This window comes from Nicotiana attenuata, chromosome 9 (assembly GCF_001879085.1).
Source record: "Nicotiana attenuata strain UT chromosome 9, NIATTr2, whole genome shotgun sequence".
In the NCBI taxonomy this organism is placed as follows: Eukaryota; Viridiplantae; Streptophyta; class Magnoliopsida; order Solanales; family Solanaceae; genus Nicotiana; species Nicotiana attenuata.
The window spans coordinates 11,705,608-11,807,801 of record NC_031997.1 but is presented as its reverse complement, the minus strand read 5'-3'; the positions used below and the strand labels follow the sequence as shown (position 1 = coordinate 11,807,801).

Sequence of the window (102,194 nt, the reverse complement as noted above, 5' to 3'; positions counted from 1 at the left end):
TGGATGTATTGTTAGGGTAGTTTTGGTGATTCTCTGGCAGGTGGATAGGTCCAATAACCGAGGAAACTCTGCCTAAATTTCTGAAAAAATATGGGAGTTAGACAAATTTTGCAACTTAAGATTTGTGAAAGAAGAGACGAGTTATGTTGGGTGTTCTGGGCGGATTCTACTTCTCATTCGAGGACAAATGATCCTAAATGGGGGAGAATATAAGGCCCCGTAAAATATTACCTAGAACTCAAGGTTTCGTGGTGCCGAGGTAAGTTAATTTGTTTGAAAATTGAAGAAAATGAACCACAGTACGGACTATTTGGGTTGTACAATGCATTGGGGAGTTAGAGGTAAATTGTTGCAGAAAATGGCATTTTTGTGGTCCATTATGCTACCGCAGAATCGCTCCGCGGACCGCAAATCCGTCGCGGACTGGAACAGAAAATCGGCAAATTTTGAAAAACCATTCTGCTGGCCGCATAATCATTCTGCCGGCTGCATAAAAATTCTACTGCCCACATATCCATTCCGTTGGCCACATAATCGATTCTGCTGCCCACATATCTATTCTGCTGGCCACATATTGATTCTGCTACCACATAATTGCACCACATAATTGACCCCGGGGGTCATTTTTGAAAATTTTCTTATCCGACCCTATTTATATATAAGGCCTTGGGGGGTCATTTTACAAGATAAAATATGATATTTTAGAGAGAGGAGAGAGGTATTCTAGAGAGAGAAGAGAGGGAACCAACATCTTTATGCTTCAATTCTTGCTCAAGCTTTGGAGATTCATGGAAGAAATCCACAAGATCTTCATCTAATAGGTAAGGTTCTACTCCCTAGCCCTAAATTTCGTGATTTGGACTGAAAATAGGTAATGAGAAGTATGATTCTTAGGTATGGGAGTTTCTCTTTGTGCATGAATGTACACATAAGGGTGGTAGGGAGGTTATTAAACTAAAAGGAGTAAACTCTTGGTATTGAATTGGTTATAGGGTGAAGGAAATCTTGTAGAAGACCCTTGTAGTCAAATTTTCACACTTAGTGTTTGATGAAATGCTTAAATGGGGTGAACTCACGAATATGTTCCTAATTATGGTTCACTTTTAGTATGTTTCTAAATAGATTAAAGTTGCTAGGATTTCCGAAACATTGTAGTAATGTAAGGAAAGCTCAAGTTCCTAATTCCCATGTTCCGAGTTGTTCCTAATAAACTCGATTATCTTGAGTAAACAAAGTGTCGAAAGTTATGTATTCAAAACGTGTTCTGAATGATCCTATCACATTATGTTATCCATAGGGAATTTGTTCAAGGACGATGTGTGTATTAAAAAGTTATGGCTTTGAGTCGTGTTTTAAATGGAAGTTATGATGCCAAATAATGTGAGAAAAACTCGATGTGCTTAAGACTCTTAATTGCTCATATGTGTACCTAAGGTCTTGATTTGGAATGCATTGTTGTTGATAATCTATAAAGAGCTTGAACGTGAAAGAAATGAGTTGGAGATATAAAGTGTGGCTTTGATTCAAATGATATGAGACAGGGTATGAAATGAGCCTTGATTCAACTGTTCCAAATTAACTTCGAAAATATATTTGCCTAAAAGCTTATGCCCTCAAGTCGTGCCCCAATGTGGCTGGCTGTTTTTACTAATGCTATGCTTTGTAAGTAATTCCAATGTGTTTTAAGCTTTTACATATTCATGAGTTGAAATTGTGTATTGCCCTTTTGGAGAAATGTATTTCAAGAATAAAATGGTGTGTCATTGGTTTATGATTTTAACTTGTGCTTTGATTGCTAATCATCTTGCTCCATTCTTTCGAAAGGAAACTATTGTGTTTAAAGCCTTCATTACTAATGAACTTAAAGTTGTGATTTCCAGAATATTCTATATGTTGATGCTTATGATGATGCCCCGTGAAAGCAAAGATATGAAAGTGTGGAATACGAAATACGATCATCGTGCCATGATTGAAGAATCATATTTATGGCCAAGAGAGCCAATGAAATAATAATGTTGTAAGTGGTTGAAAGTACCAATGAATCTATATACGGTGAGAAAGGTTATGAGGTAAATGCAACTGTATTTCTATTTCCCTTATATGCAAATCAAAAATATTTTTGGGAGTATCGCTAGTCACCGAGGAAGGTTAGGTGGAAATAGCCTAACCTCGAAACTATACATGCCGGTGTAAGAATAATTGAGGGGTAAATTCCTGTATTGATGTGATGAAATTATTCCCCTTAATTGGGATGAGATTGATGTGATGAGATTATTCTCCTTATTTGGGATGAGATGATTGCTAACGGAATGTGATGTCGACCCACAAGGCATTATGGTGAGACGGCTTAGCCGATCGGGCTGAGATCGGATGCCATGCCACGCACATGGTGGTGTTGTGATTGTGATTACACCTCCACCCGCACACATTGGTGTGAGGCGGTAGACCCGCTTTTTGTAGAGATTGTTGTGATTGTGATTGGATGTCTCAGGTGAGATTGGACTCCGTGCTAAAAGTACGATGGTATTGTGAGCTCTTGTGAGATGGCTTAGCTGATCGAGCCGTGATCGGACTCCGTTCTAAATACATGGTGGCATATTATCACTGAGATAGTGATTGTGATTGTAGTCGATGTCGTCGGATGAGACAGCTTAGCCGATTGGGCGTGATCGAACTCCGTGCTAAATTCATGGTGGTGTATTGGTACTAGATCTCCCAACCAAAAATAATATTTTCGTATTTTGATTATCATCTTCATAGTATTATCTTCGTATTTTGAAAACTGTTATGTTTTAACTTGGTATTTGGATATCATTGATTGTTGCTTGTTGTTTCCATGGTTTTCCTTTCTTATATTGGCATTCTAGTTTGAAAGAGGACATTTGGATTTACATACTAGTACTATTCCATATGTACTAGCTTCCCTTTTGCCGAGGGCGCTGCATCTTCAATGGATGCAGGAGGTTCATCAGAGGGCAGCTTTGGATCTCGTTAGCAGTTACTCCCTATTCAGTAGGTTTTGGTGAGCCCTACTCTATTTCGGGCCTGATGTCACTTAATGTTGTACTTTTGTGTTTTGAGGTATAGCCGGGACCTTGTTCCCGGCACTTCCATACTACTCTTCTATTGTACTTAGAGGCTCCGTAGGCATAGTGTGGGTGGTACAATGGTGTTGGGAAAGTCAAAACTAGAAATGTTGTATTTGTAACACATGTTCCACTTCAATATAAATGGGTAATATATTTGTGAAATTATCAATAATGCTGCTAATGGTAATGAAATTAGTATTGTTTATGAAATCTTTTCAACGTTAATTAATGGAGTACATCCACTCTATTCATGGGAAAGGTCGGGTAGAAAGTATCTAGCAGACTTGCTTGACCGGTTTATCTCGGTTGAGCACCGGTCGCCCCCGAGGTCGGGGCGTTACGTGCGAAACCTGAAAACATAGTTGTATCGTTGAGATCGGGGACTGCGCAGCCAACCCTATAGAAACAAGTTGTACAAGTTTGCCACAATAAATGGCAATTTCTTTTTAAAACAACGAATGCTTATGTACTTTTGAAAATGGAAGGAATAAAGAAAAGTCCTTTTATTTCTATCTTGTTTCTTGTCTGAACGATGAATTGATTTATAAAAATGCTAGTGCTATAATGAACAGGAGACGTCCTCTTCAAGAACATCGTAAACATAAGAGGGCCCTCTCTTATGAAAACCCGCACGTTATAGGGTTGATTTTGGAAGAACTTATGCCCGAAATCCAAATGCTTTCGGGGGAAATACACCCGAGCCTTGCATAATTAGACGCAAACAGTATAACTTGCGCAAACACTTAAACAAAAAAAGATGCGAACTTACACAAATACTTAAACAAAAGTACGCAAAAATAAAAATTAGAGTTGAACAAAAAAGTGTCTCTATTACAATAAATGTGCCAAACAACACAAGTACAAAGGTTTGAAAAAGAAAACAAGATCTAAGTTGTTGTATCTCTGGAACCCGGAGGATGAGAAGCATTTGCGCCCCCCAGGAGAAGTAGGTAGACTTGCAGCTGGTTCGATACATTGGCCTTCATCATTTTGGCCTTCAGTGTCATAACCTTCCAGCTCTTCTTTAGCTCCTGAGAACTTAGAACCGAAACTAGAAGAATCGGTAGCATCAGGCCAAGCCGGAAGACCCCTTTTTGCAGTTAACTCCAGCTCATGGGCCTTAGCGATTTTGGCATCAAAGTTAATGACACCCGCTTTGGTCTCTTTCAAGGGTTTTCTCGTCTTGCTATACATAGAATATGTTTTTTCAACAACGAGGGAAGCTGCTCGGCACTGGAGTTCCTCTTTAAGTTGGTCAACCTCAGTAGAAAGGTTATCCCGCGCACACATGACGAATCGGAGGCAGACATCAACGTCACAGACAGTAGAGAAACTAAAAATTCTATTATGCTCAATGGTCCTCTAATACTCCTCATCCTTTGGGGATCTTTTGAGGGAGCAGCATAATTTTACCCCAGGTTCCCATGAACTGGGGACTGGGGAAGAGGAACATCCTTCTCTCGGGCAATAGCGGCTGGCGGAGATGATGTAGCAATTGCTGGTGGTGAAGGCAGAGTTGGTGAAGAAGGAAATAAAGTTGATGGCATTGAATGATGAGAAGTGGTTGCGGCAAGCGCAGTGCTGGTTGTTGGTTGCTCATAAACCGATGATGGCAGGGACCTAGTACTCAGCCTCACGTTACTGGGCACGGTGATTGGGATTTCGAAACGGAAGTTGGCATTTTCCACCATATCATACTCCCCCTAGAGTGCCGAGCCATCGTCATCTGTTGGTGTAACTAACTCAACAAATTGGGCATTCTGTTCAGTTGAGGAAGGTCGTCGTCTTCTACATAGAGAAGCTCCCTTCTTGCTGGCTCCTCCATCATCGTTGATCACCACGGTGTCTATGGCTGGCTCGGGTGGGGGGCTCATCACCACGACTTTCGGAGACGATTCGGGTGTGGCACTCTTTTCCTTTTTTATTTTTTTCCCTAGCCGCGGAGAAACGTCTTCTTTTTGGTTGCTTCTGCTATGGCCGAGGACTCCGAAAACAAGCACTTGCACCAGAAGCAGGCCCAAAGACACATGTTCAGGTAAACGCCTCCTAAAGCATCCTCGCCGCATCAGTTGAATCAGCCAAAACGTCCTCCTCAGGGACGACAACTAGCCTTGGGGTAGACTTGAATTCAACAAAGGAAAAAGGGTTAATCAGCTTCCTTACACAAAAGGAAAAAGAACGAGATGAGTTTAACCTACGATGATTTTTGGCCTTCCACCCTTATTAAAGGGCCAGTTCCTTCCACGTACGGGTCGCGAGTGTAGTAATGACCAAAATATTTTGGACGCTCTGGTCCAAGATTTTAACCCGCAGTGGAACCCACCGAGTTGTTGAAACAATTAAAAGAAAAATAATCGGTAACAGCATGGGGTAATCTCTAACTAGAAGAAGAGACAAACGATGAACTTACGAGTACGGTTCCACAACTCCGGAAAGGATGAAGTCGTGGCCGGAATGATGTCTTTGGTGGCGACTGCAACGAACCGTTCCATCCATCCACGATCGTTGTCATCATCCATGCTGGCTAGCAGAGCATGGTGGCCATGTTTGTTGAAGTTTATCATTCCCCTACGAAAAATTTTGGGGGAATAAAGATTCATTAGTCGAGCTAGGGTTAGCTCCTCTCCCGTCTCTTAGCACAAACGCCGAAGACAAGCGGTTGTCCTCCATACAGAAGGGCTTACTTGTGCCAGGCACACCTGGTAGCGGAAGCAGAATTCCACAATAATGGAATCAAGCTCCCTGCTCAAAGAGAATGGCCCCAAAGTGAAGGGATACGTATAAAAATACGTGAAAACCTTCTTGGGGAAGGTTATCCGCCTCGCCAGATCAGGAGTGATAATGTCTAAATCTTGGCAGTGGCAGTCTTCCTTCATAGCAGGAATGCTGGAAGGACGGATGGAAGAAGAAAACATGCCAACGGCCCACGTACGAGGGTTAGCGGAAGGAAACTTTTCTTCGAAAGTCTTTAATTGTGACAAGACTTCTTGGGATGATGGTGCACACCGTAGGAGGAGTAGCCTCATCGGCTTTAGCTTCGTTCTTTGAGGAACTAGGGTTTTTAGAAGAAGAAGCTATTTTATCAAAAAGGAAGGAAAGTTTTCTCTCAAGAAGAAGGTTAAAAACAAAGTATGAGTTGAGTAAAGAGGGTTTGAGAAAATTTGGAAAATTATGAAGTGTAAATGAAGAAGTTTGATGCGTATAAATAAAGGAATAGACAGCTAAAATCGTGACCATAATTACCTCGATAACCGGCAAAAGTGATGCTGAATCGTGGGATGACGCGTGTTCGGGGCATTAAATGCGGAGAGAGGGTATCTCTACCAACTTCCCGGTGACACAAAGTTATGCCACCAGAAAGTAGGGGGACTATATGTATGGGATAAAATATGTTCATATTTAATGATCGCATAAGAAAGTGACACGTGGAGAATGGAGAAGACAACTGAACCCAAAGGAAATGACCTCGTCTGTCATCAGAGAGGATGATATTCATAAAGGCAAAATAAGTGCCTGCCATCCAGTAGCATTCGATGAAGAATATTCTACAACATTAAGTGCATGATCCGTTAAAGAGAATATGGCATTCACTGCCCACTGTTACACATACTTCAATGTCTCTCATAATTGTCATTTAAGAGGGGCTTGATCCTAAGACCTTATTCCTTAGGTGCAACTATAAATAGTGAGCTCTATTATCATTGTATGGGAAGAATTTTCTTACAAGTATACTACACTCTATCAAAAGCTCAATAACATTTTACTTTTTTGCTTATTTATATTGTTCTTACTGCCTCCGGTAGCTCTGCGCCCAGGATTAAGATATCTGCTGTTTTATTTCAATTTCAAGGCTAAGTCTTACTCCCTCTGTTTCAATTTATGTGAACCTATTTCTTTTTTGGTCCGTTCCAAAAAGAATGAACCCTTCTAAATTTGGTAACAATTTAGCTTAAACTTACAATTCTACCCTTAATGAGAAGCTTTTATAACCACAATAAATACTCTGGGCCCCTTTTTGACTTGTTTAGGACCACAAATTCCAAAAGTCTTCATTTTTTCTTAAACTCCGTGTCCAGTCAAACAGGTTCACATAAATTGGAACGGAGGGAGTACATTTTATCTAATTCAACTATTATTATAGGATTAAATTAATTCACTTATCTATCCACATATATATTCAACTGTATCATTTTACACGTAAACAATTACAAATCTTTTAGAGATAAGTTCGCTCGAAGTAATTTTGGGTCTACCTCAAATTATTTTAACATATTCAATCAGTATTAAGAGATCGTATCTAAGGACCAGTTCCATAAAGTTAAAGGACATAAAAGGTGGGCCTAATCATCTCAACATTCCTTGTGACAATTTATATTTGGACTTGATCGTTTCTTGATATTAAATCTGAAAATTAAATGCAAATCCACCCACATCTCGCGGAAGACCCTATTGGTACCAGTAGATTAAGAGCATAATTTGTCACTATTTGCTCTGTAATATATAAAAGTCTAGATTTTGTTTCAGATGATAATGTAACTGTTGAATTACGAGAGAAAGAATAATAGTAAATACATAGGCAAAATTACTAGCTTATTTAAGATCATAGGCAATAACGAAAACAAGATCGGAAAATTCTTGGACCGTCTGACTGAGTTGTTTGAGCTGGGCTGGTGGTTCCTCAAAACCTTGGTCGCAAGCACGAGAATCATTCAAAGCAGCAGAAGCCAACAAACTTATCTTTCTATAATCACTTGTTCTAAATAAATCATTGCAACTTTCTAGTTTATCACCTGCATCTTTGTAATTGTTCAAGCAATTGGTGAGTTGGGCTTTCAGATTCGGATCTTTAATGGGTTGCTCAAGAAGGGACTTAACTAAATTATAGGTGGAGGTGGTATTGTCTTGTGCTATAGAAAGAGAAATGGAGACAAGGCTGTGAATGTCTCCCTTGTAAACATAAGGGTCATTCTTAAGAACATGGAAACATAGTTGAGGATTTATGGTCTTGGGACAAACATCGTCAAGAATGTCTGCTGCCTTAGCTTTTCTAATAATTTCAAAAAGTAATACTAAAACAACCAAGAAGGAGAGGGAGAGCCATGAAGGAAAAAAGGAGTGTGCCATTTTTAGACTTGTGTTTCTGTTTACACTGACCACCATGTTTTATAGTTGTAAATTGTACCAAGTACATATATGAGATTAATGCAATTCATTGCTTTTATCTTGTTATAGTAAAAAACAAAAAAGAAAGAATATTGAAAGCATGGGAAGTAGTTTAGGTATAGATTTAAATACTTGCAATATAAGCACCAATATTAATTTTTTATCTTAATTTGGTCTCTATTTGTTACTTCTTTAACATTTTACCAAAACGGGATTAGTATTTAACTAAAGTAGGAGCTTATTTGTTTCTTTCCTACGAAATCTATGTATTTATACAAAGAAGGAACATATAGGAGTGTGCTGGCACATCTCTCGGCTACCTATGTTATTTATCCCTTTTGTTAATTTTTTGGCATTTTACTTCATTTTTCATGGTTAAAAATTAATACATTCAGGAGTTTACAAATATAATTTACTATTTACCTACTGTTATGTTGCAACCTTTCAAATTCCTTAATTATGAATATAAACAATACTGGCCAAACACATATGCCTTCTACCATTGCAACCATTCAGATTATTTATGCTCTCTCAGCTTCCCCTCTATATATGCATTCACAAATCACAATCTATTCATGCTCAAAACATACATTAGTCATGAGTAGAGGGCATTAGATCACGTTCACAAGTTCTGAGGGAGAAGCTTTCATGAAATGACTTCTAAGGTTGCTCTCCACTGCTTATATAATTCATTTTCAATCTATAAGTTCTTTTTTACTTTTTACCATTAAGATTTTATGTTCATACAAATATCTCCTAAATACAAACTTGACCTAATTAGTTGTGACCTCTTCTTTGTTGATAGAAGATGTGATATAGGTAGAGAGAAAGAAACTTTTACAAAAGATGGTGTTTGTTGTTGCTTCACCGAAGCTTAATGCTGGTAAGTTATTGTTGGGTTTTATGTATTTAATTATATTAAATACTTAAAAGAGGGTGAATGGGAAATGGAGGGAAATGAAATTTTAAGTTTCCCCCTTGGCAAAGGGACATTGTCCCATATTGGAAGAGGAAAAGGTTTTTGATGGGTATATAAGCAATTGCTCTTCTTCTAGCTCATAAAGAGTTGAGAAGAAGGCAAGCCTCGCGTCGCCACCGTCGTCGCTCGGCTCGGCTCGGCTTCGGCTTCGGCTTCGATCAAATGATCGATTGATTAATTTTTGGACCAAATTTATTTGTTAATAGTAAAATATTAACAGAAATGTTATTAAATATTTGTTTTAATAACAGAATATTAATATTTATTTTTCCTCTTTATTGTTGAGTAAATAGCCATTTATGTTATGGCATTTATGCTGTAGCCGTTTTGCATAAACAGCCATTCTGAAGAGTTGCACCTCTTCAGATTCCAGCCCAACTTTGGCTATAAATACAAGGCTATTCTACTCAGAATTTCCATACGATTTTCTGAGTTTCTCCTCCTTCTTCTGCGTACTTTGAACATCAAACAAAGCAACAGTAAGTGTGATTTGCTACCGAACTTTGTGTTCGCTGAAAAACTGGGGTTTGAAGTACCACTACACCAGTGTGTAATTCGTTCTATCCTGGGAGGAAATAATCCATAACCTTAGGTACTAGGAGGGGATTAAATTCCTTAAGGAAACACTGTGAATTCAGTGGGCTCGAATTGATTTCTATCTCTTTACGTTTTCTGTTTATATATTATTCTGCTTTGTTTTTCCAGAATTAGTTTACAAATATAGTTGACTAACAAGCTTAAGGAATTTAATATATCTTCTCTATTTCTACTTACTAGTTTTGGAGAGTAAAACCTTTGTGGTTTTGTACTCTATTGGAGATTAAAATCTACGTGATTTTAACGTTTGTGTCATTCTTTTACAGAAATGACTAATGATAATGTGAACCAAGTTGTTCCAACGGTGACTGCCAATGCCTCAACGAGCCGAACAACACTGGCAGCATTGGCACCGGCGGAGAAACCTGGAAAATTTTCCGAGATTGATTTCAAGCGCTGGCAGCAAAAGATGTTCTTCTATTTGACTACTCTAAGTCTCCAGAAGTTCATCAAGGAAGATGTTCATGTGCTGCCCGATGAAACTCCAGAAACTGAACGCTTTCTCGTGATTGAGGCGTGGAAGCATTCAGATTTTTGTGCAAGAATTATATTCTAAGCGGGCTGGAGGATGCTTTGTATAAGTCTACAGTGGCGTGGAAACGTCAAAAGAACTGTGGACTGCGCTTGAAAAGAAATACAAAACTGAAGATGCCAGGTTGAAGAAGTTCGTTGCTGCAAAGTTTTTGGGCTACAAAATGGTAGATAGCAAGTCTGTTATTACCCAAGTCCAGGAATTGCAAGTGATTATTCACGATCTCCTTGCTGAAGGTATAAATCAAATTAATACTGATGTTGAAAGTAGTAATCTTAGTATTTTTACTAACAGAAATTTCATTGAAGGTCTTGTCATCAATGAAGCATTCCAAGTAGCAGCGATGATTGAGAAGTTGCCTTCTTGGTGGAAGGACTTCAAAAACTACTTGAAACATAAACGCAAGGAGATGTCCCTTGAAGATCTCATTGTTCGGTTGAGAATCGAAGAGGACAACAAAGCTGCTGAAAAGAGAGGCCGTGGAAACTCAACAATAATGGGAGCAAATATTGTTGAAGAGAACAAAAAGAGAAGAAGGCTTCTGGATCGAAACACAACCCAAGCAAGAAGATGTTCAGTGGAAATTGCTACAACTGTGGAAAAGCCGGACACAAATCTATGGAGTGTCGTGCTCCGAAGAAAGACAAGAAGAAGGGTCAAGCCGAGATCGAACTCCAATCTAAAAGCATGGTGGTGTATCGGTGCTAAAGATCTCCCCACCTAAAAATATTGATATTTACTTGAAAACCTTTCTTGCTCTTAACTTGATGTTTAAATATTGTTTGAGGCTCTCATTTATTCCATGTTCGTTCTCCTTGTATTGTTACTCGTTTCATGAGAGGATGTTTAGTCCTACATACTAGTACTATTCCACCTGTACTAACATCACTTTCGCCGGTGGCGCTGCATCTTTAATGCATGCAGGTGGTTCCACAACAGGTGGCATCGATTAGTGATAGCGGTACACCCTCTTCTCAACTGACTTGGTGAGCCCCACTTCATATCGGGGTCTTGTATCTTTTGTTCCTTATGTATAGTATTTTGAGGTATAGCCGGGGCCTTGTTGCTGGCGCCATCATATTACTCTTTTGTATCCATTAGAGGATCTGTAGACATAGTATGGGTTGTATTTTGGTTTGGGTAAGTCAAACTTGAAATGTTGTAATTGTAACACATGTTTCCACTTCTAAAACTAAGAATGGGTAAGGCATTTTGGGAATTTGTAATGAAGTTACTAATGGTAATGAAATTGGTGTCGTCATGTGATCTTCTCTTTGTCTAACTAATGAAATACAGCTTCACTTCATTCATGGGTAAGGTCGGGTAGAAAGCATCGAGTAGGCTTGCTTGACTGGAATATCTCGGTTGAGCGCCGGTCACGCTCCCCAAGCTAGGGGTGTGACAATAGGACTGGGGACTGAAGGCATCTTCCTGAAAAGATATCAATGTTGCTAAAAATGGTCATTTTAGAGAGTTCTTATGTGACCGGGCTAAGAATAATTATGATAAAGGTCGTGATACAACGGAACCAGTGAAACCAGTAAGGTCTCCTCGTCTCACAACAAACATGATTTTCAGAGGTATTGAAGTGAAAGAGGTAACATTTTTGGTTGCAATGAAGACGAAGATATATGTCACTAATGGAAAGAGGATCCTGGAAGTAACAGAGGATGATGAAATTACTTTCAGGGAGAAAGATGCATATGTTTTAACTTTACAACACAACGATGCTCTAGTAATATCTTTAAATGTTTTAGATTTTAAAATTAAATATGTGCTGGTTGATCCAGGTAGTTCGGCCAATGTTATTTAACTAAGAGTCCTAGAGCAAGAAAAGCTCACCGGTAACATAGTTACGACAACAAAAATTGTGGTTGGATTTAACTTAACAAGAGTGACGACCCGTGGAGAGATCGCATTGCCTACGTACGCTGAAGGGTTGATAAATCTACATTATTTGAAGTTGTGGATGATGATATGGTCCGAGCCTCGTTCGATTGACACCCCCCCCCCCCCCGAATGTACCAACAAGTTTGAAATCATAAAACGGACTCGCTCGAACTCTCTAAATGCCCGAAACAATATTAAAACTAAGAATCACACCCCAAAACCAATTGAATAAAACTTATGAACTTCAAGTTCTTCAATCTAATTCCAATGCGCCGAAACGTACTTAAACTACTCGGAAAGACACCAAATTTTGCGTTCAAGTCTTAAATAACATTACGGAACTATTCTCGATCTCGGAATTCCATTTGGACCTCGATATCACCAAAACACGTTCCAAACCAAATTTAAAGAACTTCTAAAATCTTCAAAGAACCAACTTTCACTATTAAGCGCCAAAGCGCTCAGGGGTCATCCAAAAATCGATCCGAACATGCGCCCAAGTCCGAAATCATCATACGAACCTATCGAAATTGTCAAATCCCGATTCTGAGGTCGTTTACGCCAAATGTTGACCGAAGTCAAACTTAGCCTTTTAAGCCAACTTAAGGAACCAAGTGTTCCGATTTCAACCCGAACTCTTCCAAATCCCGAACTAACCGTCCCCGCAAGTCATAAATCAGTAAAAGCATGTACAGGAAGACTTATTTAGGGGAACGGGGTTCTAGAAAGCAAAATGATCGGTCGGGTCGTTACATTCTCCACCTCTTAAACAAAAGTTCGTCCTCGAACATGTTTAGTTTCATACCTGAAGTGTTGAATAAGTGTGGATATCTGCTCCGCATATCCTCCTCAGACTCCCAGGTCGCCTCCTCGACTTGTTGGCCCCTCCACTGAACCTTTATCGCAGAAATCCTCTTAGATCTCAACTGGCGATCCTGTCTAGCAACAATGGCAACTGGCTCCTCTTCATAACCCAGGCTCTCATCTAACTGAATAGTGCTGAAGTCTAACACATGTGATAAGTCGGCGTGATATCTCCGAAGCATAGACACGTGAAAAACCGGATGAAATCCTGATAGGCTGGGAGGTAAAGCAAGCTCATAAGCAACCTTACCTACTCGCCTCAACACCTCAAATGGGCCTATAAATCTGGGGCTCAGTTTGCCCTTCTTCCCGAATCTCATAATACCCTTCATCGACGAAACTTTCAAGAGAACCTTCTCGCCTACCATAAATGATACATCACGCTCATTCTGATCCGTGTAACTCTTCTGTCTGGACTGTGCTGTGCGAAGTCGCTCCTAAATCAACTTTACCTTTACCAAGGTATCCTTTACCAAATTAGTACCATATAACTTAGCCTCACCGGGCTCAAACCACCCGATGTGAGAACGACATCGCCGACCATATAAAGCCTCAAATAGAGCCATCTCAATGCTGGACTGATAACTGTTGTTGTAAGCAAACTCGGCCAAAGGTAAGAATCGATCCCACTGCCCTCCAAAGTCAATCACATATTCTCTAAGCATGTCCTCCAGGATCTAAACAATCCGCTCCGACTGCCCGTCGGTCTGTGGATGAAATGTCGTGCTAAGCTCTACAGGAGTCCCCAACCCACTCTGTACGGTACTCCAGAAATGTAAAGTAAACTGAGGGACACTATCTGATATGATGGAAACGGGCACACCATGAAACTGAACTATCTCCTGAATATAAATCTGGGCCAACCTCTCTCAAGTATACGTAGTCACAAACGGAATGAAATGTGCCGACTTGGTCAACCTGTCGACAATGACCCAAACTGTATCAAACTTCTGCAATGTCCGCGGCAACCCAACTACGAAGTCCATAGAAATGCGCTCCTATTTCCACTCTGGTATAGTCATATGCTAGAGTAGGGCACCTGGCATCTGGTGCTCATACTTAACCTGCTGGCAATTTAGGCACCTAGATACATACTCAAATATGTCTTTCTTCATCGCCGCCACCAATAACGTTGCCTCAGGTCACGATACATCTTCGTAGCACCTGGATGAATGGAATACCGAGAACTGTGTGCCTCCTCTAGAATCCTCCCTCTCAAGCCATCGACATTTGGGACATATAGACGACCCTGGAGTCGTAGAACACCATCCTCGCCGATCGAAACCTCCTTAGCAACACCCTGTAGTACCGTCGCTCTAAGGACCATCAAATGCGGATCATCAAACTGTCGAGCCTTAATCTGCTCCAATAGTGAAGACTGAGCAAAAACGCATGCAAGAACTCGGCTAGGCTCTGAAATATCAACCCTCACAAGTCTGTTAGCCAAGGATTGAATGTCCAAAGCTAATGGCCTCTCCTCTGCTATAATGAATGTCAAGCTACCCATACTCTCTTCCTTTCTCCTCAAGGCATCCGCGACTACATTCGCCTTGTCCGGATGATAAAGAATGGTGATATCATAATCCTTCAGTGACTCAAGCCATCTACGCTGCCTCAAATTGAGATCCCTTGGCTTGAACAAATGTTGTAAGCTGCGATGATCAGTGTAAACCTCACATGACACGCCATAGAGATAATGCCTCCAAATCATAAGAGCATGAACAATTACGGCTAACTCTGGATCGTGCACAGGGTAATTCTTCTCATGAATCTTTAGCTGACGTGAAGCATATGCAATAACTCGCCCCTCCTGCATCACCACACAACCCAAACCAACTCATGAAGCATCGCAATAAATCGTATACATTCCCGAACCGGAAGGCAACACTAGAATCGGTGTTGTTGTCAAAGTTGTCTTGAGCTTCTAAAAGCTCGCCTTACAATCATCGGACCAACACAACGGAGCACCCTTCTGGGTCAATCTAGTCAAAGGTGCTGTAATTGATGAAAAGCCCTCCACAAACCGGCGATAATGACCTGCTAACCCCAGGAAACTCCTGATCTCGGTCGCTGAAATGGGACATGGCCAACTCTGAACTGCCTCAATCTTCTTGGCATCTACCTTAATATATTCGCCTGATACAACATGCCCCAAGAATGCCACAGAATCTAACCAAAACTCACACTTGGAGAATTTAGCATATAACTTGTGTTCCCGCAAGGTCTGAAGCAATACTCTCAAATGCTGCTCGTGCTCCTCCATGCTCTGTGAGTATATTAAGATGTCATCAATGAAAACGATGACAAACGAATCAATATAAGGCCTAAACACCCTGTTCATCAAATCCATAAACGCCGCCGGGGCGTTAGTCAAGCCGAAAGACATCATCAGAAACTCATAATGGCCATATCTAGTACGGAAAGCAGTCTTCGGAACATCCCAGTCCCGAATCTTCAATTGATGGTACCCTGGCCTCAAGTCGGTCTTAGAGAACACCCTAGCACCCTGCAACTGGTCAAACAAATCATCAATACACGGGAACGGGTACTTGTTCTTGATAGTGACCTTGTTCAACTGGCGGTAATCAATGCACTTCTGCATAGTCCTATCTTTCTTCTTCACAAATAACACTAGTGCACCCCAAGGTGATACACTTGGTCTGACAAACCCCTTTGCTAGCAACTCCTCAAGTTGTTCCTTCAACTCCTTCGGAGCCATACGGTACCATGGGATAGATATAGGCTGGGTACCTGGAGCCAAGTCAATACAGAAATAAATATCACGATCCGGTGGCATGCTTGGAAGGCCAGAACGAAACACATCGGCGAACTCTCGGACTACTGGAACTGAATCAATCGCCGGAGTCTCTGCGGTAGTATCCCGAACATAAGCTAGATAAGCCAAACAACCCTTCTTGACCATATGTCGAGCCTTCAGAAAAGAGATGACATGACTAGATGTACTAACAGATGAACCCTTACACTCCAATCTCAGCAACTCTGGCATCGGTAAAGTAACAGTCTTGGCATGGCAATCAAGGATGGTGCGATATGGGGATAACAAGTCCATGCCCAGGATGACTTCAAAGTCGGTCATATCAAGCAACAGAAGGTCTGCTCTAGTCTCGTAACCACAGAATGTGACCACATAGGACCGATAGATCCGATCCACAACCACAGAATCGCCCACGGGAGTGGACACATAAATATGAGTACCCAAGGACTCACAAGAATATCCAGAAAATGAGCAAACAGAGATGATACATAGGAATAGGTAGATCCTGGATCAAATAATACCGAAGCATCCCTACCGCAGACAGAAATAGCACCTGTGATCACGGCATCTGAGGCCACTACATCTGGTCTTACCGGAAAGGCATAGAACCTGGCTGGAGCGCCGGCTAGCTGGCCTCCGCCTGACTTAACAGTAGTTGGCTGAACTCCCCCTGCCTAGCCTCCACCTCTAGGACGGCCCCTACCAGCCTGCCCTCCACTTCTGGGTGGCCAGACAGTCGGTGTTGTAATCATGGGCTGCTGGCCCTGCTGCACTGCCTTGCCCCGAAGCCTGGGGCAGAATCTCCGCACCTGACTGAGATCTCAACACTCGAAACAACCCCTCGGTGCAATGATATGCTGCCCTGAAGTCTGACCCTGATGGCCTAAAGACCCACTGGAAGAAGCCTGAATAGCTGGTGGGCGGTATGAACTCTCTGGCATGGCACTGAATAGGAGCTGGAAGAACCCTGGTGGCTTGAGTACCCACTGGAAGAACCCTGATGGCTGGTGGACGGTAAGAACTCTCTGGCATGGCACTGAAATAAGGTCGCGCTGGAGCACCCCGAGGAGGTGGTGGTGATGGATATGTGGGCCTGCTAGGCTGACCCCTCCCAAACTGACCTCGGCCCCCAGCCGGGGCACCTCTAAACTCTCCAGAATAACGGACTCTTTTGTCCCTCTACATCAGCTCTCTACCCCTCAAATGGTATCCCTCAATCCTCCGAGTTATCTCCACTACTAGCTGATAAGAAGTCCCCATCTCAACCTCCCGAGCCATAGTAGCCTGAATACCCAAGTTCAACCCCACAACAAACCTTCGTACTCTCTCCGCATCAGTAGGAAGTATCATAAGTGCATGGGGAGATAACTCAGAGAATCTCGCCTCATAATCGGTCACAGACATCTGACCCTGCTGGAGCTGCTTAAACTGAAACCGCAACTCCTCCCCCTGAGAGGGTGGAATATACATGTCCAAGAATAGGCATGTAAATTGGTCCCAAGCCATAGGAGGAGAACCCATTGGCCTGCCGAGAAGATAAGACTGCCACCATCTACGAGCCCTGCCCTCCAACTGGAAAGTAGTGAAATCCACCCCAAAGGACTTCAATGTCTTCATTTGTGCAGTCTGTCCCTGCACCTATCAATGAAATCCTGGGGGTCCTCATGTCGCTCACCTCTAAAGATAGGAGGGTGTAGCCTAGTCCATCTGTCCAAAAGCTTCTGCAGCTCGCCGGCCTCAGGTGGTCTAGGCTCAGGTACAGTTGTTGCAACTGGCTGGGCCCCGCCCACAGGTAGTGTACCCGGAGTCTGATATACTACAGCTGCATGCCCAGGAGCCTAAGCGGTAGAGGTCTATGCCCCCCCCCCCCCCTCCTCCCGCATGAGATGTGGCTGGGTCTGCTGGAAATAAACCATCCAGGGTCATAGAATCCATAAACCGCAGCATACGGCCCATGACCTCCTGGAAGCCCAGTGCTGACAAGAAATCAGACAGGGCTGGCTCAGCTGCGGGCACCTCGCCCTGCTCCTCCATAATGGGATCCTCTACTGGATCCACTGGTGGTGCAAGTGGGGAAACTCTGAGACATCCTCGTCCCCTACCTTGGGCTGGTGCCCTCCCCCGACCTCTGCCTCGGCCGCTAGCAACAGGGGGAGCAGCTCCTCCCGGGTCCGGAATCTGCTGCGCGCGTTCTCACTATCCGTGAGAGCATAAGAGAGAGAATTTAGTATACCATCAACTGCACGATAGAAGATGAATAAGAGTAGTTTCCTAACACCCTATAGCCTCTCGAAGATAAGTACAGACGTCTCTGCACCAATCCGCAAGACTCTATTAGGTCTGCCCATAACTTGTGAGGCCTACGTGAACCTAGTGCTCTGATACCATGTTTCCACGACCCAATTCCATGTCAGGCCGTGATAGCGTCCAGCACCGTTGCTAGACAAGCCAACAGTGAAACCTAGTAATTTCCCATTTTTAACGAGTTTCCCATGTAGAAATTTTTCCATAATTTAAAATATTTATTGAGAAACCGATTTAAGTTAATAAATAAAAGCAGCTAGAAATATTTATAACCATAGGAACAGAACCCAAAAATCACAAGTCTACTAATGTGTGCTAAGATCTAGTGTCACAAGTTTGTGGGAAACTAGTAGAATGTACAAAAGATGTCTACCCTACTGCCTGAAATAGAATAGACAGAAACAAAACAAAAGAGAGACTCCGGCATACTGCTGAACGGCTCGGAAGGGGCAGCTCACCGTGAAATCTCGAACCAGGATCAAGTATGCCCGCCGGACGGGTAACCAGATGTACCTGCCTCAGATCCTGTAAAATTGAGTACAGAAGTGTAGTATGAGTACATAAACAACATGTACCCAGTAAGTATCCACTCCAACCTCGAAGAAGTAGTGACGAGGGGTCGACTTTGACAGTTACTATGGGCTAACAATAAAAAAAATGTTATACTAAGCATGGACTTCATGAATAATATTGAAAGGTCAATAACAAGAAGCAATAAATTCTTCTTTCACAAATATTAAATTCCAAGTTCAGTTTTATCATTTCACAACTTGCATTTCAAGATATTTAAGCAATATCAATTATGGAGAGTTCAAAGAATTATCATGCGCAAATTATGCCGAGGTCGTACGGTCTGATCCAACATAATATTTAAATTGTGCACTGTCAAGGGTCGAACGGCAAGAACCATAGATGCATCTATCTGCTACCAAGACGTTCGGCCCCCTCCACAAATAGAAAATATTTTAAATAAAACACATATTCTCATATATAGTCAAGTGCCTCATTCGTAACTTCAAGTAAGTAAATTTTACTTTTTACAATTCTTTTATCAACTTCCGACATGACTTAAGCAATTAAATCAACAAGTAGGGGTGCAAACATTTCAAATAAAGCATGGTGCGGGTCCTAGACTACCTGGACAATAGCATAATAGTAGCTACGTGCGGACTCTCGTCACCTCGTACGTACGTAGCCCCCCACAAATAGGTACACACATTTATTTAATTCACCTATGGGGTTAATTCCATCTTACAAGGTTAGAAAAGAGACTTACCTCGTCTCAAGGCCTACTTTCCTGTCCAAGATTTATGCCCAAAACCTCAATCGGTGCCGAACACTCCAAAATTATTCAAATAGAGTAAAAACTAATCAATATACGTTCAAAAGTTCATATTCTAACTATTTAAGTGATTAACCAACCCTAAATGTGAGGTTCCTAAAATTCGCTCACGGGCCTACGGGCCTGGATTCCGGAAATTTTTGAAGAAAGTTGTTACCCATAACCTTGTGAATTCAAATATATGATTTTTACCAAATTCCATAATAAATTTCGTGGTTAAATCTCATATTTATCAAAAACCTAGGTTTTCCATCTAACCCATAAATTCAACTATTTTACATGTTAAAATCTACCCATAATCTATATATTGAACTCACATTAGGTAGGAATTACATACCCTCAATAGCTAGGTTGAAATCTCACTTTTTGAAGCTCTAAAATTGCCCAAATGTGTGAAGAATGGGAGAAAAATGCCTAAGTCCCGTATTAAATGAACTTCACTGCCTCCAGCGATTCCGCACCTGCGGTCATAGGACAGCACCTGCACCCTCGCTTATGCGGACAAAAGTCCGCTTCTGCGGAAATCCCCTGGGCCAGCTGGCGTCGCTTCTACGGGCGGGTTCCGCTTTGCGGTCCCGCTTCTGCGGAGGATGAGCTGCACCTGCGGAACCTGGGCTACCCTTCCTTGGCCGCTTCTGCGAGGCTTGGCTCGCACCTACCGCTCGCCAAGCGCAGGTGTGATTATGACAGCTGTTGGAGCTTCAGCTCTTGCTCCAAGTTTCCAACTTGGTCTGAGCCTCGTCCGATTGACACTCGGGGCCCCGCCTGAACGTACCAACAAGTTTGAAATCATAAAACAGACTCGCTTGAACTCTCGGAACGCCTGAAACAACATTAAAACTAAGAATCACACCCCAAAACCAATTGAATCAAACTTATGAACTTCAAGTTCGTCAATTTACTTCCAATGCGCCGAAACGTACTTAAACTACTCGGAATGACACCAAAATTTTACGTACAAGTCTTATATGACATTATAGAACTATTCCCGGTCTCAGAATTCCGTTTGGACCTCGATATCACCAAAACCCATTCCAAACCAAATTTAAAGAACTTCTAAAATCTTCAAAGAACCAACTTTCACTATTAAGCGCCAAAACGCTCCTGGGTCATCCAAAACCCGATCCGAACATACGCCCAAGTTCGAAATCATCATACGAACCTATTTGAACGGTCAAATCCCGATTCTGAGGTTGTTAACTCAAAATGTTGAACGAAGTCAAACTTAGCCTTTTAAGCCAACTTAAGGAACCAAGTGTTCCGATTTCAACCCGAACTATTCCAAATTTTGAACTAACTGTCCCCGCAAGTCATAGATCAGTAAAAGCATGTACAGGAAGTTTTATTTAGGGGAACGGAGTTCTAGAAAGCAAAACGATTAGTCGGGTCGTTACAACACACAGCACACCATCTAGAACCGTAGAAGACATCAAGCGTGAATCGTGGTCATAACCGCCGTGAATTCTTAGTAACCCATTTACACATAGTCAAATCATCCAAACGGGTCTCCCTCTAACCCAACCGGTTCATGCAAATTGCCAAACCCAAAAGTAACTCAATATGAAATGCTCGCTCTGAGGGGACCTTCCATGATTCCAAAGTTGTTTGTTGTATCTCCCTAATACTGCCATGTACAGTATATATTGATATAGAAGTACCACAAATATAGACACCATCAACTACCAATATCAAGCCTTAGCCATACACAAATACGAAAATCCTTAAATAGAACATATGAATCTTGAACTCAACAGAACCTTCTCGATAGCCATCCACTCTGCTCCCATGTTTGATGCACGGCCAATACACACCGAACAACATGTGCTCCATTAGCACATGAATATCCAAAAGAAGCAATCAAGTGGCTCCTTTTTCCTTGCACACTACATCGACAACAGATATCAAACTTGAATCATTCAAAGATTTTCACATACCCACAAAGTATGGTACATCATGCATCCATCCAATCCCTTGCTCGAAACCAATCCCTTGTTAAAAATAATTGATTTTTAATTGAGTACTTAATTTATTCATCACTAGATTAAATTACCATCAATATATCTTGGTAAATGATAGATTTCTCAAAGACCAATTGATTTGATAGTGTTATGTTGAAAATATAGTCGCCGAAATATGCATTTGGTGGTGTATATCTCATATTTAAGAAAAAAACCGATAAATAACCGGAAAAAATCAAAGACCAACAAAAACTGAATCGATAAAAGACCGACTTAATTGGCTTGGTTTGGTTCCAATATTTGAAAAACCGATTGTTTGGTTACTTTTTAAGGAAAAACCGATACAAACCGAACCATCAACACCCCTAACCTCATCTAATAACCCACAATACTCTTCCTTCATATTGCCATGGTCTTGCTCTGTTGTTCAGTTGAAATCCTCATGTAGTTCATGTAGTACTAGACAAAACATACTCCAAATTATCTGTCAATGCTTACTCATCCTCGCGGCGGTCGTGCCAGCTTCCTCAAGCGATCCGAACTCTAATCGTAATGCATGAACTCCACAGGGTAGAAGGAAATATCTTCATAGAAACCTTATAATAACCATACAACCTCAGACCTTCTTGCAGGAGAAAACTCACCTGCTTAGCCTCCATTCGACATCCTTCGGTGATCTAACCATGGTCACAACCATTATGCAATCAATTAATATTTCCGAGTCTACACTTGTCAACAAGTACAAGCATCCACTTCATTCCACAAATGAACAACTGAAAGACCCATCAACGCACTCACAACCTATGATTGTACTGTACATCAAGATGATAATCGAAAATCCATAGCCCTTCACATCCCAAGCGAATCCTTCTAGTCACATCCAAACCATCTACACGCAGTTCTTATTCACATAATACTCATCATATAGCTGTATTACCACACACTAAGCCATCGATCCCACTCTTAGGGAAACTACTGGACATAAGAGTCCAAAGGCACATACTCACACAACTGAATCTGCCGAGCCCCAGCTGCGGTCTAAACTTGGCCTCAAGTCCTCCAGACTGACCTACCTTCACAACACAAAAACGCATCTCGCATCTCATGCACGACATCACAAGCCTTCGGTGCACAGCTAATATAAAGTGCTCAACATCACATAAGAGTGAATGGAAGGAAATCAAAGATACGTGATTTAAGGTAAATCCAGGCCGCACAATAAAGAAAGAAAGAAGGTGAAGTTTCCTAGATATCGTGTAGCCTCTCGATGATAAGTATGGACGTCATCATATCGATATGCAAGACTCTACTAGACATTGCTCATGACTCGTAGAACTATGAACCTAGAGCTCTGATATCAACTTGTCACGATCCAAAATCCCACCAAATCGTGATGGCACCTAACCCAACCCCCTAGTTAAGCCAAACAACAAATAACATAATCCGAATGAAAGATCATCAATAATTAATAAATAAGATGGCTGAATTTCATACAATATCCCAAGGATTTGTAGTACAAGTCATGAGCTACTAAGATTTAGATTTACAAAACTGGTATGAAAAATAAATATAATATCTATTTAAAGTTTACATACACAAAATTAAAATCCTAAACTACCATGAAAAAGTGGTAGCTCGAATTTGGATTGCTGGTACAAATCCAATACTAGCCTATGTCATCCACAACAGCTCAGCTCCAAGATCTGCACGCAAGATGCAGAAGCATAGTATGAGTACAATCGACCTCATATACTCCGTAAGTATCTTGATTGTTCTCGGTGAAGTAGTGACGAGGTTTTCAAGTCACGTGATACTCACCTTACTTAACATGTATGACTCAATAGCATAAACATGTACATAACAACTGTGCCAAACTCTATACATGAAGTATAGATAAGGACATTGGTGCACCTAGAGAAGATATGCTCAAGTGTCTTAAACCAACTAACAGTTCAACATATGAAGAAGATACACACTTGAGGTCAAATAACTCGTCAACAGTTTCATCTTAAGTAGATATGCACGGTATCGTAACAACTCAGCATATAGGGAAGATATACGGCTAGCATCATGAAATCATCAACAGTTTCATATGGAGAAAATGGGCATGAAGTATCAAAAATTCAGCAACAGTTGCATGTAGAAAAGATATACATAAATAAGCAAGTCAAGTTACACAGACTAATATATAGAAAAGATAATGTACCGTGAATTATTTCATCAAGTAATGCAAAATGTAGAGAAGATATACATAAAAGGCATGTATACATTTCGGAGCTAGCATATAGAGAAGATACGTAATAAAATCATGTATGCATCCAAGGAGTTTTCAAATAGAGAAGATATATAAAGTTCAACCACCGATCAGTTTTCCATAATCCGCGTGTCTGCCATCAAGGAGAAACATGAGAGGACGACTCTAGGGGTATGGATCCTTATCCACACGTTGCACGAACAACTAGCCTTTTATAATCATAACAACCGCACGAACAACTCAAGTGCCATAAGCAATAACATCCGCACGGACAACTTACGTGCTGTCAATCCAGTCCATCACACAGAAAGTATACACAAAATATATGTATACAACAACGAATATCAAATCACATACTCATGTTCTGACAAAATATCTTGTTATGATGTATGCATGTACGAAGTGTACAACTATAACTCAGATGGGTGGATATGCCATACAATAGCAATTATCATGTTTAAACAAGAAATCAACACCCACACCTGATCCGTAGCATGTTTCAAGAGGTTCACGTAATCGTGCAAACATAATAAGCATGATAGCAGGAACCACATCATCCAAAACAAGGCATGGTATAGCCTAAAGAATACTCCAGTCATGAATCATACATGGCACCTGTATATAAGTTTGTCACCTCATATTTACTCCGCTTCTCATACATTCCAATTAGACAAGTAAGGTCATATCCTAAGGGTTATTCCCTCAATTCAATTAGGCAAGATACTTACCTCATCTGGACTAGCCTTCAAACTCAAACTGCATAAAAACCTCGCTTTAACCCTCCAATCACGCAAATCCAAGTCAATCATCAACCAAGGAAGTCAAACAATGCTATAGGAAGTGATCCCAATCCATATAGCATTGATTTTTGAAGAACTTCCAAAGAGTCAACAGAAGTCAACCCGGACCCGGGTGCCCAAAATGCAAAACCAAAACTAAATCCCGATGACCCATAACCTGCCAAATCTAATATGTGATCAGATTTCAAAACCGAGTCCAAATCGATACTCAAATTCCTAAAATACACTCTCTTAAAGTGTAGGCAAAAATTCCAAATTTTCCTTCAAAATTACATTTTTAAAGTATATAAATCCATGGGAAAACAAGATATATAATCAAATCTAAGTGAATTACCTACCCACAAAGTAGTAGAAGAAGTATCCTCCAAAATCACCTCTTGCCGAGCTCCAAAATTCAGAATAATAAAAAATGAGCAAACCCTCGAAATATAACATGCTGCCAGGGTCTTCGCTTCTGTGCCCACTCTACCGCATCTACGAGCACTGTAGATGCTATCACATGCTTGGTTCTGTGAGCTCCCAACACTAGACCACACCTCGTAGGTGCTAACAACACCTTCGCAAAAGCGTCGCCGCATCTGCGCAACACGCCTCGCAGAAGCGACCACACACCATAACAACGAAAATCGCAGGCGCGCTCGTGTCATCGCAAGTGCGATAACTCACTTGCGTTCCAGCCTCCGTAGATGCGACAAGTCTCCAAGTCAAGCCAATTTTGCAGATGCGACAAACCTCACGCATGTGCGACTTCGCACATACGCACCAAAATCTGCAGGTGCTATGTACCAGAAATGCCAAACACTGCAAAATGGTCCGGAACCAAACCGAAATACAGCCGAGCTCCTCGGGACCCCGTCCAATCATACCAACAAGTTCGGTTATATTATCCAAACTTATCCAAAGGTTCAAAACACCACAAATAACATAAAAACCACTAATCGACGATCAAAATCTACCTCTTAACTTTCAAACATTCCAACTTTGCCAAACGCGTCTGAATCACACTTAGACATTCCGGATCACAACCAAACATAAATTACGCGAACGATCAATAAAACAAATAGTCGGACCTATTACACGATAAATAACACGAGTTTGGACAAAATCAAAGAAACCTTAAGAACGAATTAGAAAAAGAAGAACAAGAGTATATAGAACACATATAAAGCCTAGAATGTTCATGATAGTCATGCAAACACATCGCAAACAAATTAAACTTCGAATCGAACCAGAAGCTTTAGGGTTTCTTGACAAAAATGAGCAAAAAGGAAAGACTCGGGTAATGTTTAAACATGCTAAAAATCAAAGTAATTACTAAAATCAGAAATAAATCATTTGTGTAAAAAGGGTTCTGAACCCCCAGTCTAGGAGTGAAGAAATCGTTTGAAATCGGAGAAACATTTTGAGGAAAACAGGTGAAAACCTTAAGAAACCCATAGATCCATCACATGTCTAAAAGGATCGGAGGATTTATAGCTAGGTTTTTTTCAGAAAAATAGTAGAGATGAAGATAATTCGGTTAAAAACTCATGGATACACCTAGATCTAAGACAAATCTAAAGGGAAGTGGAAAATCTCAAGAGTGAGGGTTTCAAAGAACCCAAAGAAGATGAGAAAACATTATATCGTTATCGGTCTTAGCCGGAAAAGCCATGGATGTGACTCGAACAACCATAGATGGAAGTTGAGCAAGACCTGGACTAGATCTCTTCGAGATCTTTCCACAAAATCACAAAAACGGGCAACCAGGAGAGGTAGGAGACAGGTATATGTCTCAAACAGCCATGGGAACCCATGGATTGAGTGAGGATCGAAAAGGATTAAGGCTGGTTTGGGTGGAGGCGGCTAGGGTTAGATTTATGTCTCAAAGAGAATTGGAGAGGAAAGGGGATTCTAGGGCAGCGGTTTGGTAAGAAATGAATTAGGTTAGGGGGTCGTTCAGGTTAAAAAAGGTAAGAGGGAATAGGGGCCGTTGGTCTTAGAGATCAACGGCCAGGATGAGAAAAGTAGGTGGGCATCCGGGTTTGGGTATGGGTTAAAGGGGTGTGGGTCGGGTTTCAATTGAAATTGGGCTGGGAAATTGGGGTTTGATTTAGGCTACAATTGAAAGCCAATCTAGCTATATTTTAAATAGCCACTTTTCCCTTTTTAATTTATNAACCACTAATCGACGATACAAAATCTACCTCTTAACTTTCAAACATTCCAACTTTGCCAAACGCGTCTGAATCACACTTAGACATTCCGGATCACAACCAAACTTTGCACACAAGTCTCAAAATTAAATAGGAGTCCAATAACACCAAAGTCAACTCCCGATCAAACCTATAAGCTGTCAAATTCTTCAAATTGCCAACTTTCGCCAAATAGAGCCAAAACCTTCTAGGAACATCTAAATCCAAATCCCAACACACACCCAAATCTAAAATCACCATACGAACCTACTGAATCCTTCAAATCTCGTTTCCAAGATTGTTACCTTGATAAATTCTACCAACTTAAAGCTTCCAAATTAAGAATCACTGTACCAAACAGTTCTAAATCCCTCGAACATCAAAACCAACCATACACGCAATCATGGTACATCTTATGAAGCTACTCAAAGTCTCAAACCACCGAACAAAATGCTAAAACTCAAAACGATCGATCGTCGTTACATTGATATTATAAGTCCGCTGAAATGCAAACAGCAATATTTATTTCAGGGATTTATGCAAATATTCTTTAGTCACATCGGGTCATTCTCAATAGTGTATTGAGGACGTGCTGCTCTTTTACTCGCTCAGAAAATGCAGTACCTCATGTTCAGTTGGATAATCAATTATAGTTCAATCCCCCTCAGCTGTCATTGCCTACATAATAAGAGGGTCGGCAACCATCTGTAACACCTTTTGCGAATGTGTGGTGAATGAGGGCCTGCATATGCTCCAGATACTACTGGTTTCGTCCAAGGGATACTCCTCTGCATAGTTCATGTGCTTCTTTTCAAATTCACGTATGTAACGGATTAAGTAGCTTATAGAGTTGGACAATACATTTATTATTTATAAAACCAAAAAAAGGGTACAAAATGCTGTAAAATAGAGACGGGGATCTGGTCGTATGTAGTAAACACACCAATTAATATACACCAATTACACTTTAATTCTGAAGTAGTTCGTATCGTCATAGATTGCCTTTGATAGGTAGTTACAGATAGAATTACAAACAATTAGAATTTGTGCTATGACAATTACCACACGCTGTGTCCCAATTCCGGTTGTTCAGGAAGGAGATTGGTCACCACTTTCCTACGGACTCAAAGTCACTCAACAAGCCAACATCACCCAACCTAAGAAAAAATACATATAGTATATGATACAGCTGATAATTACCTTCCAACAAAATAATACTAACAATTATATGTACATTAAACCATTATCTGCAGCTCTGAATTTCTATTAGTGATATTTGCTTTTGTGAACTTATAAAACTTGATTCTGAGCAGACGGCCTATGATTGATAAGTTAGGCTTTTTGCTTTCTTTGTCTGGCAGTTGTTTATCCTTGTAATACATAGGAGCTGTATTGCAGAGACTCCCGCATGCCAAACCTATATTGAGCTCACCTGAATTTTGTTTCCTTACCACAACCATTCAGGTTGCCACGTGTACCAAGGTCATCAGCCTCACGAGCCAGAGAAAGTTTGTCCCTTGCTCCTAAAACCAACTTCTGAGGACGACCCAGCCTTTGGCTAAGGTCAATTTCTTTCAATCTTGCCAAGGCACCCATTTGAGTCTGTCTTCCCAAGAGCCTTTTAACCATATCATCCAGTTCCACAATTTTTCTCTGTAAGTTGGTTCTATCCATCTGTGAACACAGGGTGGGAAATGGAACAGCAATATCATTATTAACTAATGCAACAGTATAACATTTATCTTCTAATATGGGCAAGAGAAGAAAAGTTCATACTTTCAGCATTTCATTTTGAGCAGTCAGCAACTGATCACGTTCTCGTAACTGTTCTATGCACATCTGGGATGATAACACGTCTGCCTCACTATTTTTCACTTCCAAAATGTATCTAAAAATTGGTAAATAGTCAGAACCCCATCATACAACATCCTACAACCAGAATCTAAGTAGAATATTATGCTGGTTATTCTCAAATACTAGAAGATTTATCAATCCTACGCACTTTCTGGAAGAACTTGAATGATAATTTGAGTAACTCCAAGAGAAACACTATTTAATTGATTGGCCTCTCATTCAATAAGACACTCCACTGCCAATCATACTACTAATACGACATATCATTCCTTGTCTACTCAGTACCGGTTAAATTTAAGAATGAGGAAGACAAAGTAACTTACCTCTCTCTTTCTTCAACTAGATCATCAATTTGTCTCCTTAGATCTGAAAGTTGTCTCTCCTGTAATAACATAAACCAGTGTAAGGCTCACAATGAAAATAAGTATTTGTTTCCTATTAAGCATACCATTGCAATGCGCTCTTCTGATTGTTGCTGAGCCTCCTCTACAAATTTGTGCAGTTGATACTGCTTTATCAAATTCTAGAACATACAGAAAAAAAGTCCTTAAAAACTCAGAAGCAGAAATACACAAGAAAATAAAGAGGTTTTAGTTGGGAACTTACTGCATAACTAGTCATGTCCAGCTTGACACCAAGCAAATCCCGAATTACATCATGTGTCATGTTTTCTGTTGCAGCCAGTCTACTGTTCAGCATACAAATCTGACAACATATACAGTCATAAATATGTGCAGAAAGAGTAATCATATCAAATGATTCAAATCATACTATATTGTAAATGCGAGGACTTTTAGTTGAAGTTATTCTATTAAAATATCCTTCAGAATTTGGATGACCATATCACCCTCTTAATTTACCCTCTAAAATATCTCTCATTAAATGCTTTACACCTCTTTCTCCCTCCTTTCTATTCCTCTATACGAACTTTTTAATTTCAGATATTTGATGTTGGATTATAAATTCTAACTTGGAGTGGTAGGAAAACTTATGTTGTTCAATGTATATGGTGTTCTTTGTCAAAAACAAAAAAAAATTGTGTGACTTCACAAATAAAGATCATGAAATATCAATGTGGCAATTAAAAGTTCCATCTTTAATACAAGGAAATATAGGACGACTGAATGGGCGGAGGTTACATTTGGAAATTGGAATGAATGGGAGATAAAAAGTCAAAGAACTGTTTGGATTAACTTTTGTGGCTTTATAATCCCCTTTCCTAAGAATTCATTCACTCCCATTAGTTTTGCAATGACATTTCTAGATGAAGAACTTTCTATAATACATCCAGTATCATAACATGGGAAATTAGATATACTATGCCATGTACATTTCGGAAGCATGGTAATGAAGAAAGATAATTTAATGCTTATGCTTGATGTTTTTATCACTTATTAGTAGTTTCCTTTTTATTTCGTTTAACAAAAATATTCTCATGATGAGATCTTATGGATTCAATTTGTGTAACAACAAAGTTGTTTTTTCTGTTTTTTGTCCTTACTCTCCTTTTTCCTCTTTTGCGAACCACTCTTGGCTTATGTCTTTTGTTTGTTTTTACTTGATATCAATATTTGATGTATTGATGTTCCACATAACATCTTCGTCCTTTTCTTTTACTTTTGTGATATCTTTAAATTGTTGATTTATTGTTACATTTAATTTAGTTGCGTCATGTTCCAAGATCAAAGATAAGCATGGTCATGTTAAACACGATATATTTTCACTGCAAAGAAGCTTAGAGATATTTTTTCATGTTTTAATTGTGATTTCTCATGTTAAAGATATTTCTCCATCTTCTTAGAATGTGCATGCTTGTTTGGAGTTGTAAAGCAAGTACATAGCTCATATAGCGAATTTCCAATAAAGATTCGAAGATTTCCATAAATCAGGGTTCTTGCTTTATTGAGTTGGCTAAATATGATTAACAAACTTGCATTTTTTCGTTTATCGACTTTAATTTTATAACTCACATATTTTTATAACTATTTTATATCCGTACCCAATAATGTGAGGTACAAGCACAACGCGCATGCCTAGAAACTATATAAAAGTGGCAGGAGCTCTTTGAAACTTGGAAATGCAGAAGATGAACCGATAGTTATAGCACTTGGAGACAATAACCAAGAGTAACTTTGCTGGTTTTCTGAAATGAGAAGTAGATATATCAACAGGCGATGAGATACAATTGCATATTTGCCACTTAAGTCATGTACACCCGTGATTTGGTCTTAAATTGTGCTACCTATTGAGATTGCTTCAGTTCATGGAATGGAACGAGGTCGTGATAGATTGCCACTATTAGATCTTTGCTAATATACTTCACAAGTTCTTAAATATATATCAATAGCCTTTACTCCTATTAAGGAGGAGCAACATATAAAATATGTACAGTGACAGAATTCCCCATTTTTTTGGTAGAGCTTAGCAGTAAAATGGCAGTTCTTTTTCATTAACGGTGGTGTCTGGTCTAGTCTTGATGCACCTTAGGAATCCATCTGATTCTTGCTACCTCCCACCGGTACAAGTACCAGGTAACTTTGCATACCAAGGCTTAAGGGAAATGAGAACACTTTACATAGTGTTACTGATGAGATTTGAACTGAGCAGTTAAAAGCTATTGTTATTCATGCTTATATATGATTTTGTGATAACATCTCAGACTGAAGGTTGATGTGGATTACTAAATTTACAACATCCCAAAGTTGCTAAGTATCATATTAGGAACCACCCCACGAGCAAAGGCATTAGCTTTCTGCAGCTACCATGTCTAAAATATGACTCCTGCATGATAACAATATTATCTAAAAGTACATACCTCCTTCTGTTTTTGAGCCTGTAACACCTCTAGCTCTTCTATGTGAAATTTAGCTGCTGACAGTTCCTGGTCTTTCTCACTATTCATCTGCTGAACCAAACTGGAAATGCATCTGAAAGGTGAGCTTGAACCTCTTGTCCTGGTTAAGCTTGAGCACTTCTCTGTCTTATCTGAAGTTGGTCCTCCATTTAGTGTGTTTAATGAGTGAGTTTCAAGTCCATGCAGCACTGCCTCCAACTCCTTGTACTGATATCACAAATGGCGAAAGAGAGCTGGTAACTGTCTCTTATTTTTAAGCATCATATCACCATACAGAAAACTACGGCACAGAGATTTGGCTAAAGCTCCAAGTGGACTGTGCAGTCTCCAGTGTGGAACTTACATTAGAAGATTGTATATGGTTTTTCCTTTCCAATTATAATTATAAATTCCTTTCCCATAAAAAGCTGTGAGTTCAAAGAAATTTTTAAGTCTAATATGGGCAATATTCAAAGATTTTCCATAAGTAGAAACTCACAGCATAAGTTTCAACAACAACAACAACAACCCAGTATAATCCTACGAGTGGGGTTTGGGGAGGGTAGTGTGTACGCAGACCTTACCCCTACCCTGGGGGGTAGAGAGGCTGTTTCCGATAGACCCTCAGCCGCAGCATAAGTTTCACTTTGCAGAATTAATTTTAATGCCTGAAGTAAATTCAGTGGATTCCCTAGCACTAGGCTTAAAATGTGGATTTTGAAATCTCGTCCTGAGAAACGAATTAGAGATACAGAGGTTTTGCTACTTGATTTTGTTATTTACTTGCTCACAACGATAGGTTATATGGACTTGCTATGCTTTACAATACCTTTTGTTGATACTGTGATGCTTGGGCTTGGGAGTGCAACAAGATTTCTGAAATGTATTCCTTGTATTGTTTTATCTACAGCATATAAACCAAAGCTAAATATTATGTGGAAAATATGACTGGACAAAAAGTCTTATAATGAAAGATATCAACCTGTGACACAAGAACCTACCTCTTTAGTTAGCTCTGCTTTTTCTTCTTCAAGATCTCGTATTCGGTAATAAACCTCAGTAGGCTCCACTAACCTGCCATATAGTTTCTTGATCAATGTCACATCATATACCACATCATGGTTATGTATCAAATCATCCTGTATGCAATTAAACCACATGAACTTTCTGACCTCGAAAATTGATCCTTTGTGGACAGTTCACCTGAGCTCTTCATGTCCATACTTCGAGAGTTCTCAACCATTAATAATCTTTTTCTTAGCGCTTGAAGTTCCAGTTCTAATGAATCTCTAATCAGGCGATCTCTTTCTACCTCTTCTTCCATTTCATGTACCTCAAAAAGGGGATAAAATAAAGGACTTGAATTTCTTAACATCAAACCAAAAGAATAAAGCTGCATGTTATATTGTTTGTTTTGTTTTAAAAGGTCATTCCACATTTAAAGGAGAGCTCAACTTGAATTAAAAAGTTGCACAGTCTAAACATAATTAAAATGTGGAAAGGCTTACCTTATTCTCCAGTACATTTATGGTGCCGTCAAGTTCCTCAACTGAGTGTTCTAAAATCTTAACCTCCTCATCTTTTTGTTCAGCATACATTTTACTGGCTTCTGATGCCTGGTAAATTAAGAAGTCATCAGTGCAGGACATGTCCATCAAAGTTTAACTGGTTAAATATTCTTCAGAAAATACAAACCTGGCGAGCTTGTTCAGCAATAGCTTCGTTCTCATCAGCTAGTGAACATGCCATATCAAGCCTGTCTTGCAGGAACCGGAGTTGTTCAAGAAGCTGGTTCTTTTCTCCAGTAACCCTCTTGAGATCATCTTCTGTATCTTTAACTGTCATCAATGGTATCAGTTGTTTCTCTGCAGAGGAGGTCAGCCGAAGAATTTCACTTTCTAAGCTTTTCACAATCTCCCTTTGTTCTTCCAACTCATCCTCTGTTTGAGACTTCTTCAGACAAAGATCATCTAAAAGAGCTCTCAACTCAGAGTTTTGATTTGACAAAGTATCCGATTCTCTTCTAGTCTCTTCAAGATCAGATTTTGAGGCAAAAAGATCACTCTCCATCTCTTTCAGCTGATTTTCAAGAGTTCTGTGCTGAATGAGCATTTCATCTAGTTGATGGTCTTTAGTAGATAACTCATTTTGAGCTCGATCCAAAGCTGCAATTAACTTTTCAACTTCATCCGTGATATCCTTTCTGCTAGAAGCTGATTCTTGCAATAAGCTAATGTCAAATAGCAAACCTTTCAGCAAAGCTTCTTTTCGTTCCAATTCTTTTCTAAGCTCCAAATTTTCATTTTTGCTGTTGATCTGGTCTAAACCCAACTCTTTATCCTCCATTTTTCCAAAGCTTGTCATTCCATCCAGTTCTTCTTTATCCATTATCATGCCAATATTACAACTTCCGCAACTTCTCCCCAAGTCATGTATAGAATCTATAGCTTCGCAACGGTATAGCACAGAAGAGGATATCCCATTCTTCATAGTGTCAAAAACAATACCTTCTAGTAATAAATTTGAGTTGCCAATGAGGTTCAGTGTCTCTTCTACCATTCTAAAAGCATCAGCAAACAATGTTTTCAAAAATTCCTCCACATCTTTTTGCATATCCAAGAAAGACCCTTCAAGCAAGGACATTGTATTTGAAATTTCTTGCAAGCTGCAACAGGCCTCATCCTGTAGTATTCCTATTTCTTCATCTCTCTGTCGAATGGAGGACTTAAGCTGTTTGACATCTTCAACCAAGCTTGCTTTCTGCTCCAGTAATTCCTCTTCTGCTTGTCTCAACATAGAAGTCAATTTTTTTCATTTTCATTCACTTTAACCAGAGTATTTAACGTGTAACCTACTTCTTTGATGGTTGAGAAGGCCTGCTCAAACTTCTTAAAGAAGTTTTTCTCTTCAGTGATTTCGTCACCAGCTTCTTCCTGCAAGCTCAGAATGAACCCCAAGAAAACAATAGTGAATTTTCAGAACTTATGAGAGCAGGGAACTACTTTATCTAGTAATACAAAGATAAAACCACAACAATTTGACCTCTTTTCTTACCTAAGCGATAAAAGGATGCTAAGTTTCAGAATTCAATTTAAGTTTATTGAAAAATTATTTGACATCTGTATTACCTCTCTCCTGTAGTTGCAGCTAAATTCAGCTCCGTGCATCATCATTTTATGACCCTGAATTATTTCATTTTGTTGATTCTTGATTGGCTGCTGGTCATTCAGTTTTGCAAGTTCAGCTGAATCAGAGAGATACATTACTGGGGGTGAACCCTCTCCTTTCTCATTGAAAACGGAATAAAACTGAGCATTTATTTTGGCAAAAGCACCATATGCCATTTTAAAATTCCTCCTCAAATGCAGTAGTGTTGTGCCTTCTAGATTCAAATTCTTCGGTATGCTTTGTGAATTACCACTGTGGGGAGATGTATTTGACCTTTTTCCTGAAGCAACACTTTCAGTTGAAAGATTAGAACATGAAGCCAAACAGTCAGTTGTCCATCCATCTGATTCACTTGGATCCTCAGTTGTATCAGGGCATAGATGCAAGTTCAAAATCCTGCTAAGATTTTCTGTGATGTGATCCAATTTCTCGTTTGTTTCAACAAGTTCATACCTAATCTGATGCAGCAGTTTCTGCTGTTTGTTATGGTCATGAAGTTTACTGGTATCACTTGATGGAAATCCAACTGCATGGTACTGAGAACTACCATTTTCTATTAGATCATAGAACTTATTTCTCATCTGATGGATAAGATCTAGAAATTCTTGATTGAACTCCTTGCACAAGAAAATCATTTTATAGGCGTCTGATTGGAGGCCTGACAGATAGTTTTGTGCATCGAAGCAAAGAGCATTTACAGCATTCTCCACCTCCAGTAGCTTTAACCTTGCCAACTCAATATCATTTTCATTAGCTATCAATGCTAATACACTTTCACTTGAACTGTCTCCTTTTGTGAGGTTTCTGTCAAGACTATCAGATCCATCATTTGCAGAAAATGAAGCAGCATGAACTTCAGCGGTGTGGTTCCCCTTGTGCAGCAGATGTTTTTCTAAAGATTCCAACCTACTGATTTGATCATCTATAGAAGAAACTAGCTGGAATGCTTCCTTGCCGCTTGACTCATTGTCTAACTGCTGAGCTTGAGTAAAAGCCATTGTTGCACCTTTCAGAGAATTCAATTTCTCATCCATTTGCAATATGCCCCGTTGTGCTTCTTCCAAACTCCTTCTTAACAAAAGAATGGTTTCTTCCTTCTCAACACAAATTTTAGCAGCTCTCTCAACATGTTCACCAATGCAAGCATTGATGTCAGGAAATGAGCAAGCTATATGTTCTATGTGGGAGGAAGCATCTCGCAGGGACTTAGAACCATCTACTAAAAAGGATGTTAGCTCCAAAGTTGCTCTTTCCCATTCCATGCACAGCACCTCTATTTCTTCCTCTTTAGCTGCCAGATTGTTCTTTAAACTCATGTTTTCATCAGCCATCAAGCATAATTTCTCCTGTAGTTCGGACTTCATTGCAACAATCTCTTCCTGCATATGAAGAATCGCTTTAGTTGTTTCTGTTTCAACTTCCTCACGCACTAACTCAGTTTGGTGTTCCTCTGACAACTTTAATGCATGATCCTCCAGATATTGGCTATTAAGAAAGCAAGGCTCCCCAAGGTCCTTGGACATTTTTTCCAACTTAGCTTGCAAAGCCACCATGCAGAGGTCTCCATTACTGTCCTGATTTTCAAAAACAGAGCCTCTTGACTCATGGCTATCAGGTTTAGGCCTGTGTTGTATCCCAGCCCTTTCAGTTTCACACAGCTGCTTCGACAGCCTTTGATTTTCTTCCCTTGTGAATTCAAGCTCTTCTATTAGCTTAACTTGTTCCTGTTCCATTGCTTCCATCAAGGATCTTGCTTCAACCAACTGTTTCATGATATCTTTCTGCTGCGAAATGGAGGCCCAGTCAGTTTCGACAACTTCTTGATATTTGGATTCTCCGCCTTCTAGCGGGTCTTGTGATGCCCTGTTTACTTTATCAGCTTCAGTTGACATGGTCTCCACCTGTTAAAGTACCGGTTAGACAACAGCATAAACAAAGAGTTCAGTATCTCAATCGATTTTATCTTCCTTGTCCTCTATATCTGCAAATAATTTTCCGGCTTGGGATTTCTATATGTCAAGGAGGAAAATTTAATCCTTGTTACGGAAAAAATGTAGGATCCTCTTACAAAATCAAATGCAGCTTGGTTAAAGTTCACATGTTTTCCCAATTCACCTTGCAATTCATCAACCTCACTGCAAACCGAAAGACAGATCAGAAACGGAGCCAAAAAAAAGCTTTTGAATGAGAAAAGTAATGAAATTTGAACTCTCATTTCACTGAGGCAATACTAAGAGAGTAAAGATTGCCAGCTGTTTGGATGTCAAGAAAGAAAGTATCAATCTTGTCACACCATAGTTTTGAAATTATAACTTAGAAGGGTCAAATTAATATATGTATTTTGACAAATACGCATGAACACGCGCACACCCGCACACATATATGAGTTCCACTCATTTGGTAAGCAATATAAGCAATCTTTGTGCTCCGAAAGAAATTAAATTTGCTGAATAGCATTGAACCACCTCATCTAAAAGTTAAAATGTTAGAGAGGAGACACTTCCATTTATTTATTTATTTAGGTCTAAAATGCGCCCCTCACATGCCGGCGCTAATTCTTTTTCTTGGGCCAAGCACGTAAAAATGATTTAGCTTTTGTGTGGTGGTGAGACTGAACGCAAAACCTCTATCTGCTCTAATACCATGCTAAATAGTGGTGAACATGTCATGACTTCAGAAATGCAGCAATAAAAGAAATGTCGCTAGGGGAGTTCAAAGCTGGGAGGAAAGTACAGGAATAACTAATGATAAATCGATGGCCGAGATTAAATTTCACTTAATGAGCTTCAAAGGCTCAGATGCTGCCAGCTGGACGATTCTGTTGTAAAACTCAACAAACTAGTTGAGCAGAGTATCACTGAACCAACGGGTATTTTCCCAATTCTCCCTCTTTCTTCTCAAATCTCATCTCCTTCTTTTTCTTCTAATCCTTTCTCTTCTTCTCTTCTACAGATCTGCAGCTCGTTACGGAATCTCGATTAGCTTAGTTTCCATTTTTCTTACTAGTTCTCCATCCAGTTATTTAGTTTGTAATTGTTGATTGGCTTAATTGTAGGAAAGATTTGATTCTGAATGAGATTTGATTTTATTCTGATTGATTGTAATTGAGTGTAATCTATTTCCCTTCCTAAAATAGTCATAGGACCTAGTGTATACATTTTCCTTCTGATTGCGCAGAAAATATGGAGACATTCAAGGAGACTTAGGAAGGGAAATAAATTACAATAAATAAGAATAAAATCAAATCTCAATCAGATCAAAGCTTTCTCAATCAGAATCTTTCCTAATAATTAAGCCAATCAACTGGATGACTTGGGTATATTTGTTAAAAGCCAAAAGTGAAGTTTTCTCTTATTTTCAGTTATTTCACAAGATGATTTGTACTCAGCTTGATGCTAAAATAAAAATCTTGAGAACTGACAATGGCAGCGAATACATGGATAAAAGATTTGGTGCTTATTTGGAGTCCAATGGGATAGTCTATTAGACTAATTGTCCTTACAATAGTCCACAAAATGGGGCAGTGCTATGTACCATGCTGTAAAAGGTCTAAGACCAACAATAACCACCTTTGTAATTTCTTTTTCTGGAGGTCTTGGTTTTATGTCCCCCTCCAATGTACGAATCTCATATTAACATACGAGGTACGGGAATTTTTTTTAAAAAAAAGTCCACAAATAGGGTCGCTAAAAGAAAAAGTAGGCATTTGTTAGAAGTAGAAAGATCTCTTATGTTCACCACGCATCTACTAAAACCTTACTGTGGTGATGCTATTCTAGTGGCTTCCTATCTTATCAACAGAATGCCACTTAGAACCCTAATTTTCAAAGTCCTCTGGAAGCTTTAAAGGATAAGAATGATTATATTGTTCCTCCAAAGGTGTTTGGGTGTATTTGCTTTGTCCACACTAGGAATTATGGAAAACTTGATCCTAGAGCTATAAAGTGTGTTTTCATTGGGTATTCTCCAACATGAAAAAGATTACAAATGTTATCATACTCCCTCTAGGAGATCTTTTGTTAGCATGGATGTTACCGTTCGAGAATCTGAGCCCTATTTCAGTATTACCTCATCGCCTCTTTAGGGGGAGAGCAATAAGGAGGAAGAGGTGATTCTACCTAGTTTCATTACTGGACCTCTTGATGACATTGTCACAGGGGAAAGTGAAATTGGAGAAAGAATTCAAGGGGAGACTATTGGGTGTTTGGATATGCCTAATTTGAACACTTACTCAAGGTGAAATAGAACAGAAAAAGCCATCATGCAATCTACTGAAGCTGAACCTTCTTCTACTGGTGAGTTATCTACATTTCCTAATGAGTTATGTGTGCTTAATGCTCACAGAAAAGAAGTCACATCTTGCACCACCAAACACCCTTTATCTAATTTTGTCTCTCATAATTCTTTGTCTCCCTCCTATAGAACCTTTGTTTTGTCTATTTCTTCTGTGTCTATTCCCAGAATTGGAGAGAGGCTTTTACAGATCCTAAATGGAAGCAAGCTATGATTGAAGAAATAAAGGCCTTGCCAAAAAATGAGACTTGGGAACTTGTCACTTCACCCCTCGATAAGAAGTTGGTTGGCTGCAAATGGCTCTTTACTGTGAAAATGGCTCGATCGAAAGATTCAAAGCAAGATTGGTGGCTAAGGGATTTACACAGACTTATGGAGTGGATTATCAAGAGACACTTGCCCCTGTTGCTAAGATGAACATTATTAGAATTCTTTTGCCTTGTGAAGCTAATCTTGATTGGGACTTGCAACAGTTTGATGTGAAGAATGCATTTCTTTATGGAGACTTAGAAGAAGAGGTATATATGAAAATTCCTTCTGGATTTGGTACTGCACAAAGTCAAGAAAAGGTATGCAGATTGAAGAAATCTTTGTACAGACTGAAGCAATCTCCCAAAGCTTGGTTTGACAGATTCTGCAAAGCAATGATCTCCTTCGGTTACCAACAAAGCAATGTTGATCACATCCTCTTCATAAGACATCAAACGGTTAAACTCACTCTTCTCATAATTTATGTTGATCACATAGTGACGAGAGGAGAGTTGGCCCGATTGAAGAAGTTGTTGGCACATGAATTTGAGATCAAGGATCTAGGAAAATTATAGTACCTCTTGGGAATTGAGGTTGCTAGATCAAAAATAGGAATCTTTATTTCTCAATGGAAGTATATTCTGGATCTCTTAAAAGAAACTGGTATGGCAGGTTGCAAACTAGCAGAATCGCTCATTGAAAGTAATCACAAATTACAAACACGAGTTGGAGAGCCAGTTGATAAGGGTAGATATCAGAGATCGGGTGGAAGACTCATTTATCTCTCTCATACTAGACCTGACATAACCTATTCAGTCAGCTTGGTGAGCCAGTTCCTGCATGATCCCCGAGATCCTCATATGCAAGTTGTCTTTCACATTTTGCGGTATCTGAAGTCTGCTCCAGGCAAAGACCTGCTTTTCTCCAAACATGGTCACCTTCAGGTAGAAGCCTATATATATGCGGATTGGGTTGGATCTTTAGATGATAAAGATCTACATCCGGTTATTGTACACTTGTAGGAGGAAATTTGGTTAGTTGGTAAAGCAAGAAGCAAAGTGTAGTTGCTAAATCAAGTGCGGAAGTAGAATATAGAGCTATGGCCCAGGGCGTCTATGAACTTCTTTGGTTACTAAAGTTACTAGAGGAATTGAGACTGTCTGAAAAGCGAAAACTTTTCTTATATTGTGAAAACAAGGATGCCATCAGCATAGTTCATAATCCAGCGCAGCATGACCGAATAAAGCATGTTAAAATTGATCGATACTTCATCAAAGAAAAAGTCACTTGAGCTTGTTTCATGTGTCATCAAAAATGCAGCTAGCTGATGTGTTTACTAAGAGTCTCAACAGACAGACTTTTCATACACTGGTTAGCAAGTTGGGCATGTGTGACATCTTTCCACCAACTTGAAAAGTGTTGATTGGCTTAATTATTAGGAAAGATTTGATTCTGATTGACAAATATTTGATTCTGATTGACAAATATTTGATTCTGATTGAGATTTGATTTTATTCTGATTGATTGTAATTGATTGTAATTTATTTCTCTTCCTAAAATAGTCATAGGACCTAGTGTATAAATACATTTGCTTAGGGATGTAAGAAATGCACAGAAATACAAGAAGCCTTTTCTTCTTCACAAAATCTACCGTAAAAGCAATTGTTTCATCTCAATACAACAGAGAAAATTGTCTCAAAACTTGATTGACTTCTTCATTAACTAATTGAGTTCCTGAAAATTGGTATCAAAGCTCTCAAACCTACAACATGTGGATTAAACAATGGTGGATGGCACTAGGATGCAAACTATGGATGCGAGGATTACTTAACACGAGGAGGTGCTAGCTGAGTTGATGACTGGGCGACAAACTTTGCAGCAGACATAGCTTGGCATTCAAGGAAGCTTGGAATTAATATTGGACATATGCTTTGGAGAGACCACCAGCAAATCCAAATGAGGAGGTTTACTTCCTATGTCGATGCTTAAGGCAAGACATAATAGGCAAGCTAGATTTACCATTCCACCTCTCAAGTAGGAATTGCCAAGTTTTGAAGGCAAGGAACCAAGGTATAGCCTAGAAAATGCGAGTGATATTTCAACTTGTATAAAACCGTTGAGAATTCTAAGGTTAAAGCGGCTGCTCTTTATTTGTTTAAGTAGTTTAAGCCAACCACCTTAAATGGTGCAATAGAACAGGCTAGAATGCAAGAGAAGGTCAGTAAGAAAGAAGGACAAAACCACAGGAAAAACCTTACTCGAACACTGGAGTTGCCTCAACTCACAAGGTTTCAGCCATGCCAGCTAATAGAACAGGCACTTATAGACTGAGTCCTGAAGTTTATGAGTATAGGAAGACTAATCACCTATGTTTCAGATGTGGAGAGAAGTATGCACCAGGGCACCAATGTAGAAACGGGCAACTAAACTGTTTGGTTGGGGAGAGAGATGATAGCCCTGAGGCTGTAGTGGACCCGCTTGAGACTTAACAGGAGATCCTAATTTAGCTGAGATAATAATTGAAGGAGAGGTTCAACAGGAGATGTTGGAAGCCATTTGTATCAGTGCATTAGCAAGAAACAGTTCTGACGTGAATTCAATTTTGGTCAAGGTCATTAGCAAGAACAGGAGCCTAACAGTGTTGGGTTGATTCTGGAAGCACACATAGTTTTATTGATGAGAAAGCAGTGACGGGCACTAGACATGTGTCATCTTAGTTTCCCCCAATGAAGGTGACTATTGCTGATGGGAATTATGTCATGTGCAATGCTAGGTGTGCAGGCTTTAGCTGGAAAATGCAAAATAAACATTTTCAGAAAGATTTGAGAATTATACAATTGGGTGGTTGTGATAGTGTTAGGCAATGATTGGATGAAAAGGTATAATCCCACCAAGTTTGATCATGAAAAGAAGTGTGCTACAATTGGGAGGAAGGGCAACAAGACTATGCTACATGCCATACCTGAAGCAGGCAGTTTGAGCTTTATCAATGGGAGTTCTACTTCTATGGGAAAATTATTGAGGAAGGGGCAAACACTTATGGCTCATTTGTTCATGGTAAGTGTAACCAGCTAGCAGAACAGGAAGATATAGATGATCCGGTACAAGAGGTGCTTGAAAGGTACAAAGAAGTTTTTGCAAAACCTAAAGCATTGCCTCCTTCCGGATCATCAGCTTCCACTAAAACCTGATGCTACACTAGTTAGGCTGAGAAAATACAGGTATAATTACTATCAAAAGGAGGAACTAGAGAAACAGGTAGCAGAAATGTTGCCCGGTGGGACCATCCAGCCAAGCCAATCCCCTTTTCTTCTCCAGCCTTATTGGTAAAGAAAAAAGATGGCACATGGAGGTTTTGTGTAGACTACATGGGGTTAAATGACATTACTATCAAGGATAAGTATCCTATAACCATTGTAGAAGATCTCTTAGATGAATTGCATAGTTCAGTAATATTTTCCAAGGTGGACCTCGGAGTAGGGTACCATCAAATCAAATGATGGTAGAAGATGTGTTCAAAACTTCCTTCAGAACTGGGCACTATGAATTCAGGGTGATGCCATTTGGGCTTACAAATGCCCCTGCTACCTTCAAGGCCTTAATGAATCAAGTTTTTTACTTTTTCTAAGAAAATTTGTGCTAGTTTTCTTTGAAGATATTTTGGTGTATAGTCAGTACTTAGCAGATCACATAAATCATTTATCCATTGTATTTGAGACATTGAAGAAGAATACCCTTTATGCAACAAGGACTAAGTGCTCATTTGGGCAATCACAAGTTGAATACCTTGGGCATGTCATTACTGCTCAGGGTGTGGCTACTGATCCTAGCAAGGTACAGGCCACGGTGAACTGGCCTAAGTCCACAAAAATCAAGACACTTATGAGATTTTGGGACTGACTGGCTATTACAGAAAATGTGTGGCTAATTATGGTGCGATTTGCAGACCATTAACAGATCTCTTGAAGAAGGAAGGGTTCAGGTGGAGTGAAGAAGCTGATCAAGCTTTTACAGCTCTTAAAAGAGCCATGTCCACGACCCCAGTATTAGCCTTACCTGACTACGCTCAACCTTTTGTGGTTGAGATTAATGCATGTCATTCGGGCATTGGAGTTGTACTGATGTAAAATGGAAGACCAGTAGCTTATTTTAGCAAGGTGCTAGCTCTAAGGCACAGCGATAAGTCTATCTATGAGGGAATATATGGCCTTACTCAATGCGGTAGATAAATGGAGACACTACCTTCAATATAAGCATTTTGTGGTAAGGACTGATCACCATAGCCTGAAATACTTGTTAGATCAGAAGGTTACCTCAGCCATTCAACAGAAGGGACTAAGCTCTTAGGCTTAAACTATGAAGTCCAGTACAAAAGAGGGGTGGAGAACAGAGTGCTGCTGCACTTTCTAGATAGTTTGAGACCTTATTTGTTAAAGTTGATCCCCACGCTACACTTAATGCCATCAGCACGACTGTGCCAATTTAGGTGCAAGAAATTGGAAGCTATGAAGAGGATGCACTAGCTGATAAGTTGATTGCACAACTCACAGTTGATCTTCAAGGGCCACAGATCTGGCAGTATACTTCTGGAGTCTTGAGGAGAAAGGGCAAGATTTACATTAGGGCCACTGGCACTCTCAGGCAACAACTGATTAAGATCTTCCATGATTCTTCAGTAGGAGGGCATTCAGGACAGCTAGGGACCTTTAAGAGATTGGCTCAGTTGTTCTACTGGCCTCTTATGAAACAGATGGTCATCCAATATGTGACTGAATGTGATATTTGTCAAAAGAATAACAGCTCGTTTGGATGGTTGTTACCTGTTGTATTGTATTGTATTGTTACTTTAAATACAATATTTGTTATGATTATTACTTAAATTTCATTGTATCGTATCATTAAATCTGCCGTTAGGTAACGACGAAAAGTGCCACTTTATGGAACGACCGATTTGTTGTGGTCGCGTCGTTACCTTATTTTTCCTCTCATCTTGCCCTTCCTTATTATTAAATAATTCTATTTTATCTTTTAACCTACCTTTTTATATAATAATTCTACCACATACCTTATTTTTTCTTTATAATATTGCAAGTTTTTTCTTCATTGTTCCAAACACTGTATATATCAAAACGATACAGTACAATACAATATAATACAATATTATACGATATATGATGAAACGATACATAACAACCATCTAAACAATGTGGTAGTGTTGGATTTTGTACAATACTGGCGGAAAGAGAGATAATGCAAGACAGCCGTGAAAAGTCGCCGGAAAATTGAGGCATGGTGACTCTGGCTGTATTCTGGCTCAAGGATGCGTCTCACCATCATTGCTCTGCCAGGACAAGGGGCCGCTTAGCGATCCTACAAAATATAGGCGGCTAGTTGGTAAATTAAATTACCTCACAGTGACTAGATCTGACATTTCCTTTCATGTAAGTGTTGTAATTCAGTTTATGAATTCTCCCTGTGATAGTCATTTAGGATGCAATCGTCGGCATTCTTCGGAATGTAAAGTCAGCTCTAAGCAAAGAGTTATTGTTTGAGGATCGAGGCCATGAGCAGATTGTTGGGTACTCAGATGCTGATTGGGCAGGATCACCTTCTGATAGACGTTCTACGTCTGGATATTGTATTTTGGTAGGAGGTAATTTGGTGCCTTAGATGAGCAAGAAACAGAATGTGGTTGCCCGATCTAGTGCAGAAGCAGAATATCGAGCAATGGTTATGGCAACATGTGAACTAGTTTGGATAAAACAATTGCTCAAGGAGTTAAAATTTGGTGAAATCAGCCAGATGGAACTTGTGTGTGATAATCAAGATGCCCTTCTTATTGCGTCAAATTCGGTGTTCCATGAGAGAACTAAAAACATTGAGATATGTCACTTCGTTTTAGAAAAGATACTCTCATGGTGCTACAAAGTTTGTGAAGTCGAATGATCAGCTTGCAGATATTTTCACCAAGTCCCTCACTGATTCTCGTATTAGTTACATATGTAACAAGCTCGGTACGTATGCACCCGCTTGAGAGGGAGTGTTAAATAGTTATGTGTGAATAATCCTAGTTCCATATGTAGTAGGAGTAGAAGATGTATTATATATGGGGCTCATTATATCATTGTTAAAAAATCAATAGAATAATTTTCCAGTGTATTATTTCTCACACTTATAAGTTGTTGCGGCCTCCTACTTCTAAGGTCCATCCTGTTTTCCACATTTCATTGTCGAAAAGAAAATTGTCTCTAGGGCAGTCGTCCAATCAGTCTTACCTGACCAGTGGAGAAGGCCAATTCCTAGTGAAGCCTATTGCAATATTGCAAAGACAACTTGTTCGAAAAGGAAATGTGGCTGCTGTTAAGGTGCTTATCCAGTGGTCGAACTTACCTCCTGAGGATGCTACATGGGAGGACCATGAGTTTATCAAGTCCAATTTCCAGAGTTTGATACTAACCCTTGAGGACAAGGATTATATGGAGGAGAAGTGTATGTCATGACTTGAGAAATGCAGCAATAAACGAAATGCCGCTAGGGGAGTTCAAAGCTGGGAGGGAAGTACAGGAATAACTAACGCTAAATCGACGGCCGAGATTAAATTTCACTTAATGAGCTTCAAAGGCTCAGAAGCTGCCAGCTGGACGAGTTTGTTATAAAGCTCAACAAACTAGTCGAGCAGAGTGTCACTGAACCAACGGGTATTTGCCCAATTCTCTCTCTTTCTTCTCAAATCTCATCTCCTTCTTTCTCTTCTTCTCTTCTACAGATCTGCAGCTCGCTATGGGATCTCGATTAGCTTAGTTTCCATTTTTCTTACTAGTTTTCCATCCAGTTATTTAGTTTGTAATCGCAACTGTTTCATTTCAATACAACAGTGAAGATTGTCCCAAAACTTGATTGACTTCTTCATTAACTGAGAACACCTCAGTTGAAAGCTTAAGGTGTTAGGGAGGAAAATTTTGTATTACTTATTTAGGTCTACCAACAAAATTCACTGAATATAGGAACTTCCAACAAAATTCACTGAATATAGGAACTTACAAGGACCACACTGTTTAAACACCGAAGCAATTTTAAATTGTTTATTGCAAGTTCACAATGTAAGGGGTAATTTCAGGCTAAGCTGAAGATTTAGTTGTGCATACCCATATATCCTTATTGGATTTGCACTTGCAGAGACTTACCTGATTAGTTTTGAATTCATTTCTCTGCATTCTTTTAACTCTCCTGCAGCGATTCTTTCCTGCATTTGGGATGCAGTTCACACACGTCAAATGATACACAACAGTCACCTTATCACTAATCCGATCTTCTTCTCTTGAAGTAGGTACAGGCTTCCTAGGATACCATGGCTAATTCCAAAAACTTGACCCAGAGTAAATTTCACGAAAAAGAACAGATGTATTGAAAGAAAAAACAAAAAAAGTCATCAGAGTAAATTTGACCTGTTCACATAACTCTGACATTTCAGCAACCAGTGTTCCAGTCTTCCTGTTCCTATAGAAGTTTTTAAACCTAAAAAAGACAGATGCAAGATTAAATTACCATAGAATAGAGAGCGTCCATCTTTGGCAAGTCAAATGTTCATAGTAATCACCATCTGAGCTGCTTAAGGAGGCTAATGTTCTCATGTGCAAGTCGAGTCAATTTTGGATTCTGTTCAGTTCTAGCCCAAAGCAGCCGAATCTCGTCTTTTAAAGCATTATTTTCTTCCAGGATAAAGCTGTCTGCAGAGATTATTCCATTTCCAAGTGATTCCAATCGGTCAATTTTTTCTTCTCTAAGTTTCATTATGTCTTTACTAAGTTGAACCTCTTCTTCTTGCTGATGAACCTGCAAAACACTCCTTCACTTTTATTTAACATGACTACTATATGCATAAATATCAATTCACCTAAGGTGCACTTTCTAATAACACAAGGTGCATAAGAGATGTCACAGTTATTCATACCAAATGTTTCATCGCTTCAATTTCAGCCTCTAATCTCCAAACATCCATCGCAGCCAATTTTTCTCTCCTCATGGCATTGAGCAAAGTTGATTTTAGATAATGTAACTGCCATTGAATTCATGGGACAATATTACATATGGTCTTGATGCTAATAGACAAATCACGAAAGGAGTAGAAGACTACCGAGTCACTTCTTCCATGCTGTGGACCACAATCAGTGTCCGGATTCAATTCCTCAGACAGGTCGAAGCTCTCGGGAAACTCGCACAAGCTGAATTGATCTAAACATGGGACACTTTCTGGAAAATAATTTTCCGTTCCCTGATGCTTCAGTAGAAAGGACAACTGACCCTGTTCAACAAGTTTTCAAGTATGCTTGAGAGCATTGAATATTTTACACGTTTCATACAACACAATATTATACACCTCTAATAGAGCATGTTACATGCCTTTAGTTGTTGGATTTGTTGCTGCAATGCTGAAACATCACCTGAAGCATCTTCATTTATTTTAGCCTAGCAAAATAAAGGTCAAAACTTAAAAAACTAAAGACTTTTGGTTTCCAAACAAAAGTTAGCATAGCATAGAAAATATAGCTTGGAATTTTACTACAGAATTTTGGTTTTTCCAAACAAAAGATTGCATATATCTGGAAGTTCATACATTGTTCTGAATAAGCTTTGCACGCTGAGCAAACTTTAGGGTGCTTAGTGTCTCACTGGCAGAACTGCAGAGAATAAAAACTAGTTATTACAACACTACTATTGCATTTTCATAATCACAACAGAGATCATCCTGTTACCAAATAGATGGGCTGACGGTGGCGATTACTGCTGTTTTCGAGTTCCCACCCAGAGAATCCTACATCCATGGAGGAAGAAAAGATAGCCTTCTCTTATTGAGAAATTCAATAATTTAACAGTCCAGTATTTTGTATGCCTAATAGTCATGAGATAGTTCTCACCTGAAGGAGAAAAGTTAGCCTAGAGTCCCTGTATGGAACATGTCTATGTTTGCCATGTGCCAAATCCACCAAGGACATGATGACAAGTCTGCATGCACAGACGAGGCAAAAATTTAGAACAAAACTTAGCAACGTAGGACAGCATAAGGCTGGCTTGAAGATGACTTCAAAATATAGTAGAAAAGAGATCAGTAACAAAAAGCATAAGAGCATTTTACAACACAGGATAATGAGACCCTGCAGTCTAAAATGTTCCTTTTGAAAATTAAACCACCTCCTGCAACTTGTTAACTTCTAGCGGTTCAAATAAACTCATATTACTTGCTAAGTTACTCTGTTCACAGAGAATTATGCAAAAGATACGAATATATTCATTATCATTTAGAAGATTAAGTAGATGCTTTACTTTCTAGTTTTAGGATCATGAGAACGCTCAAACATAGAAACTGCAAATCACATTAATATATAGCAAAAGACGTGCAATCCGATTTAGGCCTCAAAGTTAAAGAACAGACTAAACTCTATGAGTAGACAAACTGCCCAGAAAACCACAAGTTATCTATTGTCACGCTGGAGATACCCTCAAAACATAAGATAGTTTACTTTAAAGTCATATACGTTATTTCACTTAAAATCACATATGCTCTGCAGTTTGCTGAGTCAAGAAAACGCTACCAACTAAGCACTAAGAAAATCAGTGTGTTATCCATAAATACGTGAAATTTATCTTAACAGAAACTCAAATGAATAATGTCATTGGCTGTTATGATGTCTTTGCTTTGTACCCGTAAAAATCTATTTTTTTAACAATGATACAATGAGCCCTATATATAATACATATTCTACTCCTACTACATATGGGACTTGGACATATTCTACTCATATTACATATGGGACAAGGACATATTCTACTCCTACTATATATAGGACTAGGACTATTTACACATAACTATCTAACACTCCCCCTCAAGCTGGTGCATACAAATCATATGTACCGAGCTTGTTACATATGTAACTAATACGAGGACCATTGAGGGACTTGGTAAAAATATCTGCAAGCTGATCATTCGACATACAAGACCACTAGACTCCCACTGAGCACCAAAACCAAGTGGTTGCTGATAAACAGAAGTTGGCCGAAAGGTCGCGGGAAAAATTTGGTAACAGTGAGACTAAGGCACTAAGCCGAATTCCACACTACAAAATAGGTTCTAAATCACCACCAGAAAATAGAAACTTTTTTGGAAATTACTATTCACACCGTAAAATCCGGAAAAGCGCATTGTTCACGCCGGAATCACTAAGTTATCCTGAAGAAGTTTTGTCAAAAAGTGGCTGGAAGTGCTCACACGCGCTGGAAAAGGTATTGTAGCTCGCCGGAACCCTAGTTCTGGCGGCGCGTGACTTTCTGCCGGAGCGATTGACTAGAGTTTTGTCGCCTGACTTTTCCGAACAAGATGGTAGTATTGGTTTTCGCTCAACACTTACCGATGAGGAGATAATGCAAATCAATCTTGAGTCGTCAACCGGAAAGACGCACGGTGACTTTTCTGTTCCGATGGGACTAGAACTTATGGGGTTTAGTCGCACACGGTTTCGGATATGATGGTGGTACTGGTATATCCACAGTACCACTGTAGCAGTGATGAACCCTTGGAACAAGACGAAGTTGCCGGAATATTACACGGCGATGAGATCTTTCTTCCCGGATGTCGCTAGAATGATGCACAACGATAGTTTTCTCACTGAAAAAATGATACCATGTGAGAATGCACGGGAAAAAAATCTATTTTTTTAACAATGATACAATGAGCCATATATATAATACATATTTTGTCCCTACTGCATACGGGACTATGACATATTCTACTCCTACTACATATGGGACTAGGACATATTCTACTCCTACTACATGTAGGACTAGGACTATTTACACACAACTATCTAACAGTACCAATAGAGTCTATTTACACATAACTATCTAACAGTACCAATAGAGTCTAAGGCAAAGTGGTTCGGATGCCTACTTTACCTACTTGACGAAAGGGAACGAACAACATTTCAGTTCCGGGTTTATGGATTGGATTCAGTAAGCCTCATGACATAACTAGAGTGAGGCTTTGGTTATCGGCAAACGCTACTCCGAAGGCGACCCTCTAGAGTTTCCGACTGTTTCCGTCATTGAAGTAGCCTTTCGTCACCCTACCAAACGAAAGGAGTCACTATCAAACAGCTCGCCTATTGACCAAAGGTGCGCTCAACCCGGTAACTAGGAAATAGGTTTGCCCTTGAATTGAAGTGATGAGGTCAAAAAGAAGGAAGTAGGCCTCCAACTGACTACAGGTTGTGTGAGAAAGCATGGGAGAAAAATATATGGAATAGTAATTTCCAAAAAAGTTTCTATTTTCTAGTGGTGTTTTAGAACCTATTTTGTAGTGTGGAATTCGGCTTCGTCTCACTATTTTCAAATTTTTCAAGCGACCTTTCGGTCAACTTCTGTTTATCAGCAACCACTGGGTTTTGTTGCTCAGGGGGAGTCTAGTGTCCTTGTATGTCGAATGATCAACTTGCAGATATTTTCACCAAGTCCTTCACTGGTCCTCATATTACTAATATATGTAACAAGCTCGGTACATATAATTTATATACACCTGCTTGAGGGAGAGTGTTAGAATTAGTTCATGTATAGTATCCCACATTGATATAGAAGGCTTTAGGTATATGTAAACATTGTATATAAATAGGGCTATCGTAAAATACTTAACATACATAAATAATATATTTTTTTCCGTGTCATATTTCTCACAATAGGAACGAGTGTTCGATATAGGGAATAGGATCCATCTGCTTTTCATCTCACAGAAAAAAGATTTTGCATCTTTGGATACTCAACTTAATGAAGAGCAAATTGCATTCTAGGAATAGGTCTTGTCTCTAGTGGGAAAATTAGTGTTTTATATAACCAACCCCAACTAGTTTGAGATTACAACACAATTGATTGACCGGTATATGTACATCTGATGTAGGGCTTATCATAATTCACAGCAAGATGAGAATTTGCTATGAGAATTAGCAATTCAACGAGGATCGCTAATTGGGCGATGTTTATCTTATTTCATAATGTTTCTTAGATCATGTGACTCCTCAGAATTCATGAGTGCAATGTGCCACTATTGTGCATGCTATGTTAAGTCCACCCCCATAATTCTCACTTCAAATTGATGCCAATTTTGGATTGAAAGTTCATCCACGATTTCAGTCACTCAAAGGCAATCCACAAAGCTTTTTCTTGCAAATACTAGAAATTTGTTTGTACATATAATTTGCTTAATCAATCATTAATGATCCCGTAAAGATTCATAATTGGACTTCCCGCATAATCAAAAGAAAGCTAAAGCATCTTATGATAAATTAAGAATACTATTATGATGAGCATGAAGAATACATGATCCTGGAGGAGAAAATCAAAGAATGCAAAGTGTCATCTGCAGTATTCATCCAGCAGTGTTCGGGGGAAATTCAAATGAATCAAGAAAACAAATAGGCATGGCACAGTAATTTCAGCCCCAATTTACTCGAGAATATCTTAAGATCATCATTACCCAAGAGTTGATAAAGACTTATTGATATTTGCAGCTTCTTTCAAACGGTCTCCTTCTGCGCCACAGCTTTTCTGCCTAAATAACCGGAGATTGTGTAAGCATGAAAACGCAATTGATTGAGATTATATGCTATTAAGTCAAAAATTACCTTTCAGAACCAGCTAGATCAACTAGATTTAACCTTCCAAATCTAAAGTGCTTCATAGAGTCTTTCTCCAAGCAACTCTCTATGTTGCATGTGAAAACACTGTGAGATCGACTGCTCTCAGTATTCATATGAGTAGCTGCCATTTTTCTATTTGCAGCCCCCTGTGGAAGACAAGATCATCAAAACAATTTTCTCATGCGGAAAGTGCTTAAAGATGAAGGTTCAGCATTAAGTTTCACCTGTAACAAAATTCTGAGAATGTCATCAACAGAACTAACGCTAACTTCAGTGAGGTTTTCAACGTATACACCTTTCTTCAAGTCTTCTCTGAGCTATCATATATCAGCATATGTAGTGACTGATTCCATATGGTTGTGCAACATATCAGCAATTGTCATCAAACAAAATTGAACTTACCAGCAAATTAGTCGATGAAGGCTCAAGGAGGTCCGTTATCTGCTCATTATATATCTCTAAGAAAGAACACTTGCAACTATACTTCAATCTCTCATTCTTTCGATCGTCCTCTTCCTAAAAGGCATTAGAATAAGGAAATAGCGCTTAAAACTCGTCACGCAAAGTAACAGCTAAATCATCTTTTTCATATCTAACCTGTCTAATTCGAGTAAACAAGTACTCGAATATACGAGGAGTGATCCCACATTGTTCGCTTAGCTTTCCACCCATTTCACCTATGTCACCCATCATTGTGTAAGTCTTTCCACTTCCAGTCTGCAAGAATGGAATAAATTCAAAACCTGTAAATCAGTAATTAGCTATTTTGAATTATATCAAGCACCAAGAATTAGCACTGTCCCACACCTGGCCATATGCAAACATGCAGCTATTATAACCGGACATGCAGTTATCCACCATGGGCAACCCTGCAGCTTTGAAAAGCTTTTCCTGCTCAAAGCTCAAGAAACAAGTTAATTAACGTTGAGTTATCTCATCCTACTCCACATATGGTCCATTCATCCTTTCATAATGCAAAAGCATACAGATACAGATTACAGTATTTCGAACCTGCGATATAGTTTCACACGCAACATGATCAAAGGTGAATCTGGTTTCAGGATGAGCGAGCCAAACCAGTGTCTGTGCAGTCTCTTGCCTTAAGCATCTACCATATCCTTGTAATACTTTCTCCGTGTTATTTAATGGTCTAACACGAATCAATACCTACATGAATAAAGTACTCACTTTCATTGGTCTTGTTAAGAGAAAACGGACCTGAGCCAAACTCAATCCATCAGCAAGTTCTATGAATGTCCAAGACCATGTATGAGACCATTGGCTATACTCTCTATCAATACGGAACTCTAATAATTCAAATTGAAAAACAAAAACTTTTGATGTAGTAAGCATAATTGGTGAAGAGAACCTGCACATTGTGATCATTCCAGAAAGAAGGATCCTCCGACAGCTCAAAGTGGACAGAAGGCTCAGAGTTGATGAAAAGAGTTCCTTTTGAAGTTCTAGAAGATAATGAAGAAGTCCCTTTACCTCCAGTATGGAGAGCATGCCTAGCCCCAGAGGGTGTAAACACATTGCAAATTCTCCTAACTGGAGTAGTTTGAGCTGAATTGGGTTCGGAATGAGCTTTTCCTCTAACTCCATTTCCATCTCGAACAGCTCGGGTTGTTTCAGATTTAGTGGGATGGAGGTCTTGAGCTAGGGTCAGACATTGAGATGGGTCGGTGATGGAATTAAGAGGCGTTCGAGTAGGAGGAGGGAAGGGAAATTCGGTATTGTCAAAGTCGTTCTCATTTGATTCGAACTGGGTTCGAGCAGCAGCGGATCTGACAGATGAAGAAGAAGCGTCTTTGGACATAGCTGGGAACTTTCAAATGTCAAATTAGACTAGGGTTTTTGTAGGACAGTGAAGATGAATGGAGTAGCCTTCGGGTATCGGAAAATAAGTGCAGTGTGGCAGAAAGAGAGAGCATTTCTCATTCAGAATCAGTGGTGGCCTCGTGGGGTCTGTAAGGTAAAGGCGCAAGCCCGCCCCTTTTCAAATTCAATTATGGATACCGCTTCCACTCTTTTCATTTTATTCATTTATTGTCTCCTTTTCATTTTCATATGATAAAAGTAAAAACTTGTGAATCTAGAATCTATGCGTTAAGCTGTTAATTTCAATTTCTTTTTATATATTTTAAGTCGAAACAGTCAAAATTTTACTATTGATAAGGGTTATATTGCAGGCCCCTTAAGTAATAAACATGAATAAATTTTCAAAAGAAAAGAATTAATGTTAAAGGTTGATTGCAAGCTGAATACATCAATGGCGTCGCAAACTTGGCAAAAAAAATTCATGTTGGCATGTCATCTTTCCTAGTATCTATTAAACATTTCATGTGTTGCCGAAATTGTATCAATTAAACAGCTTTTCAAATCTCTTAACATTTAAAAAAGGCGTGAAATAAATAAGTGAAAGACACTTGACTCTCTCTATAATACCTCAGCCTCATTTTTCTTTTTTCTTTCTTTTTCTTTTTTCCTTTCTTTTTCTCTCTTCTGTAATTTGGTGTAAAACCTCGTAAATTACCGTATGTAACAAGAATCTGTTACGACCTCTGCAAGTTGAACTCAAAAATGGACGCAATTGAGCTTCGCCTAAAGAGCAGGGAAAAGAGAACTGCTCTTGAACAGCTGGCTCGAGCACTCAACTGAGTGATGTAACGAAATGGACAAGATAGAGAAGAAGAAAGAGAATTTTTATTCCAAATTTCTGAATGAATCTTACAAATGGAATTTCCCCAGCCTATATACTCGAAGGGGGAAAGTTAGTTATAACTAACTTTTGGATCCCCACAGTTGACAATTCTGCGTGTGCACATCACGTGACTGCAACTAACTAACAATCAAATTGTAACTAACTAATACTAACCAGCTGATGATTAACGACTACCTATTACAATGAATTGAGCTAGAATTGGAAAGAGATTCTATTAGGCTCGTAACAATACTCCCCCCCTTCAAAGAATCCTTGTCCTCAAGGATTGAATTGAGGAAAACGCTGCTTAAGAGCATAATACTCCTCCCAGGTGCTATCCTCTGGGGCTGCATTGAACCATTTCACTAAGACCTGTGAGACAGCTTTCCCATTCTTCTGAATCATCCTTCGATCGAGTATGGTTTCAGGCTCCAGCAACACATGGCCCTCCTCTGATAGGACCACCGGAAGAGTAATTGAGGTTGGGTGGGATCCTACCTTCTTCTTCAATTGGGAAATGTGGAAGGTAGGGTGGATCTTGGAGCCAGCAGGGAGGTCCAAAGTGTAGGCTACAGGTCCTACTCTAGCAGTGATTTGGAAGGGGCCAAAATATTTGGAAGAAAGCTTTTGGAAACCATGCTGTTTCAGAGATAACTGTTTGTAAGGTTGGAGTTTCACATAGACCCAATCTCCCACGCTATAAGATCTATCAGTTCTGTGTTTGTCAGCTTGAATCTTCATCCTGTTCTGAGCCTTCTCCAATTGAAACTTCAACATTCGTAGAGTAGCTTCTCTAGCCTGCAGACTTCTGTCAATTACATCCAGTTGAGAGTCAAAACTCATGTAGGGGAGCAATGGGAGGGGGGGGTTGGCCATAGACTGCCTCATATGGGATCATGTTTATGCTGGAGTGATATGTTGTATTGTACCACCATTCTGCCTTGGTTTTTCAAAGGTCATGCATCTAAGGTAACATTCTAAGCACCTGTTCACCACCTCAGTTTGACCATCCGTTTGAGGGTGATAGGCAGTGGAAGTTAGTGGGGATACCTTCTGCAATCGAAATAACTCCTTCCAAAATTTACTTGTGAATACCACATCTTTATCAGATACTATGGACTTAGGCATTCCATGTAATTTGAACACCTGATCCATGAATAGTTGAGCTACATCTAGGGCAGTATAAGGGTGCTTGAGAGCCATGAAGTGAGCAGCTTTGCTCAATCTGTCAACCACCACCAAGATCACCTCTTTTCCAGCAGCTTTTGGGAGGCCTTCAATGAAATCCATTGATATGTCTTGCCATATTCTATCAGGTATAGGAAGGGGCTGAAGGAGGCCAGGATATGCAACATTATCACTTTTGCATTTTTGACACACATCACAGGCTTTAATATATGCATAGACATCCTGCTTCATCTTCTTCCAGTAAAAATCTTGTTTGAGTCTTTGCAGAGTTGTTGTGATACCAGAATGGCCTCCAATGGAACTGTCATGATAAAAGAAAATGAGTTGGTGTCTGACTGCAGCATCTGCTCCCACCATCAACTTATTTTTCCTGCTTAGAACTCCATTATGAAACCTGTAATAATGTTTGATAGCATGTCCTCCTTGAATGGACTGAATGATATGCTGCAGCTTAGGATCTTGCCTCCATGATGCTTTGACTTTGTCCATGAGATCTGAGGTTACACCCGAGATACTATAGAATTGGATGGATTCTTCTTTCCTGGATAATGCATCAGCCACAATATTCTCCTTGCCCTTTTTGTAAGATATGGTATAGTCATAGCCAAGCAATTTGACTAACCACTTCTGTTGGCTGGGAGTGGTAATTCTTTGCTCCAACAAGTATTTGAGACTGTGATGGTCTGTTTTGATGATGAAATGTCTTCCAAGAAAATATGGTCTCCACTTTTGTACAGCAGAAACTAGTGCCAAAAGTTCCCTTTCATATATAGATAGGGCTTTGTTCTTGTCCGATAGACCTTTACTAAAGAAAGCAATTGGTCTGCTACCCTGTGTCAACACAGCTCCAATTCCTCCTCCTGAAGCATCAGTTTCCACAGTGAATTCTTTTGAGAAATCTAGTAGAGCTAACACGGGAGCTGAAGTAATAGATGTCTTCAAATCCTGAAATGCAGTGGTTGCTGCAGGATTCCACTGAAAATTCCCCTTTTTAAGCAGATCATTGAGAGGTCTAGCCATGATTCCATACCCCTTTATGAATCTCCTGTAGTAGCCAGTCAACCCAAGGAATCCTCTAAGCCCTTTGATAGACTTAGGCACTGGCCAATCCAACACTCCTTGAACCTTGTGCTGATCCATTGCTACACCATGTTCAGAAATGATATGACCTAGATAGTCAATTTGTGTGACTCCAAAAGCACATTTACTCTGTTTAACATACAATGTATGAGTTCTAAGCACCTTAAATGTTTCCTCCAAATGTAGTAAATGATCCTCCCGGCTCTGGCTATATATCAAGATATCATCAAAAAAGACTAAGATGAATTTCCTGAGAAAATCATGGAAGATTTGGTTCATTAGGCTCTGGAAGGTAGAAGGAGCATTTGTTAATCCAAAGGGCATCACCAAGAATTCATAGTGACCATGATGAGTTCTAAAGGCAGTTTTAGGAATATCTGGTTCAAACATTCTGATTTGATGGTATCCTGCCCTCAAATCCAGCTTAGAAAAGTACTTGGCACCATGTAGTTCATCTAGTAATTCTTCAATCACAGGTATAGGAAACTTATCTTTGACTGTACAACTATTTAATTCTCTGTAATCCACACATAAACGCCACGACCCATCCTTCTTTTTTACCATCACAATAGGAGAAGAGTAGGGACTAATACCAGGCCTGATGACCCCAGAAACTAGCATTTCATTTACCATCTTTTCAATTTCATTCTTCTGAATATTAGGGTACCTGCAGGGTCTGATGTTAATAGGAGAAACTCCTTCCTTCAAGGTGATCCTATGGTCATGTGATCTAGAGGGAGGAAGTTGAGTTGGTTCCTCAAATAGATCACTGTACTTTTGCAGCATGATCTGCAGCTCCCCTTCTTTGCTTGGTTCCTTTGGTGATCCTTCAACTGCAAAGAGGCTGATTTCCATCTCTTGCTGTTGATTTTCCAAGAGTAATCCCACAGATAACATACACAACTCTGCAGGTTTAGCTAGCAATTTGTCCATACTAGCCTGTGGTATCATTTTGGTCACAGGGGGTTGGATCCCTCTCAATGATACTTTATGTCCCAAGATGCTGAATTCCATTCGAAGTTTCTTGAAATTCCACATAATGTCACCTAGTGTAATCAGCCACTGTATTCCCAAAACCATACTACAACCCCCTATGGGTAGCACCAGCATATCAGAATCAAATGAAACACTTTGCATTTTCCAGACTAACTTCTTACAAATGTAATTGCTTTGTACCCTTTTCCCATCGGCAACAGATACATCAAAGGGAGAAATAGAGGTCAAGACACACCCCAATTTCTTGGCAGTATTAAGATCCAAAAAATTATGGGTGCTCCCAGTATCAATAAAAACCTGTACAGCCTTCCCTTTAACAGATACAGTTACCCTCATAGTCCTGAAGTCATGTAATCCATTCATGGCATGGACTGATACATGAGGTAAAATGGACCCCTCAACATCAGTTTCTAGTCCTTGGCCTATCATAGTTAGTAGTTCTGTTGGGTCTAACATTACTTCTTCTTCTAACTCCACCTCTTATATTCCTTCCTCAACCTCCATAGAGAATAGCTGTCTCCTATTCTGCATACATGCCCAAAACTATACTTTTCATCGCAATTATAACATAACCCTTTACTCCTTCTTTCCTCCATTTCAGCAGGAGTCAGTCTCCTTGCATTTCTATAGGTAGGTTTTAGGGATGGGGTGGGAATATTAGATGTTTTATTGGAAGGTTGGCAGAATTTGGGAGGGACGTAAGGTTGAGAAAACTGAGAGCTGTAGGAAGGTTTCTGGCTGTTTTTGATTGAGTGGGATGAGGGTGTCATGAAAACTTGTTTTTGAACTATCAAAGTTTGTTCTTGAATTTTCGCTAAACTGATTGCTTTAGCTAGGGTTCTAGGTGCTAACGTCTTAACTGGCAGCCCAATTTCTGGTTTCAATCCCCTAATAAAGCAACTCACAACATACTCCTCTGATAATTCTACCCTAGTGAGAAGTTCATCAAACAAGTCAACATAGTCTTGCACAAGATTTACCTGCCTTAAGTCCTTGAGATCTCCCATAGGATCATCGAATAGTTCAGAACCAAATCTGGCATATAAGCAGGCCACATACTCCCCCCAACGCGGCCACTCCCTAGCTCCTCTGTGCTTCATGTACGATTGGTGCCACTGTAGTGCCCTGCCCTCCAATTTGCAGGATACTGCTCGCACCTTAGAATCTTCAGGGGTTTCTTCGTATGCAAAGATTTGTTCACACTTATACAACCAATCCTTTAACCCTATCCCATCAAAAACAGGAAATTCAGTGTGGTACTCACGATTAAGATGTTGATGACCTCTAAGATAATGGCCTGCTGCAGCTGGCCTTTCATTCTCCACAAGTTCCCCAAGGTTTTGAACCCCAGTCGCAGCTAGGTTTCCCACGATCAGCTTCTTAATTTCATCCATGGCCTGAGCCATTCGATTATCCATAGATTGCTGCAATTCCGCGACAGAAGATGTAACTGCTTCGATTGAACCCTTGAGGCTATCAACTTCCTTCCTCAGTTCATGCATTCTCGTATTATGATCACCCATTATCACAGATCCAGGGAGCGATGGCTCTGATACCAATGTTACGACCTCTGCAAGTTGAACTCAAAAATGGATGCAATTGAGCTTCGCCTAAAGAGCAGGGAAAAGAGAACTGCTCTTGAACAGCTGGCTCGAGCACTCAACTGAGTGATGTAACGAAATGGACAAGATAGAGAAGAAGAAAGAGAATTTTTATTCCAAATTTCTGAATGAATCTTACAAATGGAATTTCCCCAGCCTATACACTCGAAGGGGGAAAGTTAGTTATAACTAACTTTTGGATCCCCACAGCTGACAATTCCGCGCGTGCACATCACGTGACTGCAACTAACTAATAATCAAATTGTAACTAACTAATCAGCTGATGATTAACGACTACCTATTACAATGAATTGAGCTAGAATTTGAAAGAGTTTCTAATAGGCTCGTAACAGAATCAGTTCGGGCTTAAAAGACCAAGTACGAATCAAAGGAACTTAAGGCGAAGTATCAGGCTATGCATGATGCATGGTGCGTAGCCAATAAAAAAGAAGAGAGCAAAGGAAGAGACCTTCAGGTCTCCTACGCACAGACATGAGCCTCCTATGCATTGAGAGAACCTCATATGCGTGAGAGGATCCAACCCAAGCACGCCAAAAGCAAATTGAAGAAAAAAAAAAGAGAGAGTAGAGGGGAGAGGGTAAAAAAAAGGAAAAGATTTAATTGAATGCACTAATAATGGAGTAGGAGTCTTTTAAGGGGGAATATATACACTTTATAAGAAAAATCTAGATACTCATTAAAAACTACAAAACCTAAAGAAAATAGGTAAATAAGTTTCTATTATAGTATATATAAGAAAAACTCCCTTTCATATATGCTTGACAAAAAAACAATTTCCCGAACAAATAACAGGCCACTTGATGCATCTGGAATACACTGACCTGATTTTGATGATCGCCAGTTGCAACAATTAGTAAAAGTTTACATCAACTGCACGGCAATATATTAGCTAGTATTACGTTGTGTTGCGAATCAGTGTAAAGCATAGATTCTTTTGCGCAAAGAAAAAAATGACACTCCAACAGAGCTCACCAAAGCCAAACAATAAATTTCTTTTAGAGTAAAAAGAACACCATTTCTACTTAGGAACAAACTAATTCGAACAAAATGGATACATGTTTAGGAGATCTGAACTTCCCAAATTTAACTTCTCTTTCACTGTTGACCTAATCAATCTTTTGGACCAACTGCAGCTTTATGACAAAGATGTATGATAAATACAAATGACTCCGAGTGGCACTCCAATAGTTATGAGACTTTTACATAGAACATCCCAACTTCAGCACAACAGCAGGGCAATACAAGAATAAACAAAATAATCAACCACCAACAGCACACCAAACAACAAGAATTACAGCAATCGGGGTTTGAAAAAGAGGAAGGCGAAGAGCATGTATGAAATCCTATAGCTGAGGTTGTTGGAAGTATAATTTACATTCAGGAAAGGCCTCCAAGAAACTTGAAGTCAGTTCTGGTGGCAACTGTAGCCGTAAAAGCACTTGGTGATGTCTTTCAATTACCGAAAGCACAGTGCTCTCCAGATCCACATCTTCCAAACAACCTGAAGTAATCGAAGAAATTTAAGGGAAATAAAGCATTAGAAATCTAAAAATGAACATCAATGCGGATGATATTAAACACAGTAAAAGAAGACGCAAATACTTAAGTTGTCAACCTCAACTAGGATGTGATTAGTCCTTATTTAATTGTGTTATCTGAGCTCAATGGATATAAAAGATGCAAATAACCAACTACAACAATGTTGAGATTGAGGTATAGTTAATTGATTGAAACTTGAGAGAGAAGAGCCGCTGAAGCAGCATTGTTTAAATGTGATAATCCACAGAAGATATTGTCAACATGACACTGATTCAGTCTGTTTGGTACATCTAAGAATTTTGACGACAATTTCGAACTTTGACAAGTAGATCATCTTGTGAACCAAGATAAAAACCATTATGATTGCACAGTAAGCAAAATAATGTTGCTGATTTAATGAGCAGTAGAAATGAAAAGTTGATCGATTTCTTTACTTCTATAAACAACCAGGAGAGACTGATTTTCTCTACTTCTATAAACAGCTAAATAAGTAATCTGTTTTACCCTGCACATCAAATGTCTGCATCCTTATGGTATTTTCAAGAATGAGAGCGTTGGCAGGCTTACCCAGTTCAATTTCTTGCTCTTGATCTTCTACATCTCCTTCTTCCACAATGGTCCCGTTTTCCATTTCTACTGCTGTCTTGGCGCATCTCTCCAAGAACTCTTCTTCAGTTTCTTCGAGTTCATCATCTTCGGAGTCCTAGCATTGAATTATGAACAATAACAATCATCTTTCGTTATCTATTGCAAAGGTTTTATAAGATGTATTTTATGTGATGAATGTACAGTAGCATGCGAGAGGTTTGGGGTTTGTACTCCGCATCTCCATTTTACTTATCAAAAGTTTCTGATATATGATGAATGTATAGCATATGCTCACTATTCCTTACTTCCACTACATGCTTTTCATGCCTGTATGATGGAGCCAACAAACAGAAACCACGGATAATGAACGCAAAGAGACAACAATATGAAATCATTGACAATTTCTGTGATATTATATATAAACACTATGGACAAGGTGATTATGAAAAAGAAAAAGGCAGTGATAATCATCATTTTCGAGTCACAATATGTTATGTTATGGAGAGAAAAATGTATTTCCATTAAGAAAGCTGGTGAAATATGAGAAATTTCAACTTACATGGAAGGACCACAATTAAGTGAAGAGCCATAATTTGCTAATGAGGCAAAACTCATGTCAGAAGGTTAAGGAATTCTCGTGAATGTAAAGACTCATAGTCACTTCTATTTCGGTAACCAGAAAAGAGGGAGAGTACAATGTTACTGTTCCACAAATAGAACATACCTTGACCATAACGAAAAGTAGGTCATATGAACGTGATGACCATGTAAACAATGGGTAGCAAAATTTTTTTGTTTTGGTTGGTTTGTTTTTGGGGGGGGGTTGCCATAGATAATTAAACAAGACAGAATTAGTTTGGTGATCCGACCTCTTCATCATCTTCTTCAGTTTCCTCATCATCAGAAGCCTGATCTTCACTTTCTTCATCTTCCTCTTCCTCCAGTTCTTTTAACTTCAGAAATGCTTCCATCAGTGAAGCAACGCAATCATGTAGCAACAAACTCCCTTCATTTGGCCGTTCTATCAGCTTGTCAAGAGATTGTGCGAGTGTCATCACTGGTAGTAAAATAGGAAAAAAAGCAGACACAGAGACAGTTGCTGATGAGATTCTCAGGAGGAAGTTCTTTATAAGATTGATGACAAATGGCGGAAAAACTGAATATTTAAAAGGCAAAGCAAGGAAAAACACAATAGTGAACTACAAGGTTTAATAATAATTTGTGTAAGTTTGTAACATAAGAACATACACTTTAGTTGTGGACAGATAAAAAGATCTAGATAACATCAGTAGCATTTTCCAGAACATAAAAAATGGCTCATGTAAAGCCATGGCATCACCAAAATATATGTTCCCCTGTGAGAGAAATGTCAAGCAGGAAAGTCCCTGATTACACTAAAAAAAATTAGTTGGGAAAAAAGAAATAGAATTCTAACCAGCCAACTTGATCTCAGACTCTGATGACAAACAATGCTCAAATTTGCTTGTTGAGATAATTGCCAAAGCGGATAGAAAGACTGTAACGCTTTCGTGTTCGATGCCCTCTAGAATCTTCTCTACAATATCTGGGAAACATAAATAACATGACGCTATTGCAAGCAACAAAGGTTTCCATAGAGGGACAGCCTTGCTTCTAAGCTCTCTAAAACGAGAAAATGCTGCGTGACACAAGGATATCACCAATGATTGCTTGAAATCGTCTCCTTCAGGTAAGCAACTGGGATTATGTAACAGAATGTGGACACAAGAAGCTGCCCTCCATACTGCAGATGGATACTGTGAGAAAGCTTCTGTAATGAATGCACCAATTCCTTCAAGGATGGATTTTTTTGGAGCAGGTGGAGCAGGAGGCAACGGCAACTTCCCCACAAGAAAATTCTTCACAGCAAATTTCCTGTCTAGACTAAGAGCTTTCTTGATACAGTTAAAAATAGATAAATCCTCTATCTCCTCCCATGCATGCCAATCAGCTATGAGATCTGACCAGACCAGCATCAGCTCTGAGACCTTTAGCTTCAAAAGATCGTCAGTTTTGGTAATTCCTTGCAAAATGAAACCAAGCAACGTGGAACAATCATCGACACATGATGCAGGGGGCACTGAGAAGGCAACCTCAGGTTCCTGATAATTGCAACAAATAATATGAGAAGATAACAAGAGAGTTGAGCACATCAAAAGAAAAAGAAATATTAAGATTCTTCTAATCACACTGTTATCCCAAGTGAGACATTGACCAGTTAAGTACAAGCTAAATCTAACAGGAATTCTCATTGGTAGAGGAACTGGATCAGAAAAAAAGAGGGATTCTAATTGTAAGGTATCTAAAGAAACCATTGCTGGAATTGGATCTTATTCAAAGAAAAAGATATCAAATATCTGGAGCTTCTTTTTGTGCTTGGTCAAGGATCCAGTAGGTGGCGCTCCTTTCTCGGAGAACCGTACATGAGACTTCTGCCTCATACGGCTCCATCCTGAGCTTCCATCAACATATGAACAGCTTTGGATCGTGCATGAGAAGCTAACAAGCTTAATCTATTAAAGCTTGGTGTGGATTTCACAATACAAATCATACAACTATTATAGTATAAACACTAGACTTAAGCTGCATCCAGCATTGAGGTGATTGCATCTTAAATATAGAAACATACGCACGAATACGCTTCAGTCATGATGTTTTTAAAGGAAGTATTTTACTGAAGTAGTACTGAGCATGTTACTTTGACAAAAAAGTAAAGAATGGACTATATATGCATACAAGCTTGTGTTTTTATCTAGCCATTCACTCTACAATTAATTTTGATACATGGCTCAAGACTAACCATCCGTAGAGCAGATCTTAGCCAGGCATACTGTAGGAGATCTGAAAATGCTCTCATCATGGTTGCCTGACCAGAACGCCACAATTGACTTGAACCATCCTGCTCATTTTCTTCCGATGCAGAGTCTTCCCAACACTGAGCCATCACTGCTAGTGATGCAAAGCCCTGTTCCACCATCTATCAGATGCAAGTCAGTAATTTCAAATCTCAACAACAACAAAAAAAAACCCAGTGTAGTTCCACAAGTGGGGTCTGGGGAATTTCAAATCTCAATATGCCTTAAATTATATGTATGGATGAGTTTGTTTTTTCTTAATTTCAGATTTGGGTGAAGAGCGAGGTTGAATCTAGACACGCCTATGAACTCATTAACAGATCAGCATAAAAAAAGGATTTAAGATTGTGTTTCAAGGTACTTCAGTTACAAGAAGGAATCATAAAGTTTAGTCCTATTCCTATCAAAGTAATGACTCTGGACCATGTGACATGATATGCAACGTGACTAGAAAAGATGAAGTTTCAAAGCAAGCAATCCAACCTATAGGACTTCCATTTAAACTATAAACAATGAATAGTGAACCACATAGCTCCATAAAATATTGAAATCTGCACAAGACACGTTCTCATTTTCATGCCAGTTACCAAAAAGAAAATTACAATCATCAAGATTTGCTAAAGAATAAAAATACAAATACATCAGATACATAAGAGTGCGGTAGTTGCTGTAGTTGTACATAAGAAGATACCTGAGGCCATGGCTCCAGATTTAAAGGTAACTTCTTTGAGATTTCTCTAACCAACAGACAAACAATATCTGGAATATGAGGTGCAATTTTTTCATTTCCAGCCTCGACCATAGTACTTAGAAGCTGAAAGTAAATGGAGCTATCTTCTTCTTCATCACCAATCCTATGACAAACCACCTGAAGAAGAGGTAGCCACTCAGGTGGCATGTACTCATTCTGCAGTACCAAAAGTACAAGCATTATTTTCACTATCATACTTCAAGTGCATAAAATAGGAGCCATTTTAGCACTTACTTCTACAAGTTGAGCAATGGCAGCAGCAGCTGTCACCCCCACAGGATAACAAGAAACACCCCTTATATCTGACATTGTTAACGCTTTCACTAATGAAGAATAAATATCAGCACTCATACCCTGTTGTGGAAAGAAAAAAAGGAAACTTACTCCACACAATGCCTAATAGCAAATTTATAGTTAAGAAGGTATCATCAAAAAAATTATCCCACATCAGAAAGACATGAAGCAAGCTCTCCTAGGACCCAGTTTGCAGAGGCAATCAAATATGGTTGAGGAATTGATGTTTCATACAGTGGTAGCACCCGAGTTCTGACTAGAGTGTCCACAAATCCAGGCTTCTGCTCTGTTAGAAACTGAGAATACAACGATAGATAATTAATAAAAGTACATAATCTTTTAATTATGAAAAAATAAAATTTGAACTACTACTTGTATGATCTCTCCTTACATCCAAAAGGCTGCTATAGGCCATCAGGACTCCATAATACCTGTCAAAGTTTAGACAAGGAAATGAAAGTAAATCTCGTAGACAGCATGCAAGCATGATCAAGAAAGGTTAGAAAAAGAAAAAAAAGGTCTGCATAAATGGCAAACAAAGTAGGATAATTTTGTTAACAGCAGACCTTAGAGTTCAAGAATTATAGAGTAATAAGATGATGCTTAGAACAATAACAGAACAAATAGCCTCGACCATAATCATAATGAATTTTAAATAGTGGAGAACTTTCTGAATAGGTTCCTGTTAAATAGGTACTGAAGTACAGTGATATAAGACAATCTATTGCAAAGTTAAAGGATACTCACTCATTTACTGTGTATTCTCCATTACCAGTGGGAACAGGAAACTTTGACAAGAACGGAAGCACCAACAACTCCCCCATCGAGCTGTAACCTTTTCTTTTATGTTTATCTCCTTTCTTACGCTTTGATGAAGCTGTAGAAGTCTTGACTGGAGGTCCCTAGAGGTCAAAGAATAAATTATAGATAACTATGTGCATTTTAATAGAAGAAGCTGGAGCTATATAAGTCATAGAAAACTAACCATTGATAATGAAATAACACCAAGCAAGTTTAAAGCACTTTTCCTTGCTGTAAACAAGTCATCTCTCCATCCAGAAATTTCTTCCTGCAGGATCATAAAATTCAGTCACTAAAATATTCTAAGAGTGTACAACTTATAAGGAAGTTCAAAGATTTGTACACACAAGGTCTGAGGGAAGATTTTTCCTTATGTACTCATCTGGATCTTCTTCCCACTCTGCTGTGTCCTACTTAGCAGACATAAGTCTTTAATCAGAACTTCAGAAAGAGTATGCAACAACTAAAGAAAGAAACTCATGTACACAGGCAGACAGCAGCTTTTAAAGGCGAATTCTTGGAATATCCACCTTCTCATTCATCACAAGAGCTGGGAAGATTGCATAGTTCAGCAAGGAAGAGAAGTGGGGTGAAACCAGTCGCCATCCCTATTTCATATGATAATAATATAATTTAGCTTGGAGACTCCAAAGTAACCATAAAAGTCAGTTTCGAGAGAACCATGGATCAAGATAAATGCCTAAAAAGAGAAAGAAGCAAGAAGGTGAAAGAACAAGCAGGAAAATTAAGCACCATCGCCAGGTCGAGCTACAACAAACTAGTCAAGCAAAAGAGAAACTTTTGACCGTGAAGACAACTGAACAACTTACCGGACCTGTCTCTAGAACACGAGAAATAACATCAAAGGCTAATGAAATAATCCTTTCTGACAGTGAATCCAGTTTCTGCACCAAATGAATAAGTAAATGAAGAGAGAAGATAGAAAGTAAAAATGATCACAGAAAGAGTGAGAGATAAGGTAACTGTGTGGGAAAAACACTAACGAGAACAGCATACAAGTTCATGAGACAAAACAGATTGAGATTTAGCACATGTTCTGCTTATATGACAAAAATGTACTGTAGTTAAAGAACAGAGAATCTGATGGTCGCATGCTGAATAAGAAAAAACTATTTACTACGCATTCCAATGAAATAATATTATGAAACACCTGATACGAAAGTTCTTTTTTCTAGTACTATCAAGTAATGCCAGTAAGACTTACATGGATGATTGTGCTATGCTTGACAATTTCTGAAACGCATTTCACCATATCAGGCATCAGTCTGCCATTGTAAGAGAAGAAATTTGAGGAAAACCTGGATTTCTATATTTTCATTTGGAGCAAATAAAATGCATTTTTGGCAGCATACTTGTCAGAAAACTTCCGATGCCTGGAGATTAGAGCACAGAAAATTAGCAGACTTCTCTTTGCAGTCTTCATCCTCAATGAATATCCATCTTTGCAAGTTGAGCCATCATTTAAACTTAAAGAATTCAGAATCCGTATCAGATCTTGACAAATAGAAGGAAGCAAAGGAGCCAAGGCAGACGGCATGTGAGATCTCACCTATAAAATTGATGGGGACTTAGGATTATAATACTGCTCAAGTAAGCATATTCACAAAACAAACCTTACTAGAATAAGACGGGTGCTTCCAGATAAATATTAAATGGACGCATAAAAGCTCCCAGATAATTTGATCAGTTTTGGAAAAGAAAAATAGTGCATTGTCATCGGGTACCATCAGATCACTTGATTTGGTAAAGTGCTGTTTCTTTTTCCAAAAGAGGTTAAATAAAAGGAAGTGAGACTGTTCCTAAGTAAACCAAACAACCAATTCTTTGAATGAAGAAAGATGTATTGTCCTGGCATAGCTGAACATCCATGCTTATCATTCACCTTTTTCCGGTTAGCTAAAGATCTGTGTGCATAAAGCTGTATTTAAAAGCACTTGTATTTCAAAGCTTCAAGATCGCATGTGAAACATTGTAAAAACAATCACTTTAGCTCATGTAAATCATGTCTAGTGCCCATTTTCAGCAGAATTACTTTCACACTTATAACCAACTTCATCTCCTCGAAATGCTAGATAACTGTATCTAGCAATTTCCTTCTATCATTTTCGTTATTTTCTATATGCTCGAAGGTCTTTAGGCTCCAAGACTCCAAAATGTTGTCTTCTAACTTCTTAAGACAAACAATCAAAACAGAACCTAGAGCTCAAATGATAGTTGACCTATCAAGGGTCAAACATCATGTGCTGTAAGTTTATCCTCACCGCCAAATAGACGCACTTGCATATGATGAGAAGGATAGTTCCCGTCTGCACTTCTGCTGTATGTTTGTCCTCTGATACCTGTTTCATGCAACACCAAATCAGCACTTCTAAGATACTTTAAAGTAATACATCCCAATATGGAAGTAAGTAGAGGAAGAGGAATTTAGGAAGTTATGTGGACCTCTTCGATGCAGAGGTGAAATACAGCAAGTAAGGGTACAAGGATCTCTCTTGTAATAAGCTCTAGCTGTGGTGGAACCGGCTCCTTCGCAAGTTTTGGATTCAGAAAGTACTGCCATGAGACATAAGATGAGATCACTACAAGAACCTAGCAAGGAAATTTTTAGTACAGATTTGGAATAAGTGAGGAAAGTGGTTTAGTTAGTTATTCAGTCAAAACAATTTTGATTTTAAGCAAATTATAGAATGTTGTTGCAGCACAGATAAAACAGCTCTATCCTCATAAAATTTCTAAACCAATCTTCAAACAATTAGCAAGCTGTGGGGTGGCCTTGCTCAGTACCACATGACAGCCAGCAAGGTTCTAGCATAGGAATATCAACATAGTAAGAAACATACTGCGCATCAGATCTAGAGTTGCTCAAGAAATAGAGATAACAGAGGAGAAGTCATCAGTGTAATGCCAATGGAGAACTGAGACACGAAAACAGATGAAAAAAATTGCAAGTGAATACGAGGGAATAACAAACAACTTAAGATAACAGCAAAAGTGTCATTTCCTTAATGAGATGAATAGATAAACAAAGAAAATAGGAACCATGCATGTTATGAAAATCAACTTCATCATACTTCGAGATGATAGGAAAAGATCTGCAGGCGTCTAATTATGAACACAGCGTTTCTGGGAAAAAAGAGTTGCCAGTTTAGAGAGTCAATTCCCCTCCAAGGTTGAAAAATAAAAAGTAACCTGGAATCAGAATATAGTTGAGACGTGTTAAAGTACCTGGAAGGGTCTAATGAGTGAGTGAAGAATGGTGAGCGCATTGATGGTTTTCCATTCAGAACTGGGATTCTTATCAATAAGATCGCTACGCTGAATGACGGACCTCAGCTCAGGCACGAGCTCAGGCCACGAATCCTTCTTCACGAACTCAACTGCAACGATTGAGCGAAACTGAAAACAAGGAGAACAAAAGATAATTAAAACATCGTCATTAGTTACATGCTAAAGAACAAAAAGTTATGCCCAAATCGCTTACAGCTTCAACTAATACTTTAAGAGCCGTAGGTTCCGCTTGAAGCAAAGCACGCACAAGTGCATCTCTAAACGCTTTGGTGATTTCTAAATTTGTCTCTGTAGATTCTATTCTTCGTCTAATGAAGTTCTTGAGATATGTGGCTGCAGTTACTTTCTGACCTTCGTTCTCACCTCCTACACCAAAGGTCATCGAATTTAAAATACAGCACAGAGATTAATTTTTTTTTAACCAACACATAAATTAAATTTCAACACGACAACATTACGCAAAAGCATAATCGGATAACTACTCCTTCAAAGTCAAAACCTCAATTAGAGAGACGAAATCAGCATTTATGAATATATCGGAAATGCAGAGTACCTGTGGCGATAGATAGCAGATTGAACGGAAAGTTTGGGAGAGTAGAGAGGCGATCGAGAGCATCCGTGGCGACATGGACGACGGCACCGTCGGGGCTCAGTGTTTGGTTGAGGAGCTGAGCAATTTGATGAATTTCCATGGCGTATGTGTGGTGGCGCAGCGACAGAACCCTAGCAAAGACTGCAGCTACAAACACTACACAAGTTGCCAAAAGGAGCTCTAAAAAAAAAGTACGTAATTGGCAAAAATAGCGATTGGCTGCAGTGCTGCAAGCGCGGGAAAGTTGATACTGGCGCCTTTTTTTTCCGTAAAAGATAATTTTAAAGACTTCTTCAATGTACAGTTGGAATAGTAACTTCCCTTGTAATATACCTTTATAATTCTTATTTTCCTTATATATTAAAGTAAAAGGCAAAAAAAAACATACTTGAATTATATTAAAATTGTCAATTACACACTTATATTTTTTAGACTATTTCAAAATGAAATAAGTACACCCATTAAAATGTCAAACTCAAATTTGTGTGGGCGCGCGCTAGCACATGTCAGTTGATATAAAAAATATTTTCATCTTTTTCTAATTCTTTTCCTTGGTTTTTCTTTTTATTTTAATTCTATTCTTTGTTCTTTTACTTTCTCTTTCTTCTTTTAATTCCTTATCATATCTGTCAAAATCAACCTAGGTCAACCATGGAAGTGAAAGTAATCTTCAAAGAAAAGAAACTTTTAGAGAGAAGAAGAAGAAGACGAAAAGTAATTGTAGAGAGAGACCGTTCAACTCATTATCATTCAATTAGTGAAACTTTGTCAATTTTTTGAAAAATAAGAATTTTAGTTGTGAGAGTCGATTTGAACTCGGATTTTGGAACTAATCACATATATGAACTCGTGGGGTCATGGGTAGTCATAATCTACCATTGGACCCGGGTCTTGACCAGGTGAGTCCTGGGTTGACTTTTGAACAATTGTGTAAAGATCGCAGCTTTAATTATTGGAATTGATTTCTCTTACATTATTTGATGTAATTAAGTCGATTTCGGTAAGATTTGTGCCGAACGGAGGTGAATTTGTAAAGTAAAAGCTATTTTTGAGAATTGATTAAGGGCTTTTGAGGTAAGTATCTTGCCTAATATTGTGGGGGAGGGGGGAACTACCCATAGGGATTAGTTTGTTTGGACTATTTGAACTACGTGAAAAACATGCATACGAGGTGAGGAGCGTGTGCACGACTTATATATGAAAATTTGACCAGCTTGGACTCTTAGGTTCTTATGTACATTAGAATGAAGTTCTCTTATTATGTTAAATCCACCATTGCTAATTTACCCTTACGTGTCTTATTTAAAGTTGATTGATTCATGTTCTACCCTTATTGCCAAATATACTCTTATATGCCTTAATTGAAGTTGTTGCCTTTTTTATTGCCATGGTATCTCGTCCGTAATTGCTTAACCTTAATTGAAGTTATTGTTATCCCTTCCATTGTTGACTTATCCTTATTTGGAATCATTGTCACATGTTATCTCTCTTATCGTTGAGTTGTACCTATTTAGAATCATTGTTACATGTTATCTCTCTTATCGTTGAGTTGTACCTATTTGGAATCATTGTTACATGGTATCTCCCCTATCGTTGAGCTGTACCTATTTGGAATCATTGTTACATGTTATCTCTCTTATTGTCGAGTGGTACTTATTTGGAAACATTGTTACATGTTACCCCTTCAATTGTTGAGTTACTCTTATTGGATATCGTTGTCACACATTATCTTTCCCATTGTTGAGATATTCTTGTTTGGAACCATTATTTTGTTATGTGTTTCATTGTGAGCTCGTTCTTCTGTTTCTTTGTGTTTTGTAATACTTGTGTTGATTTATTTGTCGTACTCTCGTGTTATTGTTATTGTTATGGTTGTACTTAGTGTTGTTGAGACGAGGACTATGCGTGGTTGTGGTATTGAAATTATTTTGAGGAAATATTGTGGCATATGAGCACATGTGGTGCAAGTCATTATATTGTGTTGTTATTTTTTTGGCACACATGATATTGTTGAGAGGATTGTCAGGGTGTTCGCACGTGAGTTGTCCTTGCTATTGTTATTGATAATTTCACATGCGGCGTGACAAGGCGGGCTATATATATATATGGGTTTGCGCATGTGGCGAGACAAGGCGGGAATATTATTATTCGGGTGCGACGAGACAAAGCGGGCATTTACTTTATTGTTACGCACGTGGCAAGGCAAGGAGGGCTATATCGGGGATGATTTGTGATGGTCCTGGGGCATTGTTATTGATGATATTTGTGTAGTGGTGTGCCTGCCTTGTGTGAGTTATGCATTTTATGTTTTGTTGTGTTGTTTCCTATGTGTTATTCGTTGTCTCTACTCATACTTGTTGACTCGAGTTGAGATAGAACACTTGCACAAGCATACACATAATTAATCACTCATATTGGTTTAAGAAGATGAATCCTGATGTTTATTGATCATTTACATGTATTCTTGTTTACTTCCCTTTTGTGCGAGAGTTGTACAATTGGTATGTGAGTTGTCCGTGCAGTTATGAGTCATTATTATAGTTGGAACGTGAGTTGTCCGTGCGGATATGAGGTATTGTCACTCCCTTAGCACGTGAGTTATCCGTGAAATTGTGAATATAATGTGGGCATAAGATGTCAAGTGACTAGGGTTCGTGACATGGGACCCGCGAATTGTGGTGATGAGGTGTGGTACCTCGGGAAAGTTCTTGTATCAATCTTGTGTGAAAGCAGTTGTTTATTTAGTTGCTACATGTGTTTTCCTTACTTGGTTTATCTGGACCTTGAGTCCTTGACTGTATTTAGCTTACTCTACGACTTTATTACTTGTTTGTTCCTTGTTGCTAACTGTTGCTTCTAGTTTTCTATTGCAAGTATTGTTGTCGTTTTACCATGCTTAGCTTATTGATATCGTTCCCTATTTGTTTCACATTTATACTTGCACAAATTATGTCTACTAGGTTTCTTGACTATTTCTCGTCACTACTCTACAGAGGTTAGTTTTGATACTTACTGGATACCGCCGGGGTGTACTCATATTCCTTGAGATTGGGGTCCGGGCAAACCAGATGTAAGGCCCAGTGAATTTTTCTACTCAAAACCCGAATCTCGTAGTGCCAAGTTAGGATCAATTGTTAGAATCTCATAAAGAATTCTTCGCGGCTCGCAAGCTCGCCGGGTTCGGACCCTTAGAGTTGATCTATGCATTTAAAAATCAAGAACCTAAACTTTCTGGAAGAGTGCAAAAATGCGGTCCAGAATGCGGTCGCATACCAGGTATGCGGACCGCAAATCTGCCACAAAGTGAGTCAGTAGGTTAGCTAATTTGAGGTTAAGAATGCGGTCCATTATGCGATCGCACAAGCGATATGCGGACCGCATAATCGTCGCATAAATTCCTTGGGATTTTGCGAAGGTCAGCTCTGTGGTGCATTTTGCGACCGCATAACGGGTATGCGGACCGCATTACCGTCGCATACCCAAACAAAATGTTCAGGTTTTGGGAGCCTTTTTGCGGTCCAATATGCGGCCCGCATTTCCACTTTGCGTTCGCAGATCCGACTCGGGGCTCCAATTTTCTAATTTTTAACCCGACGCCCCTATCGTTATATTCGGTATTATAGCTCGTTTTGAGCATTTTCTGGACATTTCTAGAGAGAGGGAGAGGGGTCTAAGTGAGAAAAAGTTCTCCCCATCAAATTACTCCGTAGAATCTTGCTAAATCCTTGAAGCTAATCAAGTGAAGGCTCATAAATCTTCATCCCAAGAGGTAAGGCTCCATCACCTCACCTCATATTTGTATACTTAGCTATATGGGGTCCTTAGGTAAGTAATTCATGGGTATAAAAATGAATCTCTTGCATGCATACCACACCATAGGACATTGGAAAGTAGTAAACTAAAAAGATGGCAATTGGGGGTATAGAATGATAGAAATTCCTCTCAAAGGGGCCTAAGATCATAATGCACCTCGAGTGCTCGATATTATGCTTGAACCAAGCTAGAATCTCAACCTCGTCTCTAATTTCCGGTTTAATTTGTAATTCTTGCATCATAGATCGAAGTGATAAGAATTCCGGAATTTGTAAAGAGTAAGGAAAGCTATATTGAGGTATGTATGGCTAAAACCCCATTTTATTAGAAATTGAGCTCCGTTGGCGTTTACGAAGGTGTGGTAAGATTTGAATTGGTTGGTGTACTGATTATTGTTTCACATTGATTGATTTGCAATTTATATGCACATATACATGAAAGATGTGCCCCAAACGTGAGTAATGTACTATTCTTGATATTTAATGAAGTATGAAGTATACAATCATGTGTTGAAATGCGTGGGCTATAAGCCAAAGATCAAAACCGAGAGTTTTCATGCTAACTATGTGAACACTTACATGTGCTTGCAACTTGAATTACTTTCGTATGTGCCTATGATCATAACTTGCAAGGTGAATATTGAAAAGGAAAATGATGTGATAAGTGTGGCCCAAAGTGCCCACGAATTGAATTGATACATGAAAGATAATTGATTCAAGTGAGATGATTAATGAGAAAGAAACCACGCCTAGGCAAGGCGGCCTAGCCGATCGGGCCGTGATCGGACACCATGCTGCACACATGGTGGTGATGTGCTGATGTTGAATTCCGGATAAGCGAAATGAAATAGTGATTGAGATATATGCCTCCAATGAGGCAACCTAGCCGGTCGGGTCGTGATCGGACTCCGCTCAGGATAGCGGTGGTATCGAGAACAGTGATGAACGTATGAAAGAAATACCCCAAACTAAGTTATGGGAATTATGTGAATGATTCTATGATTTGCATATTTGATTCACCTATGTGATTTACTTGTCATTGCTCGGTAGTTCTTTCTAGTAAAATAGTGTTTAGTTATACACACTAGTACTATTCCATGGTACTAACGTCCCTTTTGCCGGGGGCGCTACATTTTTTTTAATGAATGTAGGTAGCTCCATAGCGGATAGTGCCGATCGTGTGTATCGGAACATTCTCCTTCTCAAAGATCTTGGTGAGCCCCTTTCTCCTTCAAGGGGCTACATTGCACACCTCTTGCCTTTTTAGACTTTCACTTTTGAGGTATAGCCGGGGCCTTTTTGCCGGTGTTATCACATTTATCCTTTGTATCCTTAGAGGCTCTGTAGACATATATGTGGGTCAGATGTGGGTGTCGGATGGGTGTGCGAGCTATGTTGTAATTCTAAACTTATGTTGCCTATGAGTTGTAACTCTATGGGAACTTTGGAAACTAACTTATCTACAGTTTAATGTTGTGATCTAAAATGAACTAAAAATGTCGAATATACTATCTTCCTTTGTTGAATAAATGAAAGCACGGTCCATGATGTTCTACACGTCAATACCACACAGGGGGGGGGGGGTGATTTGTGTGGTACCTAATTTTCGCACTAGAAGAACCTGGTTCTTCTAGATGTACTTACTATTACTGTTTGCGGAATTAAGAGTGCATAAAATAAAGAACACAGAGATTTTTACGTGGAATACACCTGGCTCAAAAGGTGAAAAAACCACGGCCTACTACTCAGTAGGATTTTCCCAAACTTCCACTAAAATCACTGAGCCAAAACAACATTTACAAAACTCTTGTAAAACCTAAGGATTAAACTCTAATCCCAGTGTGGCACACAGCCTCAACTGCTGCGATACTTTCGAGTTAACTCTAACTTGAATACTCAAAGTACCTAATACAATTGCTTCTATGAAAGCTGGAAAGGTACAACTTTAAACCACTTACTACAATCGAACTAGAATAAGAATAAACACAATAGAATTGGTTCTTCTATCTTGTCCAAGTAGCTTTAGGAATGCACACTTGAATCTCACATAAATTGCTTGCAAAATCGCCTCGCTCTTTTGCTCTCAATTTAGTTTCACTTCTGCGTTTTTGTGCAACTCCTATAAAAGAGAACAATCATAGTTATTTAAAGAGTTAGTAATCAGAGTCTGATTGAGACTCCATTGCTGATCCTTCATCGAATTCGAGTCCTAGAACAATACAAACTCCAACCCTTATTCTTGATCCGGATTTAGTTCTCTAAACATAAGGAGCCTTCATCTCCTTATCCTTTATGCAACCTTTTCGATCAGTCCAGAAGATATTGTTGCTGATCCTTGAGACTTATATTCTTCATGTGCATCTCACGTATATAGGTAGATAACCACTGTGTATCACATGATGGACCTGGTCCATGACTGAGTTCATTTTGTCAATCTTCAAAACTTCATCTGAACTTGGGCCAACAAATCCCCCCTTTTTGATGATGACAAAGTCTGTGCTTTTACTGATCAGAGAACCTGTGGAACTCAGCTTAATTATCAACACTTTAACTTAGACAGCCCAACTTATCATTAAGGACCAGGTTTAATCAGGTTATGAATATCACTTTATTTCGGAATACAAAGTAAAGCACAATATCTCTTCCCCCTTTTGGCATCATCGAAAAGTTGCATATAATGTGAATCCCAGATTCTAATTATTACTCATGGCCACTGGGGCAACTGCAAGTGAAAACATGATTCAGTTAATCAATAACCAACTTGACAAAAATTTAACTATTAAGATCAGAAGCTACATAGACCAAGAGAAAAAGTGCATTGTCATTGATTAGGAAATGTTTCTACAAAGCAGACCACAAAAAAAAAAAAAGAAAAACATCCAACCATGAGCAACAAAAAAAAGAAAAGTCCCGAATCTGGGTCACTGGGGGGTTAGACTGGTTCAAAGATAGGAACTGGAAAACCTAAGGTTTGGAGGAACTAGAGGGTTGGGATTGGAGAAGGTTGAGCATGGTCTGAAGCATCCCTTCACTCTTTTCCTTTTCCTTTGCTAGCTCAGCTTTGAGGCCATTTCTCTCATTTTCCAGTTCAGCAATACGAGCCTGGAGCCTAGCAATTTCTGCATCTTTTGTTCCACATTCTTGAACCAATGCCCTAACCTTGCTGTTCACAGGAGTCGTCAGAGATGAACCAAGTTCAACTGGGATGGCATTCACAGGATAGTCACAAGCCATAAGAGTCTTGACACCAAAGTGCTCCTTGCTTGATGCCATTTCCCACTTCTTCAAAGGCACATTTAGCCTTTCCAGAACAGTAGTCAATAGGAACCCATATGGTGTGGCATGGGTTTTGGAGCCATTGATGACTCTATCCAGTAGTTTGACAATAAAAGCAGGCCAATTTATCTGTATTCCTCTCACAAGACACTCCATGAGGACCAAGTCCATGTAATTGGCAGTGTGCCTTCTCTCCTGCCTTGGCAGCAAGCATTTGTTCACAAACTCAAATAGCACCTTGTGCTCAGCCCTCATCTCACTCTTCTGAACAAACCTGGCTTCAGGCACATCTTCAGCAATTGCTGAATCACAAAAGTTTCTGGTGATTTGGAGTGCAGTAGGAAGAGAATCCAGACAAGGCCACCTTTGCCTAGTGTAATCATCATATCCCACACTGGGAATGTCTAGAATCTCACCCAATTTAGGCACATCAAACTGCACCTTTACTCCTTTCACCATGCTGGTGACAACCCCATTCTTGACAATGGCATTGGCCATGAACTCAATCAGCTCCTTCCCGGCCAGTTTCCCATCCAAATGAAGGACCATGTCCTTCCATCCTTGTGCAGCTAGGGCATCCACCAATCTTATCATACCTGGCTCCTCCAGGTCTTTCAACAACCTGCCTTTCAAGATCTTTCTCCTGCCAAAGATGGCAAATCTATCCTGCTCTTTCTCAGACTCCTCCTCTTCTTCTTCTCCACTCCATTCTTCTTCTTTAATAATTTTCTTTTGTTTTCCCTTCACATCAGATCTAGTTCTTTTAACCAATGAGGGCTCAACAGATACAGGTACAGAGGATGACTTCTTGGTCGAAGTCTTGGAACTCTTTGGTTTGGGTGTTGGAACCTTTTCAGTTGTTCCTCTTTCTTGATGGACCAGGTCCATCTCTTCTTCTTCTTCTTCTACAACCTCAACACTCTCCATAACTTTTGCCTTTCCTTTTTCCCTCTTTTTCTTCCTGCTTTCTTCCAGTGCTTTCTGCAACTCTTCCTCACTTTGTTTGACCCTGCTTATAGTTGCTCTTCCCTTTGAAGGGACAGTAGACTTAGGAGATGACACTTTGCTTTCCTTTGCTGGCTTGGAAGCAGTTGGAGCTTTTAGGGAAGAAGCCTTGTGCTTCTTTGGATCATAGCTGGCCCCAACCTTCTTCAAGATGTCAGCTAGGGTTTCTTCAACAAATGAACTAGGTTCATCTTGTTGTTCACTCAAATGAACAAAACCTTCAGCAGCCTCACCGCAGCCACTTCCCCCTGACTTGTTGCCACTTTCCTCTACCCCTCCACAGATTGCAAGAATTTTGTCTTTCCTTTTCTTTCCCCTTCTACTAGGCTCAGCCTCCTTCACATCTTTCACAGAACCAACCAACACAAACCTATTNTCCCAATTGCTGGGCATGACCACCAGTCTACCCTGTTTCTCCCTGATCCCCTTTCCCCTTATGCACTTACACCTATTCCTAGAATCTTAAGTCCTGCCCCTCTCTTATGAGCCTTGCTTTAGGACCCTGAGTTCCCTCTGAACTTGGACATCTGAGAGCTGGCCTTTCCACACTGCACTATGTTCTTGATTCTGAATGTTTTGGGGTGTAAGCATTGCCCGGAGTTCCTATGAGACTCTTGGGAACTTTGACACACTCCAAATATGAGAAAGTCTTTTGGAAATCTGATCCTGGAAGTTGATTTATCTCATATTGTTGGACCTTGAGTCTGAATTAGGCTGATTAGATGTAGTTGCAACCGCTGATGTAATTTTCTTTTTTTTACTTTCTTTTTGATTCATTCGGTCTTTGATAACTTTGTAATAACTATTGGGATGGATAGTGGAAAGGGATGGGGAATGAATGCATGTGAAGGGTAGAAAGCATGTCTATAGGATCTTTTGTAATTCTGCATTTCAGCATCTAGAAAGCATGCCTATAGGACCTTTTATAATTCTGCATTTTACACGCCATTAGGCAAATTACTTTAGGTTTAATAATCAATCCATTTAGAGATCATGTTTATATGACTGTTGTAACTGTTAAAACCAACGACACGTAGAGACCATGCCTATAGGACTAAACTAAATGAATTGGTTTCGTTTTCGGAATCTAAAATCAATCCTAAAATCTGCAGATCCCTTTCTAGAATCAGTAACCCTTTTTCTTAAAATCAGTATACTCCTACATTGTTGGGTACTCTGTCTATGAGTTTCACCTAGGCAAACTGGTAGGTAATTGGCTAACTATATCAATTTTGATAACTATATCTAGTCAAGGCTAATTCGGACTCCTAATCTAAAAAATATGTGATAAATCAGCATGCTTTAACTTGTAAGTTTAATCAGACCCTAATCAGTACGTGCAAGACATGCTAAACTATATGCTCTTTCTTTAATCTAAGGGGGCCTGTTTGAGCCTTATTTGTTTATGTGCTTTCCCCATACTTGTTATATGTGTTCTTGCTTGTCGCCTTAGTATTTTTCCCTTTGAAACTATAAAGGCCAACATCCCTTCCCTTTAGGATTAGTAGTCCTAAATGCCTCCGGGACTGATAGGATCGGGGCAGGTAATAGCATGCAATAAGTAACGATACCATTCCGCGTTTAATACCTTAACGGGGTGGGAAGGGTAGACATGGGGATGATGATCACGCGATAATACCATGCGTACGATGGGCTACCAGTGTTGTGTGGATGATCCATGTATTTTACAAACCTAGGACCATTTTTCCTTATGTAATTCCGTTATTATTTTATCAATGTAATTTCAGTTCTTTAAAATTCTGCCTCTTGTTTCAGACACTAAATTCCTCCTTAATTTTCTGCACTATTCTCTTCCTCTAAAATTCTGCTCATCCACTTCTTTGTTTGATTTTCTGCATTTAGACATTCTCTCAGACAATTATGAAATCACCTAGTCCCTAATTTCAGCATGTTTATTAACCGTTATGCATACCTACATGCAGTCTCTATATGAAATTGTCTTATTTTCTTTAAAGTCACAGTTGTAGCATGCCGGGAACGACACTAGTAGATCTTGAAGGGGTGCCTAACACCTTCCCCTCGAGATAATTTCTAGCCCTTACCCAAACTCTAGTTTTTCAACTCAAACCTTTTTTAGTGTCCTAATGCACTTAATCATTAGGTGGCGACTCTTCAAACTCCAAAACCCAATTCCCCAAAAGGGAAAAGAGTTGTCCTCCCAAATGTCGTAAACCCGATTTCGCGAGAAAAAGGGGGCGTCGACAGCATGGCGACTCTGCTGGGGATTTTCTTTTAGGCTTTTACCATTACATGTTATCTGTGACTTTATTGCTTTTATTTAAATTTCTTTATTTCTCTTCTACTTCGAAACTGACTTGGCTTTTGTTTTCTTTTCTTGCTTTTACCGCTTTCCTTCAATACTGTTGTAATCATGTGCAATTATTGTAATTATTATTTTATGAACGTGCAAATACGTGACAATTTGTTCCATTCTTGTAATTGCATCTTCGACATCATATTCCACTCGTGTCAGAATCTTCTCAACCTTGTCTTCTTCAAGGATAATCCTTCCAAGAGATTCAAGTTCATTTGTCAAAGTGGTGAATCTAGTATACATCTCCTGGATAGTTTCTCCTTCCTTCATAGTAAAATTCTCATATTGAGAATACAGAAGTGTTCCTCTTGATCTTTTCACTTGAGGTGTTCCTTCATGAGCCACTTGCAGAGTGTCCCATATTTCCTTAGCAGTTGTACAGCTTTGGATCCTACTGTACTCGACTGGTCCTAGACCACATACAAGCCATTTCTTGGCCTTAGCATTTTTCTCCCACTTCCTCAGGTCCTCAGCAGTACAATCAGCCCTTGTTTTTGGCACATCAATTCCTTCAGCATTCTTCTTAGTGGTTGCTAGGGGACCATCAGTGACTATGTCCCAAAGTTCATAATCTTCCCCTATATTGTGATCTCATTTTCTGTTCTTCCACCAAGAATAGTACTGACCATTGAAAAGTGGAGGCCTGGCAGTGGATTGCCCTTCCCAGTTCCCAGGTGGTGCACTCATTGTTGATCTTCTCCTAAGGTGTTAGCCTCTTCAAGGATAACCTGCTCTGATACCAATTGATGTTCTACACGTCAATACCACACAAGAGGGGGGGTGATTTGTGTTGTACCTAATTTTTGCACTAGAAGAACCTGGTTCTTCTAGATGTACTTACTATTACTGTTTGCGAAATTAAGAGTGCATAAAATAAAGAACACAGAGATTTTTACGTGGAAAACACCTGGCTCAAAAGGTAAAAAAACCACGACCTACTACTCAGTAGGATTTTCCCAAACTTCCACTAAAATCACTGAGCCAAAACAGCATTTACAAAACTCTTGTAAACCTAAGGATTAAACTCTAATCCCAGTGTGGCACACAGCCTCAACTGCTGCGACACTTTCAAGTTAACTCTAACCTGAATACTCAAAGTACCTAATACAATTGCTTCTATGAAAGCTAGAAAGGTACAACTTTAAACCACCTACTACAATTGAACTAGAATAAGAATAAACACAATAGTATTGGTTCTTCTATCTTGTCCAAGTAGCTTCAGGAATGCACACTTGAATCTCACATAAATTGCTTGCAAAATCGCCTCGCTCTTTTGCTCTCAATTTAGTTTCACTTCTGCGTTTTTGTGCAACTCCTGTAAAAGAGAACAATCATAGTTATTTAAAGAGTTAGTAATCAGAGATTGATTGAGACTCAATTGCTGATCCTTCATCGAATTCGAGTCCTAGAACAATACAAACTCCAACCCTTATTCTTGATCCGGATTTAGTTCTCTTCACATAAGGAGACTTCATCTCCTTATCCTTTGTACAACCTTTTCGATCAGTCCAGAAGATATTGTTGCTGATCCTTGAGACTTATCTTCTTCACGTGCATCTCACACGTATAGGTAGATAACCACTGTGTATCACATGATGGACCTGGTCCATGACTGAGTTCATTTTGTCAATCTTCAAAACATCATCTGAACTTGGGCCAACAGTCCCCTTATTCGTATTGAGTTGGGTAGGTAGTGTTTGGTAAGGCTTGCTCAGTTGGGGTCACTCGATTGAGCGCCGGTCGCGCCTCCCGAGGTTGGGGCGTGACACCAGCAGAAAACGTCCCTTCCCTTTCCATGCCTATCCATGCTTTGTGTGAAGACGTAGAGGTTCCTCCAATCCCAAATATGACCGCATAGTAAAAGCTGCTCAAGATATTGACATCACTAGGCACAACGATGCTTTAGAGAATGTGGCTGCAGACCAACCAGAGCAATCAGTCATCCTCCCTCCTGCCTCATCAACTTGAGCAGCACCTGCTACCTCGTCAGCACCAACCACTTCTTCAGCACGAAGCACCTCCACATCTACTCCCAGGACAGCCACTGCTACACCACTCGTCTCACAACCATCAATCTCCAAGCTTGGTCTAGTGGCACAACATCTAAATGCCAAAGTAGACAAACTTACAAAAGAACTTCCATTGCTCATACGACAAGCATTGACACTGCTCCAAACCTTGGTAAGTGATCTCCAGAAGCAACATATGTGATATGAAGATTGACTCAAACGAGTGGAATCTCGCCTTGAGAAGGTTGAGAAAGATGGTGCTGGGGACATGCCTCAACTCAAAAAGGATGTAGCTGAGCTCAAGTTGGAGCTGCATAAGATACAGACACTGGAGTTTGACCTGACTACCCTTCTCTCGATGGAGGGGAGCATGGCACTGGCACCTCCCAAGTACCAAGCCTTGATTTGGATTTCACAAACCTCCTCTCAGCAGAGGAGGCACATGGTACTGGCATCTCACAAGCTCCGGGTCCCACTACGCACATTCATGATCAGTCAGACGAAGAATCGCTAGAGTCTCGTGAGGAGACGGATGGGGAGCAGGTCTTTGAAGAGGGTGATGATTAGAGGGACAACAGAGGCAAACATGATGCTATTTCTACAGAGGAACGAGTTCAGGAGGAGGCGGATGTGCAGATAGCTATTGCACACTCCCTTGCGGTTATGGTTGCCATGACTACCACCACGACTACACATCCATCATCAGGTAAGGCAAGCAGCTCCCAGGTGTAGTACCCAGCTCCGCAACTAGTGGAGCCTCCTACTTTGGTCCTAGACACCACTGTCCAGTCAGAGTATCCACCCACTACCTCTTAAGTCTCGTCTCCCGGCCCCACAGTCACATCAGATAGTCCAGCCCATCCAAGCGCCTAGTGCGCCCCATGAAACCCCTAAACTTTTCTCTTACTTTTTCAATACATCGGGGACAATGCATGCTTCTATGTTGGGGCTGTGGTAGAAAGACGACTCTTGCAACTTGTATATAAATTTTAGTCCTGATAGTGCAGATTTGTATATATGTCATGCCCAACCTTGGGAAGCGCGCCCGACGCTCAACCGAGATACCCGGGTCAAGAAATCTTACTTGATGCTTTCTACCCGACCTTACCCATGAATAAAGTGAAGATACCCGCCGAGCTCTGGGTTGAAGCTCCTTTCCAATGTCGAGGCCAATATCATTTGTCGAGGTCAGAAGAAGGCATGCTTCGAGATGATACTGTTATGATTCGGTAACGAAAGAGCGAGATACCCGTAATGGCCCGAGGATCACGGTGTAAATTTCGAAATGGATTGGTCTTTGGCGGTTAGATAGCTGTCAAATGTGATTTCCTACTGTAATTAGAAGTGTACCTTATTTAGGACTCCCCTATTATATAAAGGGGGATCCCATTCATTTGTAGACCACTGTTCACTAATAAGAAAATATGCGTACCTTATTCTCTTGCTATTTTACCTACTGTTCTTCAGAACTGTTTTATCATTTATTCCCATAATCATACCTCGAGACCGTCACAGGTCGGGGTCAAGACTTAGCCTACACACTGGTTTGATCTACTTTACTCTTTAATTTGCTTATTTAATCCCTTGTTTATCAATTGGCGTTGAATTAAATCTTATATCCTTAAAACCACAATACAAGTTTAATTGTTACTCGAATTTTAGGGTAAATAGTTTGGCGCCCACCGTGGGGCTAAGGATAATAATGATTGTTTTAGTGTTGATTCTGATAACACATGTTATTTTCACAGTTGTTCTTGTCAATTATTTTTGCTCTCAGGCTAAAGCATGTAAAACTCACAAAACACACCCGTACATGGTGATAAGGGTCTTGGATCTCACGGAGAAAACAACAATGTAATTGCTCCAAGAGTCGGGGTACCACCGGCTAATCTTGGGGGAGTACCGGTCGTCGACCCAGTCGATATCAGTTCGCACATTGCTTTGAATGCGAATTTAGGCGCGGACCCCGAAGGGAGTGTGCGCAGGGAAGGTCGATCTGATAGCCAAGGAACACAGGGCGTAGGTGGCGGGGGAGTTAGTCTCCAGGTAATATTAAAGATGTTGCAGGCTCAGCAGACCGCTATTGCTGAGCTTTAATGTCAACATAGAACTCTGAGTGTGGTCGAGCCGAAAATCACTCGTCGTACTGAGCCAGTGCCAGAAAGATCGAATGGTAATGGATTAGGGACTGATCCTACAATTATGAAAATGCTTGAGGAGCTCACCAAAAGAATTGAGTCTAGAGAGAAGAAAATCAAAGATAATGATAAAAAAGTGGAAACATACAACTCTCGAGTTGATCAGATAGCGGGGGCACCCCCGATCTTGAAGGGTTTGGATTCAAAAAAGTTCGTGCAGAAGCCTTTTTCCTCAGAGCGCGGGTCCGAAGCCCATTCCTAAGAAGTTTCGTATGTCGGATATACCTAAATACAATGGGATCACCGATACTAATGAACACATCACATCGTACACATGTGGAATTAAAGGAAATGACTTAGATGATGATGAGATTGAGTCCGTTTTGCTGAAAAAATTTGGGGAAACTTTGTCAAAGGGAGAAATGATTTGGTATCACAACCTTCCACCAAATTCCATCGACTCATTTGCTATGATAGCAGATTCTTTGACGAAGGCACACATCGGGGCCATAGAGGTCGCAACAAGAAAATCGGACGTTTTTAAGATAAGGCAAAGGGAAAACGAAATGCTAAGGGAGTTCGTATCCTGATTTCAAATGGAACGCATGGAGTTGCCACCGGTCACAAATGATTGGGTCGTTCAAGCTTTCACCCAAGGGTTGAACGAGCGGAGTTCAATAGCATCGTGAAAGTTAAAACAAAATTTGGTCGAGTATCCATCTGTAACTTGGGCAAATGTGCACAATCGATATCAATCGAAGATCAGGGTCGAGGAAGACTAATTAGGAGCCCCTTCAGATTCAGTACATCCAAACAGGTTGGGAGTTAAAACCCCGAGGGACATCGACAGGGAACCAAGGCCGAACAGGGAACAATATTATCCATATACTACAGATTGAAGGAACAATGGCTCGGGACGCAATCCCTCACAGAATTATCGAAGAAACGATCGAGGACAAAATTCTCGGGGACATATGAGCAAAAGTGGTTTTGATAAGCATGCCGATCCCGTAGAGGCACCTCGGTTATCAGACTATAACTTTAGCGTCGATGCATCAGGCATTGTATCGCCAATCAGAAGGATCAAAGATACTAGATGGCCCAGACCCATACAAACTGATCCTTCCTAAAGATACCCAAATTTGATGTGCAAGTATCATGGCACGCATGGTCACAAGACTGAGGATTGCAGGCAATTAAGGAAGGAGGTAGCCCCTCTATTCAACGAGGTCCGCCTTCGAGAGTTCCTTAGCAATCGAGCCAAGAATCATTTCAGAGACAGAGACGCCATAGGAAAAATAAACAAGAGGAACCACAACATGTCATTCATATGATCGTCGGCGGGGTCGATATTCCACAAGGGCCCATGTTCAAACGTACTTAAGTATCAATTACTAGGGAGAAGCGAACTCGGGATTATGTGCCCGAGGGCTCCTTATCATTCAACGACGAAGAAGCAGAAGACATTTCTCAACCACACAACGATGCTATGGTAATTTCTATCTTATTAAATAAAGTTCAAGTTAAGCGTGTTTTAGTTGATCCAGGTAGCTCGGCGAATATCATTCGATCGAGGGTCATGGAGCAACTCGGCCTACAAGATCAAATTGTGCCTGCAGCTCGAGTCTTAAACGGCTTCAACATGGCCAGTGAAACGACTAAAGGGGAAATTACTCTACCGGTGAAAGTGGCTGGAACCATTCAAGATACCAAGTTCCACGTAATCGAGGGAGACATGAGATACAATGCCCTACTCGGAAGGCCCTGGATTTATAATATGAGGGCAGTCCCTTCGACTCTCCACCAAATGATGAAATTCCCGACGCTGGATGGTGTAAAAATAGTGTATGGGGAGCAGCATACTGCAAATGATATGTTTGCAATCGACGAGGTAGTATTGGTATCGACGGAAAGGTCGGGCATCAAAGGTAAACAGGAAACCAAATAGCAATCACAGTCGCCAGCCTCAACCAGATCGGGAAAGCAGGATATAGAAGAAGAAGATAAGGATTTTCTAACCCCTCGAACCTTTATTGTTTCTGAAGTCACTAAATCAACGGTCGAAGAGCTGAAACAGGTTATATTGATCGAGTACCTGCCCGAGCGAAAGGTTTACCTGGGAACGGGGTTAACCCCCGAACTCAGGAAAAGGCTTATTCAATTTCTTATTAATAACATGGATTGTTTTGCTTGGTCCCATTTAGACAAGACAGGGATCCCACCGAAGATAACAACACATCGGCTAAGCCTTGACCCCCAGGTTTAAAATGGTGAAACAAAAGATAAAGCCCCAGTCCGAGTTAAAACACACATTCATAAAGGACGAGGTAACTAAATTTCTCCAAATAGCGTCCATTGGGGAGGTGAAATACCCCGAATGGTTAGCCAATGTAGTCGTAGTCCTTAAAAAGGGAACAAACTTAGAATGTGTGTAGATTACAAGGATTTGAACAAGGCATGCCCTAAAGATTCTTTTCCACTGCCTAACATCGATCGCATGATCGATGCCTCGGCTGGCCATGAGATCCTTACCTTTCTCGATGCCTATTCAGGGTACAATCAAATTCAGATGAACCCGAAGACCAGGAAAAGACCTCGTTTATCACCAAGTATGGGACATACTGTTATAGTGTAATGCCCTTCGGGATAAAAAAATGCAGGAGCTACTTACCAACGCCTAGTAAATAAGATGTCCGAAGAACAAATAGGTAAGTCAATGGAAGTTTATATTGATGACATGCTAGTTAAGTCCCTACGCGCAGAGGACCATTTGGCTCATTTGCAGGAGAAACGTTCGAGATTTTGAGAAAATATAACATGAAACTCAACCCCGAGAAATGTGCTTTCGGGGTCGGTTCGGGCGAATTACTGGGCTTCATGGTGTTGAATCAGGGAATCGAGATCAATCGTGATAAAATCAAGGCCTTCGAAGACATCACCATCGCGGACAGTGTAAAAGTCGTACAGAGGCTAACGGGACGGATAGCTGCTTTAGGCTGATTTATCTCGAGGTCATCGGATCAAAGTCACAGATTTTTAAAAAGAAGAACGATTTCACCTGGACCCCGGAGTGCCAACAAGCATTAGAGGAATTAAACCGATACCTATCGAGCCCACCACTGCTTCACACTCCAAAGGCAGATGAGAAACTTTACTTGTACTTGGCGGTATCAGAAATCGCGGTAAGTAGTGTTCTAGTTAAAGAAGAGCAAGGTACGCAATTCCCCGTTTATTATGTAAGTCGAACCTTAGGAGAGGCAGAAACTAGATATCCACACTTAGAAAAATTGGCACTTGCACTGACAAGCGCTTCTAGAAAGTTAAAACCATACTTCCAATGTCACCCCATATGTCTGTTAACCACTTACCTGCTTCGTAATATTTTGCACAAGCCCGAGCTATCGGGTCGACTGGCCGAATGGGCCGTCGAGATCAGCGGGTACGATATCGAATATCAACCTCGCACGGCCATGTCTCAAATTTTAGCGGACTTTGTGGCCGATTTCACGCCAACCCTCATACCCGAAGTTGAAAAGGAACTCTTGTTAAAAATGGGCACATCATCGGGGGTATGGACCCTTTTCACAGACGGTGCTTCCAATGTGAAGGGGTCCAGTCTAGGCATCATTTTGAAGCCGCCCACAGGTAGCACTATTAGGCAGTCTATCAAAACTTCTAGGTTGACTAACAACGAGGCCGAGTACGAGGCCATGATTACAGGTCTCGAACTAGCTAAAAGCTTGGGAGAAGAAGTCATTGAAGCCAAGTGTGACTCTTTATTGGTGGTGAACCAAGTAAACAAAAGTTTTGAAGTTCGAGAGGATAGAATGCAAAGGTATTTGGACAAGCTGGAGGTAACTTTGCACCGCTTCAAGGAATGGACTTTAGACCACGTACCTCGAGAACAAAACAGTGAGGCCGATGCTCTTGCATATTTGGGATCATCGGTCGAGGAAGACGAGATCAGCCCGGGGACTGTCATCCAAATATTAAGATATGTGATCGAGGAAGGTCATGTTGAGATAAACTCTACAAGCTTGACCTGGGATTGGAGAAATAAATATATCGAATATTTAAAGAACGAAAAGCTCCCATCGAACCCTAAAGAGTTGAGGTCCCTACGAACCAAAGCTGTTCGGTTCACATTGGATGAAGATGGAACATTATGCAGAAGGACGTTCGATGGACCATTGGCGGTATGTTTAGGGCCGGGGGACACCGATTATGTTTTACGAGAGGTCCATGAAGGCATTTGCGGGAACCACTCCGGCGCCGAATCTTTGATTCACAAAATCATTAGAGCAGGGTACTACTGGGATAGCATGGAACAAGACACTAAGGAGTTTGTTCAAAAATGTGACAAATGTCAAAGGTTTGCACTGATTATCCATCAACCCGGAAAGCAACTTCATTTAGTCCTATCCCCATGGCCATTCATGAAATGGGAGATGGATATCGTCGCCCCTCTGCCAACGGCCCCGGGTAAAGCTAAATTCATTTTGTTTATGACTGACTACTTTTCTAAATGGATAGAAGCACAGGCCTTCGAGAAGGTCAGAGAAAAAGAAGTTATAGACTTCATCTGGGATCACATTGTGTGTCGATTTGGAATACCTGCCGAAATCATATGCGACAACGAAAAGCAATTCGTCGGCAGCAAGGTAACGGAGTGTAAGGTCCCAGAAAATTTTACTAAGTAATTTAAGATTTCGTGGTTCCAGGTAGGCTAATTATAATATTTTATGTGCTATAATAATGATGTATATCAATTGGTTATGGTAAATGAATGTATAAGTCATATAATAAGTAATTTGGGGTCCAAGGAAAGGCCTAAGTCTAAGTCAAATTGGAAAATTACATAATAGGCTAAAATTCCAAATGAGTTCGCACAAGTCCACACTTTGAACGAGCATATCAAAATATATATAAGGTTTTATGTGATGAACAACCTATCAAATGAAAGGTCTTTGACTCTAATTTCTAACGCTTCAAACTGTTCGTCATTTGGACATTACACAAAGTTATGATCAAATTATCAAAGGATGGATTTGCGGTCAATTTCGCGATCGCAAAACGACTCCGTGGACCGCATACGCGTCGCATAGTGAAACTGAGTCGGGCAAAATATTATGCTGTCTCATAATTGATTATGCTGTCGATTATGCTATTGCATAATGATTATGCTGCAAGTCTGCTGCCCACATATCGATTATGCTATAGCATAATTGCACCACATAATTGACTTCGGGGGTCATTTTTGGAAATTTTCATATCCGAACCCACTTTGATAAATAAGCTTTGGGGATTCATTTGGGGCTATTTTATACTAAATCTAGAGAGAGAGGTGAGAGTATTTTAGAGAGAGAAAGAGGGAACCTAGCCTTCCAATCACCAAATCTTGCTCAAGTCTTCAAGAATAAAGGAAGATAGCCACTATATTGTCCTCCATCCGGGTAAGTCCTATTTCCAGAACTTGCATGCAAGAGGTTAAGGGTTCAAATATGTGTGAGCACGTGATTTTTGCCTCACATGAATTACTCCTACAGAATCCCAAAAATTAGATTTTTTCTTTTAATTATTTGTTATTTTAGGAATTACTGTAGAATTTTTTCTGATTGTTTGCATTTTTTGTGTGCATGTTTAATTTTGTTTAAATCATAAAAATATAAAAATGCATTGCATCTGCATTTAGGATTTAATTTTACATTTTTAGATTAATTAGTAAATTAGCTTGTTTTACAAAAATGGAAAAATCACCTAAAAATAACTTATTTTTGCATTTTTATTGTTTAATTTCGAATTTTGGTAGTTTTCTTTTAATTTGGTATTTAATTAGTTGTGATATTTATTATTTAGAATCAATTATTTAAATTTGGTAGGATAATTTGATTTAGGAATTAATTTAGGTTTTATTTTTATTTTTTGTTTTTTTAAAAAAAGAAAAAAAAGAAAAAGGAATTAAAAGAAATTTGAAAAGGAAAAAGAGAAAGAATGAAGAGAGAGCCTGCGTTTGGGCCAAAATTTCTCAGGCCCAAACGGTTACCTTGAAACCCCTTTAAACCAGGCCCAGATCTGCCCCAACCCGGTCCAATCCCCACATAATCCAAACGACCCCGTTTTTAATAGCCTTGATCAGGACCGTTGATCTCTTTGGATCTAATGGTCCGGAACTGGGGTCCTTTTAATATATAACTGTCCTAAGCCTACCCCCCCTCAAACTCATCTCTCTCATCTTACCCCCTCTTCAGAGACCCAAACGAAACCCTAGAGCGCCGCCCTAGAATTCCACCGTCTCCGGCCGGCGGCGCCACCACCAAATCGGCTCAAATTAACACCATACAACCCCCATGACCCCCTTATACCAAATCCATAACCCTTTGCCCTCGAATCAGTCCGGAACTCTTTGAATTTTGAATCGAAATTCTGAAACCTAAAATCCCAAAAGCTTCAAAATCGAGATTTCAGTGAGGATTTAGGTTTAGTTTGATTTTATTTGTGTGTTCTTGACAAGGAGACACGATTAAGGTCAAACTCGGCCAAAAATTTGAAGATGTGAAGGTCCTTTTCGATTTTTCACTGTCCATGACCACTTCTTAGGTATTTTTCTTTATCTTATGTTATTTAATTTTTATTTTTATAGATCACTTCTCATCTTCTTCTGTTTCTTCCTTTTATTTTCTGATTTTTTGTTCTCCATTTTTTCCATCTCTTCAAATCATCCGTGTTTGCATGTTAGTTTTAGATTTGTTTAGTTAGTATTTGTTTTCTGGTTTTAAATTTGAACGTGTTTTGATTTTTGGGCCCAAACTTCACGAGTCTTTAAGACTCTGTAAATGAGCACTCGAGAGTGAACTTTCAATGTTGATTTGGGTCCTGAAAATCAGAAAGCCCAAAAAGGGATTTAACCTGGGTTATACAGACCCATAACAAATTGATTTGGGTCAGTTTGACCCATGTTTTGGTTTCTTAAGGTAAAAACAGGGATCCTAAGGGGTAAATTAGGAAATCTAGGTGAGGGAATCTCTTCTAACAGACTTGGGAAACTTCTAGAAAGCTGGGATTTGGGTTATTTTTGAAAACTGATTTTAAAGTGAGGGTATTTGAGCAAAAACAAAAATTGCAAAAGGTTTTAAGTGCAAAAATGAGCTTATTTCTGCTGCCCTAGAAGATTGCCTATAAAGGCATCCTTACTTGAGGTTCAAGGCAGAGAAAAATTAAGAGAAAAATATCCTGAAAACTAAAACGGCTGCTTTCTTTGAAAAAATTCTGAAATAACCTTGAATTCCCTGGATGTCCTCGCTATGTGGTTTCACTCGTGAAAGGTTGAGATTAGATGCCTTCAGATTTTTGCACATATCATGAGCACGTTGATTTGGAAGACAAGTTGTCGTATCCTTAGTTCTCTCATATAAGGTCAATTATCAGGAAGGGTTAAGTTGTTTGAAATATGATAATCTCATAAGTGTTCAACTTCTTTTCATCCTCATCGGCTTGTGGCATAGATTCCCTGTGTCAGTTAATGTTAAGAGTGTAATTCAACTTCATGTATTTTGAAACCCATATCATATTCAAGGTGCCGAAGTATTCTCATTCTTGAGACGACTGGGTCACGTACTTGAATTTTCCTCCTTAATGGTTCCTATTGCCAATGTACGAGTTACCCCTATGCCTTAATTGTCTAATAATTGATGTCGTCACAATGATTAACCATGTCAGTATTGTTAGTAGTAATCTTTGTGTCTCTTAGCATATAACCTCGTGAAATACTCTACTCAAAACATTAATGGGTTCCTGAATAATTCCAGCCGGATCTTGAACTCTGTTGCTCCTCATTGAATTAAATCTATTGGGTATTGAAGGTTCAAACATGTCAAAGAGGGAGCGTCCCCGTGTGATCACATATATTCGATAGGTAGTTTTTATGGTCAGTTCAGGATAGCACATCTTAGTGTAATCGTTGAAGGTCATCAAAGGTTTAGTGTGGGTGTTCGCATAGAGATTTAGAATTTAGGAGGGCGAACAGGTTGTTCCCAATATTTTCCCATGAAGATGTTATGTGAGTTGATAATGAAGGTTGCATAAGTGTATGTTACATTAGGCCGCACTAGAAGTATGAAGTTTCCCCATAGCTGTTCCCCATATATTTTGTGTTTTCACATGTCTATGTCTAAGAAGGTAGTTGGAGACCCTTTGTGTATCATCCCGGTGGAAACTATTGAAGGTGAAGTTAATGGATAGTTAGCTTATGCGAGGTATCTAGTTGTCATCCTTGTTAGATAAGTTTGGAGGTTGGGATTGTTTTCGTGAATGTGTTGTGGTAAAGCCTGTAAGTCGAGGAGGCCACCTTGAAGGCCGAAAGGGTCGTGGAAAGAAAATTTTTTTTGCTTGATTGTGTAACAATTAGTTTCGATTTGAAAGGTACCTTATAAGTGTTATGATTTAAAATGTGCAGTCCATGTTCCGGTATCATTATGATAATTTGGAGCTTGTAATGGTAAGGTTCGTGTTATGGATATATACGTTGTGTTGCTTTGTCGAGTTATCGATGAGTTGTTAGGATGGTTTTGGTGGTTCTCTGGCAGGTGGATAGGCCTAGTTACAAAGGAGACTCTGCCGAAATTTCTGAAAAATTTGGGAGTTAGTCAAAATTTAGGGACTTGAGGTAGGTTAGAAAAGAGATATGTTATGTTAGGTGTTTGGGCGGGCTCTACCTCTCATTCGAGGACGAATGATCCTAAGCGGGGGAGAATGTAACGCCCCGAAAAATTTTGCTAAGAAAATTAGGATTTCGTGGTGCCATGTAGGCTAATTATAATGTTTTATGTGCTATTAACATGATGGGCATCAATTGGATTTGGTAAATAAGTGTATAAGTCATATAATAAGTAAATGGGAGGCCTAAGTCTAAGTCAAGTTAGAAAATTTCATAATGGGCTAAAATTTCAAATGAGTTTGCACAAGTCCACACTTTGAACTAGCATAACTAAATATGTATAAGGTTTTATGTGATGAACAACCTATCATAGGGAAGATCTTTGAGTCTAGTTTCCAACGCTTCAAACCGTTCGTCATTTGGACATTCCTACACAAAGTTATGATCAAATTACCAAAGGCTGGAAAAATGCGATCTTGTGTCAGTTCTGCGATCGCAAAACCATTATGCGGTCCGCATAATTGATCTGCGATCGCAAATCTGGTCGCAAACTGGACCACTATAGCCCAGTTCTGGGCACCGAGTTTTGCGACGCGTCTGCGGCCAGCATACCCATTCTGCGGTCCATTATGCGACCGCAGACCCGAATTCGGAGGGTTAATTTTCCTATTTTCATGACCTGACCCCATTTTAATATATAGGCTTTGGGGTTTCATTTGGGGCGATATTCTGATGATTTTAGAGAGAGAATGAGAGCATATAGAAGAGAGAAAGGAGGGGCCTAGCTTCATAATCATCCAAATCTTGCTCAGTCTTCAAAAATCAAGGAAGATAACCATAGATTGTCCTCCATCCGGGTAAGTCCTACTTCCAAAATTTCATGCAAGAGTTTTAAGGTTCAAATATGTTGTGGGGGTTAGAAATAGGCCATGCATGTGGAACTAAGTTTAGTATGTGATGTTAAAGAACTAATACGGGTAGTTCATGTTAAAATTGGTTGAGGGAGGAAGGAATTGCCATTTCTAAACCTTGTAGTCTACTTCACATGTTAGGTGTTTGATGAAATTCCTAAGAAAGTTACACCATGGGTAATCTTTCTAATTATTAATCGATTTCCGCTATCTCCTTATAGATTGTTATTGCTAGAGGTGTTGGTGTACTGTAGAAAGTTAAGGGGAAACTCTTTGAGGTATGTATGGCTAAAACCTCCTCTTCTTAGAAATTGAGGTCCCATGGTGTCCATGTAAAATTGTAAGTCCGGAATTTGATTGACGTAGTATTTGTTATTTCAAAGGAATTAGTATTGCAAGAATATATGTGAAAAGTGTGTCCCAATATGTTCAATATGCTATTCTTGATAAATTGGTGATATGTGAAGAACGTGGACTATATGCTAAATTTCCTAGATTTCAAGTCAAGTTTAAATCGTGATTATTATGCCAAATCATGTGAATCTCTCTCTATGCTTACAACTTGAATTGCTCTTGTATGTGCCCACTACCTTAAATTGTAAGTTTGATGTTGAAAGTGAAAGTGATGTGGAATGTGAGTTGTGAAATGTGGCCTAGCGCCAAGTATGATGTGATAATTGTTGCCTAAGTGCCTATGAATTGATATATGTGAAATAAAGATTGAAATGAGATGATTGATGGAAAAGGGGAACGCCTTGGTAAGGCGGCCTAGCCGATCGGGCCGAGATCGGACGCCATGCTACACACATGGTGGTATTGTGCTGATATTGAAACCGGAAAGCGAGAATAAAATTGTGATTGAGGTATACGTCTCAAATGAGACGACTTAGCCGATCGGGCCATGATCGGACTCCGCTCAAGAAAGCAGTGGTATTGTGAATGATGATATGACAATATGGAATGCCCCAAACTAAAGCTATGGAAATTGTGTGAAAGCTATGTGATCCCTTGTTTGTATTTGATGATGTGGTGATTGTTTAAAGCTTTGTTGATCCTTATGATTTCTTTATTCTTGTATGGTTGTTCTTTCTAATAAGATGGTGTTTAGTTATACATACTAGTGTATTCGACGGCACTAAGGTCCCTTTTGCCCGGGGGGGGGGGGGGCTACATCTTTAAATGGATGTAGGTGTTTCCATAGCAGGCAGTGTTGGTCGCAGCTAGTGACGCATCTCCCTTTCGGCTGACTTGGTGAGCCCCTCTTCATTTCGGGGTCATGTACCGTTGTTTATCATGTACTTTGTATTTTGAGGTATAGCCGGAGCCTTGTTGCCAGCATTTCCATATTACTCTTAAGTTGTATTTAGAGGCTCCGTAGACAGGTTGTGGGTGGTGTCGGGTATTGAAAATTTGAACTAGATATGTTGTTATTTGGCAGAATGTTTCCTTCGTACCCATTAATTGTAATAATTTGGTTGGTATGGTTGAACTGTTAATGAAAGACAAAGATAAAAATTGTCAATGTAATGCTCATAAAGTAGGATTTATGGAGTTCATCTCCTTGTTATTCATAAATTAATTTTGGGTAGAATGAAACCTAATAGGCTTGCTCAGTCGGGCTTGCTCGGTTGAGTGCCGGTCGCGCCCCTCGGTTTTGGGGCGTGACAATAGTGACCTATTGTCATGGCCCCGAGCGAATCACTCGGGGCGCTCTGTTCAGCCCTGGGGATCTCTGAACCGGCCCCCTCCAGCGTGCTTTCTGATGGCCGAGGAACAATCTCGACCTCGGGCGATTCGGGGGTTTTGCCCGAATCTTTCTTCGAAGCCTCCTCATCACGAGGCAGGGTCTCAAGCTCGGAGGGCTTGGCAGCCTCGATCGGCTTCCTGGCTCGAACCACCAACGCCGAGTCGTCACCCTCGTCTTCTTTTTCTTCACCCAGCTGGTGGACCAATTCTATATCCACAGGAATGAGATTTCTACTCCGTCTTCGAGCTGGAGCCTTTTTAGCTTGGGGGTCCTTGGGCTCTGAGACCCTCTTCCTCTTATTATCTTTCCCTAATTTCTCAATCGGGGGCTCGGTCTTTTTCCCAGGCGGGGCCGACCTCATTTCAGAGACATCACCAATGTCTGCATGAAGGAGAATCAAGTATGATCGAAGAGAAATCTCCGATAAAGGAGAAAGCATCAAAAGCTTACATGATGAACTTACCATGATGTTTGGCTTCCCATCTGCCCCTCGCCAAGTCACGCCAGCATCACTCGACATGAGAGGAAGTCGAGGCTAATCTTCGGACCCAGTCTTCGAGGTCGGTGACCGCATGAGGCCTCCAAGCGACCGCTGAGAAATAGATGAAGGCATCACATAAAGCAGAAACGGAGTACGAAGGCTAATGGGTAAAAACGTCACTTACGTTCAGGGTTCCACTTCTCTGGGAACGACATTTTCTCCTCTGGGATGATGTCGCAGGTCCTCACTCGCACGAACTGACTCATCCAACCCCGATCTTTATCCTCGTCGTTGCTCACAAAAAAGGCCTTTGTCGCCCGACGTTGGAGCTTGATCAACCCTCGGAAAAGCTGAGACCGATATAATTGAATGAGATAGTTGAGGGTGAACTCCAGCCCCTTGGCCTAGCTGGAAAAGAAACGGAGCATGATCATTATGCGACAGAACAAGGGGTGAATCTGGCCGAGGGTAACCTGGTACCTATTGCAGATATCGATGATTACTGGATCGATGGGACCCAGTGTGAAGGGGTAAGTATAGACACTTAGGAACCCCTCCATATGAGTGGTGATACTCTCCTCAGGAGCGGGGATCTGTACCACGACCTCGGCCCCCCAGCCACAATTTCTCTTCATATCTTCACGGTGTTTCTTCGTTATCGAGCATTGGTTAAGGTTGGAGGAAGCGGAAAGAGGTGGAGTTTGATATTTTTGGTGCTAAAGGGTTGAATCAACAGGTAGTGAAAAAGAAAAAATGAAGAGAGGAAGAGATCAAGAAAATTTGAGGTGGAAGCAAAGTTTTTGATCCAAATAGAGAACCTTTATTTATAGGCACACGATGACGGTTCGGCGGCGCTAGTGGCTGACCGTCACTGGCAACCATTTAATGTTTTGGGGAACCGAACCGACGGGGCATTTTGGTCACCCCGAACGTCTATGTCACGGGGATGACGTCATTTTCGGGGTCTTTGGAAAATCAATGTTCAAGTCGTTTCTTATTATTTCCTCTAAGAAACGAGGGGACTGTCTATATACGGTGGAAACGAGGGGACTGTCTGTATACGATTTCGTTCTTCAATGGAGAAAGTGATACCACGTCGGAAGGCTAGGACGTCGAGCTCGGGGTCGAAGCTCCTTTCCAATGTCGAGGCCGATATCATTTGCCGAGGTTAGAAGAAGGCATGCTTTGAGATGATACCGTTATGATTCAGTAACAGAAAGAGCAAGATACCCGCAACAGCTCGAGGATCACGGTGTAAATTTTGGAATGGGTTGGTCTTCGGCGGTTAGATAGCTGTCTGTGATTTCCTACTGTAGTTAGAAGTGTACCTTATTTAGGACTCCCCTATTATATAAAGGGGGATCCTATTCATTTGTAGACCACTGTTCACTGGTAAGAAAATATACGTACATTATTCCCTTGCTATTTTACCTACTGTTCTTCAGAACTGTTTTATCATTTTTTCCCATAATCATACCTCGAGACCGTCACAGGTCGGGGTCGAGACTTAGCCTACACACTGGTTTGATCTACTTTACTCTTTAATTTGTCTATTTAATCCCTTGTTTATCAATTGGCGTTGAATTAAATCTCATATCCTTAAAACCACAATACAAGTTTAATTGTTACTCGAATTTTAGGGTAAGCAAATTAGACGATGAGTAGATTACATTAACAACACCAATTTCATTGCCATTAGAAATTCATTCAAGATTTCCCAAAATCTTTTACACTTTCATAATTAGAAGTTGAAGCATATGTGATAAGTACAACATTTCTAGTTTGACTTTCCAAGACCAAGATACAACCCACACTATGTTTACGAAGCCTCTAGTGGATAAAAAAGAGTAATATGATAGTGCCGGCAATAAGGCTCCGGTTATACCTCAAAACACTATACATAAGGAACATATGATGCATGACCCCGATAGGAAGTGGGGCTCACCAAGTCAGTTGAGAAGAGGGTGTACCACTATCGCTGATTGATGCCGCCTATTGTGGAACCACCCGCATCCATTAAAGATGCAGCGCCTCCGGCAAAAGGGATGTTAGTACATTTGGAATAGTACTATTATGTAAGACTAAACACCCTCCCAATAGAACGAGTAACAGTACAATAAGAAAGAAACATGGAATCAATGAGAGCCTCAAACAATATTAAAATGTCAAGTTAAGAGCAAAATAAGTTTCCAAGTAAATATCAATAATTTTAGGTTAGGAGATCTTTAGTACCGATACTCCACCGTGTTATTAGCACGGAGTCCGATCATAGCCCGATCGGCTAAGCCATCTCACCCAAAGACATCTAATCACAACACCACCATGTGCGCGGCATGGCGTCCGATCTCAACTCGATTGGCTAAGCTGTCTCACCACAATGCCGTGTGGGTCGAGATCACTTTCTACTAGCAATTATCTCATCCCAATTAACAAAAATAATATCAACACATAAATCTCATCCCATTTAAGGGGAATAATCTCAACACATCAATACGGGAATTTTACCCCCCCAATCACTCCTACACCTGCATGTGTAGTTTCGGGGTCAGGTTGTTTCAACCTACCCTTCCTCGGTGACTAAACGATACTCCCAATATATTTATTAAATAAAGGAGTTACAGTTCATTTCATAGTCTTTCACACATCCTCTTCATTTCATATTTCATTGGCACTATTGGCCCCAAATGTAATTTTCATTCTTGGCACGATGGCCACATTTTATATCTCATATTCAATTCTTTCACTTTCGAGCATCATCATAGGTTATCAACAATAAGAGAATAGGATTCTTAAGCACATTGAGTTTTCTTTCCAAAATTAAACATAATAATCTTGCATTTGAAACATGAATTGAAGTCATAACACTTTGATTCATAAACCATACTTGAATACTTTCCCGAAGGACAGCATAATGTAATAGGAGAAATGGAACACATATTGAGCATATAATTTTCAACACAATGCTTAATTGGAATAACCGAATATATTAAAAATGAGTCGGAACATGGAAATTAGGAACTTGGGACCATCATACTTGAACCTTACAAGAACATCATGGAATTCGACTCCACAAGAGAAGTTTATCCAACATACCTCGCGTGAGCTTCCCTTAATATACTACAACATTCCGAAACTCCTAGTGACTTCAATCTCATTAGAGACATGACAAAATTGAACCATAATTAGGGAGAGGTTTATGGGTTTAGCCAATTTAGGCATTTTATCAAGCACTAGGTGTGCAATATAATTTCAAGATTCTTTTATGGTGGATTTCCTTCACCCCACAACCAATTCAACACCAAGAGTTTACCCATACAAGTTCCATGACCTCCCTACCACTTATATCGGTACATGCATGCACAAAGAACAACCCCCATGCCCAAGAATCATACTCCCCATTACCCAACTTCTGCGCAAATTCAAAATTGAAAGCTAGGGCTAGGACCTTACCTCTTTAGTAGACAATTTTTGCAATATTCCCTTCAGAATATTCTAAGTCTTGAGCAAGGAATTGAAGTGTGGAGATGTTAGTTCCATTCTTTCTCTCTCTAGCACCCATCCCCTCTCACTAAAATATACAATTTTTGCCTTCTAAACGAGCCCCGATGGCTTTTAACCGAAATGGGGTTAGGTTATAAAAATAGAAAATGGACCCTCCGAACTTAACTCTGCGGTCGAAGAGTGCATCGCAAATCAAGTCTATGATAAGTTAGGATTTTAACGTGTTTTATGCCCATACTTGCCTACGCTTTTGTTATAAAATTGCTAAAAAATAGTCCCAAAACGCTCACAAGTTGTACTTGATTGCAGGTTTGATCGACAAAGCGACGAAAGTCAAATATCGGCTCAGAAAGGAGTGAAACCTGCTAAAGTGTCAAAGACCAAGGAAGTTGAGGAAAAGAGGCCCTAGTGCGGACCGCGCAACTGTGAACGCGGCCGCACTAGGAGGTTCAGAGAATGGCAGAGATGAAGGGAAGGCTACGCGGCCGCGGTCATTTCCACGCGGTCCGCGGTCAGGCTCCGAGGCCGCGCTACACTTTTACGCAGTCCGCGGAGCAGAGATTCAGAGAGCCATATATTTGACCACTTCCAAGCAAAGCGGCCCGCGTCCACTTCTGTGGGGCTGCGCTAACTTCCACCGCGACCGCGCTATATTTTTACGTGGTCCGTGGTCCTCAACTTCAGAGAAGCAGAAGCCAAGAGTTCAAGAGCCAGTGCGGCCGCGGTCATGTTTGCGCGGTCCGCGCTGACCCCGCAGGGGTATTTTTGTCCAATTTTTCCAGCCCAGTATAAATAGAACCTTTTTCCATTTTTAGGTTAAGTTTTATTTTCTGAAGCTGCTGAGCTCGTGAGACCAAATAGCTTAGCCATTTTTGGCACTTTTGCTCTTCAATATTGTATTTTCTTCCTAGCAATTAATTAATTTGTTTACTTCTTCATCTATTTCTTTAATTTTTGCATCTAGCATGAGTAGCTAAACTCACTAGCTAGGGCTGTGGCTCAACCCTAGTGTGGGTAATTGATGGGTGTTGCCAACTAAGGTTAGATTGATATTGGGTGTTTGTTATTTGGGTTAATTTTAGGTTTTAATTAAGGATTGGTGGTTGCAAACACTGATTCTAGCTTGGTGGGTTTAACTCTTCTTGAGAAAGAGAGTCTATGACCCCAAATTTGACCCAACAAGGAATTGGGATGGACCCATGAGAAATGGTAGTCCCAATTAACGGGTTAAATCTCGAGAGAGTAATCACCCTACTTGAACCCTAGTTGCTTGGTCTAATTGGCCTACCCAATTGGTCCCGAGAGAGTCAATTGGGCAAAATCACTCTCTCTACCGAGAGGTGTGAGAGTGGGTACAATTGAGCAACGGTTATAGCATAAGCCCCAAATATGTCAATCTATCCTTAGTAGCATCTACCCGTTAATTAGCCACCTAGGCAATGCCACGACCCTAGTGTCTTTCTCTATATTAATTACAACTTAGCAATATTCCCATAGCATAATTTAGTTCTAAACGTTAGTCTTATAATAATAGATATAAAAATCAAAACCAAAGATGTTTCAAGTGATATTAGAAGCACAACCGCAATTCTAGACTAAACAGACATTGCAACTCCATTACTAGCTCCCTGTGGAAATTCGATCCCGAACCACTATTTGGGTAAAAGCTGTTGCGACCCGGTCTTCCTACCTTAGTGTAGTGTTGAGTCGGTAGCGATCACTTTTTGGCGCCGTTGTCGGGGAGCTTACGGTGTTGACTATCTGTTTGGTTAGTTTTGTGTTTTGCTTCTCTTTCCTTCTTGTTTACTAATTTTGTTTGTGGCAATTAATCAGGTGCTATGGCTTTAAATGGAAATGACCCTCTTGGAAACGTGATCGTGGGGGAGGAGGTAGAGGATATTGGAGATGAGGAGGTGCCTCTTGTACCTCCCGGACCAAGGAGAGGCCGCCAGGCCAATCTAAATGACACCTCCGCCACCTCCAAGAGCGGTCCCTCAGGTGCTGCCAAATCAAGGATATGCAAGTGCCATTGTTCCTCCCCGAATCCGGGCGGGGAACTTTCAAATCACAAATGTTATGTTGACCTTGCTCGAGCAAAGAGGGTATTTACGTGCGCCTCTAACCAAATGCCCACAAGCACTTGAAGGGGTTCGTAGATACTTGCTGGGGCAGCAAACAAACAAACGTGTC

General features: G+C 39.9%; 3 protein-coding genes across 4 annotated transcripts; all 3 read right to left on the bottom strand.

Annotated features, from left to right (window-relative positions):
• On the bottom strand, nucleotides 7,680-8,213 carry LOC109232526 (pectinesterase inhibitor-like). Its single transcript, XM_019398294.1, has one exon. It carries the CDS (start codon nucleotides 8,211-8,213, stop codon nucleotides 7,680-7,682), a length of 534 nt encoding a protein of 177 aa, XP_019253839.1.
• On the bottom strand, nucleotides 27,654-53,841 carry LOC109232061 (kinesin-like protein KIN-12C). The gene is given in 31 exon segments (XM_019397712.1): nucleotides 27,654-28,396; nucleotides 28,499-28,610; nucleotides 28,900-28,958; nucleotides 29,025-29,099; nucleotides 29,183-29,281; nucleotides 31,392-31,637; nucleotides 32,239-32,313; nucleotides 32,411-32,483; nucleotides 32,582-32,742; nucleotides 32,918-33,025; nucleotides 33,105-34,218; nucleotides 34,221-34,342; nucleotides 34,538-36,478; nucleotides 36,646-36,712; nucleotides 46,304-46,362; nucleotides 46,565-46,634; nucleotides 46,717-46,952; nucleotides 47,071-47,175; nucleotides 47,254-47,421; nucleotides 47,520-47,585; nucleotides 47,734-47,797; nucleotides 47,873-47,931; nucleotides 48,035-48,122; nucleotides 51,637-51,711; nucleotides 51,785-51,945; nucleotides 52,024-52,116; nucleotides 52,202-52,315; nucleotides 52,397-52,516; nucleotides 52,607-52,690; nucleotides 52,811-52,966; nucleotides 53,169-53,841. Coding segments are annotated over 31 exon segments (6,666 nt in total). The 5' UTR covers nucleotides 53,619-53,841; the 3' UTR covers nucleotides 27,654-28,150.
• LOC109232059 (importin beta-like SAD2 homolog) lies at nucleotides 60,358-70,429 on the bottom strand. 2 transcript variants are annotated; one of them, XM_019397710.1, is made up of 21 exons: nucleotides 70,098-70,429; nucleotides 69,738-69,910; nucleotides 69,482-69,652; nucleotides 68,699-68,809; nucleotides 68,518-68,595; nucleotides 67,609-67,805; nucleotides 67,461-67,521; nucleotides 67,066-67,140; nucleotides 66,766-66,843; nucleotides 66,583-66,645; nucleotides 66,420-66,503; nucleotides 66,182-66,336; nucleotides 65,826-65,865; nucleotides 65,587-65,730; nucleotides 65,375-65,494; nucleotides 65,081-65,296; nucleotides 64,335-64,511; nucleotides 62,952-63,636; nucleotides 62,386-62,573; nucleotides 61,496-61,631; nucleotides 60,358-60,890 (listed from the first exon to the last, which is right to left on the bottom strand). In XM_019397710.1, exons 1-21 carry the CDS (start codon nucleotides 70,234-70,236, stop codon nucleotides 60,733-60,735), a joined length of 3,249 nt encoding a protein of 1,082 aa, XP_019253255.1. In that variant the 5' UTR covers nucleotides 70,237-70,429; the 3' UTR covers nucleotides 60,358-60,732. The 2 variants fall into 2 exon arrangements, with proteins under 2 accessions (XP_019253255.1, XP_019253256.1); XM_019397711.1 differs by having other exon boundaries at nucleotides 64,335-64,499.

What these genes read in the sequence shown, in the direction of transcription:
- LOC109232526 (XM_019398294.1), bottom strand. Translation starts at nt 8,213, where the DNA reads ATGGCACACTCCTTTTTTCCTTCATGGCTCTCCCTCTCCTTCTTGGTT.
- LOC109232059 (XM_019397710.1), bottom strand. Translation starts at nt 70,236, where the DNA reads ATGGAAATTCATCAAATTGCTCAGCTCCTCAACCAAACACTGAGCCCC. An exon ending in CATCGGAAGTTTTCTGACAA is followed by an intron (nt 67,522 to 67,608) that starts GTATGCTGCCAA and finishes TTACAATGGCAG; the next exon opens with ACTGATGCCTGATATGGTGA. An exon ending in GTGTTATTTCATTATCAATG is followed by an intron (nt 66,337 to 66,419) that starts GTTAGTTTTCTA and finishes TTTGACCTCTAG; the next exon opens with GGACCTCCAGTCAAGACTTC.